The 124228-nt window shown below is 38.6% G+C and overlaps 1 protein-coding gene across 6 annotated transcripts; it reads right to left on the bottom strand.

Annotated features, from left to right (window-relative positions):
- Nucleotides 1–5963: 5963 nt before the first annotated feature.
- RAP1GDS1 (Rap1 GTPase-GDP dissociation stimulator 1) lies at nt 5964–108462 on the bottom strand. 6 transcript variants are annotated; one of them, XM_054203350.1, is made up of 15 exons: nt 108197–108462; nt 71567–71677; nt 53607–53729; nt 48844–48969; nt 32399–32545; nt 24145–24273; nt 21634–21759; nt 18800–18943; nt 18401–18532; nt 17859–17993; nt 16431–16556; nt 15298–15437; nt 12184–12310; nt 10812–10940; nt 5964–6631 (listed from the first exon to the last, which is right to left on the bottom strand). In XM_054203350.1, exons 1-15 carry the CDS (start codon nt 108198–108200, stop codon nt 6504–6506), a joined length of 1827 nt encoding a protein of 608 aa, XP_054059325.1. In that variant the 5' UTR covers nt 108201–108462; the 3' UTR covers nt 5964–6503. The 6 variants fall into 6 exon arrangements, with proteins under 6 accessions (XP_054059325.1, XP_054059326.1, XP_054059327.1 ...); XM_054203351.1 differs by having other exon boundaries at nt 71567–71674; XM_054203352.1 differs by lacking the exon at nt 32399–32545 and having other exon boundaries at nt 108197–108443.
- Nucleotides 108463–124228: the final 15766 nt, after the last annotated feature.

The following is a 124228-nucleotide window of genomic DNA, read 5'->3' as shown; positions in this document are numbered from 1 at the left end:
CGTCTACACACAAATGTGCAACACTTCTGCTGAGTCCCAGAATGACTGACTGTTCTTATAAAAACCACTAAATAACTTATTTTTCTAGAGCTTGTCTATTGCTGCAGATGCTGATTTCCCCCCCCCCCCACCTTCCTCACTCCCGAGAAATGCTCTTATTTTTCTCATTTTTGCAGTTGTTTGATGAATGCATACTGAATGTTCAGGATTAGCTGTCTATATTGCACATTTAAATCCCACCTTTTTTTTGTCTACAGATCGGGTAAGATGTCCTAGAAATGCCACATCAGCAGCTTAGGTGTCCAGTTTGGAAAGTTTGTAGGAGGCCTTGGATATCAATCTATTATTGTCAGAGCCTGCCAAATGCGAGCAAGCTTTCTTCCAGAAAACTTTGTGAAAAGTTCAGGTGAGCTGCAGCTAGAGCACAACTGCTGGCTACATGGGCTCATTTTCTAAAGCAATAAGATATGGTAGGCGGTATGACTTCTTGGCAATTCTTAGCCTGCCTGGTGTGGTGGTGGGGTAGATGTGAGTTCAGAGGTCAGTCTAATTATCTTTTAATGTGCAGTAGTTGTTGAGAAACTTGTTGGCAGGCATATGGCCCTCATGGAGTGTGAAGCAGCTCTGTTTGGGTGATTTGTATGGGATGGTGGCGTTGCTAATGAGAGGTCTGGTAGCTTCAGCAGTAGCCCTGGCTTTCAAGCCATTTCTAAATTCCCCACTGAGCCTGGCCAAAGGGCATCACAGTCCTTGCTCCTCTGCTTTCTAAATACTCTCCGTGTTCACAGGCCTTTCTGTTGTTTGACCTTGCTCTCCTTTTTTTATTTTTTTTTTTTTAATTGATTTGTCTCTGTGTGTCTGTTTCAGTAGCAGTAGGATCTCTTTGCTTCGAAATCCATAATTTTGATTGTGCCCCTTAGAGCTTGAAGCTGTGGAGGTGCTTGTTCAAGTGTACTCTGTCCTGAAAGCCGCCTCCTCTCCCCTTTGAGAGAGATGCTAATTGTAGTTCTGGTGTGTAAATAGTGTTTGAAATGTAAATAGTAGCATGCAGATTAAACGATTCTTGCACATGACTGCTTTTCACCCTAAAAGTGTTTATTATAGATAGGACAGGTGCCCACCGTGAGAGTTTGCTGATGGAAACGGCGCGGTGGCTGAGGCTTTCCCTCGCCCCGGGGCTGAGGCGGGAGCGCTTTCATCGCCTGCCCTCTAGTGCCTGCCCGGCGGACCTGCAGCAGGCGCCTGGGGAGGTAAAACCTGGCCGGGTTGGGGCTCTGCTTCGTAGCAGCACCTCCCCTGCCTTTCCCTGTGCTGCTTGGCATTAGCACAGCATTAGGCTGTAAAACGGAGGGTCGGAGTCGGAACCCCCTACCAGTTGTGGGAGGTCGCCGTCACTTGCGGCAGGAATAAACATGGTGCTATAAGAACTGTCCTGGATGTTAATCTGTGTTTTTACTACTTCAGAGATGCCCTTGGTAAAATTGATTCTGCTTAACAACGTTGGTTACAAGAGAAACTCTCTTGTGAATTTTTGATCCCGTTTCTCTTCTTTCTGTGTGTGCCTTCTGGGCGCATTGAAATGGCAGTTCTGTGAATACCTAGGAAGGAGATTAGATCTTAACAGGTGTCAAAGCACTGTTGAAGGTTCCAGTTCCTCCCTCCCATTTTTGATTTCTGTATGAAGCTTTTTCAAATACCTGTAATTGGTCTAAAACTGTCTAAAGCAAACAAAATAAAACTACCCTGCTGGATCCATTAGCTACCAATTTTTGCCACTTGAAGAAAAGAAAAAAACCCCATCTGTCTCCCTTAAGATATGGTATAAAAATAAGTGTTGTGACTACTAGTGTGCACCAGGCAGCACTGCTAGTTCTCTTTTGTGTTTTGGCAATATAAATGTGTTAATAAAAAGCTCCATCCGTATGTGTGTTCATGTTCACACTGTTCACATGTTCACACATGTACATAGTAGAGGTGGACCTGATACTACCTTGAGCTCTGGGGAGATTGGGATTTGGGTGTTGTGACTCAGACCTGTCTCTGATGGGTATATTCCGGATTAGTTCCAACTGAATCTCTCTCTCTTGTTCATCCTGGGTCGTACGGCAAGGTGTCGATATTTACCCTTTGTGTATCATTCCTTTTTATACGAATGTATTCTCTTGTGTTCCTTTTTTTATCAGTTGTAAAATTGATTGTAAAAGCCAACTACACTTACTGATTGAAAGTATTGCTGTAACAGAACTGCATGCCCAGTAGAGTTTGACTTGAGCTTTAGTTTTCTGATTTTGGACTGGTTACCTTCAGTCTAGGAGAAAAGCATAGATCAGGTGCATAATGTATTACTTGTCATCTTTAGCATTAGACTGTGGTATCGTATCACATGCTGATCTCAATGGATGTAACTGGAGTCTACTTAGGAAGTTAATGCAACTTCCTGGTAATTCATTTAAGCTATTGAAAGTGGTCTTGATCATGCTACTTGTGTTCTTGGGTTTTTGTTTTTTAATAGAGGCATTTTTTAGGAATGTTTTAATACACTTATGATGGACAATACAATAGTTTTAATAGTTGTGCAGTATTCTGTATTTACTTGAAGTAAATCATTTTATATGCAATTTGTTAGATAATTACAATTTTATAAATAAAATTGCGTGAAATATGATGTTGTGAATGTGTACTCTTGATGCAGCACTTAACATTAACAGTACAAAGATACATTAATGCAAAAGTCTTCCAGGGGAAGACCCCCTTCCTGCCCTCCCCCAGACTAACAGGGGAAATAAATCCCCAAGTCTATCATACGCAATGCAGACTACCGTGATCTACTTAAGCCACAAAGCATATTATCACGCTGCTGGTGGCAGCCCTTAAATGCGTAATGAGCTAATAGGTGCAGAGCACATCCCCACATGAGGAGATCCCGTATCTACTGTCAACTGTTGTTGAAGTCTCTGGCTAATGAACACGCTCTGTTTCTTTGTGACAGGTTGTTGGTGTTCCTCAGACTGCCGTGGCTGCTGGTTAGTACAACTGTTGGCGCTCTCCCTGTAATCACTTTAGTGACCTTGAAGTGTTCAGCAGTTGCTGCTTTGCAGGGAGCAGCACAAAGGGGATTTGTCGTGACTTAATTAAACTTTTGTAAAGAGAGGTGGGAATTTCACTTAGTTCTAAGTGCAACGTGTCCTTAAACAGAAGTAGTGAGAGCTGGCTTACTTTATGGTGCGGGTAAAAATGGGTAATGATGTCTTGTGTTTAGACAGTGGAGGAAGACCACCATTTTTTAGTGTATCAAAAACTGTAGAGCAAGCTAATCCGATTCAATGTCTCAAACCTACACTTTTGTCCACAAAACACCACTGTGAGTGATTTAAAAGCACGTCTGTATATCCAAACTGAAGTCCAACGCCTTTTGCATATTTCAGGCATATACATTTATCTGAACGTACGGAAATGACTTGGTTAATAAGAATGCAGATTTTGGAGGCTTTGCTGGGGGAGGGAAGAACAAAAGTCAACCAAAAAAGCAAAATCGAGGGCATTGCCTACATCTATGTAACATGCAATAGATGTCACACAGTTGGATACGCCATTTTCACAGTGGAGGGGGAGACTAGGAGTGGCTGCCTGCATTCTCTCGAACTCTTAACAGACTTGCATACTGTTTCTTGAAGTTGTGGCCAGTTACCGTTTCCAGGACTTTTGAAACAAAGGACCTTTTCTGGGTCTTGTGGTCTCATTTGACCAATGGGTTCTCTGGATCCAAGGCCCATATTGTTGGGGTTTGTGCCTTACCCAAAGTGGAACTTTTCCTTGTATTTCCACACTGTGAAATGTAAAAACACGTGTGTGCTTTTTGGCTTCCTGACTGGTGCAATGCCAGGTCTTGCAAAAGTCATACAGATGCAGACAAACGTAAGACAGCAGGGAGGTACTGCCCGCCCTGCGCAGTGTGGCAGCAGTGGTCGTCTTAGCTTGGTTTGCGGTGGCAATAGACAGAAGGCCCAATGTCTGGCATCACTGTCGTAAAAATAGTTGGAGCAGTGGATGGCAAGCTTTGCTTAGATGGAATCTATCTACTAAACATCCAATCAGAACTATTGTCAGCAATTTCAATTCAGTCGACTTCAGTCAAGGAGTGAAATACATGTGACAATCATGTCCTTAGATCCTGCTTCTCTTATTAAAAGAGGCTCAGAGCAGAAATGATTTACCAGCTCCATAGAAATGACGTGCAGTAGCAGCAGCACGCCTCAGAACAGCACAGCGTTTGTGTGGATAGATACAGTCTCTTCAGTTACTTCCTTTGAATGTGACATGCACCCATCTTTGCCCTTACACAGACTTTCCTTCTGTGTGTAGGCTTAGCACAGATTTTATCTAGAAATGTAAGTCACTTGATATCCCATCCAGGGAAACCATCTGCAAGTAGAAGGATATCAGTGTTGGCCTTTGTTTGTGCTTGCTGTGTCAATAGTATCCTTAATAAAAACTTGATGATAAGGATACGGCTAATGCTTAACCTGAGGTCCAGGTGAATGGGAATTCTGTCAGTGTCACAACTTTGTCAGTTACAATCAGCGTGTGTGAGCGCTTGCTGTTTATACTGATGTCAAAAGGAGTAGTCTCCTTATAGAACCAGGTAAGTCACTGATGACTCGTCTTTCAAATGTATTTTGAGATCTATTTAAATCAATGGAAATTATTTCCATGTCTGAGAACTTGGGCTTGTGTGGGTCCACTGTGAACTGTGATTGTAAACATGCTGGTCACGTTTGGCAGTGCAGAGGTTCTGTGTTCCTTGGAGCCTGATGCCATGTGGTCTTGGTCTGTGTTCACAGCTCTACACTGTCAGTGGCTTTATTGCACTATTACTAGCAAATGTCTCTTGAATGTTTGTTTGTTTTTTTTTTAAATAAGAGGCTGTTGTGCGGTTTAGTACTAGAGGCCTTTTCTGTGTGTTTTTGGCACTGGATTAAATGGATGCAGAATCTCTGCCGTGTGAATCCTCCTGGAGCATCCACTGTGTTTTGGTACAGTCTCGGAACTTAAACTGATGATCTGAGGCAAGTTTCTTTTCATACCCAGCCTGTGTACATAATCCCTTTCCCATCATGACTGGCACCTTCCCATCACAGTGTACATGGGATAGACAGTAGTTTCATAGAGCTGGGAAGTGAATTTGGGAAGGTCAAAAGCAGTATTTTTGCAACCACGGGGCATGGGATTTTGTGGGGGCTTGGCCTCTGGGTTTGCTGCCTCTGCTGAAAAAAGGAGCCTGAAACTTCTGGGGCTGCCACTTCAGCACTGGGAGTGCTGAGTTAACTTTAAAATGTTATAGATCTTGTGATCTTTGTGCATTGTGGGCTCAATCAAGCTAGACAATGGTACTGCAGAGTCAAAAATAACATGTGCTGGCTTTCTGGAAACTGCTATCCCAACTGCTCCCTGTTTTGCCAGGGTCATCTGCTGGTTGCTCGCTGGCATGTTACAGGCCTACAAAAAGAGGAGCTGTGGGATAAGACGCTTAAATTGGCAATTTCCCAACTCCTTTACCTAGGAAAGGAGAAAAAAGAAGATTCTTGCATGCTGCATTTCTCATTCAATGGGGTTCTGTTGAAAAGTTGCTGCAAGATATGCCTTTAAAAATCCATCTACAAAAAAACCCCAACAAACACAATCCCAATCTCAAGCAAGCCCAAGAGCACTCAGACCCACGTGGCTTTATGGGATAAGGCTTGTATAGTGTATTCCTGTTAGAACGCACGATTGTTAAACCACAGAGTGCCTCTGTGTGAGCATACACAGTGAAAGTGGTTGGAATTGTTTCCTTTGTAATAGCTCAACTGAAAGGCAGTGATTGCAGCAGGGCCAGAGCTGGGAACGAAAAGGGCTCCTCACCAGTGCATCGTGGTGCAGTCGCAGCTTCTGTATGTGATCACAGAAAAGGACAAACCACAGGATAAAGTGAGAGCACTGAAATTTTTATTTGTTACCTCTAGGTACCACGAGTTTGACATTAATAGGCAAGACCAGTGAATGAGCAGCAGTACATTGCATTCAAACCTGAATCTCCAAAGCACCAAAAATGGAGCTAGATTTACTTCTTAATCCTATAGTCAGCACACTAGTCTGGACTTGCTGCGTCTTGTATTGTCCCTAATTTAGTAGTACATTGTAATGCAGTTAGGGGGCGTGAGGAAAGAGTCATTGTGTAGTACCACTTCTACGTCATCATAGGACTACAACATGCACATTCTACTATGTGGCCCAAGCAACAAGAATACAAGTAGAACAGTTACGGGTGGAGACAGGTTCATGTTAACACCACCTATGAATTTGTAGAAACCTTTTTTGGACGGGTACCTACAGCAGTTCATCAATTTGTGTGGGAACATTACACGCATGCACGAGTGATACAGTGGAAAACATAGCAGGAGCGGCAGCAGGACGGAGGACAAAGGTGAAATCTGTGATGGGATGCACTGGAAACAAGACCTTCCTCAGCTTTCTACAGCAAGTCTCTGCTCTGTTAGCGAGGCCTGCTGGGCAACAGTTTTGTTCTCATGGCTGCGGAGTTTTGATACGACTTCTAGAAATGCCATGCTCTGCACTTCCTTCTGAAGAGGTTCTGGAAAAAGAAACAGTAAAAGAAACGGTGCTTTGTATGAGACAGGCAAAAGAACAGAAAACCTTGGTGAGTCTGAGAAACTTTTCTACTGAACCCTTTACACATGTAAACACACGAATGTGTGTGTACACGTAATCTTTTTATTCACTTTTTTGAATTGCTTTTGAGGATGTCCAGCGTCTGGGGCATGTGCAGACCCCACAGATTTCAGGTAGAGATGAAGGATGAAGCTACTGCGTAGCAGTTAAGAAATTCCACCTGGATTGCCTTCCAAAACAGATGCTTAGGAAGCAATTTTAGTGAAAATATTTTTCTGATTTATTCCTTAAACCAGCCTGACCAAGTAAGCTTGCCTTGAAAGGTTCACTACATCGTTTGTCTGTATCAATCAGCTCTGGTTGGTTGTGTGGGGGTGTGCAGGGGGTGAGGTGGTTCTTCGATGGATGTGTCACCACTGGGTCACTGTTAGCTGTCCATTTACAGTTCAGCTCTGAAGTTCATACAAAGAACACCTGGTGCATTGCCCAATGCTGTGCATATGTACGCAGTGCTTAAGCTGTACTCAAAACTGTGGGACACTGTTTTACAATTTTGATCCTGGATTGCACTGTACTTTGTATTAATAAGGAAAGATTGGGAACAACCCATAAAATTGAGCAATTTTTTTCTTAAAATGTGATGAGTTTTCTCGAAGCCCTGTACTGTAGACATCTCACAGTTGAGATCCAAAGCAGTTGGTCTTGTTTCAGGCCCTGTTCAGGCCACTCCAGCGAACTCCTCCTCAGCAACAAACACTTACATACATTTTTTTTGCTTCCCAGGGGCTGCTGGGGGCCTATTCCCTGAGCTTCCCAGCAGAAATACCAGCCATCTGTTTTCACACTATCTATGCTGTATGCTATGCTTGTTTACTATTTTTTTTAATAGCAAATTTAACATTTATTTCCCTTCCTATCTACTTTTTTGTTCACGTTTTCAGTTTTCTTGCAGTTTAACCCTACTGTGTAAGAGCTGGGAACTCTCACACTGCTGTGCACCTGGGAACCTCTATATACAGAGCGATGTCAGTGGAGCTGCTGGGGTGGTTATCCTGCGTAAGCTCAGATTTCTGAGATATCATGTTTAAGCGGGTGTTACTGAACTGAATTTCAGGAATTTTCTGTGCCTTACAGTGGCTGAATACTTCTGCTTAACATCCAGCCTCTTGTGAGCCTGGAGACCCTCACACACACAAGTGACTGTGCCAGCTATGAATGCTCTGCTTTTGCTGATTCTTTGTTACATGTTTCCATTTTCCTCATTTTTCCCCTCTTTCCATCCCTTTACCCAGTTGCAAGAGCAACTTCCAGATGGCAAAAATCACATATAAATATATGTCTATTTATTGCTTAACACACAGCTGTTGGCAACATCAAGTTAAATGGGATGCCAGATACCCTGTAACAAAGGATAGTAACAACAGCTGCCGCTGGAGAATTAAACTTACCAATAATTAAACCACTTCTAGTCTTTATGGAACTACACTGGGGTCAATTAATTTATAATGGCTACACAGGTCTGTTTACAGTAGAATATGGAAACACGTAAATATAAATACTCACTGCATGGAGACAGTGGTGAAAAGTTAGAGGCAGAGCTGGGAGGGAGATGGATTTTAGTATTTTCACATGTAAAGAGCAGAGTTGGCTCTTTTATCCCCCCCTCCTTGGTTAAAATAGTTAAAAAAAAAAAAAAAAAGGCATAAGTCAATACCAGGGTTTCTCAGTTGTTACTCTCATGTACTCACTGATTTTTACACAGGTCTGTTCATCAGGAAGCGGGGCTGAAGCACTGGGTCAGCCAAGTGCTGGGCCTTAACTTTACAGCTGCAGGTTGCCATCAGCCTGGGAGCAGGCCGAGATGCCTCATGTCGAGGGGGCAGACTGAACTCTGCCAGGTGGATAACCCTAAAACACCCCCCAGGACAAGACTGCTCCTTACTCTAGTGGAACAGAGAGACAGGTATTCGACTTTAAATAACTGTCGATCTTGCAGGTGACAAGGCTCAGGGAAGGGAAAATGCCAAGCGTCAGGCAAAATTTCTGAGGATGGTTATTTTAGTTGGAAGCAGCGGGAATAAACACAACATCACAGTGAGGCTGAGGGGGAACGTCTGCAAAAGGCTTCTGCTCTAAAATGGATGGGTAATCCCAAGCACAAAATGGCTCAATAACCTTGAGTAACATCTAAATTACGCCCTAGCGTTGAAGTGAATGCTTACTGGGAGCAGAGGCTTGTTAGCAAATTTTAAGCACTATCTTTGTAGATTCATATCTATATACAATTATAGTAGTATATACTACTCTGCTCTGGTGAGACCCCACCTGGAGTACTAGGTCCAGCTCTGGGGCCCCCAACATAAGGACATGGACCTGTTGCAGCAGGTCTAGCGGAGGGCCACGAAGATGATCAGAGGGCTGGAGCACCTCTCCTATGAGGACAGGCTGAGAGAGTTGGGGCTGTTCAGCCTGGAGAAGAGAAGGCTCCAGGGAGACCTTACAGGCCCTTCCAGTACCTACAGGGGGCCTACAGGAAAGATGGGGAGGGATGCTTTAACAGGGAGTGTACTGATAGAACAAGGGGTAATGGTTTTAAACTGAAAGCGTGTAGATTTAGATTAGCTATCAGGAAGAAATTCTTTCTGTGAGGGTGGTGAGACACTGGCACAGGTTGCCCAGGGAAGCTGTGGATGCCCCATCCCTGGAAGTGTTCAAGGCCAGGCTGGATGGGGCTTTGAGCAGCCTGGTCTAGTGGGAGGTGTCCCTGCCCGTGGCAGGGGGTTGGAACTAGACGATCTTTAAGGTCCCTTCCAACATAAGCTATTCTATGATTCTATACTGCTCTAAACCCAAATATTTGTTCCTTTAAGATGTCAGTAATCCAGCATTCACTCATATGGATGTACAGGTCACCAGAGTTACACTTAGAGTAGGCATGGTAAACTCTGTTTAAGAGCAACAATAAAAAGAAAAGCAGCTTTGCTTACAGAGACAGCATGCACTCAGCTATGATAACTTTTAATCAATTCAAATGAATTTCTGTAAACTCATCTGTGGTGAACCTTTAAATGTTTCACACTTGACAAGTTGTGTGCAGTCAGGCTCTGAGTTTCCACCTTTCTGTACTTAATCCAGTTCTTCATCATCTCAGTTGTCTGTAAATTCTGAAACCTTTATGGAATGAAATTTGCTCTCCTTCTACAGAGTAAATACTTCTTAAAGAACTAAATGAAAGAAACGTAGCTACTTCTTGAAACCAAAGCTGGAAATCCAATTTCCCCACGATACCTTGCTCTTTTCTTTCATTTGTTTGGTTTTGGGTTGGTTTTTTTTTTTTTTGTTAGCCTACACACAGGTGGGAAGTTGCAGGATCAAATCATAGCCTGCTGCTACACCATCCTCAAAACAGTCTGACCTTTAGCAGAGGGTTAGGTCAGAAAGATTAGACTTTACAGTGTCCAGCACTGACGTGTTAGAGCGTGTCCTCCTTGTCTTTCAAAGCAACCCTGAAAACTCGTGCCTGCTGGGCTCAGCATGGGAGGGCTGCTGAGGGAAGGACTCTTCCTAGTGAGGTAAGTGTGAGGATCCCTCCTAAAGCAGGATTATAGCCTACCTGCTGTACTAAGTACTCATTTGTGTGCACGTGTGTCTTTGCAAATATTACCTGTATCTTTATTTCTTTCCTACCACTCTTGTAGGAATTTTAAAAGTGCAAGTGAGGAGCCTCCTTGCCTTACTTGACTAAGTTAACCAATTAAAAAAAGCCAGTACACATCAATTATGGGAACTTCCAGCTAAAGGTGAATGAAGTTCTTGCTATTTGCATATTTGCAAAGAGAGTCTGATACTGTACAGTTTTAAATGCCTTTCATTTCTCTCCTGTCAGTCAAAGTTTGAGCTAGCTGCATCCTGCAGAAGCCAGTCCAATTTTGGCATTAATATCTAAAACTGAGTTAACAGCCTCTTTTTTGACACTATAAATAAACACTATAAATAAAGTGTCATAGTAAATTGTGCACATTCATTGCGAACAGAGAACCAGTCTCACAGTGCATTTGCACGTGTTCTATGTTCAGGCTAAAAGAGAGGCCTAAGGTTAAATACCTAAATCTGTTAGGAAGCAGCCCCTCCTGAATACTCACCAGATCCTATAAGGGCACAGACCAGCACCATGGAGTTGTATTTTATTTCTGGAGCACTCCTGTCGTCTGAGAGCAGTCTGTGTAGAATCTGAACAAGCTGAGCATTTTCAAGATCCTTTTCAGCAGTGACTGAAAGACAAGTGAAAATCTGTAAATCTGGAAGTGCTGCTTCCTTTGATGTTTCTGTGTGTTAGCCATTTATTATTCAAACGTGGATCCCTCACCATAGTGAAAATGGTGCTGTGGTACGTAATAACTCGTTGGCATAAAACGGAAGCATGTATTAGACAGTATGATGATAGGAATCACAGCTCTTGCTATAAAAATGTAAACTAGCCTAACTGCTTGAAAGGAAAATCACAGGGTTTAATGATAAAATTCAATCTGAAGTGTGTAGTGAGCTGACAGAAAAGCCACCAGGGTTTCTAGTGATTGAGGCCAACACCTGCAATATTTCAGCTTTCAAGACTTCCATTGCCTGAATTTGCTTTTGCAAATTTTCTCTGAGTAAATACAGATGGTGTAATTCTCGATTCCATGGTAGAGGGAACTCATGATCCATTGTAAAGGCTGGAAAAAACTTTTCAAGATCAGAGTGTGAGTTATTTCCCCGTAGCTTCCTAAGAAATTTATACTGAATTCAGTATTAAAACAATTCCCTGATGTGTTAGCAGCGATTTGGAAGTTGAACGTAGCATTCCTCTAGTACACAATAGCAAGAGATGAAATAAAGAGCAAAAATCTGTAATATTTAGTTTATGTTAGTTAAGAAGCAAGCAAATAGGATAAGCAAAACCTCTGTTGGGCATTTACCTTTTTGTTTGGTAAGCTGAGGTACTACAAAGGCAAGTCAAGACATGTAATCATCTTGGCCTTCATATGGCAACCCTTACACCTATTTCTGTGGAACTTAGCAATAAAAGACATTTTGGGGGCATCATCCACCTCTGTGTATTCTCTAGCTCTCACTAATTAGGTAAGTGAAAGCTTTACTTTGATAAGCCCTCTCAAAAGGGGATTAACTTTATTCCAGTATAGGAATGTAGTCAGGTCATATAGTCTCCACTCCAAATTATGATTTTCTTAACTGTTAGCCTTTTGGATCCGAAAGCTACCTTTGAGGGCCTTTCTAGATCATGTGATGCACCCACCAGAATGATGGAGCAGACACTCTATTACCAGCAAACTCCAGTTTTCTGTGTAACCTCATTGCCTGCCTATGTCTGCATGAACTCTCACGTATTTCCATGCTACTGAAAGGCAGGTGGAAGGCGGAGGCTTTTCTATATTGCACAAGAAACTCGCCCTCTGTGACTTCTCTTGGGCACAGACTGGAAAGTAAACAGGCAGAGCTAACCGATGGGATACTCACCTAACTCTAAAGCCGCTATTAACGCCAGCGCAACAAGAGCTTCGTTTTGCATTATTACGTGTTCACTGGTTGCCATGGTTACTAAATGCTTGATGCCACCACTCTGTACAATGGTCCTAATTACATCCTAAAATAAATAACATAGAAATGAAAAAATTCTGCATTGCGTACAAACTGTATTAAGAAACAAAATTGTCATGGATGCTAGGTGATCTTTGGGTAAGGATACTCATTGGCTTTATGCACATACACACTTTATGCAATTTATATGTAAATGTACACACATGTGGGCTTCTAAATTATCTGCTCTTACTCTGCAGTTTTGAGATACAACCTGTTAAACCAAGCCAGTTAACCACATGATTAAGTTAAGACACATGTAACTAACTCTTTTCCAGGCTACACTGTGTAACTCAAGTTCTCATGGTGTGCCATCAGTCACCTACCAATGAGTCCGCTCTGTTACATTTGAACTCAGCTGGTGGTCAAAGATGATTAGTTTTCCCTTCTTTACGTTGTGATGCTCAGAGCAGCTTACCAAAAGCACCCAACAGACCATATATTTGGGATAAGGAGACATAAGAATATATTTTTAATAAAGTTATCAAATCCTTCATCTATCTTCATGAATTTTCAGGGTTTCTTCAAAATGTTCAGAGGTGAGTCCTTATTCTGTGATAGAAATGCTGTACTTGAAATGAAAATGCTGACTGACTTAAATGGCTTTAAAGCAGTTTAAAATTGCTTTAAAGCAGTTTAAAAATATGCAGCTGGAATTCTGTTTTCAAGCCCAAAATTTGATTCAACTTACGTATGTAAAAGGGATGAATAAAGACTTCTGGTGTCTGCAGGTCTTTGATTACTTGTTAATTATCATTAAAAAAGTGAGTTTGCACCTAACGTTTTCACCATTGTATGTCCCAAAAATACTTCAAAATGTTTGCCTGAAGAAAATCACTAACTTGGCATGCTGAAGGGAAACTGTTCAAGGAAATGTGGTTTGGTTTTTATTCTTTTTTATTTGCGCTGTGGGTGCACAAAGTTTTGAAATAGTAGCTATTTCTTGAAATAAGAATCTGATTTAAATTTTTAATCAATGTGTTGAATTTCCATTTAAAACACACATCCCTTTCTAACTCCAGCCACAAGTCAAAACTCAGGACCCGATACATGTGTTTAGAATGATTTATGTGCCGGTGCTTGCACAGGCCATGCAGTGATGTTCTTTATGCAAGGGAACAGACACAACACAATCATAATCCTTGAAAAGCAAAATGTTTTTAGCTAATCATGCTGATGATGCTGATGCTAGTGGCACAAGTCATAGCCTAATGAGTCAAGAATCTCACGTTTAAAACCTGTTTTTTCTTAATATCATAATGTATGATAGCACGTAAGTATTTTTATGCTTTTCCTTACTTGTGATGATGTGTTTTATTATTTGCGATTTTTCTGCTGGAACTCCAAAGTAGTTTTGAGACTTTATGGAATACTCTGGGAACTGCTAATTACTATTTGAATTGGTGTGGAATTTTGGCTGTATAAGCCTTGGGAATCAATCAGCACCTTTGACATCAAAATTTATACCCTCTAAATTTACACCCTCCAAAAAGTAGTACCAAATAGATAGAAGAGACGGCAGTAACGTTTGGTGCTAGTGTGGCTTAACCCACAAGTACCTACTCCATTTTTTATTTTTTTTTTTTTTTTAGAATGAGACCTAAGTTTTCTAAACTACTGTTGCTTTTGTAAATTAAAAAACAAATTCAAACCTAATGATGTGCTCTAAAGAACCATCCAGTTGTACTCATATTCAAACCTAGAGGGCAGTAAAAGCATTAAAAAACCCACCCGCTCAGCTGTTTTCCAGTCAAGCTTCCTCTCTGAGTACATAAACCACACAAAAGTTCATCTGTGATAATTCTGTTAACTTCTGTATTGACATCTATTTGATGCCATCATAAATGTCTCTGTATTTAGGATTTAATTGTTTCCCTGTAGAGAGTATGGATAAAAACTTGCATCTGTGGTGGTATATGCCATCTACACACGCGTTTTGTGGACTGTGTATTTGGGTGTAGAAAAAATAAGGACTCAGAAAAAAATGAACGCTAATCAGTTTTAGAGGCTGAACATAAAATAGAGAATAGGCATCAGAAAGAGACAGTAATATTAGAAATGAGGAAAGATTTTAAATCTCTGTAAATCCTGTTGATTTGTTTTTGAAGAGGCTCATTGTAAATCAGGTCCACGATGTTTTTCACTTGGCAAATGCCACGCATGAATGAAGAGGTCACTGTTAAAGTCTGAGTTGTCCAAAGCACACTTGCTATTTAAACTCAGTTATGCAGCCTGTGTTCGTGTCAGCGAACACACTAAATGAAGTCTGAGCCTGAAATAGCTTGTTTCCAGATGAGAGGCTTTTGTCCCTTCTAGGGCTCTGTTTTGCCTAATACTTTCCTGAGCAAGGACTGTGGACTTGGGCTGCTTATGTAAAGGTATTTGGTTGGTGCAAAGGTGATGGAAGGGACAGAACTCACCTGTCCCACTGTTTCTCTTAATGTCATACCTTTTGCCATGTACAAATAAGCTTCTGTTAGACTTTGGAATAAATGATCATTTCTAGTGACCTGTTAGAATCTTAAAACCGTGAAATATGCTACATGAAGAGCACAGGGGACAGATTTTCTGGATCTCATTTTTATATAAATATATATAGCAAGATCATAGTAATTGAGTGTGATGATTCTTCATATATAGCATCATTAAAACATAGAAAACATGGCATGCTGAACTCCTACAGGATACAATACAAATAAAAATGAGTCAAGACTTAGCCACGTGAATCCTAACTGTGTTCCTTCAACTGCCCTGCCACTCTGAAATTGTTTTGCTTTTTTCAATTTATTTTTTTTTAACTACATAGTTCCAATGAGCATTTAAACCTGCTGCTTGCGTCTAACTGGCAGGTCCCAGAGGCAGAGGAGATGTAGCACATGAATTAACCAACCTGGATCTCCAGAAGGATTACATACCGGAGGCCTTGGCTACCAACACCAAGTGCAGAGGTAACTCTTAGTTCTTACAAGCTGACCTTTTTCACCGCTAACTTACTTTTGATTTGCTGTGTCGTATAAGTGCAGAAAGTAGTCTGTTGGACTCTCCCATCACACCTGCGTGATCCTTGGCTTCACACCACTCCACCAATCGTTCCACCAGTTTTACATTTTTGCCCAGCTGTTCAGCTGCTTCTGCTACATGATGCCGGAGCCAACAACACAACAAAAAAGTTGTCACTTTTTAAAGCAAGTGCTAGAAAAATAAGCTGAAAGTTACTAACTAGGAGGAGTTTAAGTAGAACTTCACAAGCTTGCACTAACAGTGAGAAAAGTCTAGGTTGCATGGGAGCAAGTAAAGCCAGTCAAAATGGAAGCAAAATACAGGAAAAACATTCATAATCCAGTCTTTGAAAACAACTTATCAGCCCAGTTAATGAGGCTTGTGCATTGATTATCAGTAGGAAAAATACAGGCGATGTCACATTCCCTGGTGCGCTAGCTCAAAAATTTAAAACCAGAAGGGACTGCTACCGGAAGGGAGCATTGTGGTCGATTAGACTACGTTTTATAGATTATAAGTCATGTAAGTTTCTTCAGTGAATTTCTGTTTCACATCTAATAGCTTTACTAGAATTAGGATGGATCTTTTGGAAAAAAAATCTACAAAACTGGACCAAAAATAAATACTTGGCTAATTTATCTCATTAACTACTTGGGTTTTTTGCAGACTTCTGATTTTATAGATTTTCATCCTAGAACAAGCTGTTAAACTGAAAGGTGCTTGTTCATTTTGAAATTGCAGTTTATCAATTAACAAGTGCGTTAGTCTGTTCCAAGGAGCTAGGTATAGCCAGAAAATGTAATAAGTGAACAGCAAAACAGGAGTGGTAGCTTGAAACACTCACGCCTTAATACATACTTGTAAAGTGACAGTGTAGATGAGTTCTGAAGTACAAAAGTAAATAAGCATTTGACACCTATTCTGAGGGTCCCTGGTAGTCAATTTAGGAGTTCTGGAAAAAAAAGCAACCCACGTTCCTTTCCCTTTGCATATGTATTAGATTTATTCCAAGACTTCAGGAATAAAATTTTAAAAAACCCTCTGCTTCCCTCTTGTAAGAACCTTGGCAGCATATCAGAGACTGAACCAAAGAGAATCACTTAACATAGAGAACAGTTTATTTTTACCTTGTGCATCTATTAACATTCTTAATGTTCCCAGCAGCTTGAACTGAACAGGGGGCATCTCCGATCTGAGAAATTTCAATACAGCTTCTGCAACACCAGCTGATAGCATCTTTGCCTTATTTACAACTGCATGAATAAACAACAGGAATGATCTCAAGAACGTTTCTGGAAGATGCAGTTTATTTCCAAGACGGTCTTGAAGCAAATTTTCAGACACACTTTGAAAAACAGCTTGTGAACACAGACTTTAGGAACATGAGTCTGCACTGCCAATAGTGCGTTGTGGGAAAATTTCACATAGGCAAGGGAACTAAAGTGACTAATTAGCTGGGTAACCTCTTACCCACGTCCAATACTTTATACAAACAACACTGTGGCCTGACATGTCCTCCCATAAGCCCCCTTTCATGGAGCTCTTGGAAATACATGTAAGGTGGAAACTTGGTCCAATATTGTACTTAGAAAAAAAAGTACTTATTTCATATTCAAAGTAGTATTTAAGAAGCAGTTCATCACTGAAGCCAGTTATTGCTTGCTCATTTTTTCTATAACAATATACATTAAAACTTATGTAGGTCTCTGGCAGACACCCCTGGGCACAGGCTCCGGGGAAGCTTGCTGACTGATGGAAGTTTAAATAGAATTACTCACCTGAGAAAGGTAAGGCATACCACTAAAGCTGCTTGGGTTGAGTTATGTATGCATGCTGATTTTTAGAAAGTTATTGTTTGTCAGATCCGAAACAGTAAAATAAGGTTAAACGGATGAAAGACTTATTTTTGGCTTGGTACAAGAAAGCATACACAACTGTTACAGACTTGCTTTGTTTTTATGTGCATGTGCTCTGCCTGTTATGCTTGGGTAATCAAAACTCATATAAATTAGTTTATTAAAAATGACAAGATTAACATTCAGTTCATTGTCTACAAAAAGTATGTAACAGGCTGGCTATTCTAACAGTCTATCTCCAGCTCTAATTTGGGAATTGCTAAAGCCTGAGGAAGTCACAGTAAGATGCAGCATCTCAACAAAGTGAGCACTGCTCTCTGGTGGGGACCCTCAGCTGTGAGAGAGATCTCAAATGAAACAAACAAAAAAAGCAGTGCTCTGGAGAGAAAGGATTGAGAAATCATATCTGAGGCCTCCACAGCTCCCTGCCTATTACAAAGCTGCCCTTTCCTTGGTGGGGGAGGATACTGTGGGATCAAAGTGGCAAAGGATGATCAACAGGCCTGTGATGTATATAAAACTGCTGGTCACAACTGCTGTGCAAAAGACATAAAAGCGATGATGGGCCTGAATGAAAAGCGGCAGTCTGACCTGCCTCTAGGACTGTCAGTCAGTTCTCTCACCCTCATCCCCTGGGGGGGTGCAGCAGGAGAAGGGAATTTCACCTTTGGGAAATTAGCGATGCAAAGTGAGGCTTACCAGGAATAGCCAGGTTTCTGAGAGCACTCAGTGCAGCGTGCTGCACCGTTACATTTCCATCCTCCACGTGTCTGTCTAGCAGATCCATCAGCTTTTGGACTATGCCATTATCCACCATATGGATGCAGTTTCCGTCTGTGCGAGATGACACAAGTCACTTGTGAATGGAAGATTATTACTAAGATTTTTACAAGAGCTTTTTAAGAATAGAAGGGTTATTTCCTTGGTCCTTTCTACATTTTATTGTTGAGAATTTGACCACCATGATCAGCGGGAGCTGCAGTGCTCATGACAAATTTAGAAGAGTGATATAAGAAACCCTGAAGAAGGCAGAAATCCCCCATGCCTCTCTAGAAATGTGCAACAGTATTTTTAAACTAGGCTTAATGCTTTTCAGGATTGTAAAGTATAAAACTACTGTTGTTGCTGTGTAGCGCAAAACCAGCTTTACCGTGACACGCAGCTTTTGTTTGTAGCTGTACAGACAGAGCATGATAGAAGGGCACAGAAAATTAACATAAGCTATTATGGCATATTCTTACCATTTCTGGCAAAATTTGCAATAGCCAATGCTCCTGCAAGCTGTAGCTGATGGCTATTGGAAGGAATCCATGAAAGTACTCTTTGGAACACACTGCCTTTTCCTCCTTCAAATAACTTTTGCATGGATTCATCTGGGGTAAAAAGCATAGACAGTCAGCAAGCCAAAGAAGTCTTTGTTAGGGCAATTTCTTCTAGCTGTGAAGCTCTGTTGGCTTCACTACAACTAATCCAGTCCTGCAATGTGATGAGAGACAAAATCTGACCCATTAAATGTTAACTGGCAGGTAGCAGGTCCTCTATGTTATTTAAAAAATCAATAAGTAGTAAAATTCAGCAGCCAAACGGCATTACAGGTATCTGCTGTTGCTTTGCAGAAGGTAGTGACACACTGTACTTACCTCCAAGCAATAATAAAACCATAAGATCAGAAGCTGTTTTAAGCTCTGCAATATCATCCTCTTTGTCACTGTCCACAGTCTTCTGGACGATCTCAAGTAAGCACTCCACCAAGCCTGCTTCAACCAGCTGCAGTTTAATGACATCTGAAGAACAGCATGGACAAATAGGAGTCAGAATCATGACTTGTAGTACATCTGTTGTACATACACGCAGGACACACGATGAAAAGAAGCAGTGATGTCAATGGTTTCATTGACAGCTTGTGTAGATAAAACTGCAACTTTTATTATTTTAAATTCTCAGGGCCAACTTCTGTTGTTACTATTCACCTACCAGGCACTCCCCTAGCCCTGGACTGCCTTTAGAGCACAACTATATGCTGAAGCTGTATGGAGCTCCTCTTCATTCCTCAAAAATGAGGGTATTTCTCTACAGCAAACTTCTGGCATCTCAGTCATCACGCAGCAGACTCATAAGGGCTGTGCCGTGTTTGGGCTTTCCAAAGACTTTCTCAACTATGGTGCAGAACAAACTTAGTGGTTTTTTTTTTTTTCTTCTATTTCATGTACAGAAGAGCTCCTGACTTCACTAAGACATGCAAGTGTAAAATACAGAACTTCTTGATGAAATCTCAGAGCAAGTAATCACCCATTTTTTTTTTAGCTGAGCCAAGATTTCTGCCAGCAGGAGTACAGTAAGGCCAAATCTAAAAGGCTGGGTTGGGAGAGAAATTTGTTATGACGAAAAACTGGCAAGTGAGGAGGAAAAATCATTTCTTAGGTATTGGCAACAAGGCTCAATAGAGAAGGTGATAAACATGTTTTTCAGGTGGTGAAATAGGACTTTGGAGCAACGCTTTTGCTGTTATATCTACCATGCAATCTTTAACAGATTTTTCCCTGTGAACTTGGAGCTGGGAATCTTCTTTGCATGCCAGAACTCCCTTTCTGGAATGGCAGGTCATCTGGGAATGGCAGGTCATCTGATGCTGTGTTATGTCTTTTTGTTGTGTGAAAGTGATTCTGGTAGTTTTTGCATGCTGATTTTAGAAAGCAGTTGCAAACCTTTGCAGAAATATGCAAACAAATGGATTTCTCTTAGCTTTCTGCAGGAAATGTTTTTTTAACAATGAGTTTAACCTGAGTTAAAATATTTTTAAAGGCCAAAGCTTTGGAAACATTTTTTTCATATAGTTTACAAGCGGCACCTGGGTGAGGAGAAGTTTTCTACCTCTGGTGAAGGATGTGACTGACTCTCAGTTTCCTGTTGTCACTAGACTTTTTGCCTGAGTGAAATCCATTGTTCCTCTAAGAGTGGCTGACCTTCTCATGAACTTTGTTAGGGAATGCAAAATATCCTATTGGGATTTTTTAAATAGGTACTTTTGCACTGAGGTACTTTAAAAAATAGAGAGTTCCCTTAGTTACAGAATACCAGGTTGCAGGTGTGCTATGATTTGAAATATAAATTGCTACACCAGTGTCCTTAACAACAAAACAAAACAAAAAAACAACTCAAAAAACCCCAACCACCAAAATCCAGGCTCTGCAAATACTTCATTTAAATGTTTTTCCCTGATGACCTATTGCTAATTATCTACAATCAGAAGCATTTAAAAAATACAAGCACAGTGAACTCACTTAAGTATGCCTTGAATCCACAGTGGAAGAGTTCAGCTGACTACCTCATAACATGCAAGCACCTGAGTTATGGTCAGCAGCAGTAAACTTATCAAATTTTATTGTGACTATAAAACATAGTCTAAGAAAAATGAAGCACTTGAACTGAAACGTGCCAAACTCACAAAAGGTTGGACCCAATTCTGCGTCAGTCTCCACGGATGGAACTATCTTAGAGCAACTTGTTAGTTATTATGTAATAAATGTTTTTTACATACCACTTAAAATAAAAGACAAAATAACTTTTTAAATTGAGGTAAAAATTTATCTTGATTTATATTATGTAAAACAGACACAGACAGAGTGTGTGTATACATCAGATTAGGATAAAACCTAAATCATTAGACTTCACCATCTATCTAAAAATTTATTCCATTCAAACAAGCTTTAATGCTGAGGTGATTAAAACAAGGTTATAGAGCCATCAACTACTGTGATGTCTTCTATACTCAAACTGCTTCCCACTTCAGTCCAGCTCCGCCTGTTAACTCATTTCTTCATTTCCCTGAAGGGCAGACTGTAGATTATACAAACCACCGAGAACTCATTTGGGAGGAACATCCCGGGGGCGTGATCGGGCACACATCACTTCCCGCATTGGCTTGAGCAGTGAATGAAACTCAAAAGTCTCCTGGGCCTTCCCGGTGCTGCCATAATATACGCTACCAAACACTCAAATTAAGCTTATGTGATCTCTCAATGAACAGTAGGGGGAGAGCGTCCTGCTCTTAGCTCTGCAATTAACATGCCCCTTGCAAAAATATGTCCATAGGAAATGGAACTGCCAGTGGTTCTGAGATCCCAGGAAACGACGTAATGACTGATGTTCTGATGCTGTAACAGACTATGAACTCTTGAGCCAGCGTTTTGCAGACAAATGTTGTACAGCCCTATAAAAAGCAGCTTTTGATATTCCCACTGCAGGTACAGGGAAATAAAATGTAACATAATCATATACAGAGTGAATCAGCGGTGGACTTGCCATCAACTATTTGTTGGCTCCTGTCATATGCTCAGACAATTAAGACCTATTCAATTCATATGAAACTGTCATCACAAGGATCAATCATGGTGGCTGCTGAACGAGACGCAGCCAGTTATTCGGCATTTAGTCCCTGAAACAGACACCAATATACCAAAACACGTATTCTCACCGTTTTCTGCCAGGGGAGCCAAAACTTCAAAAATCATCTCTTTTTTATCATGCTCTATTTGCTTCTTGAACAGTTTCACAAGCTCTTCAGCAATGTTTGTGTAGGCAAACTGCTCTTTACTTGACTCTGTGAAGCAAAAGAAAAATTCAGTATCAAGTCAACAAACCACATCAAAAGGTAGGACTATTTTTTTCTCTTTATTACTAGGTTTATTCAGTAAGATGACTAATAGTGCTCTTCACAGACAAGAACAACAGACTCGTGCTTGTCACTAAATGAAAAGAAAAATACTTTAAAATAAATGTACTGACCTGAATTAATTATGATTAAGGCTGTTAAAAATATATAAATATATGATCAAGGCTGCTCGGGCTGTTTCTGCCCAACAAAACTAAAGGTAGCTATAGAAACAGTAACATTACGAAAAATAGATATTAAGTCTTGGATTGCCCTCAGCTTAACAGGAAGACTAACAGATTATATATTGCATTTTCTACGGGAGAGATGAAGAGTTGTACTGAATGCTGTAGTATTTACATGGTTTCACGATGGTGACATTTCCTTTGAAATCTGTGCGTGGCTGTTGCAGGGCCATTTCATACTGCACAGAAAGCATAAAGCAGCTTTACAGATAAGCTAGCTCGCTACCAGGAGGTTAGCCAGCAGATAATAGTTCTTCAAATGTAGATTCAACAAAAGCATCTCTTACCCCATTGCCTGTATCTTATTCCTCCTCACTGGCAGTATTACAGGGCATGCAGGTGGTAGGGCTGGTGTTGTGCATTCTCCAGTTGCCTCCTCCTAAGGGCCATCTGTACTTAGAAAACCTTCCAGCACCTTTGCTACTGCTCTAATGGATGGTTAGGGATTATTTTAATGTAAAATTGATGCCGAGGGGAAAACTGGGGAAATGCATGAACTGCAGCCCTAGACCCTTTTGTGCACATCCCATTATTGTTTTCTCTCACTATGCATGCCTGCACAGCATATTCTAAGTGGATTTTTGACCTTTCCAGTATTTTTAAAAGCAGAACCATCACACTCTGTATTGGGGTTTTGCCCTGCTTTGAAACAGAATAAGAGTTCATATAATGCTTCTCAGGGGATCTGTAGAATGCAGTTGTCTTTAAGTGATGAAAAATGACAACCTGACAACAAAATACCCTAAAGTTACAAGGCAAAAATAAAATATTACCGTTACAATGTGATTGACTAAGCTATTGCTTAAGGGAGATTACAGTATTACAAGCTAAATTAATTTTGTGCCAATCTTAAAGAACGAGCATCTTTTCAGTGTATGGGAACAGGAAGGGAAGCAGCTGCTGTTAAGCTGCTTTCCCATGGCTCTTACTCAACTGGACAAAGCTGGATATTTCCAAGGAGGGAAAGGAAATGTAGTTCTCAGTGGAGATACCATTTATTATATTAATATCCTTGTGGGTTTAGTTGCATTTTAGCACTAGAATTTCCGCTATATGACTCGTATTATACTTTCTGCTGTGCAGACAGAATATGTAGTGCCCATCTTGAAGATCTCCGATTCCTTCATTTCTTTACTGCTGTTTTGATGCCCCTTTCTGTTGTTGTTTTGTTAAGTAGACTTGTCTGCTATAGGCAAAGGTATTATGCGTGTGATCAGACTATACTAGATAACATAATATTCTCTCTGGCCTTGAAATCTACTAACTTAGGACAGTTGTGAATAACTTCAGGCCACCAAATAGTACAAACTCACAGATATATTTTTCATATTTTGAACTGCTGAATCTTCTTAGAAATACAGAATGATATCTGTAACTGCTATAGTGTCGTACTCCAGTGCAAAACCCCTAAAACTTCACCAAATAGGTTAGGAAAAGAACAGCAATGGAAACCATGGGTCCTAACAAACTGTTGGTTTCCACTTTGTGGAATTCAACTGAAAACTAATCCACTTGCAAAGTCAATGGATCAATGTGGGACCACAAACTTCCATTTAAATGAAGCTGTAATGAACGTCTACAGCTTAGTAGTGTGCATGGTTTATACGTGCAAGTATTTAGTCTGGAACATGTTAAAACTCTACACCTAAAAGAATATTCTATAGGCAGATTTATGTACTGTGCCTGTCTCAGTTTCATTCAGTGATTTCTGTGAGCCAAATTATACCAATATAACTTTGTGGAGCTACACCAGGACACATTATTTATATTATTAATAAATAATTCAGAGTAAGTAGCAGCACTCAGGAAATACTGTTTAGATGATTTAAAATGGGCTTAGTTGCATTGAAGAACGTTAACATAAAACATAAGGTTGTACTAAGTACCCAAATAAATTTCAGTTTCTGAAGGGGAAAAAAAAAGAAAGAGACAGCTATAGATTTTAGAGACAATATGCAGAAATTGCTTGCCTTAAATTTTAAATGTACCAAAAGGAATGGAACAAGCATCAGTGCAAGGCTTTTGTCAGTCTCAAGATTTAACTTTATGAAAACTGGATGTAAATTTGAGAATAATATTGTGGACTTACCAAGTTCTGCTAAATTGCCAAATGCAACAAGGCACATCTCTGTCAGAGCTGCATTTTGGCAATGTATACCCAACAATTTCACTAATGTAGGAATAACACCCATATTGATAAGCTGTGACTGCAGGGTATCTACATAAAAAGAAAGTGCAACAGTGAGTTAGCATTTCTGTTTGTAGTACTATTCTTTAAAGCAAAAAAACACTTTTCACACAAAGCAAATTCTAGGCTAAGCAGCATTAAAACGTCTGTCTCCTCTACTCTTCTACACTAGGATCTGGTCCAGACTTGGGATATGGACTCATAATTCCCCCTGCCCCTGGCAATGGGACCTATTCCCAGAAATATTCCCTCCTGATATGGTCACAGGGTATAATGGATTACGCAGCTACTGATAATTTTGTGCTTATCAGGTTCCTAGTACATGTTGGGTTTGATTCTGAGCTCACTGAGACTAGCTGACTGAAGTCTAACAAAACTACGTTTTGTGAAATAATTATTTATCTGAGAGCATGTTCCTATATACTGTTTTCCCTTAAAGGTCAAAACTGGAAAATTAAAATTAGAATGAATATAAACTGGCACTGAAATAAACATGAAAAGTTTTATAAACACAGGAAGTCACAATGTAGATTATGAGGAGCTTGAGAAAAAAGAAAGTTTAATAAAGGCAAAAAAATGGAAGGTTTAAGAAAAGTCCTTAGAAGCCATTCTGATAATTTCTTGCATAGGATGAAAGTTTATAGTATTTACAAGTAAGAAAGTTATTGCTCCTAGATGTCTGCAAATAGAAAGATGCTTTGATGGTTAGGCAGAAACATGATTGTTTTAAAGGATTATTTGTAACGATATTTCTTATACATTTTACCTATAACATAGCAAAGAAGAAAAACATTGTTTCACAGTTGAATAGAATGAAGCAGACATGAACACACCAGATGTTATTTAGTAATTTTCCTAAGCATCTTTTTTTCTGTGTTTCTAAGCACTTTAACTACATTTAAGTGTTACACACTCAAAAGACAAGGATCCAAAGCCCAGTGAATTCAAGAGGATTGTTATTACTTCATTCAGCTTTGGGTCACGACCTACCCGGGAATTAATTTTATCTTTTTTAAAAGGAATTTACTCTGAGCAACTGAAATCAGTTGGAGTTTTTATACTTGTTGGATCAGAGCCATAAAAATCGCAGATTTTTACAGGGAGATAAAAACACATTACAACTTAAGTCTAGCAAATTCAGTATCTTCTCATGCTCGTGGAAAACTCTTTGCCTTCCAGATACTGCTGAGTGTGTGTGAAATCTTCATATAATAAAAATTGTGAAAAGGTTCTGGAATGTTTAGTTAATCTATGTTAATTATTATAAAAGTATTTTACAATGATCAATTTGGTACACTAAGTAAATGGCATAGTTATTACAGGTTATTAGGGATGAGCAGGAATCCTTATGGCTTGACATCTTTAATAAAGCTGTATTACTTACCAGTAACTGAATTTCCTTTGTTTTGGGGGGGAGGGGTGGGGGCGGTTTACCTCTTCCACAGATTCATGGTCTTTAGAGAAATTTATGATAACGCCATGACAGACATCAAAGAGCTGTTGAAGTTGTCAAATTTCAGGTAAGTACAAATTGCACTAGCGCATGCATTGAATGCCATTTTACCTCCGGCAGATGTGTGAGTCACTACCGTACCCTCCTACTTTATTCCAAACTGACTGTAAAAATCTATCTCTGAGTAGGAAAATTGTGGAGGGGGAGCTAGAATGGTTCTGTGGAGAAAATGATCATGTAGGAGAACTCAAGTTACTGGTAAATAATCTGTTTTTGTCCTTGGTTTGTGATTGTCCCCTGCAGACACTTAAAAATTCTGAAGGAAAAATGGTAGTCATGGAGAGTAGGAGAACAACGACACAAACCACAAATGCCATACAAAATTATGTGGAAAGAAATTGCTTTGTTACTAGACTATGCCTTTAGTGACTCTAAAATCACTTTATCCAACTGTAATGGACAAAAAGACAATTAATCTCTATGGGCTTCATTTGGCAAAGCATTCTGACATCAGAAACGTAAACTCTCTATTTTAAACACGGCTTTTTTTCTGCTGTCTCTTTCTTAATACAAAATATATAAAAAGTGCAGAGGAGAAGACGAGTCGAAAAAGGGAAACCATATCCATCTTTGAAAGGTAACAGGAATCTTAAGAGCCAAATAGAAGGATATATTGTTGTTCAAGAGAGCATGGAGCGCACTGATTAAAGGTCTCCAGAATTCCCATGTAGGAAAAAGGGAAAAAGAAAATATACCAAGAAAGAACAATTGTACTGGGTCAAAGGTCAGGCCTTACACCTGACTGCATACCAGTCTCATTTCCCTGGAGTAGAAGGATGGCACCTGAGCACAGGAATGGTCTGCAGTGGTAGGGAGGGGATTAGAGAATTGCCAATAAGGTAAATATTGATGTGTTGACCACAGTATAGGAAAGGATAAATTTTCTCCTCCGCCAAAGACAGGACAACCCTGTCAGTCACAAAGCTGCATAGGAGGCAAAACCTTTGAAAATAAAAGGCTACCAGCAGCTATTTGCTATGTTTATACATAAGCCTGGGCTTGCCATACAAATTCTGAACTAGTCATTTACATCTGTATTACCACCAATAGGAGACTCTCTCTCTAGTGAATGCAAGGGCAAAGAAGAAGTTTAAGAGAAAAGTATTAGGCTTCTCATTTGTATGGAGACCCACAGCACTTTTTAGTTCAGAGAAATTAAAAACATCTAAGTGGCTGACTCTTAGCTGAAGGACTGACAGCAGTTCTCAGGCTCTCCTACGAAAGACTGGGTAACTTAGAGTAACTGCGTGTCTCAGCCTTTCATTGCAGGAGGTGCTAAGGTCCTACTAGAGCAGGAGACAAATTCAGGGGACACATGCATCTATCCTACAAGCAGTTGCCTGACACGGGACTAAAGTGAGCCATGAAGCCAGGCAACACCGTGTCTCAGCATGAAACAGCATTTCTATCAGCTTCCTAAGCAGAACTTTATGCATAGTGAGCAGGAAGCATGAAAAACTGAATGCCTCTTTTGGATTTATGACCAAAAGCCACAAAAGAAATTCTCTCAGATTTTACACTACTATCACATGTTGCACTAGTAAGATGCCTCTGTGTTCTCTTGGGGTGAAAAGCACTGACAGTGATGCTGTACAGATGCATATACAGGTAGATAAAAGGCAATCAATACATGCGCCAGCACAAAGAATTACCTACCGAAAACTTGAATTTCAATGGCTCCATGTCCTTCGATGACACACATGGAAACTCCAAAGAGTAAGATCTGGGGAGAATATCCCAAATTGAGAACTTTATTGGGGGCATTTGAGTTTAAAATGCTGATTTAGGCTAGCTCATGATTTTGGACAGAACTTCAGAAAACAACTAGTCATTTCGTGTTTCATCAGTAACTGTGATTATAATGCTAAAGGAAAACTTGTTTTGTACAAATTGACTGCATAATTTCATACCCTAGAGAAACCTGCTTGCAATCCCCACATCTTTGTTAAATCATCCTATAACATATAAGTGATTGTATTGATTATGTCACTATCATAAGAAACATACTTTTTATCTGCTTTTACATGCTTTAGGTTACTTTGCATTTGTATATTTAGGTCTTGAAAGCATGCTAGACATCTTTAGCTGTCATGTAAATGAAACAAAACCCACGGAAAGCATGAAAATTAACAAAGGTAAGTCTTAGAAGGAAGCATTACTGAAACATTGCTGTTAGACCATAATAATGGTGCCATAATTCTCCCTTTTCATTTCTTGTGTATAGCTTTTGCAGATGGTAAACAGTGCAAATCAGTCCCCAACATTCATTCCAGTCGCTAAGAGTTTTGTGAGAATAGGAAAGGCTTGGCAGCTGTATGCTTTAACATCAGAATGTTACATTTTACAAAAGCGCTGAAGGAAAGACAACCTCGACAGACTGAAGTTTAATATGAAATGAGATGAGGAAGCAATCTATAGACATAATAAGTTTTATCTACATATATATGCCTATATATAAACATACGTATACTTTCACAAAATGTATCCAATTAACTTTTGATCTCCAATTTGACTACGTAATAAGCCAATTGGCCTACTTCTTCCACCATTTCTGCATTTCTTTAAAAATGCTTTCATGGTTTGTTTTATAAATCTCAAGAAATAATTAGCTACCTTACAGACTGATTCCATTAACTTGTAAATAGTCTTCACTCACAGGATTATGAGGTCAGCAAAATAACCACTCATGTGACTAACTCTTTTACGTGAGTGTTTGCATACGTTTATTAGTTTAATTAGATTAGTTATTAGTTTTTCACTCTTTATCCAAGCCTGCTTTGCCTCTTGCTCTTAAGCAGATTCATAGATACACAGAGACTATATGTAATGATACTAGTCTTAAGAATGGGAGATGCACAACCACATACTGAACTCACTGAAAGGTGCCCAAACAGCAACTTTAAGCATGGGTGCTCTGTACCCCAAATTAAATTTGCATAGCTTGACAAAGAAAGATTATAGACTTCTGTCAAGATGTGCTTCTTTTGGGATTAAGCTATGAGCGCAAACATTCGCAAACGTGTGACACGTTTGTTTCATTCCTACCCATAACTGCAACTCTGCATTTTAAGAACTAATAAGGGAAAGCAGGGATGAGCTACTTGTGTTTGATTGAATTTGGGTAGTAAAATACGATTATGACAGAGAGTCAAGATAATCTGGTCTGAAGTCAAAGGGATGTGTCCCATCAGAAAAAACCTCTGATTTCTAGCAACACTATTAAAAATTGATATTCTTTTTTGGTAAGCTTAAAAGAGCTGCAAGATATGCCAAAGCAGTATTTGTTCTGTGACTAATGAAATGATAAGATACCTAGGAGGCAAAGGAAGAACTGAGAGACAGCAAGGCAAAAATAATTCCTGAACACAAGCAGATGGCACGAGAACCTTGTAAACGGAATCTTAGTTTTAAAGCTTAGACAACAGTGTTATGACTGAAGTTACAATTGCAAGCTGAATGTCCAGAATAGGGATTAGATACAAGAATGCTCCATTAATTTGCTCTGTTTAGGGGAAGAAAATATTACTTGTAGCTGTTCTTTAGTTGCCATTTTTTGTAAAACTCATGTGTGATAATGCTAATTCAAAAACCTGAAGTACTCAAGAATTAGTCTCTCATTAAAAAAATAAGGTAGTTGATAGCTATTAAAAATAAAGTAGTAGCTATTGGAAAAAGAGGGCAATTAGTTGACTGGGAATTACGGCTGTTTAGAACCAAATAAAACAATTTATGTACTCTTTGTTCATAAAATGCTAAGGATTAGAAAATATTAGAGTGTTCACAGATAATTAGATGCAGCTAAGAACCCAATGTGCTGTAATCATCCTTATCTGGATAGCTAGTGCAACTTAAAAGAGTGCAAGTCATTAAAAGCTGTAAAGAAATCTTCAAAGTCCCCACCTGTAATTTTTGTAACATAGCATGCTAAGCAGGAAAAGATTACAGAAACAAGAGAAGAGAAGGCAGAAGTGCTATTTCAAAGACTGAAACACTTCCTTCTTACATTTCCAATATTTTGTCTTTTATTTTTGTCCAATTTGTTTCCATAACTACTGACAAAGCAATCTGGGACTCTAGGCTGCAATCCCATACTCCTCATCCTTCAGCAAAACCAATGCAGTGTTTATCTTCTCCATAAGTAACGTGGGACCAAGCCTTTGCAAGTAAATCCTGAAAATGGTATCTGATAATCTGTGAGCACAATTAACTGTCAGGACAAACTGAGTTTTCATGTTTAACAACAGGTCATCAAAGAATTGCATTTACTCAGAATATTATCCACCTAATGCTGCAATATGTGGAAGTAAGTGGTTGTCTTGGGCTCATATGTGACATTGACTGACGTTCTGAAAATTTACGATGGTCTGCAGGTGATATTTTTAGAGTAGCTCACAACTATGGTCCAATTTTACTTGTGTCTCTTAAAACAAAACTGGCAAAACAGGCCACCTACAGGTCTCTCCATGTATATCCTGCAGGTAGATAACTGAGTTTTCTTCTAAAAATTTAATCCTCTACTTATTTTTTTTAATATTGATTCAGCAGATTATTTGGGGTTTAATTAAGGGTTGCCCCAGTCAGTGGGCAAATTCACAATGGAACTGCAGGACACAAGTTTTACACAGCATACCCATGAGTGCTGGGCCTACCAAAAGGCCTTTTCTCATGGAGACCACCAAGTATGTGGGGTAAGGTGAGGGTTTGGGAAGCTCCCAGCAATCCTCCCTGATGTGATGGTAGGACAGAAGGGTGGTGTGCACCCAGATCCAGGAGCTGGGAATAGTCCTGCATTTCTCACTTCTGACACTGCTTTGGTGGCTCCTGTGAATGTTGCCTCAGTTCGTTAGTTCGGGTGCGATGAGAGATGTCATTTAGCAGAGTAGAGAGCAGGTAGTGAATCCTCCTCATTGTCACTGAACTACACAACTGCTTTATTGATTGCATCAGAATAAGCTATCTTACTAGATGGAATGAGTCATTTATTCAATGTTCGTAACAGTTAAACTGTTCAGAAGCTGCTTGTTGGAGAGATTTATCTCATAATTAGTTTTCCTAGGGAAGATCTGCTGGGAGCTTGGTCACTGAAGCAAAACTGATACAGTATCTCTACACAGCGCTTTTGGACTGGTCTGTCTTGAGCTACCAAATATACTGGATGCTCATTAGTCTTAATACAGAGGATTTTGGTAGCTTAGAAGTGAGAATATCTATTTGCTCCAAATATTTTAACAAATAAAGAAAATACAGAAAATACAAAATTCCATATGATATGGAATGTAATAAAATGTGACACTCATGCAGACATCAAGCAAAACAGTTGCTGAAAATATACGAAATAAAGGAAATAGAAAGTTATTATTTGGAGAAGAAGGAAGAAGTAAACAAGTATTCCTAGATAATACTAGGAAAAGAGGAGAAAAAACAAATGCAAGAACAAGAGAAAGAGATGAGATGCATACAACAGTGATATTTGGAGCTGGGTACATAACACTAAGAGCAGGAGTTCCAGAGAGATGCTACAGAAAACACATAAGGGAACTATGCTAGAAGATATGATAAAGCAGATCAAAAATTTATACAGTAAAGGTAAAAAAAAAAAAAAAAAAAAAAAAAAAAAATTAAGCCTATGGACCATCCTGAAAAGTAGAAGAGTTTCAGGGACATAGATTTGGAAAGTGAGTTACAGCAAGTGATAACTCTAAGGATATGGTGAGCAGCTAATAAAGAAGCTATTTCTTCCTAAGCTAAAACACTATAATTCAGGAAATGGGCATGATCAAAGAAACAATGTGATTAGCTAACTACATTTTCAATTTGTGCCATTACAAGTCAGGAGAACAGCCTCTATTTTAGCTTTCCTCATTTATCCCAATTTTCCTAGAGATTGAAATTTTGAAAAACTTGGAAATACGTGAATACCGTCAATGTGTGAGTGCTTTGGCATATTACCACACTTGCGTGCAGAAAAGCACATTTCTACAACTAATGTAGAACACTATTTTCTTACCCTCCATGGTCAAGGATTTCTCGTTTAAGATACTATCTTGTGCTTTTATCCCAGCCCCTAAACATCTCCGTTTAATGGGATAAAGAACATAAACTTATAATTTGTAGACACAGAAGAGTGTTGAACATACGCATAAAGTATTCCCCATCTATCTTAGAAGGAAGTAACATGTAGGTTTATATACATTTCACAAGGAGAAAAATGACTAAGGAAAACAGGCATATATACCCCCAAATCGTCACCTAGGCAACATTGCCTGCCTGCAACAAATTAGTCTTACGGTGTTGTTTGATATTAGATGAAAAAGAGAGGACTTCTAGTTTACTTCTGTAAATCTATTTTTTTTTTCCTAAGGTCTATGATACATCTCCATGTATTAGACAAAGAAATAAATTCCAGAAATTGATTTTAAAACTTTATACAATATGCTATACGGAATTGCATGAGAAAGATATCTAGTATTTTTGGAAACATAACTTTACTGAAAATTCTGTGTTTGAAATGATCTTTTCAGAATAACTTAGTGTTAGTATCCACAATGTAAACCTACAGTTGACTTTAACTTTTATCTTTTTTCTTTTTTTGATGGGGTTGTTCTCTTGGTAGACATAAAGCAAATTTTCGGTGTTGTTTACCATTCTCATTGCTATAGTTCATCAGCATGCCACAAAAGACAGTCAAGAGCTTCTCACTGGCTGGATCTGTTTTACTGCACAGTGACCTTATATGGTCTACTACAATATGTGCACCACCTGCACGGTCAACTGCGTTCCTGCCCTCATCTGTAAAACAAAGAGTTACATTAAAAAAAAAAATGAAACCAAAACCCACCGAAGAGTCCCAAACATAACAGTAATCATACAAAATGAAGCTTTTAAACAGAGTGAAGTCGTTCCTCCAGTGTTGTGAACTTCATCTAGAGAGATGCTTGAGGGCCAGCTTTTAGTGTAACAGAGCTAGGAAAGTGAAAATACCTACAACAAAAGGGATTAACCACCTGGCACTAATACCTTTGTAAAGAAGTTCAGTGTTTGAGGCAGAGCTGCTGCAGCCGATAAATAATATTCTGAAGATACACTGGATTTTGCCAAAGGCAGGTTCTGAGCACTTTACAAAGCCTAGCCCATACACCCTTGTGGACCAGGTAAAATACTCTTGCTGTTATGCAGATCAAGAAATTGAACTAGAGAAAATAAATTGCTTAGGTTACTTAAAAACAAAATGGGGAATAAAATGGAGAAAACAGACAGAGGTACTAGTTCCCAGTCACAAACTCTGTTTGTGCACTCACTCTGCCACATGCTATGTTCTTTGTCCTTCTATACCTGAAATTTAATACCACTCTCAGATTCTTTTTGTATGGTTAAAAGAAAAATTCACTCTGCATCTATAATAGGCTACAACGTTCTGAGGTTTCGTAAATAACACACCATAATCTCTTTTATGTAACTCTTTCTGTATAACAAATCAGATTTGATATATCGGTGTAGGAATAAAGGAAAAATTGGCCTTCGATTACAGTAGTCGACAATATCACTTCCTTTCCCAGCAGGCAATCAGCAACCAACAACAGTCAATAACCTAAATTCCAGGGCTTCCAAAAAGAGAGATTTCCAAGTGAATTACAGTTGGAATCAACTGGAAAATCTGTATGAAAATAATACCTTGAGGCGAAAATCACTAAAGCAAAGGTTTTGCAAAATAAGACAAAAATCCCTTTAATGGCCCCAAAGCAAATCTCGTCTTTCCCTTGTTATTCACCACTGATTCATCGCCCCTCTCTCTCCCCATCATACATAGAGGTCAAGCTACCAAGTTTTCCTCACTCTGCAATGTATTCAGTACGAAAACCAAGTTTGTCCACATTTATAATATGATCTTCCATTATAAAGTATTCCAGAGCTGTGCAAAAAGAAGTTTCTACATCTTCCAATTCTTGTTAATACTATTTATGAGGCATATATACCACTTACATACTATAGTTATAAAAAGAATTATAAGTATTGTATATAAACCTATACTATACATACATTCATAATTATACATATATATATATATATGAGGGGTATATACAGGGACTGCAGATAATTTGCTGAGTGGAGCTGAAGGAGGAAGGGTAATTCTTGGTGGATCTTAATTATTAAATATTACCAAAGTAATAATTGTTTTGCAGAATGAGATAACTTCTAATAGAGGAAAACCATCACTGCCATGACTGCCTCCGTGATCAGGACCTCAGGGGACTGTGTTTCACTGCAGGTATGTATATTCCATTTTGAAAAAGGAGAAACCGAAATCTGTTTACAGTCAAACAAATTCAAGATAAGATTCCGTGTCAAGGAAGGACTATAAAAAAAAAAAGGAAAAATATAAAAGAAATAAATTTCTCACATCTTTGATGCAGTGACAAAAATGTAAGCATAATGCTGAAACAAAAGGAGGTCCTACACCATAATATAGTGACACAATATAGTCAGGTGTTTACCAAACCGTCAGAAAAAAAAACAACCGAACTTGGCTGGAATATTCCAGCATCCTGTTTTATGTCTCCTCCTCTTGTATTTTTTTTATTACAGAAGTTATGCAAATGTATGATTTTGTATTTGACTCACCTGTTTTCTGAGTCAAAACAGGTATGCAAAACGAAACTGAATCACTGATTCTGGATCAGATGGACTGAATGTGGTCCTCAAATTGCTATAATGCAATTGAAATCAACAAACTAAAACCATGATAAAATTAAGCTTGAGATAAGAATCAGGTGTCAAACTTTTTCCCACGTCTCCACATGGAACTGCATATAAAATATATAAGCAAATAAAAATACAAAGGTAGAGTTGGGTGTGAGGGTCTGGAAGCAAGGGTTAAAAAACCAAAAAACAATTACAAGCCAGGTTCCTTACCCATACGGAATCTGGCATAACTCTGAAAGTAATTGCGTGATAGTATCTTACAACAAATGAGAATATAACTCGTACATCCTTTTACTTCCATTCTCTCAGGTTTGTCAAAGAAGTTATGTATCAAAACCTGCTGTATTTTTAAGTACGTAATAGTCTTTCACTTCAAATACATAATAAAACTCTTATGCACGCAATATTTTTGTTAGGTAGATAGATGATCAGCTTCTGCCGTACAGACAGCAAAAGTAAGGCAGAAAGATTCAGAAACAAAACTCACTGCAGGAAATGTCTCTTGACGTCTATAGAATACCCAAAAAGTTAGGATAAAATGAACTTCAGGATCCCTCCCAAGTAGGCGGCAGGTTATAAGTGCCACACTTTGACATGACTACATAGCCTGGCAGATTCGTAAAAAAGATGCCTTAAATGAATTTGTTGCTCCACCTCTTTCCTGTTCTAGAGCTCACCCTGCTTCTCTGCCCTAGGCAGCTAGGTGAAGAACAGACCTGGGCTAGTGCTGTAATTAGGATCTCCTGGTGCTGCCTTCTTATGCCCAAGAGGATTAAGTCAGCTCATTAGTGCAGGGCCGCAAAGAATCCTGTACCAGATGTAGGAGGAGAATTCTGAAGGTCCTGACTACCCACTCCAAGCTCAGGCTATGACACTGTGTTGCATGCCCAAGCAAAAAGCGTGTTTCTGACTCAGAATGCTCCATGTACTTATTACTGACTTGCTTCTCCCTGTTCCGTCGCTAAGAAACAGATTTTGCACACAAGAATACTCACCGAGTTCCAAATCATTTACAGTCAAAACAAGACCGCAGCATGTTGCTGTGTCTTGTTCTCAATCCAACCACTACCTTGCAGTTCAGCAGCTCTATGAACTCCCACACTTAACGTGCTTCCAGCCTCCCAAAAGCTGTGTTGAAATTTTTCCTGTGACCTTTTTAAATAAACATTTGCTATTCCTAAGAGATCCGTGATTGAACAGTTTAATGAGAGCATTCATATTGCTGCTTAAAAATGCTTCATTACAGCTCACAAAGGGTAATGCTGTTGCAGCTTTTTTTTTTTTAAAAGCAATATCGTTTAAAGATGCCAGAATGACAACAACCCAGGGGACCAGAGGGAACTTTTTTTCCTACAAAATGTACAGTAAGATTTATTACAGAAGGAGTTATTACTTCCACAGTCTTCCTTAGCTGAATGCAACGCAACCATCTCTAAGAATTAGTACAGTCTCTCTTTCTAACCTGAGTTACTCACAGGAATTTTATGCAAAACTGGGTTTCAATGTGGATTACCAAATTACTGGGATCGCTCACATTCCCCTATGAACAGAGTCCTGTCAAATTCCCCTGTGGCTCAGCCATGCCTGCTCCAATGGATGCCCAAGTCAAAGACTAAAATTTTTTAGTGCATATGATTGGTAGGTCTTCAAAATGCAGCACTTAGAGTAGTTTCAATTTGCTTTTCCCAAGATGTGTTTGCAAAATTTTCCCTTGAGTTTTCTTCCACAGTTTACTAAACCCTAAGACAAACCACTAAGTCATAAAAGGTTAATAGAAAAAAGAATTAAAGCGACAGCTTGAAGTATGAAAACAACATAAAGCATAAGCTATATAAAGCCAATAAATTATTTCTAAAAAACCCGCACCAGTACTTCGATTTCTGTCACCACTGTAAGGTTATTATTTCTGGAAATATAGTTACATCAGGAAAATGGCTGTGCCATAGTATAGGCAGATATCAAAAAATACTTTTGCAAATAGCTCACCTAGTGCTCTTTAATCTAAACCTTAAATAAGCTTTGTTTTTCTCATACTGCGCCCTTTTTTTAATTTAAAGTTTCAGCTTTGCCAATCCAAGTGACATTAAAGAAGCAGATGCCTCTCATACAGATTGGGACAAATCCATTAATGTTCTATTAGGATATTGAGTTGTGTCTTCACCAGAAAAAACACATTAGTTTAAGCAGTTCTAAAAACTCGTGTTTTACCCAATTTTTAATTAAGTTTTAAAATATATTGGTCTGGTTCCTCCACTATTCCAAACTTTTCTCTTTGTCGTCTCTAATATTTAAACTATAGGTCAGAAGTCATTTGTGCTTCGGAAATGATCCTGGTCCTGCAAAGATGCACACTGTTATTTAAGTGTGTATATTGTGAGTAAACACACAGGCTGGTGAAAATTAGGTAGGTGTCTATGATTCTGATGGTGATGGCATCATAGCTAGTTAAATAACAACCAAGTAGAAGCATAGAAAATTAAGTTCGGTATAGTGATGTACTGAATGGTTGTTTGAAAGCTCGTCCATTTCCTTCTCACAAAAAAAAGTTAAGTCATGGACACTCCATATTATCTTGGCCTACCATATCTTTGTATCATGATGTCCACAGTGCCACTGCTTTCCAAACAGTTCTTTGCTATGTCTTTGTTACTGTATGATTCTGAAAGATGAATTTTGTGTTTCATACTACAATTTCATATGTAATGGTATTTCTCAGTAGGGGCTCTATATTGGCTTGCAGACCATAAAATAGATTTAAGCTTTAAAAAGCACCAGGAAATCACAAGTTACCATGTCATTACAATGTTTACTATATATATAGGTCTCAAAAATATACCAATTTATCAGATAATCAGCTAGAAAACTATTTGACAGCTTTTCTTAAGAATGATCTTTTGGGCTTCAAATTTAAGATTGGTACTTTGAAATGTTCTGGTTTTGTCTTGCAACTGGAAACCTGAATTCTCTATTCTCCGATTCATGTTCTAAAAAAGTTTATTGGTATAAATGGTTGCACTGATATAAATGATGCAAGTCAGTGAGGGAAAGAATGATTTTTGTGATCCAGGTCCCCGATTTGCATAAACCAAGGTGCCAAGACAGCAGCTTTTTGATGACATTGAAAAAAAATAGTATTTCTTTTAAAATTCTTTTACTCTACAATTAGGTGTAATGATCAAATCATTTAAATGACATACTGCCATTTTACTTAAGTGCTTCATCTTTATTGCATTTGGTTCTAATCCTGCATTCTTTTTGGCCAAAATACCGCCTAGGTTAGACCACTGCTTTATGGATAACTTTTTTTTTATTATTATTACTTTTTTAAAGATGAAGATGAACAGATCTACAGTAGCCGAGGTGGGAGGGGGAAAGGGTTCTTTATCCATGTCCTATTTTTATTTTTCTCTACGTTTTAATTAGGTCCTTTTTGCATGATTTTTGTACTGAGACATTCATCTGCTCCTGCTGCTTGTTCTTCCACCTGAAGTCATAATCTTCTGTGATATCAAACAGGCTGCTGCAGAGGAAATTATGACATGACATACAGAAAATTATAACCATGTGTGGGGAAAAAACAGCAGGAGTACCACTCCAAAGGAAGAAAGATCCTGCTTACATGTTTTCTCTCTTCTTATTAAGAAAACAGAAAGAGAAAATATTCAAAAAACACTCTTAGGGGCAAACCCCTAGCTAGTGTAAACCATGTTATCTACGTTGACATTAGGAAAAAAAACATTGCCACATATAAACTGGGAGCTTAACTTTTTTTTTTTCCTGTCAGAACACTGTAAAGATAAAACTTTTAAGGCAATGCTGTCATTCAGTTTTAACATTTGACCCTAGCTTTTTATCTTGAATCTGTTTGTGTATGCTTTTAAATCACTGGATTCTGGACCCTGTCGATTCTTTGACTGCAATTCTACAGAATACAACTCTGTTACAGAACACAGAAGTATTGCATTAATTTTATTTTTTCAAGGAAAGTAAGCTTCATTATTATATTGCACTATTATTGTTTGCTGCTTTTTCCATGTCTTCTGTGCACTTGTATACAAGGGACAGGACACAGCAATACTGTATGAGATCCCTGTTTTAATAATTTGAAAGATATTTTTTGGAATTGCTCTATCTTGTACTGAAATTTCCTTTCCCTTTATTTAATTCCTTCAGGAATTATAAGACTCTGATTACCAGAAGTACAGTTTTGTTTCATTTGCTTATTGATTAAAATCAATCAATATAGCCTTAAAATTTTTGCTTTATGAAGAAAAAATAATCTTGAATTAGTCATGCTTCCTTCAGAGATAAATGAAGTGTCTTGTGATCAGTTAATCTTAAATTGCTAGCAACTATCCTTAGCCCTAACTCCAGCTGCACTGAGGGTATTGTATCATAAATTATTCTTGTAGAAACTATGCTAAAACAGTAAATATGTAAATAATAAACTAGAAATGCTAACAGAACGCTGTCTTCTAGTATAGGGCCTTCAAGGACTAAAAATATATAGCACTGATCTTTTCAGATAAAACTGTTGCCAGCATATTCACTGGCTAATGACAACTGATGCAGCAGCACACTGGTCCTCTTATGCAGCTGGTTTATTCTAACAAATACAATTTTAAAATGTTGTATCCAAATGGATATCCAGGGGTATTTTTGGTAGACTCCTTATAATAAGTTGAATGTGTGGACCATAGGATACCAAAGCCCGCAAGCCCTAATCTCTCTCATGAGCATCATGGCATTTGTATACAGTCAGGAGTTTGACAGAAAATTTGAAAGGACGGGTAAATGCGCCAGTATTGCATCTCCCTAATGTTACGCTGAGGCAGCAGTCAAATGCAAGCCAGATTCAACTCCACAACTTAATTCCAATAGAATTTGCTTCTTTTTCATGTTCCTCTTATGTCATATGTCAGATACATATGAGAAAAATAATCTGTTTCTGATTTTTAGACAAGAGAACAGCGATGAGTTTACTGTTCAAGACTTTTTAATATATCACCGCCAGTCAAATTCTACTAGTGCACCTGAGATTTCAATGTAACAGCAGAAATGTTTTTTATTAGCAACAAGACATAAAATACTACTAGTCTTAGTATTGGCAGGTGATTTGTTCTGGATTTCAAGGAGATTTAAGTTTTAAATGTAGTAATTTCCACTACTGAATTCTATTTGAAAATAAAGAAGCCAAACAGTATAAAAAAGTTCTACTAGATATATAAAAGTCAGGTAAAGGCCCTCCAAGTTGAATGTAGCACTTCCCTCTGCCTTCCTTTTCATGTGCAATATGGTTACAGCAGATTCTTCCGTTGTTTTTTTAACTCTATGCAAATCCTTAGTAATTTCATTGCAGTCAAACAAATGACTCCAGGTTTATGAGAGCATAAGTCAAGTTGAAGCCAGCCTATGCTTATTATTTCATACAGCTTGAAATACATCATGGAATCCAATTATACAGTAAAACATCAGGCAGTTTCTCTACACTGGTAAGTGGGCATTTATAGCATCTCATGCTATTAACAGAATAAACCTGCACGCAGCAATTAATTTAGAATTTTTATTCCCAGGCCTTGAGTGCAATGTTGTCTCTCAGCTTCAAACTCTCCAAGAACAAGGGTGTGAACTGAGCGTGGCACAGTCACAGTCTGGTGCAGTACAGGGGTGTTTTGCTGGGTGCTGCTGAAAGGAGCTTGGCAAGAGACTTAGCCTGGTATTGTGTGAGACTGGTACTGCTAGCTGAAGGAGCTTGAAGGAGCTGTGGTTCTCCACCAAAGCAGCCAGAAGCGCAGTCTCAGAAAGTGTGTAACCCACAGGGATTTGGAATAGGTTGGGAGAAGCCTAAGAAGCAAAAAATGAAACCAAACTAAAAAAACCCCTGCCATAAAGCATATTTGCAGATCCTACTAGGCCCTGGGAAGAAAAAAAGAATTATTCAGAGAAGTGAGAAAGATACAAGTGGCCCTGGGATCTAGGAAAAGCTGGGATGAGTCTTGGGTTTGGGATCAGTGCTGTCCTTGGCCCAAATCATGAAGCCTAGGGGGAATGAGAGGACTTGTCCTTCTAAAGCAACTCGAAGCAGCAGTGTGCAGGCTGTTGCTTGTTAGTGTGCAGCGTGCATGGAGAAGCTGACCTGTAGAAGATTCTTGTACCTGAAAGGTTGTAGGATACAGCCTGAGAAAGACCAGCAAAGTGTTTAGTTTTAAGAAATCTTTTACCTCCTTGGCAGAAGGCAGATCACTTATTTGACCGGAGCACAACTAGCAATGCACTATAACTGCAGAACAGCCCACACTCAAGAGGCCAAGTGGTGCCAAGATGCGGTTGATAAACTGGACACTGTCTCAGGTAAGTGACTCTTTTTTCAGGGAAACGTGAATGCTGTTGTAGATAAGGCATTCAAGGCATCCACCCTGACTCCTCAGGCCGCTTTGCTGGCTGGATAACTAACCAGACACAGAGCAGTCTCAGGATCAAGGAGGCTCAAAGACCAACTTTGTTCATACGCACTGACACCTCTTGTGACAGGAACGCTGCTTTGTTATTGCTAATGTGAACTGTCTTGCTACTATCTGTAGTTTTATCTAACTCTTTCCTCACTGTCTTTTATCAAACCCTTACGCTGCAACTTCCTCTGGTGGGCACTGGCTCTTGATTACATTGGGTACAAACAGTATTATAAAAACCTTCTAACTAGAGTCCTGGTCCCCTGGCTGAGACATTGAAGAGCTTCACTCCATTAAGTGATACATGTGGCACTTCAGGGCATGCTCTAGTGGCAGAGATTGTAGGGGTTTGGGGTTTTTTGTATGTGTATGGTTGGACTCGATGATCTCAAAGGTCCTTTCCAACCATGAAGATTCTATGATTTTACTAATATAGTTCTTTGCCAATAATGTCCAATTTCTGTTTCTGAGAGTTGCACAGTATTCCTTAGATACGAATGCAACAAATGTAAGTGAGTTTAGGTGGTTTGCATGTTGTATGTTGATTGCACTGTACAAGATGCTGTATGAAACCAGATGCCTACGTAGCAATCATGCAAACAACTAAAAGACTTGGCCTGTGCAATATATCCATGGTGCACAGAGTGTTGCAAAAATCTGCAGAAGTGGATCTGAGAGTAAAACAAAATTATATTATACATTACTATTTAAGAAGTTACGATTATATAATTAGACTGTGTATTAAAACACAAAGTTAAACGAGAAGAACAATGGCTGCAAGCTTAACCAAAAAAATTAGTAAACATTTACTTCCCAGTTGTATATAAGCAATGCTTAGCAAGATGCTATTAGATTCTTTCATCTGTTTTCCCTGGTAATTCAGTTGATGTTTTCTACCATTGCTGATTTAGTGACAGTTGATATTTCTAGTCATGTAATGCCTACTTTTTTAAATAAAGCAGAATAAGCCAGACACTTTGGTCATGTCTAGACACTCAATTAACAAGCTTTGTCTTCTGAGGGGCTTGAAAGCAACAACATGTGACTGTGCAGTTATCTATAAATATGAAAAATTTCAAATATCTTAAAAAGCAAAGTAAAAAAAGACATGAAAAGGAAGGTTGAATTGAAAGGAGAAGAGTGAGTTACATATCTTGTCTTGTTCACTTACTGTTACTGAAATTCTAAAAGCTTTTCTTCCTGATAAGGAATTTTTTTTAGTCTTCAGAAATATTAGGGGAATCCCAAGTTTTGCCTTTCCTACTTTGTTTAACTTTGAAGTATGAAGAAATAGCTCAGTCCTTAACCAAAGTCTGAATCCTTAACTTGCTTTTAGGGTGGCAGCAAGATGTAGTGAATAAAGCAGGATTTCTCTCCAAGTCTGATCATGACCTTCTTTAAGACCCTGGAAACACCTTCCATCTCTCTTTTTTTTTTTTTTTTAAATTTTATTAAATTTCCTTGTTGCCTGTACTTTCTATTTTGGCTGTAAATTAAGCAGGTGTCTCTGAGCCTGTTGGAATATGAGCAATACACAAGCTTTACAGACTGTGAATTAAATGCTAGATGGGGAGAAAGTAAGAAATCAAAAAAAAGTCTGCTTTCATTCTTAGATTTAATTCTCTTTGTACCTGTACTGAATTCTGATCTACTTATTCTGCTTATTCAAATAAACTTCCTGGAAAAACATAAAGAGGAAAAATATTTGCACTGCAGAAAATAAGCAGGGACCTATCATACCTATACTCTTTAAAACAAACAGAAAATCAGGCTTCATACCTTCATCTTAAAGAAGTGAAAAGTTGCATATCTTTGGCAATTTGGTTTTGGTTCATTTTTTCCACATGTGGGCTTCTGTTAAGTTTTAGCTTAAGTCATGAGAATTTTGCCACTTGTTTCAGTAGAGTTAAAATTTAGAATGTAGATTTTAAAAAGAGTAATACCCTGAGAATGAGATTTCATGGTTTTCATATCACCTCTTGAATGTTTTTTTTCTGATGCTCTAGGAAGACTTCCTCAGCATTCTGATTCCATTTAGGCCAGCCATAAAATAAGTAAATTAGAATAATATTGTTTAACAGCTTCCTAAGAACATTCATGATTAATTGCTGATAAGTACTAAATATTACTGTGAAAGTATGTGTTGGCATGCATACGGTATGCTTAGTTTCTAGCTGATGCAATACTTCTGCTGCAGAGGCTTGGAAAAAGTACTGCATTATCAAGGACTAGTTCTAACTTTAAAAGGCTATAGTTTTCTAAGACTCTGACATGCCTTGGAGAGGACAGATGTAAAGGTAAAACGCTATTACTGTACAATTAAAATCTATAATTTTAATTCTCTGTAAGCTGTTCTAAACAACCAGTTTTCAAGCAACAAGTTAAAGCCTCTGGTCTCAATTTCATGATATTAGTTGTGAAACAGTTTAGTAGGTGGCATTTGCATTTGGTAGGATCTAGCACAATGAAAAGTGGAAGACTGTGGTAAGATGCTGCCTGGCTGCATGAATCAGGGTGATCTTCATAAAAATGTTTAGCCAGTAGTGTGCCATTATCAACACCAGTTGTGTTCTAGGATTCTGCTGGTTTTCCATATGGTACTGAAAAAGGTTATGTCATTTTTTGAAGAAAACTGCACTTGACTTCTTTCCAGTACGTTTAATTCTTAAGCGTCTGTTTTTCTGCATTAGATCCTGAAATTAGTCTCATCTCCTGAGAGATGTATGAAACTGTGCAATTGAGTAGTTTCTTGGTTTTGTACTTAGCCTTTTTAGCAGGTCCCTGCAAGAGATCTGTACATCCTTATAGGATGGGCAGCTGAGTATACAGAATTTATAGCACATGTACAATCTTTTTAACAAGAAGTGGTATAATGTTCATGGTCTGGTGTTAAGGCTGGGATCAACAGAGACCTGGGTCTATGTGAAAGGCCACATTGCTGAAATTCAGCAAGGAGTCTTGCCATCAATACGACTAGGTAGATAACAAAGAAATGTAAAGCTTGGGAATGAGAAAAGGATCCAGTAAATTTCCTGTAGAGAAAGGTAGATAAGCAGCTGTCAGGGGAGAGCCTTTATAGAATGAGTTGGCGTTTTTACTTTCTTTCCAATTCTATAGCTGTTTATATCATGAAGTATGGTTGGTGAGAACATGTACCCAGGCTGGTGGTTTCATGAAGAAACAAGGTTGTGGATGGGTGCAAAAAGCAATAGCTATGAGATTCCTTAGGAGGTCTCTAAGCTCTACCATTAATATGAATATTATGGAAGGGCAGAATGGGAAATTTTCCATTTTCCTTACAAGACATATGGAGAGCTTCTTTCCCTTGGACAGCTTTCAGAATATGTGGATGCTCTAAACAGCAAGAAGGAATTGTTTTCTAATGGATGAGAGTCTAATCTAATCTCAACTGAAGTCAATCACAATTACTTCCTCTGGTCTATACAGCTACTGAATCAGGCTTTAAATATCCTAGTCCTTCACTTCCTCTTATAATTATCACTTTTATAGTATAATTATGGTAGCTTCTGTGTTGTGCTCAATGTTATATAAAACCACAGGAAAATAGTTGGTCAATCAATTCAAAACTGAAGTGTGCAACAAACTACCTGTGGTAAAATCACCAAGATTAAGATAACATGTGCATCACAAACTTAATGATAAAAAATACTGTGAGGCTATTATCTGCTAAGAAACTACTACTATTTTAATACAGTATCATCTTCCATTAAAATTCTTGACTAAAATATATCTGATTGACCTGATCTTTCTTCTATACAAACTGCATTGGTGCGTGGGGTGTCAGAGCAGGACAGAGACCTGGCTACAGACAGGTTTTGTCTTCTTTCTCCTGCATTCTCATGTGGGTCTTGCAAGAAGGCAGATCTAACTTGAAAACCGTAGTCTTAGTCTCCCTGTCCCCCAGGCACCCAAACCGCCATATGATTCAAGTCACCAGAGTATTCACATTCTATTAGGAGAGCGAGCTGAGGCATGCTCTAGCCATCACGTTGTTCATGAAATGATCACAAGCTGCAATTTGGATAATATTGTTCTTTAACTTAATATCCCAACTGCCAGAGCTGATGGTAGCAAATAATTTTTAGGCTTTATAGACAGCAGAATTAACAATTTTGCTCTGACTTAACACGTTGTTTTTTTTAGCAAGAACCATGTTATGTTAAACATAACCTTTCCTGGACAATGGAGACGAGATCTTCGTGTTGCAGGTGAAACCAAGGTGCAGGGGGAACTTAGAAGCACTTTGGAGGTATGCCCTATTACCCTGTAACATCTGTACATCTGTTAACAGTCCTAAATGAACACACTTACTAAACAAAGAGCACTGGGGAGAATAGCAGGGAGGACTGGAAAAAAAGACAGTAGAAAAGTAGCTATAGTTTGATTCATAGATAAAAGAGAGGTGAAGCAGCTAGAAGGATAGGTCTTAACGCTCTGACTGGACAATGACTAAGAATTTAACTTTGATTACAAGTGAAAAAACATAACTAGTGGTTAAAGGGAATGAGTGGGCTATGAGCTTTGCATCTAGTAATAGAGTTCAGACAAAATTCTGTCCCTGAGTGAGGCTGAGGAATCCGTTGTCTGGGGATACGGAAGTACAAGCAGCTGTGCTTGGTGCAAGCTGTGGATATAGTGGGGAAGAAAGCAGGAGGGAGAGGAGGAGAGATCACGTCTCCATTTCTTTGCTTTGCACTTTCTGCTTTGATGAAAATTTGGGAGCAGAGGTGTACGTGCCATTTACTAGATAAAGCATGTAGAACAATTACAGGCTGCACAGGAACATGCAGTAGTGTATCTGTTCTTAAATTGTAGGACAGCACTGAACAGTCCGCATATTGCGATTAGTTACATTCGTTGCTTCTGGCTTAAAATCTTTTTGGGTGCCTCAATTGTTTCTTTCATCTCTGCATACAAGAAGGTGGCTGGGAGACCAGAAGCCTCATCAGTACTAACAAAGCTTCCTTCTATTCTGCTTTGCAAATACATTTGCCTGTATTCTTGATGTCCAGAGACTCACATAAAGCAGATCTCTTCACAACATAAATATTTTAAAAAGGATGCTCTCAAAACTGCTTCGGATAAATTTGACCTATTTTTTCCTCTTTAACTGTTTATGAAATGCATTTAATTCTCTGCATTTTCTTCCATGCTCAAACAGGTGATTCAGTATTATTTTAGGGGGCTAACACTGATGAGCACCCTATGTGCTGTGCTAACGCTGTGCATGTGCACCTCAAGCTTAACAGAGAAGAAAATCTGTCAGTAAGTTTACAGGTTTTCATTCCATGTTTTCTGTGAGGAGACAAATGTGTTCAGTAAGGTCTCTGGTCAGCAAGTGTATAATTCCCCTTGTACCTTGTGGAAGCTACTAAACCTCTTCCAGCATTGGGACTTAGCAATGAACTACCTTTCCACAGCAGCCATGTTCCAGGAGTAGCCCCTCCTGAACTTACATGGAAATGGTCTTGCATCAACTCTAGGATCTGTAAACTCTGAGAAATGACTGCCATTTTCATTTAATCAAGAAAAAAATTCAGACAATCCTTCTCTGCAAGGCCACTTTTAAGGGGCCTTCCCTGTAGGAAAAGCCATTTGTCCCACAACTTTCATCCTGTGCCATGCAGATTTCTCTCAAAAATAGACACCTGATTAACTCCTTTTTGCACAAACTGTCAATAAACAAAGCGATGCATGCTTGCTGGGATGAAATACAGGATAATTGGGGCTTTCAAATAAATAGAAATGTTGCTATGAGCCATTCAATATGAGCTTTAATTTCAGCCTAACATTGATTTAGGATTTAAAGACCTTCCTCATCACTGCATGTTATAACTACATGGGCAGTAGAAGCAAAGAAACACTCATGTTTATGGTAAAATATAGTTACTGGTGTATTTCAAGTTCCTATACGAGTCCCAGTTATCGGAAGGGTAACAGGTCCTTTGGTCTCAATTGAAAAGAAAAAGACTATCAACACATAACAACATTTTTTATTGTAACTATTGGCCTCCATACCTTGTCTTTGTTATACTTCAAAACTCTTTGTTAGGGAAAAATAATAGTAATAAATTAAAATATATTAAATTTTATAGTAATAAGTATATTGAAAGTATTTGTCCTAAGTACGAATTTAGGATAGGGTACATAACTACATAACCATTACATAATAAGATAACATATAAAATAAAGTCAGATAGGATAGATATGATAAATAAGCATTGTAAATAGCCTCTTCTACTCAAATCCAAGATGCTAATTTTCATTTTTGTGACATTTTATTACACTTTATTCATTACTCTTATTCAACTACACAGGGAAGGTAGTGACTGTCCTCCCACACAAGCAGAGCAACACACGGCCTACAGAACACATCACCGCATACTGTAGGTTTTATCAGTGCCAGCTTTGCTCCACAGAAGGGCAACACAAGGCGTGTAATACAGCTTTTCTGTACTGGATAAATCCTGCACTGTAAAAGCCAGCAGTAGTCCACAATACCTGATATTACAAAACCATTTTTGTGTGCCCTTATTGTATTTCATGAAAAAATGTGGGTTGAACAACAATGACATGAATAGTTATGTAGATTTTACTTATATGAAATAAACCAGTGCCACCTGGGATTAAGCTTTTTATCGCATATGACCCTGAAATAAAATATAGTAAATAAATGATATTATAGAAAACTCAACAGCTTCTACTTGAAGTTTCCATGGGGAAGCAGGTGTTCAGTTGATTGGTCACCTTAAAGAAAATCCTAAATGAAAGAATTATACATTAACATCCTCAAGCAGTAGTTGTCTGTAAATGGAAATGCCAGCATGGAAAATCTGATTAACTTCCCTGAGGTCAAAGGCAAGGTAATTTAAAACAATATAAAATGTAAATTTGCAAACTAGGATGAAAAAAAGTAGCGAGGAGAAAGGCTACTAATAATTCTTTTTTTTCAACAGTCAGTATTCAGAACAGCAAAACTTTCAGTAAATACAACGCATAGTACTAAGAAAATTTCTTGCCATATGAAATAAGGCACTAAATCTCAAAATAACAAAATGCTTTTACAATTTCATCTCGCTTCCCATCTGCAGACATCCATAGGCTTCTAATTCCTTTATGTCCATAGGAAGACGTTTCTAGTGTGTCTGCTTCTGTACCATATTTGTCATGCACTGGCTTTTATCAAAATATTTAAAGTAAGGGATAATGAGGCTGCATTTTCAAAACTCTGCAACCACCTGTTTGGTTTTGCAAATGACATACCCATGCATATAAATCAGCACATGGAGTCACAATTCCATTTCAAAACTCAGTTGCTTGCAGTGCAAAATTTATTGTGTCCAAAAAACTTCACCAACATCCTCCCTCATCCCCACCATAACCCCTGACTACCAAAAATACCAACATGTAATCTTGAAGCAATTGATTGGCTACATATGAATTCTGAGAATCAGCAACATAGCTCAGGCATTATTTCAGCCACATATGTATCTGTGCATAGCTTTGAGACTGGTAGAAAATGAATATTCCCTTCTGACTTTGTCTGTTGCCTTCTGAGACGTTCTGTTTGAGGAAAAACGAACTATTCAGGCCTCTGTGTATGTAGCACCTGCTCTTTGAAAACCTAGCTCATTATGTTTTTTTAAAAAAAAACAAATCCAGGATCACAAATCTTTTCTATTCTTATATCCAGTTGTATCACAATATCGAAATAGGGTTTTTTTCCTTTTTCTGTCACAAAAGCATAACGCGTGTGTGACATTCAATTGCCCTGTACAATCAGAAGAGTTGCATCGTAAAAAAAAAAAATCAAGAAAAGAGGAAAATGACCCTCCATTACACGATGTACGGAACACCAAAACATTCCCCTCCCTCCTACAAGAGCATCTACAAAATATGGCATATTTCAACACTCACGGCTATCGTAGCATATATTGCCCAGGGCACGTCCTGTTTGAAGCAAAACTTCCTGGTCTTTGCAGTTTAACAGCTGCACCAAAGGAGGGATCAACCCAGCATCCACACATGGGTTCCGCATAAATTCTGCAAATAATGCAAAGCCTGTTAAAGCAAGCTGGCTGTTTTCAGTTTCATCCATTCCAGTTACCTTGGCATTGCAACTGGACCTTTTTTGAGAATAAACATATGCATAGACAAACAATGTAAGTTCTCATGCAAGTTTCTAGAGAATAAGCCCAAGACAGGATTTGGGCTTACATTCTTTCCATTATTCATTAATTTAGAGGGAATTAAGAGTATTTAATTGACTTCCATGGAAACTAATTTAACATGGGTCAGGCTCAGCATGTTTTTAGCATCATAAAGAAGTGCTGAAAAAGAACAGTTAATTCACAACCTTTTTCTCCACCCCAACAAATTCAACATAAATTAAAATTACTAAATAACACAAAAGATGACTTAAAACTAGTATTCATACTCCAAAATAAGCAGCATTTTTTACCCTCTATTCCCTTAATTAGAACTCCTGAAAAGCTTTTGCTTTAAAAAAAATTTAAAAAGGAATTAAAGTTAAGTAACAGGCTCATTATTTGGAAGGTAATGAAAGGAAAAGAACAGGAAAGAATGAGAAATACGAGAGAGATTATGTGAGCCCAAAGGCCTGCACCTTTCCACAGTCTAACTGATGCCCACCATGGGAGGAAAGCTAGAGGACCCATCCACTGGCAAGCTCTCTACCTTTCTGTCCTTCCTTCCTGCTATGTCCTCCAGTCACAGGGAACCAAATTATTATTTCACATCTGTGCAAGTCATAGATAGAGAATTATCCTGGTGCCAGAGACATAAAGGACTGGTCTGCAGAAGGAGCTATAGTTAGGCAGGCACTGTGCTGCGCATTTTACAAGGGAAGTTTACAGAAGCAACCACCTGATACACCAATAGTGTTACTTAATAATTTACTACAGAGCACCCTTCAGAGATGTAGCATTGTAATAGGCAAAAGGACAATGTGTTTTTGACTTGTTGTGAATTGCAAATTGTATCTTTTCCTGATCCTAGACTATGTTGGATCTTCCAAAATCAGTTCACCTTTGTGTTAGTCATTTATGAGACAGAATGAACCATGGTGTACAATCGCCATAAAAAGAACGATAAAGTTTTTCTGACTCTGGATCAACAGAACTCCCTTTGTTGCACCTATTACAATGTTCTTTGATGTTTCTGTAGCTACAAAATCTTGTATCTTTTGTAGTTAACCTTGCAGTGTTATCTTAGCTAAAGAAATAATTGTCATAGAGGTAAGCAATCCTCACATAATGATAAACTTTGATATATCAACAAGTAGATGAAGTAGAATCAGCAATAGCTATACACTTGCACAGGTCCAACAGAAGATAGTAGTCACCACAATTGGCCCACCTGCCTAAGATACTGTAACTTTTTAAAACTGTAGACAGATGCTATACTGTGATAAATGGTGACGATATCCATTGTAATGAACAGAATAAATATCAGATACATCTGTTCTTTAAAATTGGTCTTGCCAAATCCTTGTAACATTTTACCTATTTCTTTATCACCCATTTTTATCTTCATCTCAATGTTTATTTACTTAATGTATTATGTTCCTCCCTCTGTCTTATCTGTCCCTTCAGCCTCTTCCTCTCTTAATTGCGTATAAAAACTCTCATCTATTCCTCAGCTTCTCCCTGCATCACTTTTTTAATACCCACTAATTTACCAGTCTCTGCGCCACCAAAGCCAGATTTTTGGTTTTTTTTTCTCCTAGCCTATGACAGGAAACAGAACTTGTTCTCTCCTGAATGACTGAGAGGTCTCAGTCTGCTCTGTTGTATGTTTAGGTTCTTGCTTATGTGGTGAAAAGAAGAAAAAAACCCTTCCTCCACCCTCCCCCCATTTGGCGGGAGCAGAAGCTTTCAGTTTTCCATTCAGCAACAAAATAATTAGGCAATATGCCGAGCAAAGTTGTATTTATCGAGGTCATGTAAGGGTAAGAAGTAAAGAAATGGTGCTATATATAGCAAAACAGATCTGTGAGACATCAACAAAAATGTAGTAACAACAACTATATTTGCAGGTGATACTACATAGAAGTAATAGAAGACAGGTAAGGTAATCAAGAAGAGAGTAATTTAGAAGGTTTCCACTAAACTGGTGGGGAAAAGAAGCAGATCCTTTGAAGGAAACAGTGAAGAAGCACTGAAGAAGTTAGGAGAATCACTGAGGACAGAGAAACATAAACCAAAGGAGGGCAAGATTTCGAAAGAGAAATGTAGCTGTATTGTAGTATTACAGATTGTGAAGATGTTGTTCTCAATCCTATACTTGTCAAGGGAAGAGGAGACTAAAGACCTTGGAAGTGGGTTTAAAAGGTATAAAGTGGGAAGATAAGTCTCCATGTAGCAAGTGCATCTGAGCCTTCAGTATGCCCACAGTCGAAAAGCAAATGTCCATAGCTGGAGAGACAAAAGCAACTAAAGGGATTTTTATGTGTTTGGATATTTAAAATGGGAGAGACTAATACAGACGCATGTTGGGAGGAGGAAGAGTCATGTGACCTGGAGAGATGAAACACAGCAAGAACACAGAGGTGAAAAGGAGCAGATGAAACATGACAAAAACAGTGAGGCAAGTAGAGGGATTTGATGTGACCAGATGTGTGTGTGTATGTGTAGGACTAGATGAGGAGAATGGGAAAGGAAAACAAGAATGGGGGAAGAAAAAAGATGCTCTTTCATCAGTAATGTGCAGTTTCAGTCAGAGGCACTACTCCCAGATCTGCAAATGCTGCATGGCATGACCATAGGGAAATCAGTTCAATTGCCTCGGTTTAATGCCTACTATCTGTAGGATGTTGATAACACAAATTTCTCAAAGTGCCCTGAAGCTTGAAAAAAAAGGTGCAATATAAGCATGAAACACTTGTATTCTCATGTAAGAGGACAACGAGAACTCAAATGAGGTGTTCCCTGCTATCCTGCTTGAGCAGCTATTTCAACAGAGTTAGGATCCAAAGAGAAACACTCAGCTCATCTCAGTCTTGAAAGCACTGGGCACCTTAAATAATTTATGAATACCTTCACTTTAACCTTGGCTGCCAGAGGTCCCAGTTGCACCTGCTAATAACTCTAAGCAAAAGACAAAAGCTATTTTGTATGATGAACCAGGTAAAATGCCATCTCTTCTGAAGAGTATACTCATAACAGCAATTTAAAAGCTGGCAGGGAAAAAGATACATTAGACGCTGTTTAGAGTTTTCATGCATTAATTCAGATTTGAAAGATACTGGCTAAAATGCTCTGTAAGAGAATCTTGCAGGAAACAATGCACAGTAATCAGTTAAGCTATTGTGAACATTGTTTTTATTCTTAACTTTCCCCCTTCTGAGGCAGAAACTAAAAAGACTAACTGTGAGGATAGACAGTTGATTGCAATATTCTAAATATACTTACTATGAATTTACTAAGTACAGAAAAAGCATGTGATATGGTTGCATGATTCTCTATCATTCTGAAACATTTCTAAGTTTAAATTTCTGTGTTTACATTTTTTACTGGCTATTTATCTAAATAATTTTAAAACTTAAAAAATAACTATGTATATCTTCTTTTCTTGTTAATGTTGTTTCTGAATATCCATATATAGCATCGTCTTAAAATCAGTGAATTGGGTGGAGGAAGTCACACAAGGGCTATCAGTAAGAAGCTGTAGTACTGTCATTCCAAAAAAAGGGTGGAAAGGGAATGTGGAAATAGTCAGCAAAAATGAAGATCCTTCTCTGAAGAGGCATCAGCATGAGAGTTTACAGAGGGAGAGAGATGTGGCTGCTAGGCCTGCATGCAGACAGTGGTTAAGAGGTATCCTACTTTTCTCTGCCTGGCCTCTGGGGAAGGAAAGTGCAAAATGTAATAATCTGTGCCTCTTTGGCTGGGACAGCAGTAAGTCAAGGAGTGAGAAGTCAGCCACAAACCTCCTCTGTCCTCGTCATGGGATCTGCCATTAGCACCTACCTGCAGGCATGAGGACAGTTTTTTGAGCTCAAGGTATGCCGGGTATTGGGTGAGCTTTTAGATAATTCTTTCTAACAAAAAAGAATTCAAATAGTTTTAGATTATCTCCTATATTATAGGACCGTATGTATATAATACATACCAAAATGGACCCCTGATTCTCGTTTGGGATCTTGGGCTCTTACTCTAACACATATAACGCTCTTTAGGTAGGAGTAAGTGGTTCTCTCGTGGTATCAAAGGCCTCATAATGGTAATAATGTTATCGCAAATCTCATACCAAAGAAACAATCTACTATCCCTTAACCAGCTGTGTACATACTGCTGTGGTAACTACATGCACTGTGTGTAACTGGATGCACAAATGATGCACATCTTTTTTTTCCTATATGTATTTCATGAAGCCAGTGGCGTGTTACTTCTGCCCAATAAATTATACTGTTGCTTGCCTTAAAAACTAAATAGCATGAAAGTAAGGACTAAAAATATTCCAGCAGCCAAATGCTGTTTCGATTGTATTAAAAAGTAGAGAAACAAAATTTGAGAAAATAAAAACAAAAAGAGTGAAAGGGAGGGATATGAAAGGTGTCTAATCTACAAAATGAAAACATAAATGAAGTAAAACATACTGACAAGTGAGGTGAAAAACTGAAGATGTTCCAGCAGAAAAGTTCTTGTAGAAAACCTCACCATTTCTGGCTACTTCTGCTATGATGTTAGCTACTTTTGCTGTGCAGGAAGATTGTGGCGTCAACAGACTCGCGAACACCTGAAGAACTCCACTTTTCTGGATTTTTTCACTTGTCTCCATATCTGAAAAACAGATCACACAAAAATGACTTGTATATCAGCTTGCTTTGGGAAGAAAAGAAACAAAAGCAGAAAGTCTTCTTAAAGGTAACTATTAAAGTACTTATTTTCCCATATAACAAGCCAACTGCTATTTCAATGATTGCATTTATTTTATATGATATGCTCATAGAACTTAATACTTTGCCATTCCTTATCAAGCAATCTTTATAAGGTGACTCTCTGTTATACAAGTAAATACAGATACATACGCATGCATACATAGGGAAACTACTGGAGAGACTGATAGAAAGACTAAAGGCAATGGAGTGATATGCAGCATCCTAAAATACTATGTAAAAGTAAAGGAATGGTACTCCGAAGTGATGAATTATTGGAAACGTTCAAGGAATGATGGGGGGAAGTCCTTACAGCTGAGGGCACAAGTTAATGCAGTGTAGGAGTCAGAAACTGGAGAAGAGGGAGAGCTAAGCAGATCGTGGTCTAGACTTGTCTTACACTCAGCTTGAGTATCTTTTATGTTACTCTGCTAAGCTACAGTAGCTCCAGTATAGCCTCCATAGAAGGGAATGGGAAAAATAACACTGACTTTCTTGTAGTAGAGGTCAAAGATTCGGGACAAAACTTTTCCTCTTTCTGCCTGTAGTAGAGAGAAATTGTGCGGCTGCTCCATAACAGGGCCCCACCTAGCATTGCTGGCCAACAGCTCTGTTACAAACTGAAAATTAACATTGCTTCAACTGCAATTAAAGATGCTAAAACATATTTTGCTAATGCTTTCAAATAATGGCATATTTGAGACAAATATTAGTGTGACATACCATATGATTAGATGGCACCTATCACTTCAGCATGACTCCTTAAGCCATTCATAACTGAAGTTACTTGCATTCTCCAAAGACAGTTCTGAGGTACTCTGATGACTTTTGCAAAGCAAAACAAATCCACTGAATGCAAGTCTGTTGTTCAACAACTCTGTCTCACAGGGGCATTTTTAAGCACTACAACATGCACAACCCCCTTCACATCACTTAAAGTAAAAGCTTTGTGCAGTAAGCACAAAGCAGTAAGTGCAAGTTAAAATAAAAAAATCGCTCGAGCTTGCCAGTAAACAGATGTAGGCATTTCAGAGTTGAGAAGACAGGCCTCTGAGCACCACCTCCTACAGTTTCTTAGAAGCACTCTGGTGTAAGAGCTATCAAGATAGTCAGGCTGGGCAACAATAGTAGCAATCAATGGATTTTGGTTTTGTATAGTATCTTTCAAATCTGGGAGAAAAGGGAGGGATATTATATCCAATAGTTTTTCCAAGACAACGTTCTCTGTTTTCCCCCTAACCAAGTAAACTCGTACTTTGTGCACCACAACTAGTTAGTCTTCTAGAGACCAGTTTGCAACCACTCTTTAGCTGTGCTTCGCCTTTGAATTGGTAATGACATGCCACCGGGCTCACCACCTTCTGCCTCCTCCTCCCTTTCCCCATTCTCAGGGCTGCAATTGATTTTTGACTACTTGTGGCTCCAGAACATCCCCTGCTGCCTCCGAGCACCTGAGAGATCCACTCGAGCTGACCCTGAACTGAAGCCAGCACAAGGCTGTCAGAGGTGACTCACGCGGGTTTTGTGACTCGCATGCGGTACGTATGTGCTTCACTGGCTGGGTCTAGACACCAGTGGTGTCTAGCTGACAGAAAATGGAGTAAAAGGAGAGAACTTCAAGTCTGGATTGTAGTTATGCCTCTGCATTTTTGTATTCAGTTCCAGCTTAGGATGTCAGCCTTTGGCTAGGACTACTCGTCTACAATATGTCAGTGATGACATCTGATTACAAACAGATTAGGTATAAAATGAAGACTGATTAATTTCTACATATCATGCATAATACAAGTGCTAATTATTATTAACCTGTTTGCAGTCTAGTTTACTGCAATTTTTGAAATGTAGTGAGAAACCTTCACAGAAGATAGAATGTAAAGGAGCTTATGGCTTATTTGGAAGCTTTTATAAGTTTTGACATATAACATATATTTAGTAGATATATTCTCCCAGGGATATACACAGATGAAAGAAAAGTTTGAATTCAGAGAAAATCATGTCAGGACTAAAGACTGGTCCAGCATCTTAGCTGTCTATTAAAGAGGGGGTCCTCCTTTTCCCTTAAGTTCAAAACAGAAAGTACAGAATTCAAAATTGAAAATGTAGGTATCCGTGAACCTGTATTACTAGGCAGCAGACATTAATGCATTTTCTCCTGCCACGCTACTAAGATAAATAGTATCCAGTCTTATTTTTATGATCTATAGTTTGATGGACTCATTACTGTGCAGAGCATAATTGTATAAATAGAATAAAATATATCCTGCAAGAAGTAGGAAAATAAAATTAAATGCTTCTCCAGGCCAGTTGCGTGTAGCAGATATGCATTGATTTATTTCATTGAGATAAGCAAGTGAGCACCAATAAAAGCGCAGGGCTTAACAGACCTGTTGGAAACTGGGAAATCAGCTAGCTGGAACCACATAGATGAAAACAGACCGTTGACTTCTTTCTTACTCTTAAGCAGTACAGGAGGCACACCTGTGCATATACTCTCCCCTTCAAACCAACATCCTACTGGTTCTTGTTACACAGGCTGAGTCCCAATATAAAATTTTTGCTGGTCACAAAAGAGGGAAGATTTATTAATTTGACCAGCAGCGAGTGTACCTCTCCTTCACCCTGCAGGGGCACGCCTACCTCCACTCTACCTTGAGTGAGTACTCAAGCATAATCGTTTGGGGGAAAAGCACGTTACTCTGGCATCAGGCAGAAGGATAGCTACTAACTATGCAGCCCACAGTGCTCTCTGAGGCGTATTTGCCAGTAATTGCCTTGGGTGTAAAAAATGCCATGGGGTGCTTCAGCTTGTCTGCTCCAAGTCTACCTAAGCCCTGCTCTTCCTCTGCAGAACACTTACAATTTACACTCTGTGTAATATCCAAATTAATCCAGTGTCAAAATAGAGATATGACAGTATGACATTAAATCCTTGCAGGTAGTTTATAATACATCCTCCATATAAGGCATTGTAAGGGAATGTGCCAATAAAATTACTATAACATCCCCATGCACGTTACCCTAAATCGTCCTGTTTTGTATCTGCAGAAAAAGTCCGTTTTTTTCAGGGATTTTATGTTCATCATACTAAAGTTCTAATAAAGAAGGTGGGAAAAAAAAAGAATGTGCTGAAATATACAAATTGATTTGTTAAGATACGTAATTGGCAGACAGTTACAGAAAATCAGTCTTTTTGGTGGGCTTTTGAAATGCCTACACAAGGCAGGGTATTTTAATTCCAACAAGATGTCTTACATATAAACCTAAAATTGCCTTGCTAAATCTAGCATTTTTGCTCAGTATTTTTAATATTCCTTTCAAGGAGGAGGGCTTAACAGGCAAACAATGCACAGGGCTGCCCTGTGGAAATTAGGAAGTTCAAACAAAGGTCTTCAGCCACCCTTCACTTGTCTGAGGAGTCAACTGTACACTCAGTTCAGGTAGTAAGTGTTGACATACATGGATGTAGAAGAAAATACCAAGTTGGAGGCTCTGAAGATGATTTCAGCACAGCTGTAGGTATAGAAGCAGTTCGGCTGTTTCTTAGAAATGCCCAGATGGGACAATTACTTCACGGCTACTTGCAAAATACGAGCTAAGAGTCTTGTGTGTGACTGCACATGTATGTCTGCAGTTCTAGACCCTGCACTGAAGGTGTAACTGTGGTTGTAAAGGACTGCAGCTGCAGACAGCACTGAAAATCAAATAACTGCCCTAAATCAAGCCAAGCTTTTCTTCTCCTTTGTTTTTTCCACTTGCAACTAGAGCGGCATGGTGGTCAGGCCAGGGGCTTTAGGAAGCATGGATTTAGACTGCCCGCCCGTTAAGACCCATGCTCCTCTGTGTCTTTTTTGCTCAGCTTCATATGACACGAGTCCTGTATAAAAGACCAAGGAACATAGATAGGGACAGAAATGAGGGGAAAAGTGTGTGTGGCGTTATCCTTTTGGAGAGGACGATGAAAGGTCACGTTTATGTAGCAGTATTTTCACTGTGACTGTAAACCCACGATTTGGTTTTCCTTCTGCAGAACCTAAGGCTGGAAGATCACACACCAGTGTTGCCAAAGGTACCCTTATCACTGCCTGGGCCTAGGAGAAATAGTTTGGGGTTTGCTGAGAATTAGAAATTGCTAATGGCTTTAGCATAGGCAACCCTCAATTCTTGCCTTTATTTGTTCTCTTCAGAGGCTGGAGAAGGCCTGCCTGGCTTCCTGTCTGCATGTGTATGCATGAAAGAGGTATTACTTGTTAAGGATGTGAATCTACTGCATGCTTCTTTCATTCTGGGCTTTCTAGTAAATTATCAGAGGCTAAATTATTTAGAAAACTTATTTCAGTTGTCATCTTTTGAATTGATATTTCAATGTACTGTCAGTTGTAGTTGGAGCAAGTAAAACCAAATGTTTCTCTAGGAGCAAGAGTGATCTAGGCAAAATCTCCACCACGTAATCTCCTCCCATGCTTTCTATAATGGAGAAAAAGGAAATTATAGGCAACATTAATCACATGCTAAAATGTTGGCTTATGCTTACCATTTTAATTCCTTTAGGAGAATTGCATCCCCTTTCAAATCCATTCAGTTTGTCTCCTAAGGAAGCCTAACAATCTAGGTAGCCTGACATTAGGGTGACGTACCTCAAAATCCTTTTGCTATAGGTGATGTCCAGATTTCAAATGCCACCTTTTAAAACCTGATTTTCAGTCTGTATGCACCAACCCACCTGTAGAACACCCACTGTCCCCTATCTTAAACCAAAGAAATTGTAGGACTGTAATGCTGCTTTAGAAAGAGCCCTTTTGCACACAATATAATACAGTGATGTGCCACGGCAGCATAATTGAGGGGAAAAAACCTCTAAGGTTAAACCTGCAGCTTTAGATGTCTCTTTATATCACCAGATATCAAGACAAAGAGTATGTTAGATCACATAGTGCCAAAATCTTATTAATGTCATAGCTGGGTGATTAAAATGTCAATATCCTTGCTTTTCGTGGTTTTTACAGTGCCTGAAGTCAGAATAATAAAGGGTGTGGGCAGGAAATTCTTTAATGCCATAGATCAGAGCTGGAGAGCTGAGCACCGTGGCTATCAGACTGCTTAATTAAGTAGCAGAAATCACTATAGGAAGAAAATTCAATGAGCATCTCAAACTAAATTCTACACTCCCCCCTCTCAGGTCTATTTCCTGTGAAATTTCACTCCTCTTTTTCACTCCTTTCTCCTCTCTGCATCAGTTCGTCCACCTTCAAGTGAAAGACAAGGCGGGGGCTGGGGAAGGAAGGGAAGGGAAAGGCAAGGCATCTCTGTCAGAAGTGCTACTACTTTGCCCTTGCTAGCAGAAGAAAACTATAGGTTCACAGTTCCTGTTCTCTACGAAAAATGAGTTTAAGTTACACCATGAGATGTAACCCAACAGTAGTGAAGGCTAGCACTGCAATTAATTCCCATGTTACGGAGCTTTACATGAGAAATGAGGCACACCACAGAATTGTAAATGAGCAGCTTTGTGAGTGTCCTCTTCATTAAGCCAGCTGTGTTTGCAATGTACTCTTTTGAAAAATATATGTATTTCTAGCTGAAAAGATAAACCTCCTGAAACTACTGCAGAAAATTACCTTGGCTTTATAATGTCCCTCCTACATGTACTCTCATCAGAAAGAGAAAGATGAACACATGAATAAATAATGATGAGCCATGTATATCATGAAAGGAACCTTCCATCTGCTCTTTCAGAAGGCAGAAGGGAGGAGAATGAAGGGAGCAACGGATAGCATTCTAACTGGAACATCCTCCTAACCACTACGTTAAAAAAGCTTCATGTGACCAAGAGCAAGTATTGATGCTCTCCCCATATATGGCCTCCCTCAAGAAGTATTGTCCCTCTCTCCATAGCCTCCTACTGTATTTTCCAAACCACAAAATGGAGATTTTAATCTGACTACAGGAGCACAAAAAGTGGGTTGTAAAGAACCTCAGTGAAACAAATGATGTGTTCTAATGCAACAAAGAATGCACCACTGATAAGGAGGCTTTTGCTTAGCATACCTTAGCCAAAAAGAATGTTCCAATTATCGAGTTGTTTTTACAGAAATAAAAATAATCTAATAATAATTTATATATAGAAATAAATGAATATAATTTGCTGTTGGCATGCTCCTCCTCACATGGGGAAATCCCCACAAATACAGTCCGCTTGCTCACCTATCCTTCAAACTACACCCCTAGGAGGCAGGGAGGGAGGATTCTCCCTTAGCTGTGCTAACGTTTCCATCGTGGTGTTTGCTCTGTTCTGTCTCTACCAGCAGCAACAGGGCAACTTTAATTCCTATTTTTAATGAAGAAATAGAGATAGTGCACAGATGTTCGTAATTAAAATCTCAGCTCTAACAAGGAAGGAAGGACAGATGGAGAGACAGATTCACCAACCAACTAGCTGCATGATTCCCACTGATTAATTTCTCCAAAGGCTATATCCAAAGAATAAAAGTGAATTTCAGGATGAGACCCACCTCTTGAATAGCCTGTTGCAGGTACCAACAAAGTAATTTAATAAAAGTACATGCCAGCTTTGCCTTCAATGAAGAATTATGCACATAAGACCTCCATGCATACATCACAGCATGAGGCAGAACACTAAAGTAAGGCAGCTCAGAATCCCTGAGTTCCTGAACTGGATCTAGTTTAGAGCCCTGACGCATAGTTTGGTGGATTTATCCGAGCTGTTAGTTCCTCCGCTCCCCCTTTCTGACTCACCCTCTGCAGGAGGTAACCCCTTCGGTAGCACAGTTGCTGAAAGAGTTTGATATTAGTGGTTTAGCTGCCAAGTTCATTGTCTGTGATCTTAGTACAAATGTCATCCACTAGCATCTTCTTGTTTTATAGTCAGCCTGTGTGGACATTTTAATCTGCCTCTTCTGTTACTTCTACTAACTGGACTTATTACAGGACCCTGGGTAAAGTCTTAAATATCCTCATGCTTTAGTTTTTCAATCTGTACAACAGAAATACTAGGCCCATAGTGTAAAATCCTTTTTCCAAATTCAGTTCAGTTTAAAAACCAAATCAGATTTGAAAGCTGTGCCTCATATATGCAAGAAATGTTTCACATTCCTTTTAAGCAGTCTTTTAAGAGTGCTCTCAAGCAAGTTCAAATGCCTGCTGTAAAACTCTGCCCAGTGCTTATTGGAAGAGTACGTCTACATACAAAGGAATTTTTTAGCTACTGGTGTTTTTAAAAGTAGCTTAAGGAAAATCTAATCTAAAAAGGATGACATTTGTAAGTCATAAGGGACTGGAACAAAACTAAGAATGAAATTTCAGACCTGAAATTGTGAGTTACATGATGTCTAAATACAATTTTTTGTAAAAAGTAGGCCTTTCCCCTTGCTTCAGTATTGTATTTCAAAAGGCAGGCCTTTTCCTTTGCTTCTGTATTGCATTTCAAAAATGCAATCTAAAAAGAAATTTGTCATTTCTATTATCTGGAACTGCTTTACTGATGCCTTCTGCAAAGAAAAAATATATAATATTTAATCTTTATTTGGCACATTGTATATCCAATGAATAGCAGTTGGAATTTAACACTTGGATAAACATCATTTAACTATCTGGCACTAACTAAATACATCACTATTAAGAGGAATTTATGTAAAATATAATCTCACTAAGCAGCAGTGATTACCATTCAGTATCATTAGGGTATGCCAGTTTGCTGGGAGACAGTCCAATAAAAAGCAGTCACCTCAATTTACTGTGTTCCAATTAAATAGGTATACTGTAATAATATATTATATACAGCACTTCTGATGAAACATTTCTGGATTATGTGTATACAGTGCCATGAAAAGGCAACAGTTTCATGAGCTAAGATGCAACGAACACCCTTCTTCATCAAGAAGAAGGAACGCTTCATAACACAGTATTTGAGCCAAAACTCCCTCTTACAAAATATCCATCAGGATCTCCACCTTTCAGAAAGGCATTTCACTAGAAATCTTCCCAGGTAAACTTATGGACTGCAATGAGCTTAATCGGCTGAGCTGACCCAATTCAATTTGAACCTCTGGCTCCGTTACAGGAGTTTATCTGCATCAGAGGCATACTAGAAGTTCTTGCCTGTATGAGTACACTGGTCTAAGGTGCGGGGTTTTGGTTTGACAGCTTCCCACCTGCAAACCCTTATTGCTGATGCAGCTACACTGCCAAAAGCTACAAAAATAATAAAAGTCTGTTTTGTTGGTAATGTTACTTTGAGGGATGTGGTGTAAGGTATTGTAGCAAATATTTTAGCCAGTAGAAACTGCATCTGTACTAAGATGGTTTCCATCTTCGCTAGTGCAAAAGCAGGCCAAGCCTTCCCTAGCAGCAGAATATAAAAACTTCCTCAGGGTTATATGTACTCTCTTCAGTTTCCCACCAAAACTATCCCTCTATATGAAAATGCTCCTGTTAAAAATTTTTTCCTCTGTAATCCATTATCACCATTTATGCAGAAGACTTGACTTTATGCATACAAGCCAATCAAAAGGATTTTTGGTCATGCAAAACATTCCCAATTATGTTAAACGTTATATTAATTTCTACTAATATAGATGTTGTAAAACATAATTCAATGGCAAAAGCTAAATGCATATATCATGCTTTTTCTTTTAATTTTATAGCTTCATACTCCCCATCAAGAAAAACTGGTTTATATCATGCTCAACAAAGACAGGGTACTAAGAAATAAACTGGAAATACACCTTTGAAGGAAGAACACATTCCTTGACACCTACTGTCGTGTAAGAATCAAGACTGATGGTGACCTAAAACAGAAGAATTGCTAAAATAGGCTGTACATATTTTGGCTCTGAACATGCAAATGCTTTGCCATGTATATAGCTTTATACATACAAATATATCTCTTGAGCTCAGTGGGACTACCAGAACATAAGAATCTATGTCCTTAAAGGTAAGAATATATGTAAATGTTGCCAGAATCAGGACATTGCTTTATAGTCCTTTTACTAATTTTACTCTGTGCTCTAAACATGTGTGCTGCAGTAACATACTAACCTAAATCAGTGGAGATTCTGAGTGTAAGCAGCTGTTGTAGAAGGCAGTGGGACTTAGGAAGATATGGCATCCATCGCTTCTTAGGTATCTGCATTTAGTTTGTTGTTTTCTTTCAAAAATTTTATCTTTGAATCTGTTGCTCCCTTCTCTCTTTTCTCTAAAAAATCTTATGCACTATTTTGTTCCTTGTTACTCATTGACTTCGTTTCATTTCTTCCTTTTTCATTTCTATTCCCTCTCCCTCCCTTGCTTTGAGTAGACATTAAATACATTATCCCTGCACTGAAGTTCAAAGAAGCTGGATCAAGATTTAGCAGTTGCTAAACAGACAGCAGTTCATGTCTCTAACATGCAAAGAAAAGGAGTTGTACAAGGTACTATGGGTAACTCAGTGCTACTCTTAATATTTTTGTAGTTTCCAAGACAAACCAGGAATAATGAAGTAGTAAAATCTTTGTCATGGGCTAAGGCCACCATCTTCCTAAAGAATACTTTAATCTCAGCAGGTAACTATAGATTTCAGTAGACAATTAGCAATAATACTGTTTTTGTTTTGTCTTTTTGGAGGAGGATATTCTAGCTTTCATCTGCATATTTCCTTTCATGGACATACACCATAAATGTCTGCTGCTTGTTTGAGTGTTCAGGCTGGGACACTTACATATCAAGACTAACACGCAGGCATGTGTCTGCTGTGGCTGAGTATACATCCATGGGTGGCCTCCTCCTTCTAAGATCACAGGTGGGTGACATATACAAGCGATCACTGGAAGGTAGACCTTAGGAGGATCACATATCCACCTAGAAGAGAGACTGCTGCTAAGAAGAAAGGGAAATGCTGAAGATCAGAGAGGAGTAAGAGAGCAGGGAAATGCTATTTTTCATTGGACTTAATTCTACTAGTTATCCATTGGCTTAATAGGCCACTGATCCAACTGGTACCATTGTCTACCCATCTGCTTGTGCTATGCTACCTTGATGTGCTTGTGCACTGGCTTGTGTTGTTACAGCTTACTTGTTAGTTATGGGTATTAAATCTGTGGGGATGCTGAGTGCTCTTTTTTTTATTTATAGCAAACAACAGTAGCCAAAAGTTAATCCTACATGTGAGGGTCAGAATAGGGTTTACAGACGGTTATTGTTTTGTTTTAAGCTGTAATGCTGTGCAAGCATTCACAGTTACGAAAGCATTGTTACTAAGTCACAACCCACATGAAATGATTGTCACCTCATTTTACTCTTATTCTGATCAAACAGAGTCTCTTCAAAACAGAGAACGGTTAGTCTGGTGATGTTTAAGGACAGGTTTGCTTGCTTGAGCAAGCTGTGAAATGTAGAGGTTTTTCTCCATGCTTCAGAAAGAGAAAGGAGCAAGCTTAAAAAGTCTAGCCAATGGGAAAAAACGAAACTGATTTCAGGTAATGCTCATAGCTTAGAATAATTCTGCGAAGTTACAACTATTTCTACAACTTAATTTTTTTCTGTTTGGGGTGGGAGGGTAACATATCTTTTACTTTCATACTAATGTGTGAGAGGATCATAGAAACAAAAGATGAAATAACTATTGTTTAATTCTACCTAAAGAGGTACAAGATTTCACTGAAATCAGATGACACTCTCATGTGCTAAAAGATAAGCAGTTAGCTACTCACCTACTGAACTGTCAAAAATGTCCAGAAAGGAAATAGATGAAAATAGGTAAAGCTCTGGGTTTTGGTTTTTTTTTTCTTTTTTTCATAAATCAAAGGCATTAAGAGGGACAATTATATGTTTAAAAATTTCAGAGAAGCAGATTTTTTTTAGTTGAGCCCCGAATTTAACAATTACAAAACATTATCTCTAAATTCTCCATCATTTTTCTGCTCCAGTAGAGGAATTGTTCCATCTTTTATGGCCAGTGAAGATCAGAAAAAGGAACATCGAGTTTAGGAAGAGCATGAGTACTAACTAAATTCAACAACATATGGAAGCAACAGCTATAAAGAACAGAATAAAATGAAGAATTTCCAACTCAAATATAACCTCTGTGTTAACATATGGTTGTGAGAATTGGAAATCCACCAAAACATTAAAGACAGGAAACTAGATGCCTTTGAAAGCAAGTGCCTACAGAAGATTCAGGGCATTGGATGGAAAGTTTCATCGCTGATGAAGGAATGTGAGAAATCTGCAGTCTCTGCAAAATTCAACATTTTCTTAAGAACTCCAGATGCTAACACATCCTCCTCTGTCACGCCATCAAGTAAGAACCAATGCGTTTCCAAAAACCCACTAGTGACTTTCAAGAGAAAACCTGAACAGAAGCTCTAAGTAGGAGGGCTGAGCTCGTGATCTCAACACCATAAAGCTGAAACAGCAGGAAATGATGGCAAAGGCTAGCAAGCAGTTGCCCAGAAAGTTTGTAACATAATGTTATTTTCTCTGATACAACACAGTAAGTATATTCAAAACAAATCAAAATAGTATATAGCCAAAATATGTTTTGGGGCAAACCAAAATAGCATAAAGAAACTGTACTCATTATGGGGAGAAAAATGACATGCCAAAGAAGCCTTAGAATAATGCTGCAATTTCCAATTTCAAACAGGAATTCAAAATTTTCATGTGTCATTTGATGGTTCCTTGAGTTACCAGGTATCAGCATAGCTCAACAAATAGAAAACAGGGCATCTTATAGCCAACCACATCTTTAAGGTAAAGTGTATTATTTAAAACTTTCTTCTTTCAACTGTAAGAGCTTTCCAAAATTTCTAAATCTCTTTCAAAATTGGGGCCTTGCCCTCTCACTTCAGCTTATCTTTACTGGTGTGATTTTGCTTAACCATTTTTACACACAAACTTGTAAACTCATACTCTTAGCCTCCCAAAAAATATACATTAAAAAAAAAATGCTTCAAATGCATGTGCTAGCCTTTCCATTTCAGTTACATGTCAGACATTTTTCAGAGCTGGGTGCTGAAGGCTGGGATTAGTGGGCTTCAGCCTCTTACACTGACTACATCAGAACCAAAAATAACATGCTCAGCAGATTTTCAGATTTCTCATCTGCCAAAACTGGGTTATTTATGTCTGCTATAACCTCTTGTATCTGAAACACAGCAGCATGTCTGGACTAGCAATAACATTTTTTTTGTTGTTGTTACTGCAATAATTATGTCCCAGAAGGCCTGTGGTTTAAAAGAAAACCTCTATTTCTATCTTGTTTTCTTTTTGTCAGGCAGTCCTTTCTTGTGGACCTGTATTTGAGGATCTAAAGATAACTGCACTTTTTGATAGGCACAATATTTATGAGAGAACCCTTAATAGGTATAAATCTGTATATGTTATAAAATGATAACCAATATTGTTTTCTGTTGTATTTCCCTAGACAATACAATTAACCTATTGTTCCCAAAATCCAATAGTACATATCAGTGTTTTTCTTTGGGTTTGAGATAAAAAATAAAGCATTTACTAATTCTTTCCAGAAATGTAAGTGTATGATCTTTCAAAATACTTTTCTCCAGTGCATAAGTGCTTTACTCATCTGATTTTTTTAAAAAATAGATTCCAAGCTGCAAAGCTTATGTTAAGCTAAGATATTTTTCTCTGTTAGTTTAGCCTGCCATTGATTAAGGCTTAAATTGAAAATATCTGAGCCAATAGTAGAATCCATTGTCTCACAAATCTTTTTCTACGTAAAACTAGTTCAGTTCTAACTACCATGTTCTTTGAATTATTACAGTAAAACATGTAACATTGTGCTTTTAGAACCAAACTCTTGAAAGCAATAATTGCTATCTTTTTCACAAGATAGGTTTGGTTCCAGAATAGAAAGTAACTTGAGCTTGTAACAATCAGCTGGGGTTTATTATTCAAAAAGTAATAAAATTCAGTAATATACCATCTAATGATGCCACTGGAGCTGATGTTTAATACCATAATTTTTCTACAGTATTTGCACTGAGAATTTCTGTTGGTCAGGAAAGCAAATATGCCTCCCTTGCATCTTCAGCGTAACTTTCAGTACCACTTGCATGTAGGGGAAGAATGAGATTTCAGAGAATGTTCCTCAGTAAGATGTAATTTAAAAAAAAACACAAACAAACCAAACAAAACACAAAATACCCTTGAATTCCAAAGTCGCTAAACATGATAGAAACTTAGCAAAAATACGAGAGCAAATATTCAGCTTTCGTAACTATGGCTAAGGCCTTGAGGTGGATGGCTGTGGGCTGCAGACAAGCATGTGACGTTTGTGACTTGATCAGAGGGCAGTCTGAAGCCCAGGGGGAGGGAACTCACTCACCCTTCTGCAGTGAGCACAGGGAGGTGACACAACTGCCATTTCTCAGAGAAAAATGCATCCAGATTCATCTACCAGAGCTCTCCTTACCCCATTTCCTCCTGTGGATTTTTCTGCAGACTTCAGTTCTTTTCTTTTTACACACATTATTATAAAGCAACTACAAGATAAGCTGTTTATTACTCTACCCCATTTTGGGGAGGGGGGAGAAAATGACCCCTGTTTGTACAAAGTCTCAAATTATAATGTAAGGAATTCTGATGTATTAAACAGAATTAAATTTCATTTTGCAATGCACAATTAATCTCAGAGGGTTTTTTTTTAAGCTGAATTAAAAAAAAGCTGATGAACCTCAGAATCCTATTCTCTGACAAAGCAATTTCTTGCGTGTTGCCTTTTCTGATTGTTATGATCATTCTGCATTCCATATTACTGTAAACAGCCTGTTTCCAGATCAGCAAAATTCCTTCTTGGCAGTAACACATCAAACCATGTCTATACAGAAAGAATCCAAATTCTACAAAGCAGACAATGGAGTCATTTGTTTAATATATAGTTTTTAAAAGAAAACACATGTGATATATGAATTTCACCTCCTGATTCAGTAGAAGACAGTATTTCATTCAGTGCATGGCTGACTCTATTTCTCTGCTGCTAACATTGCTTAGGGATCATGCACCACAGCCTTCCTTTAAAAGTCTAAGCCATGGAAAGTTTAGCAATCTAGAGACGATGAACACTGGTGGATAGAGAGAGATCAAGCATTTGTATTTTCCTTTCAGCAGTAAGGTAGACAGAATCTCAGCTTATGTGCATGAGGTAGATCCACAGAGGTGAAAGGAGCTGTGCTGACTTACATTAGCTGGGAATCTAGACTAATGTTACTGTATGTCTTCATTATGGCAGGCCTTACGGGTGCAAAGTCCCCAGCTATGCCAGTTGACTTCACTGGGAATGCTGAAGAAAGTCCACATAAAATGAGGTATGTTCTTATTATTCTAAAGCACTTCTAATGCTTATCTCTTAATCCTCTGTCATTGTTGCCTCTCTCATCCTAATGTCCTGCATTTTATCTTGTGCCTCAAGCTAGTCCACATATGACTGGCCTCAGCCAGAAGTGCTGGTGATAGGTAAGAACAAAAATATGAGCATAAATAGGAATACACATCTCTCCAAACAATGTCTCCTAAAGAAACCATCTGTGCAGGATTTTCAGACCTGGGTCTCAGATGTGAAGGGCTATACAACTATCTCCCTAGATAAGTAGCTAAAACCATTTGAATTTGGCTTGCCAAATATTTACCAGCAGTGATCATATTCAGCAAACTATTTGATTCACCCTTGTGTAGTGCACACACCATAATTTGATTGGTGTGACAAATGGCAGAATAGCTCGTAAAGCCAGACAGGAGGTATCGTGTTCCAGGGCTCTACTGCCTGTCTGGGATTATCAAAAGATCATCTGTCAGGAGTTGGGGGCGGGGGGGGGAAGAAAAAGCAGCAGATTACATAAAAAGAAATTAAAAGCTACAGTATTAATTGTAACTTTGCCATCCTTTTCTATATTGTAGACAACATAGGAAGAAAGTAGTTTGTAATATTTTAACATAATGAAAATTTAAAAGATTGTACGCAAAGTAAATGGAACTATAATTGTCACTGTATTGTTAGACACTGAGGAATTTAACTTATGTTTCCGCAGTAACCACAACCCTATGCTGCATGCACGCAGTTATCAATTAAAAGCAGCGTAATGGTCTCTGAAATATTCATATGTACATGCAATATGCCCAAATTGAAGTTGTGGAAACTATTACTTCCTTTATTAAAAATCTCAATGTAGTATTAACACTGGCTTTAACTGTCATTTTTGGCTGGCAGTAGAAGGGAGTGGGTTGCATTAGTGTATTAGTAATATACTAAATTTTATAGAAGATAAAATAATATTTTTATATCCAAGTCTTTATGAAGTGAATAAAACTAAATTCTGTGACCTATGATACCACCATGAACTCCCAATGAAATCATAGTCCTATGAAATTCTCTTAAAATAAACTCTATTCCTCGCATGGCTTATTTTTCTAGTGTTACTCTAACGTGATGATTTACTGAACTATAATCAGAATGCATACTTTATTAATATAATCATACACATGGGAATACACTAAAGGAGAACAGAATAATTATTTGCGAAACCTTATTTAAATTATTTCTGTGTTACAATAATCATGCAGCTTTATATAAACAATCTGATTTCTCATTATTATTATACGATAATTTACACACAGAGGTACAGTGTGTATCCCATATCTCTATGATATTATATATATCTCATATATATGATCATACACACTGTAACTAAAAAAATAAATCAAATCCATATTAAGATGTTAACTGGATGGATGAGAACTATGAGAAAGGACATTCATCAGTTGTTTAGTCAAAGGACGGACGGTCATCTGTCGCCCAATAATAACTCAGAGACTGCAGCGTTTAGAAAGCTGATTCTAATCTATTTGTTGAATCAACCTATTACATGCAATTTACCTCATAATCTCTGAAGTCTTTTGAATGTACTGCTGTTCTCACAAATTTATGTCAAAATGGAAACCTATCTTCTATGAGGTTTTTTTCTCAAAATCATCAGACTGTCTTAAGAAGCTTGTTGTCCAAAGGGACTCAGCAAAACTTAGGTATCGAAGTGTCTAATTCACATGAAAGGGAATTGATATACAGGCTCCTAAATCACCTGCAAGCTGTTGAAAAAACTGCCATCTAAAAATATCTAATTTTCAGTAGAGTTACTTTAGTTGCCCTCAATCTTGGGCAACTGAAAATATGTGGAGATGTACGTCATATGGCAGCTCAGCAGGCTTATATTCATGTTACTGACTTACATGCAAAGAACATGGTAAATGGTGGAGGGATTATAGCTAAATTTTGTAAAACTATCCGAAAGAGAGAGGTCAAAATCCTAATAATCTACTTATCTGATCTGGCAGCTATGAGACTAGAAAAGATTTTGGAAGGAAGAGCCAAGCCCTACACAGAGATGGAAGAGAGTCACATGGTTGCAAGGAAGCATTGGTAAGTTTGCTGTCAAAATTATTAGGCAAAATTATTTTGCATCCGCCAAACTTGTTCTGCGACATAGGTATGTGACCTTCATAGGCAAAATGGTAAACTCTGTCATTTACACTAAGTACTTTGTCATTTTTCATACCTTCTTCTTTTTAGTACTTATCATTTAAGTATTAGACTTAAATGTACTGGAAATACCAAATCCAACTGGAAGTTGGAAGTTCCAAATCCAACTGGAAGTTGGATTAAACGATTGGATATACTTTATAAATAAACTCATAAGAAAAATGATTCAGCATCCTCAAAAAATAGGTTGATCTAAACCCCAAATATTTTGTTTGTTTGTTATTTCCTGGCTGATATCTCTTTGCAAAATAATCAATTAAAAACCCACTACTATTAAATGCAGAGACTGTTATAATCCATATTGGATTTGATATGGGTGGTGCTTATATTCTATTGTGAAAAACCTCATTAAGTATTTTACGCCAACTAAGCCAAAAGGCTGTGATTTATAGAATACCATCATGGGAATGAAACAAGACTTATTAATAGTACGTACTTTTGAGTGTATTGGTATTAACAGAGGACTAATATTTTTTTTAAATAAAGAATTTCTAACCATGGCTTGTATCTATCTTGACAAGTTTTTCAACCTGAAATTGTACACAGATTTTTCTTCTGCCACCATCTGAAGCGCTAGGAAAGTTAAACTCTGAAAAGTCTTGTAAGCTGTCATCTTCTTTTACCATACCTTTCTGCCTACTGCAAGTGGGGACACACATTCTACAGCTTTTGGTGAAAAAGACATCTTGTTCCATTCTTAAGTTATTTTTATTATCGTACCACATGTCAAATTTGGATCATCTTTGGATATCCAGCCTATTTATGCTAATTGAAGCTATTGGAAATAAGAAATATTTGATCAGAAGAATGAGGAAAAATACATTCCAAATAGGAAACTATGCTCTTTTAACCAGAATAAGCAAACAGCTCCCATATCCCTCTCCCCATCCTATCAGGCTCATTTGTCCATCCCTGTCCTTTGTTCCTTGAGTGATCAGTTGTGTAAGTAATTGTGCTACTTTATACTGGAAAAAGGGCTGGACTACAGCTGTTCTAAATATCCAGATATTTACCTGTCACTGTCTTCATTGCTACCTGAATGCTACAGATATATGGGTTAAAAAACCCAAAATCCAGAACAGCCAACCCAGCAGCCCTCTTGCTTGAGTTAGTCTTTCTGCCACATTCTCCTACCTCCATTTTAATTCACTGATCTCATTATACGATTTAAAATTTGAAAGGTCCATACAACTTACTGTTTTGTGCCAGAGCTTGAAGCAGACAGTCCAAGCATCCCTCCAAGCTATCTGCTGTGCTGTCAGTGGTTGTTATCTTCAGCTTTTTCAGAGCGTCACTTAAATTATCTGCTTGGTAAACACAAAGAAAAAAGAAATCAGTGTCCTCATCAATTTGGTAACAGCATTATAGCCTTGAATGGAAATAGTTACTGTAAAGTAAACAAGATCTTGTATCAATGGAGAAGGCATGTATGGTCTGTATTCTGAGGATGCAAAAAGCCAAGAGTCAAAGGTTATAGAGGAAATTAAACTTTTCGAATTTAAATCTACATTTATCATTCTGCCTCTGAGAACAGGATGCCAGCAGGCACTTTATGAAATGCCGCTGAACAGCAATTTAGCCATCAATATTTTCTCAGCCTAGTTGGTGCAGAACCCAGCAGCCGTTTCTTTGCTTCCATCCTTGCGTGTGGGGAAAACATATGATGGAAATAAGCAAATCTTGATTTTTTTCATCAATAAAGGGAAAGTAATTCACAATGCCATTTTCTGCATACTGTGTAGGCTTCCATCTTGGCTATACATTCACAGATCCCTTGTGCTAAGCTTATAGCCTTTTAAGTATTATGCCATTTTCCACCACAATATTACAAGCACCACTGTTTATATGAACTGTGTTAACTCCTTAAATTCAACAGATCCATAAAAACATATGTCATTTTCTAGAAATAAGGAAGTTCTGTTGTGGATTTTGGATAATTAAATAACTCTTCCCTCTTTACAAAAAAAAAAAACAAAAACCAAAACAAACCAAAACAAACCAAAAAAAAACCCCAAAAAAACCACCACCCACACCTCATAATATAATTCTCAGTAGATGCACATTTATTTCCATAAAAGTTGGGGTAATATGACTGCTACCATTTTGAGTATTCTGGCTATTCATGAGCAAGGTATAAGCGTTAGCAGCAGCAGCCTGAGTCTCTTTGGTTTGCCCACTGATGACTAACCTCTCTCTGAATGGACTATCCTTTTAAAAAATGAGTGCTGATTTAGTTTCCATGCCAACTCTGTCAGTAAGCAGAAAGTGTTACTCAAAACAAATAATGTTAAATAATATCTATCTGTCTCCTGCTCTCCAGTGATTAATCAAAAATCCTTGACCCAAGCCCCACAGAACCATAGGTATAGTTTCTTTGCAATGCATCACTGGCATATTCTGGACCTGAAAGGCAGACAGCGCTGCCTTGGAGCTTCACATCAATGTAGGAAGCCCCCTTCATAGGCCAGTTGGCAGCTGCTGTGTTTTGCCTTCTCTTCATTTGCCCACATATGGGATGGTGCAAAGGAAAGATGGCATGGCAAGAACTTCCCTTTATTTGTCTTTGAGGCACTGGCAGCCCAGTGGAGACACAGCAGATGTCCCATGAAGAAGGCGGAATCTCATTCCTCCTGGAGCTGCTCTGCTTCTCAGACAAATCTGTGGCTTCTGTCCCACCTCCATTTTTTATTAGCATATGCTTTTGTAGCCCAAGATCCCATACAGATAAAGGTAAGATGCTTCATTTCTGAAGTGCTCAGTATTTAGGTAAGAAATTTGTCATGAAATTCTTTATCAGGCAGTTAGTTTGTCTGTTCAGTAATCTACAAGTTCGTAGCTACACTATAGTCAGGAATCCCATTACTCCTACATGCAGAGAGCCAGCAGTGTGCAGGCAATTCTGTTAAAGCCTTTGGGGCAGCTGTACTTGGTTGTGCTCCTTGAGATCTCAAACTTGCCCCTCTACCACCTCTCCTTGCTATGCTGAACTGACACCTCCTGGATCAAGCTACCAAGAAAAAAAAAAAAAAGATTTATCATTTTCCCTCGTACTGACTTATGTTACTGTCTAGCAGGCTTACTGCAGCACATTTATTGAATGACACTTAGCCAACAGTAGAGCTGAACATGCACTGCTAAGTCTCATTGCTTAAATAAATTATTCAGGAAATATCACTGGAATTTTTCAAAATACACAGGTGTAGGGTGCCCAATGACCAAGCTCAGTACTATAATTTAACATTGTGCATTCCACCTCCTCTTATACTTTCCTCACCCACCTCCGTCTCATATTCCTCTCTTCAGTTTTCCGCTAATATAGCGCTAATTCTCTTCCATCCTACAGGCATCTCATCTCCCTGTATGTATCACACTTAGCTTTGAAACTGTAGCAACCATTTATAGTAAAAGGATTAAATCTACTATATATATAAAAACCAGGGGTTCCCACAATCTGGGGAAAAAGAAAATGCATAGGTACGAAATTTACCTTCACACTAGTTTTTGCAGAATATGGAGAAGAGGCTATCGTTATCGGAGAGCATACCCAGACTTTATTTTTCTCTTACAGCCTCTTCTACCTTGCATGTGCCCAATAAATCACAAGTTCCCACTTATTCTTTCATTTCACTGTGCAAGGAGATGAGTGCTTTACCTCAAATACTTGTAATTTCTTCCACTCTGTGCCACATCAGAACCTGCAATAGAGCTGGGAAGGTCTCCCCAGTCTTTTTTCTCACCTGCCTTTTCTGCTCAGTGACATGTTAATTTTTTTCTGGGGAAAGCCCACTATTTTAATACTATACAGTTACATATGATATGTAGAATGATCCATTTTGGCCAAAATTTTCAAATGTCACTAGCCAAATATTTCATTCCCTAGGACAAACAACTCAATTTTTCATGGTACTGAGCACGTGCACATTCCACTGACATTTAACTTCAACTTTAGACACATACTTCAAGAATCAATGGGCATCTGTGGCAACCATATGCCATGTTGCTTTTAAAATGTCTTGCAAAACTATGTTGCAATATGTGACAAGTTGCTACTTCACTAGATATGATTGGATACTATAAGTACTTTAAAAATAATAATAGAAATTAAATTAGAAACTATATGCGTAAAGTGTGTTTCTAAAATAAATTACAATAATCCTTGATTTTCTAACAAGCCTTCAACTCTGAACTTATTGCAGCTTGAGACTGAGTCCTTCTGTGCAAAAGAAGAAAACATAAGTAGGAATTCTGTAGAAACAACAGATCTCTTGGCACAATGTCAGAAGGCCACAGGCACATAGGAAAAAACCACACCTCAGGAAAGACTGTGTTTGCCCACTTTGAATCTTTCTGTCAAAGCCGGTCTCTTTTCTAAACAGGGTCAATACCTTGAAAGACACATTTACTTCTCAAACCTGAGAATCACAGACATATGCAAATACATCTTAAAGAGATTCAGAGGCTTTGTTATTTTTTTTTCCTTTTGCTGTTCTGAAAAGAACAAAACCTTGCAGTTTGAGATGACACTGACAGGGACACTCGGAGACGAAGGGCTGTTGTGTTCCAGCAGGCTCTCAGCATATAATCACACAAGGCTTCCTGACTTGTGCAGTTTCCCAGTTGCCCTGAAGCTGTCATTTAGGGAAGAAGCTGCAGGTGCTTGTCTTCCGTGTACAAAAACCCTGTTGTTTTCTTGTGATCATCTCCTGCTTACCTTTCTGTCTCTTCCTCTCTTTCTATAGAAGCTGTTTCCAGTAGGCTGATCAGATTCTCAGAGAGAAAAACCCGTCAGATAAAAACAACATAAGAAATCTTTTTGGCTGAGTGTCAGGGAAACGTGAATAAGTAGATTTTTTTCAACATACAAGGTCATACAAAAGCTCACATTAGTTGGGAAGATCTAAGTGGGCAAGATCAGGACGGTAAAGGTAAAAATAAGGGTAGTAATGTTCCTTATGGCTCAGTTGCTCAGCAATCTGGTATCAGGTTGTGAGTTTGTGAGGCATCAAGTTTAACAGAAGTAACAGCTATTTTGTTGATGACCCCAATCTCATACTTACACCTGGTTTATCGGATTGCTTTCAGAAGAATTAGTTCTCTTATCTGGACAGAAAGCCCTGAATCCCACAGACCTTAATCCCATATATCCTAATGATACAAACTGATAAATCAGGAAGAGGAGTCTGGCAAGAGCTGTCAGACCTGTCTGGCCCTTTCCACCTACTGTTGCGTTTTGTTTTCCCCTGATAAATACTCCTACACAAACACTCCAAAAAATGAGGTGGTTTAAATACTATAGTAGCCCCCATTGCTTTTGGTGGCATGGCATTACTACTGTCTCTCACAAACTTTTGCTATCTCTTGCGCAGGCTTTTTTAAGAGAAAAATAGTCAGAAATTAACATAAGTGAATGCTTTAATATTCCATTTCATTTCATCATACCCTTTTTTTCTGAGAGCTTTTCTGTGACTCATTCCTATATTCAGTCACTAATTTGTTTTACACAGAAGAACTGTTCTTTCATCTCGTAAAAAATTTGGTGGTTGATCAACCTTGTTTAGGGTCAGGGCCACAGGAGTGCTGGCTAGGCTGCAAATAGTTTTATAAGGTACCTAATACTGTATCTAGGGTTGCAGCTTCTGGGGGCAAGAACCAACTTGCTAATTTTGCCTTGATTTCAGATCATCTTCATCCAAACCGATGTACCATAGAGCTTTGGGACAACGAAACCACAGAAAAAGTCAAGGTACACAAAAAAGCCAGCTTCTAAGACTGACATTACAAAAAATATTTAGAATATTTTAGCTAAGTATTTAGATGGATAGCTTTTGTCTGGATAGTTTATTTTTATATATTCTGTGACTTTTTTCAGTATAGATATTTTCTTAAAAAACGAGACTTTGAACGTATCATTCACATCGCCTGTATCTTTTGATTGACACCTGGTATATTGTTGTTATTACAGGAACTATTACATTATACATGCAACTTAACAGATAAGGAATTCAAAATCAATAGATAATGAAATGGGACATACTGAAACAGGCTGATCAGATAAGCAGTTTTGCTATTACAGGAATGGTGGCCATATTAGCCTCAGAGCCTTTTGAGTTTGTTTCACTGCCTCTCAGCAAACGGCAAGACATCAAACTGAGCAAAAGGAATGATGCCATTTTCTGGGTTTCTGTGTTACAATGGCATAAATGTCTTAAAAAATTAAGTGTGTATGTCTGCATGGACTATACTTCAGAAATTACTTAATTTTTTTGTATGGACTTTCACTGCCTAGAATTTCAGTAGAAACTAACCTATATGGGAAATCCACCACTGACTCCCCACAGTTGTTTTGGACTAAAAGTGTATTCTGAGGTTATATTATTTGAGAACCTACTAACTGACACAAAGATCAGACACATAATCCATTTAGGCCAGCATCCAGCTCCCAAGCCATCCTTACCCCACGCTCTTCACTTCCCTTCCAATACCATCTGTTTTTCTACTGTAATTCAGCCCCCATGTCATCGTCAGAGCACTCCACGCACAACCGTATTCAGTGGTCCCTGAGGTGCCCTGCGCTATATAATGCCTACCTTGCAAGTTGTTGTCCCAACCCTGATAACCTCCCACAGGGGGGTAGCAGGGGTGGGGAGAGGTGGGGTATGGTTTGTTGATCCTGAAACTGGCTGCCTGAAGAGGAGGCATATTTGGCCTGAATTCCTTTTTCCAGCAGGAAGCCCAGCAGCTGCTGAGATCTGTAGCATGCCTTTGGTCATTAATGACCCCAGGATGCCCCTTCTCCAAAGAAAGCATAGAAGACTGGCCCAAAATTATCAGAGCCCATTAGCTCCCAGGACATTGAGTAAGCTGGCAGGAATGCACAGGATGGGTCCTTCTTGAATCTACATACAGAAAAGCTAAGATGCTTCCCCTTGGGTACCTTGTCAGAAGATACCCAGTCCCATACAACAATTTACCTACCTAGACATGCAAAATACTCAAAAGATACGCAGTTTATTGAGGACAAAATAACTTTGTCCTCATGTTTAGGTCATTGACAAAAAGTACTCCCTGCCCTCCTTTCTTTGCAGCAGCTGCCCTCAGGTGCTCCCAAGTGTACAGTGTTTTCTGTCAAACCACACAAACCTGTCATTAGAAACAACTCTCTGTTCTTAGCCCAGCCAGGAAATTTTGAAACTTGGCATCTGATCAGGTGGTGATATATGCTGTCAGAGGCCAGTAAAGAATTAATTTTTGATAAGTAATGCCAGGAGAAGCTTAGCTGGCTATTGTCTCCAAAAAATAATAGAAGTAACAGTGCTCCTCTAATAGCTGAGTAAGTCCAATGTGACTCAATGGATTCCCACAGCATTTTACTCTTCTCAGGAATGACATAGAGATGGGCCTGGCTGAGAGCGAGTCCTTAAGAATGCAGTGTTTTACATGCTGCCAGGACACAGCTGGGACAACCCTGATGTGAACCGCATCTGACATACTCACAGACTGGATTAGCAATTGCCTGGCACAGACAGAAGATGGATCTGCACTTGCTACATGAACCTGTGCTCCACCTTGCTTCTCTGCTGTGCAATGAGGTGGAGGTGCTGGCCATCAAACTAAGCAATTGCCCTTTTTCCTTAGCAGGCCCTCTTGTGTCTGGCTGCTGTGGAAATTTAGGCCACCTGAGAATTACAGACTCTGTTCTGGAGGTGTTGTTCAGTCAGCAATGTCAGAGAAGGATCTCCAGGCACAGAGAAACACATCTCCGAAAGCTGACAAACAGGCTCAGGTGATATCCAGCTATCCTAGTTATATCTACAGGTGGCTCTTTTCACTTAGCATCGTTTGAACAAGATGCTTTGGGCTGCATTGGTGCTCTTGTATATAACCTTTCCAAGCAACAACCCAGAATAGGATTCCTCTTTGGTTCTCAGCGATGTTCCCTCTATGAGTTATGCCACTAGTGGAATGGGCAGTCTGAAGCACCCCTGTTCCCTTGATTCTCTGGAGAGACACAGCACCTCTTCCGGAGTACAGGGGTGCAGCATGAGCTGCAGGGTGCCGGTTCTGCTCTGCTGCCATGCAAGATGTGTGCTGGCAGCCTGGGGACGCACAACCAGGAGACCTGGTAAGGACAGACCAGACCAAATGGTCTATGACAATTCAAAGATCAACAGCTTCACTGGGAAATTAACGGGAAATAGAAAACTATTTTGCCACTGCAAAATTATTACTACACATCCGCATTTTTAATACTGCATACAATTCTAGGCACTTCATGCTGCAAATGACATGCTGCAGAACTAGGAAAGGCACAGCTATGGCTGAGCAAAGGTAAGGAAGAACTACTCCTCAAGAAGTTAAATAGGTAAGGACTCTTCATTCAGGAAAAAAAAAATAAATGACCGAGCGTAGAACATGATCTGGATGTATGGAATCATGGATAGGACTAAGGTAACGAAAAGAAAGCTAATATTCACTGTTAGTCCTAGCAAAACAACTACAATACCAAAATGAAATTACCAAGCAACAAACTTAAAGGGAACAAAGTACCTTTTCACACCTCACGTAATCAAACTGTGGAACTGTTAAGAGGCTGGAATTATAAACAGATTAATTTAATTTATTCAATTAGAAAACAATTATGAGGAAACTAAAGTCCATGCATGGCTATTAATACTATGATACGCATAAAATGCCAGATTACTGGAAGTTGGGAGAATACCACCCTGTACTTGCCCACCTCTTGTCCCTGCCCAGTGTTTTCCCAGACATCAGCTACTGGTCATTCCCTGTCAGAAACAGAGCAATTGGGTTCACTGACTTTCAGCTACAGGTGGCTGTATGGCATTTGCCTTGTCACATTGTGCCTCGGTGCTTTGGTTCACCAAGAAAAGATGGACAAACAAATCTCTGCAGATGTGTTTGGACTTTACTGGGCCATCTGTTTGGATTCAGCAAGCTGGAAAATATTTTGGGTTCTGTGGCATCTCCACAGCCAGTAAGGTAATTCCTGTTATCAGCTGCATCTGTGATGCTGAACAGGTCCTGAGGCTGATCCAGGCCCTAAACCAGATTAAAACTTAAATCCATGAATCCAGACGTCTTAATCAGGGAGGAACAATCAGAAATCCTGCTTGTTTGTTTCTGTCCTACCATGTTCATTGAGGTGTGTTAACTATTTTTTTTAGGTGATTTTACTAATTCTGGGTAAATACTGATAGCTCACTAAGTGGAGAGCTCCTGCTGCAACCGGTTTTTAACTTAGGGACATTTGCTCTAATTTTTTAGCATAGTAACTAATTTTAATGAGAGTGCCTATTTTTGTCAACAGTTGAGCTGCTTCATTCTTAAACACTTTCTGAATCTTAGATATATACCATCTGGTCTTAGAAACTTGTTACTCTTTCATTTATCCATTTGCTTCAGCATCTGTTCTGACACCTTGATCTCTCATGGAGCTTTATTTTTATTACCTGGAAATACTGACACACTATGACTCATTGCCACCTGAGCAGTAAGCTACCTAATTATTTTTGGTACTTATCAGGTCAGTGCTAACAACTACTTGGTCAGTTTGTATTTAAAATCAGGATAGAAACCTAAACAAAGCAGCATCAGCCAGCATTGAGTTCACTTGGAATCTCTTGCCAATGCAAAATTTTCACTTTGCTGTAGAATTCTGGTTAATTTTAAGCAAAAGGAGTGGTGTGGTGGTTTCTGGGATTTTTACTGCTTCTAAACTCCCTCAATAACATGTCTGTAAGTGGAATTAAAAGGATCAGTCCTAAAGATAACCAGAAACAGAGATTAGCTAAAATGACTTTTTTTCTTATTTTCTGTTTTGTTTTTTTTTGCCTCAGGGGAAAATGGAGATTTTTGAAAATAATTTTGCATATTATTTTTACTGTAGTCACAAATAAACAATAGATATTAATACAAACATATTTACACTATTGCAAGGTATACTGATCTGTAGCTGCTGTAATTGGTTTTGGCATGCTAATGATCCTTTCTCTATTACTTAAATCCTGAGTTGCAAAAGCTAGACTATAAGAATGACATTTCCGAAGATTTTGCAGAATATTGGAAGATTTTTGTCCCTTCCCTAGGAAAATGTGGTACAGATTTAGGTATTTTTATATTTCATAATTAAACACTGAAGATCTGAAATTATCTTAAGGTTCAAAGAAACCAATCAAAATTCAGTGAAATCAACATAACAACTTTCAATGATTTCCACTGGTTTACATCCTAAAAGAAGGATGGAATAGATTTTTTCATAAATAAAAAGAAATATAGTTTGATAAAGGGAATCTGTACTGGATTAATTTAATTTAAAAATCAACTAATGATAGCAAAAGTAATTATTTCAACTAAAGAAGACATATGGTTCTCAGTTTAAGGGAAGATCGTTTCTGGTACTCTGTTACTAGGAGTAGTGGGTAAATCATATACAAGATGGCTACCCATTTGTAAAGAATCACATTTAATTGACAGACAACTGCACATTTTATTTTCATATAGTTTATTTCCTCCAGGTGCCTGATCTTCACTGAGCCACATTACAAAAACCCAGGAGACATGCAGAAAATAACAGAAAATACTAATTGGGACCTTCTGATAGACAAAGCCTTTTAAATTCTCACTGGGTCCTTCATGAGCAAGAAACACACAACATCGTCTGCAATCAAAACTGAATCCACTTCAGTGGCTTTATTCAATGCTCTGTTACAAAACTGATAATAAAGAAGGTAAGATGACTGTTTTATCCTAAGTGATGCGTTGTATCGAGATTAGTCAAATTTCAGAGAAAAATGGTTTGTGTGCTGAATGAAGAAAAACATCTTATTGTATCTATCCTAATACATAAATTTCCTCTGTGTACTCCAGTTTAATTCTCTCATGTTCACATGACTCTTTATAAATATATCAATTTCATAAATTCATGCATATCACAGTTAATTTCTTCAAAGTCACCCTACTGAATAGATCTTACCCTTTTCCCTTACTTTTTAGAAAGTTTTTTAAAGACAATCTTTAAGCAATTTCTCTCTCCAGATTACTATTCAGTGTACTTGCATTTCTGGAAAGCAGCATCAGAATTCTGAATATAGAGGAAAATCAAAGTTAATTGCAGCAATTTTCCTATATGGGGAAAAAGGCTAAGGCAGGGCAGGGCACCTCCTCCGTATGCTTACAAAATAGAAATGTCCTTTGATGTTTCAGCTACTGCCAGCAATACCCCAAAAAGAAAAGATGCAAGACAGTCAAAAGCCTAACTTTAGCATTTTGGGGTTTTGTGTAGTTCTGATCTGCCCACCTAGGTTATATGGAGTCTCTAAACCTCTTTGAAGGAAATCTGTACAGGTAATGTAGCACAGAAGTAGCAATCTTCCTAACTTTCCTACTGTATTTCCATGAAAAAAGCACCAACTCATCTGGCTGGTGAAGAGATCACACCATCAACACAAATAACAGCTCAGGTATAGATGCATGTCAAAACCCAAAGAAAATTATAAAATGTATATCACAACCTAAGCCTTCAAATAGCAAGTCCTGTAAAGGCTCAACTTTTTTATATCCTGAGAATATAGCTAACGTAGGAGACAAATAACTGTGTATTATGGTGTATATGGATTTTTCTTACTCTGTGTAACTGGCTAACAAAAACACAGTTTAATACATAAAATGTTCTCACATTGACAGATTGTGTCAAAACCTGTGCTACTAGCCATGCTGTGTAGAAGCACTAAGGTCAGGGGCACTGCTGTCTCTAGACAAATGCACTGAACAGGTTGTTTAGAAACACAAAGGGAAATACACAATTAAGGATTTGAAAACACATTCTGTAAGTGCACCATCACGCACCTCGGCTTGCTGACTGTGATGGGTGTTACACTCCTCCTTCCTCCTGCCTCCTATAGGTCTGATCTGCAGCAATATAATATGTGACAGCTCATGTGAAGAATGCTTGGGAGCTGAAGCTCAGGCTGCAGGTATCCTTTCTTTCACCACTGCAGGTCTCCCTATCAATCCCTGCTGAAGGACAAGAGTGGCCACCAAGATGTAAGTAGGTTTCTTCCAGGATTTAAGCTACTACAGGCTGCAATGAACTAGCTTTATGAAAAGCCAACCAACTGGCCACTGTATGTAGCCATAGCACGCGGTTCACAAAAGACAACAGCCTGTTTCTGCTGTCAACCAGCTTCTGACTTTTTAGCCAAAACTATGGAAATGAATCGTTTGGTTTGATGGCCGCCTACACCAGCCCCCAAGAACAGTTAAAATTCTACAATTCCCAGGTCATCAATTGTCACAATATTATCATCTGTTAGCTAGTATTTCTCCAAAGGCATTACTCTCAGTGAGTCACAAATACCTCAGAGTATCAGGTTTCATTTCTCAATATACATCTTTTTTTAGCCCTTACCTTTGGAAGCAAAAACGACTTGAAAATATAAATTAGAAATTACAAGAGTAAACATAAACAAACCCAAGACTTATCCCTTAAAAAATAATGACTTTTTAAGTCAATCTCAATGATTTTTTCTATGTGTTTTGCTCCTTATTTGGTATTCTCAAGTTTCATTGGGTTTTTTTTCCACAGTTATAAACATACTTGTTACGGTTTCCTTAAGCTGTTTAGAATTAAACAAATACTATTACTAATGTAATCCCCCAAATAAGTAAAATATATATCTGTGCAAAAGTTGCATATATTCCATGTTATAAGATCTCCATAATTCCTTTATCTTTGAGGTAGGTGTGTATACACACACAAACACATATAGTATATACATATACTACTGCAAACAAAAGATTGCTAGTGATATTAGGTTGCATAGTCAAGTATGCAAAACACAGAAAGTTCCAGAATTCAATCAACCCACATATATTTGACCCTGTAAAATACTTGCCATCCAACACAGTGCATGCCAAGATGTACACATGATGAATACTGTTTTTCCAAAAAACCTATCTCTTTCAGGACAAATGTTCTGTCAAAGAACAGCTACTTAATGTCTTCTCTTATCCTCCTCCTTGGCACGTGGTTTTAGTCTCATTTACCAGATACTATTAAAAATCCCATTCTGAAGGATTACTTCCTTTCTTATTGGCAATTAAAAAGTTAGTATCATTACACTGTATCATAGCATTTAAAAGATACTAATGTGCTTGTTTTCACAGGGTATTTATAAGGTAAGATGGAATCAATATACTATGTGACTGAACAGGAGAAGCGAAACGTGGGAAGTTTAAGGTCAAAAGCACTTGTATGATAATTTGGGGCTTCTAACATGCGATAGCTCCTGATTTTCAAGCTAACAGAGTTACTGCACATTCTGGATTCCTTTGGAGTCTCCAGATGCAGATAAGAATTATCTTCCATAAAGCAGACCGCAACACATGACAGCTAGGTATCAAGAAAGCATGAGATATGGTAAGAGATAACCAGGGATATATTTGGTTTAAAACATTGCCTACCATATTCTCCTACGGGAACTGTGTGTCACTGGGGGACAGGAGGATTCAGTTCTTTGTGGAAATATTCAGCTATTAACTGTCAGACCAATTCTCTATACATGCCCACACCTCTTCAATTTATGACATGGCTTCTAAGTATTCCAACATAAGAGGTTGGGTCCTTGAGGCAGCAGAAGCTCTCTGTCACCACATCATCCTGGATTACTGCCCATCCTATTCACAGAAGGAAAAAATTCTGTGGGGAAAACAACAGGACCAAAACAGTCTCTTAAATGACTACTGATACTTCAGACAGTCCAAACCTGTTTCTTGCTAATGCTAAAACAAAAACCCACCAAGCAAATGCAAATGGACAGCCTAAAGCAGACACTTGGCATAGAATATAGCTCTTCCTCAAGAGTCAGTAAATGACTGAAACTTGACCTTATAAATAAAGGGGAAACCTTAATAACAACCAATGCTATAATTCCCTACAATGACATATTACATATAAATAGGCACCCCTACAGAACAGGAGTAGAGAAAAGAAAAGCTTATGTGTGCATGCATGCACACATATACAACTTGCAGGGTCCTCATCTCTTTACTGGCTCTTTATGGCTGTTTAATTATGTTCTTTTGTGCTCTTTCTTTTCCCTTCCTCTTCTGCCCCTCCAGATGCTTTCTGCCTGAAGCATTTTTAATCTAGCAAGCAAGAGACACTTTGTCAAGTCAAGATAGCAAGAACAGAGAACAGGTGATGAAAACAAACAGAAGAAAATTAATCTACAGAAATAGTACAGTCTAGAAACAGCACATTTTAAACTTAGCTCTCAGCTTAATCTTTTCTTTGGAATGATCTTTGCCTATGCTACTGTGTATAAACTTTTCTGACCATACCTACTTTAAAAGTCTTGATCCTAATGTGATTCAAGTTAACTGGCTACAGATGGCAAATGCTAAACTAGACACTACACAAACAAGTAAGAGAAAAACATTTTCCTAAAATGTTTTTGAATTTTCCTTTAAATTATTTCCCATAATATATTAAAACAAACACTGATTTAATGTATATAATATTAGAACAAACACCGATTTTTTTTTTTTCTTTGCATAATTTAATGAGGCTCCCAATTCTCTATACTTTTTCCAAGTTCTGTACAAAATATGGCTTATTAAGTAACAAAATAACACATATGTAATGCCAGAAGTTAGTCTCAATGGACATTTGCAGGATGCTATAATGCAGGACAATGATTTAGATTTGAAGTATACATTCCTCATCTATATAATATAATTAATCTACTACTAGCTTTTTCAGTAAACAAGTTTAAATTACTTTTTCCTCTTGTAATGATACTGAGCCTATCACCTTCTTCTACATGAAAGGTATAAACTGGAGCTTTAATAAAAATAAAATAAAATAAATAAATAAATAAATGAAAATCAGGCAATGAAAGACTGAGGATACAAAGTTCCAGGACTGGCAACAGTACTGAAGAAGCAGCTGAGGAAAACTCTCGTTGACTTCAGCAAGCTCTGAAACTGGTCCTTAGCCTATACTATGAAGTAAGTATATATAAATTATACAATATAAGTTCACAGTACAATATCTGTCATAACTAAATTTATGCTACCAGTTTGAGTTGTTGAACAAATATGGGATCTGATTCTGTACAAAGCCCTCAGGCTCATCTTTTACCAGCAACAGTGAGAATTTTGCCTGAATAAGACACCCAGGCTCATAATTAATACCGCTAACTCTAATTGTATGTCATATCAGTGGTCTTCATGAAGCCTCAGGTAAGTCAGATGTTATGAAATAGTAATCTTTAACACAGTATATTTCTATCTATTATGAGTTTCCTGAAAACCTTGATTATGAAAAGGAAGCATTTAAAAGGCACAGGGCAAACGCTAGGTCTGCAGTGTGTTACAGATTTTCCTTCTTTGCTTCTTAAGCTGTCTGGTTTGAAGGTCATCCTGCAATTTACTAGAGACAATGGAGATTTTCAGTTTTGAGATATTTCTTACTGACAATAAACCCATGATGATGCCAGAAAAGGAGGATTTGTATAAATTCACATGGATTTGTGTGTTTACCAGAGTCCCTAAATGGAAATCTGACATCACTACTGCCAGTGGTTATTGATGTCAGAAATCAAGGGTATTTTAATACTTATTTTTTGTTTTCTCTTATAAAAATACATTCTTTAAGTCTGTTTATTAAAAAGCCTGTCTCTAAATCTTGCTTTTAATATGACCACTAATTGCATATATAAAACCACCTTTTTAAAATTCACTAAAAAGCTGTGATGCTTAAATTTACCATGCATCTCTCTTCTATTACCCAACTTAAAGAAATTGCAACCTCTGAAGCAGCCAACATCTTTGCATTAAGGGAAGGTATATGTGTAATTTTGCATAGTAGGAAAAAATATCAAGCTTTCTGACACATTCTCTACAAGTGTTTCAAATATAGTAAGTTAAGAAACAAAATCTCAGCCTTTGTCCTGTTGAGTGTTAATAAAATTCCATCTGGTCACTTAGGAGCTGTGCCAACATTACCACACAAAGAGCCTTTGAGCCGTTTGAATGTTCAAGAGTCATTTGACAGCTTTTTTATTTACCTTTTTTTTTTTTTTGTCAAATACCCACCTAATATTGTACAGATGGTTAGGTTCTAACAAGTTTATTTGCATGTAAACTTGAAATTAACCTTGAAAGTAAACTGCTGAGGTTTTGCTTTGGGTTGTTGCTTGCGTTTATATATTTTTTCTAACATTTAGGATTGTTCAATCTACTGCTGCTCCAAGTTCCTTATAAGGCAAATGCAAAGTGAAAGTGAAAACCTGGTGCAGGGTTGTTCTAAAACTGCAATCATAGTCAGAATCTGCTCAGCCTGCTCAGGGCCAATGGAATGGGAGAGGGTACAGACAGTTAAAGCCACAGGAGACAGCAAGTTAAAGAAAAGTTCAGTGATAAAAATCTTCCCAGGGGAAAAAAGTCTCAAGAACCACTCTGAGCAAGGAGAGAGATTCAGCAACAGATGGGTACTACGCTCAGTATATATTAAGTATCTATCTTTTAGTGCTAAAATTCATTATAGATTTGTTCTCTAGTCACTGTGCTAAAATACGTGCATTTAATAGAGAAAAATAAATTCCACACTGTAATCTATATTTAAGTTTGCCTTGGAAAACTACAATTGGTTTCACAAAAGAACCCACCCGTTTTGAGCGACCTGATCTAGCTTCAAAGTTAGCCCAGCTTGGCACAGGAGGCTGTATTAGGTGACCTCTGATGTCCCCAATGACTTAATTTTTCATGTGATGCTATGAGTCTATCTGATATGGTTGTATACATCATAAACACATTAGCACTGAATTGCCTGGCCTGGTCTATAGCCTTCAATGCAAAACAGCTACTAAAACAATCATAGTAATGGCCAAATTATCTGTGAGGATTCACCACATTGCAAGACTGGCAGAGATAATCTAGGTGATCCACTTCTGCACAATATTGAGTCAAAAGAAACAGGTAAAACAATACTGAATGCTCCATAAAACAATACTGAATGCTCCAGTGGACTCTCAGGTAGAGGACCAATTGTCTGGGATATGAGAAATACACAGTGAGACAAAAATCCTATTTCAGTTATGAGAAGTGGCTTAGTAACACTCCCTCCTCATTCCTATGCCTCAACACCTTTTAACTGAATCAAGTATAAAATCTGTATATTAATGGGATTCATTTATATCTTAAATGCCTATAGGATAAGCACTCAGAAGACAGATAAAGCCCTGATTCTGTCACTACTTATCTGTGAGTAACTTTTTCATTCTTACTGGAGTATTTTTGTAAGTAGTCGTCCATGTGTACATAAACACTTGGAGGTCCTAACATGTAATGAGATACTAAAGGGAATACAACTGTAAAAATATAGACTATTTTTACTGTTGTTTTAATTAATTTGTGGGCAATACAACAAAATGGAGTTTTGGAAAGGATTTGAATAGAAAGATCTTTGCTTTGACATTCTCTTTCAGCTCTTGGCTGTGGACTTAATTAAAACTAGCTACTCCAATCTCCAAAACCATAACATATATGATTAGGACCCAAAGAGCAATCTACTACAGGAAATAAAATAGGTCTGAGCAGTGGAAAAATAGCGACTAATCTAGGAAAAGCTGTGAAGCTTTAAGGAAAGGCTATAAAAGACCTAATAACAGAACATAATGATGTTTCCACATGTTCTATAATTACTGACTTAGTGTTGCATTTTCAAAGGTATCTTGGCGGATTAAATTAGTTGGCATTGAAAATTAACAATTTATATAATCTGCTTTTGTACTTCTGGTCTGAAATTTTAAATTTTTATCAGTTAATAACTTTTCCTTGGTTTGCTACTGTCTTTTGCATGTGATTATGGGATACAAGTTGTTGTACCTCCCTGAAAATGTGTACCATTCTGGAAGGAAGTCTGGACCTTGAACATCTTTCTGAATGGTAAGCCCTTTAAAAACTTTTAAAATATGGAAGCTTGAATTTCCCAGTCCTTTTCCAAGATAGGAAATTGTTTTCTTTGCTAGATCTTCAAGCAGTTAGTTTTAAATTCAAGGTCGATCAGAGCAACCCATTTTCTCCTGGTCCAGCTATTAACTTGAGTTTTTCCATGGCAGTTGCTAGCATGGTGTCCTATGCTGATATAGTTCCCTTAGCATGTTAGCTCTGTGAAAAATCTCTGATGCCCGACACAGAATTTAACACTAGACGTTTTAAAGACTAAGGGCTTGCACAATGCACTTCAACAAAACCTTAGCAAGGAGGGTAAATACTTACCCTGGTATAAAGTTCATTTTGTATTCTATTATTTTATATAGAGATATATAATATCTCTATAAAATAATATAATATAATACAATAATACAAAATAATACATCCATCACTGGTAAAATAAAGCTTAAAAACAAATGAAAAAAAGTCATAAATGAAATTAGCTTAGCTGTTCCTAATTAAAACGACATCAGACATTCTGTTATGCAACAATATTCACGCAAGTTCCATTTTCCTTCTTGACAACAAGATACATATCCTAAACTAGCTGCTCTACTACAATTGTCCCCCCCAGTCATCTTTTTATGGAAGCATGCAGTTTTCCCCCAATTTTCTATCCCAGCAGAAGGTTGAGAGTTGCAGCCTCTGCATCTTGTCAGATTGCAGGATTTCACAGTGATGTCCCAAAGGGCACATATTCCTTAGATTTGAAGTCTTAACGGTGGTTTATGCTGTTCTCCAGAGAACTTTCAAAATTTGCTTTTAATTTGCTTTTATTTCATTTTCCCCAAAATTACAAAAAAAAATCACTATTTCTAATTCAAGCTACATGATAATGACAAGCTCTGCATGAAAGTTGTCAGCCTTGAAAATATACTTTTTGATTTTGATGAGTGTATGCAAACAAATTCATAATGGAAGTGACCTGCCATTTGTGCTATTGTTTGGTTTTTGGTGAAAGTTTGTTAGAAAGAGATCAGTTGCAAATCTAATACATGACTCTAAACTTCTTTATTTACACGTATCTTACAATTAAAAACTCGTATGGTGGTAAATACTTGTTTTCCTGTATTCTCCTACTAAATTTACTCTCGGCAAAACATTTTTCTCCCAAGGAAGAAAGGGAAGGAAAGACTATCACATAAGAATGTGTCTTTCCTCCTGAAAACATAATTGTGTTAAAAAGTATACTTCAAAAATTTCCTTTAACCACAGAAGGGATGATAGAAGTGTGACAGTCTCCTCGTACCTTGGAGAAAAAGGCTTTTTAATATTCTCTAATGTTAATGAAGGATACAAGGGAAATTAAGTCAATGCTGGAAAGCACTGCTTCTTGGCTGGTGAGATTATCTGATGCCACTATTCCTTTAATTTAGCAGTTCAGCAAAAATTACTAAAATGGCCCCAAATCAACAATATGCACTTTGTAGGCAGGTTGTGGTGCCCACATATTGTAAACTGAAGACCGGGTTGTCAGTATAATTCATCTATAAGCTTTTCAGGGCCAAAACGTACTCTAGAGTTTGTTTATAAAGGTATCCTGTACTGCCTTAAACCTGGTGTTACTAAGATTAGTAGACATCTGTGGTTAATTCCTGTAATGATAAATATTTACCTATTAAGGCAGTTATTTGTTGTCACTTAAGAATGCAGTGAGAGGACCAGCTCAGATACTCTCTAGGCGAAAAGGATTCAACTGAGTTTTCATGCAAGACTGACACAAAACTGCATAATCAGATGGCAAAATTAAAATGGTGCAGAAAATGCTTAATATAACCCTATTTTAAAGAAAGATTTCCACAAAAGCCACTAGTATTCTGCGTGACTGCTGCAGTTATAACTGATCATTAACCTCTGCACAGCATTTAAGAGCTTTATTTAGTAAAAATTATACAACAGTGACAGTGCAGTAAACATGGTACTGATGTTCTGAGGCAGCATATTCCAGTGCATATACACAGCTGGGCAAATCATAATCCAAATGTTATAAGCCTCAAGTATTACTTCAAACCACTACCATGAACATTTGAATGAGTGAGAAGATGCAATATGTATCCACTGAAAATATGGTTTGGGAGACAGAAAATCTGACAGTGCAAATCAGGGGAAAAAATCTCCAAAAGTAAAGGCTACTTTAGAGGTCTTAAATCTCATGACTCTTAATTAAACTATTAATCCCCCATTCTGCAATCAGCTGTGTTTGGACCACATGCCAAAAACAAGTGAAATGCTCCCAAGACACATGTATTTGTAGGAAGCTCAATAAAAAAGGCAACCAAGATTATTTTTTTGCAAAATGCCACTTCTTACATTAAACTGCAAGTCATTTGTTTCCCCCACAAGCGTGATCTGAGTGTGTTGCAAAGTGGAGGAGTGCTTTGCTTTCACTGCTTAATAACCATCTCTCAGATTAAGTAAAGAGTCATATTGACAGAAACTGAGAGGAGTCAGGCTCTGCATACAATCTGCAGGTCTCGAGAATGAAGAGCAGAGCTAATAGCAGATGGGGAGGACAAAGAAGTCCTTGGGATGTGTTTCATAAGGGATACGAGGTTCTGTGATAACTGGATACAGTTGCAAATGTTATGGGCCCCAGGTCAAGAATGTCCACTGTACTCTCAAAGACATTTATCCCTCTGATGACCAAGCTGAGCTTTACTGACCCTTAAGTCACAGGGGAGAAAAAAAACAGTTTTATACACTGAGATGACTCTAGGAAGCCTACCTCCTATGGGTCCCATTCACTTGTCACCAAATTCTGGATAAATTTAACCTTTTTTTCTTTGAAGTTCCACACGCATTCATTCAGCTTAAGCCCAAATCCAGAACTTTCCTAGTCCTCTCAGGCAGCTTAATAACCGAATTAATGTATTAGCCTTATCAGTATCTCTAAGGGAGCCTCCAACTCTCCTTGGCCCTTCTTCAAATGTGCCCGGTACACACAGATGACAATAGGAATTCTTGGAGAAAGGCACCATCATCCAACAGAAAGTACATGGCAAAAAGGTGAAAGTGCCTTTCGCACATTAGCCTAAATGTGAAAATAAACCAAATACTGTCCTCTACCTGAAAGGTTTTAAATACAATTTCCCAGAAACGTACTCAAACCAGATTTTTATATTTTTCATGTGAGGGCTGAAACACCTTCTACCTCTTCTCTTGAGATATATTTTATAATAAGCAGTCATTGCATAAAACAAATGAAAGTGCTGGAACTAAACACCTCCACCTTTTAAAAAACATGCTTTGACTAATAGGCTACGAACACATACCACTATTAGGCCTGGTTTTCTGGTCTGTTTGAGGGCACAGCTTCAATTTCAGACAGAGTAAAAGCCTGGACTATTCTCTTTCCTGTGTAAACATGTGCCTGTCCCAAGGAAGGCGACAGTGGTAACCCAGCTGCACCTCTTCCTCCATTCACATCTGGAAAGAAGGAGGAATGAAGGTTCAGACTTCAATAGAAAAGGTACAGGTGTCCACCTCCAAGTAATAATTCAAGGCTCTGGGCTTAATGCAGAAATTGTGCTGATGGGTAAGTGGTATGCATATTAATTATGGGTGGTTTCCTGGTAAGCTCGGTAGTTGATACTACACTGAACTCTACAGGCACTGTTTATTTAGAGAGACATAACTCCTTGCTCAGGTTTCTGAATGCCACACTGGGAACCAGCACCTAAAGTCCAGAGCATATGTGTAATGCAGTCTGTCCCTAACCACGCGTCTACAGAGAAACTTCCACTGAAGTAAGGATATTCATGTTATTTATTTTATGCCTTTTTCAATCATTGTCTCAGAGAATAGTATCACTGTTAACTGCACTTGTGCTGTTACACTGATCTATGTCTGTAAACTACCCAACATAGACAGACTCTTAGAAGGACTGAGCTACTGATCGACTGCCAGTCCTTTTGCCATTAAGGCTGAAAGATACAGCGATACTTCAGAAGGCAGAGACGCAGAGAACAGAAGTCAAAACCCAGCATGACTTTCTGAGAGGTGATTTCCTGACCAGCTCCTGCATGTAACAAGGATGCTGCAGCCTTTAGCATAACTGAGTGCCCTGAGGAGTTATTTATGGACTGCTTGACAGCCAAAAGACTAAGAATCTTTGCAACAGTCTGTCAATAGCCTGAAAAACTCCCAACAGCGTGCCTTAGCCCATCCTTCACTAGGCATCTTGCATAAACATTAAGTAACAGCACAGTCCTCTCAATGTGGTATGTTTAGTGTTTGCACCAAGGAAAATTCCTCTTGGTCAGCATATGTGGGAGTCAACAACTCCCACAGATGCCAGCCACAAAGGGACCACGCTTGAGGAAAGAATCTTTGCTATTGCTGCATATAAGAATAAAAATTTTTTAAAAGCATTATCAGTTTTAATATCCTTCCTCACCGTTTTATTAATACACAAAAGCCTCATATGGAATGTTATTGAGGTAATATTAATTAATACAGTCAGCAATTGATCCTTAAAGCAATATTTATCAGGAAAATTGCTAATGTTTCAGCTATAAGCACAGGATAAAAAGCAGTCTTTCTTCTTCCTCATGTCCCATTGAAATAGGCAGCTAGGCAAAATGAGTAGTAGTTTGGTAACTGTTGGTTATTTCAAATCCCCTATAAATCTAGCAGATGACATGCATAGCTCCTGTATCTCAGCTAGACGTTGGGCCTTCTCAGACTAAGTTCTCCCCTATTCTATGTCAGCACTTTCCATACGTAATCAGAGTGGGACTCCTCCAAGGAAAAGATAACAGGAAGATCCAGACGGAGAGAACTAACAAACTCTACTAGCACTGAAGAATCTAAAATATCCCAGGAAATCCATGTCTGTGCATTGCCACCCATTTATACTGAAATTTGTCTTCCCTGTGAGTAGGATCCACTGTGATAATCCCTTGAAAAACAGTGCAGTTATGTCCCATTAGAGAAGTATTAAATGCCTCTGTCAAAGGGAATTATTCTGATCTAGTTGAGCAAAAATTTTGATTGTCCTATTTCAGGTCTACACCATAGGTGCTCTAGAGGGACAAAAATAGTGGCAGATGCTACCAAGTAACTCTGCTAGATTAATCTATCTTAGAAAAGCTTCCTTTTGCTCCAAATTGATAAAAATTTATTACTAAAGCTGAAAAAAATATTTAAAAAATAATAATAATACACAAGTAAAAGCACAATATGTTGAGATAAACTAACCTAATTTAGGTAGGGGCTTTTACCTCTGTAGTTAAGTCAGATATGGGCCATGACAAACAGACTGCGGCTTTAACTAAAGTGGGGGACTCAGGAGAGGTTCTAAGTATGCACTCTAGCTCATCATATTCCATGTCAGAGAAAGCTCAAGGTATGCCCTGTCCCCTGCTTAGCTGGAAAGGAAATTGGACATTTAGACAAGGTGGGAGCTATGTCATGCTCAGTAGGGCTCTCATTGGAATGACTGGGAGATCTGTATCCAATGGTTTGCCATTAATTGCTCCTACAAGTCAATCTCAATGCATTTCTCATCAGCTAAGTAAGTTATGTAGCACAGAAAAAGCTGAAATCCCATTTAGGCTACACGTGAGAATCCATAGTTCATTGTCAGTGTGATTCTGCAGAATTAAGTCTTTTGGGTGTGTACAAATTAAGGTTTGCCATCCTCTATTCACTTGCATTAAATGATTGCCAGTAACTCATGTTCACTTGCAACTGCAAATGCTAGTACTAACACTCTAACTAGACACTAAACACTCCTAGACATTTTTTCAAGTATACAGATTTTTTTAGTTTTTCTAGAGTAACAGATATGAAGTGTTTATCATTGCTTTACTTAGTATCAAGAAGTCAAATGTGAGTCTACAGGGCCCTATATGGACTGGTTAAACTCTAGATTTTGAGTATGCAGTTTGGGTTTGAAACCAGTATAGCCTGAAGGTAGATATGCATTTGTAATCTTTCCCAGACAACACTAAATTTGGGGGAACGGCTGGCATACCAAATAGTAATGCAGAGGCACCTTTCAGAAACGTGGGGACTGGATCAACAGAAGTCTCATGAAGTTCAACAAGGATAAGCGCCAAGTTCTGCAGCTGAGGCAGAATAACCCCAAGCATCGATGCAGGCTGGGAACAAACTGTTGAAAAGACCCGGGGGTTACAGTGGATGCCAAGTAAAGCATGAGGCAGCAGCATGTTCTCAAGGTAAATAAAGCAAACTGTATATTGGTTATATTAGGAGTGTGGCCAGCAGATCAAGGCTCTGCTTGATGCCTGGCAAGGATTTGTGTGTCCCAAAATTCTTTGTCTGGTTCTGAGTGTCCCAGATTAAGAAGCATACTGAAAAATGGGGGAGAGTCTAGGACACAGCTACCAAGATGGGCATGTGCCCACAACACATGATGTGTAAGGGGAGGTTGTTAGCTTCTATAGTCTGGCAAAGAGGAGGCTAAGGGGGGCCTGCAGCTACCTGAAGGGACATAACAAAGACTAAGGAGGCTTCAAGTAGTAGCTAGTCATAGTTGACCTGATTCTAGTGTTGGCAACAGTCCTGCTTCAAAATCCTTCCAAATGACAATTCTGTATTCTTCTATGATTCCGTGAATCTGTTCAAATTTCAACTCAAAACACCTTGCTGTTTCTACCACAGGGCTTATTACAGTGCCTTCAAGTAGGACATGGTTCTTACAGCTACGTCTAAGTCCTTCTGTGTGACAGAAATGTAACTGCTTGGTCTTACTAAAAATTAGCAGAGAACAGATTGGAAAAATCCTGGTCTGACTATTCCTGCTGTCTAATTCTTGTATTACAACTTTGAAGAACAGAGAAGGTGGACTCCCTGTCACTGTGGTCTTCAGTTGTAAAGGCAAACAAAAAGAGCTTGAATGAGGCTTGCTTTCTGTAGCAATATTTTAATACTGAGGAAAGATTATTAATTATTTCTATCTCTGAAAACAAAAAAAAAGCATTAGACATGTGAATTGTGGTTAAAAAAAATATCAAAAATATCAAAATTTGTGAGATGACAGCGTACATGGCACAAATGGAACATAAGTACCACAGATGCGATTTTGTGAACTGTTTACTAGTAGAACTACTAAAGTATATTAACTCTCCACTTTCCTATTAAAACAAGTGGTTAGGAACTTCCCAGCCTATTAATTGTTAGGAGCTGATATACTACTGAAATAATTACCAAAATACCCAGAAACTTTATATTTTGAGGTAAATATGGAGTTGTGGTCTGAACACAGGCTTTTGAAAATGCTGGGTTTAATTCTATCTGTCATTATGACACCTTTTGCATCTTGATATATCTTTCAATGATGCAGTGACACCAGAAAACTACATTTTAGGAGCAAATGTTTTCACATATAATGAACCAATATCTCTTTTGCAAAGCATGCCTTTCATTTGTTAGACTAGTTGTTTACTTTCACATTTCAGAGCTCAAGGTAAAAATCTAGTTTTCTCTTATTTCCTATTTCCTTATCTGGGTGAATAGCAGCCTTCTCCAATACATTAACTATAAATCCTGCATGAGAATGGGAGTAGAGAGGAAGACAACGTTTTACAATCTACTGTCTTAGTCTTGTTTTCACTGCTTCGCTTTTCATGTAGTTAAACATAATATTATCTTCATTCTCTCACTTAAAAGGCTATTTAGATGAATTAATGTTTATAGATCCCTCTGAAGAGGACTTCTTTAATGACAGAACTCCGAGGTCTTATCTTTTCAGTAACTGTCTGGTTGTCACCCATGGCCAGCACATCTACCTTTTCTCTCTAGTGCATGAGACTCAGATTTCCTCATCTGTGTCTGACATCATGATACACTGAACTAATTAGTCTTTTGAGAATACAACTCCTAATTCCCTTGTGCCACAAATTCTCCAGTGTACCAAACATCTGCAGCTTTTTCTGGCTTCCACAGCTGTGAGTCACTGCAACCTAAAAACTGTATGCAGATTTTAAAACCATTAATTCTACTAAACTATGATGAGTATTTAAAAATGAGACTTCTTCAAGTCATCTCAAATATGAAGGCACCCCCGGCATCATTTTATTACCCATCACTTTATTACCCATTATCCTATGGTCATTTATGTCCAGGCAGAATATAAAAGCTACAGTTTGGGCCCAATTACCATCTTAAATCAAATTTGCAGTCACTTTATGCATAATACAGGGCAATGGAGAACTGAGGACATAGTCTGACTACACAGAGGCTTCAGCAGCAAAGCTGGTTTCAACAGATTACCTTTTCTAAATGCTCTGCAACCAGGTCACTTAAAGCACTGCTATACAGCGTCACTTAAACCTACAACTCACACTTAATCATGTCATTCTAGAGTTTGCTGTATTCAATTTAAAGAAGTCATGTCTCAGTTTTACTTTCATTAAATTAATGCCTCTTTATAAGCTCTGTGTTGAGCATGCAAATCTTTCATGTCAAAGCAACCAGACTTTCTTGTCTGATGGTTTTACATCACTCTTAGATTGCATTAGATGAAGCAGCAGAAACCTCTAGAATGAAAATATTCAAATGATATGCTGAATCCTGGGGACAAATTAGTTCCACAAATAAAGAGCAGAATAGAATGCTCATGTAAGCAAGCAGAATCTGGCTTCTAAACTTGCACTGACCCTCTGAAGGTGTTAGAAAATAACACTGAAGTCCAACACATCTACATGATCAAAGCCTAAGAAGTACAGAAGCTTTAACTATTATATAAATACAATAAACATAGTGGCCATCAAAAACCCATTCTGATTGTTCTTTGAAAGGCCAACAATGAGTGCTACAACAAAAACTGTTAAAACAAAAATATTTTAATTCCAAACTGTGAGCAAAATCAGAAGAGGCCTGTTCCGTTACAATGACTGCTTTTGCAAGAAGTACATGAGACCCGGGAGAATAAAGAAGGAAAACAATAAGGAGCTTGCAAGAATTCCTGAGTTTTCAAGTTTGATATCTAATCCTTGATCTCAGAGTTATATCTCTCTCTGCCCAAACAGAGTTTGATACACAAGAGGTTCCTCAGCATGTTTCTGATTGTAAGAAATAAATTTCTGGTAATGGAAAAAAAAAATTAATAGGCTCTCCTATTTTTTTAGGACATAAAAAAGGTCAAACAGAAAAGCCTGCATTTCAAAAAACCTGCCAAAGATTAAATCATTTTGTAAAATGTGCCTATTAACGAGCTTTCAAAAAATACAGCAAGTTCTTTATGTACAGCCAAAAATGCTGTTTTGTTGATGATAGTTTCTGATTTTAGAAAAGAAAGCCGTTTAGTTTAAATAGTTGCTAAGTATGCTGCCTTCCAAGTGACACCTTGCTGTTGTGATCACTGAAGTACAGAAAACTGTGCTTCAGAAAACTTAACTGGAAGAGCTAAGTAGGCTAAAAACAATACAGTAGTCCACAGCTGTTGCTTTTTATCAGAAAGTCTATTTAATATCCATTTAAAGAAAAAAAAGAAAAAGTAAAACAGGCCACCCCTTGCTAACATGACGTGCTTGATTATCTAGGGCACTTCTCTCCCCAGCCATCAGTTTTGAACTGGGTACAGGCACTGAACTCAAATTTTATGTTCACAAGAGAACTCTTCCAGTTTCTTCCAGAGATTCTTAAGTCTTAAATTCTACCTTGTTCTCAACAGCCAAAAAAGAACTGTGATGCATTCACCCTCCTTATAAAGGGAGAAGTTATGGCCTTAATACAAATAAACAAGTGCTTCAGATCATTTCTCGGATGAAGATGCATTCTGAAAAAGTGTATTGAATTGTTTTTTGTTTCTCTCCACCATTCTTGCTTCTAGAGCATTAAGTGTCCACACTCTCATATACGTCATTAGAAGCATAATGTGTAGCAGTCTTGAAAAGAGGGATTCCTAATATTTTCTGGGAATATCAGAAAGCACCGAAAGCCATTATCTGATGGCTATATAGTGAGTTTCTGAAACAGATTTCTGAAAACATAATTTTTCTTTTTCCCTATGCTGCTACAAGATAGAACAAAGGTCACTGTATGTATATTAATAGCTTATGACACTGTGCTTACTATTCCTTTTACATGAGGATGTTCTAATATGATGATCTCCATGCTAAATTAGTTTCCTCTTTGATGTAACAAATTACATAAACTATGCAATTCCATCAATTTTTAAGAAAAATTAAGTTCTCAAGTTCACCAAATCATTGTCTTTATCAGAGCATGTGGCTCTTTCTTCATTTGGCAAGTTCCTTTGAGTGCTACATGTTGGTATAGCATCACACCTATGAATAAAAGACATTTTAACAGTGCTTCTGATGATCAAAATTGGTCCAATCTCTGACATTTTTCCCCCAACTGTATAAACTGGAGAGCCAACATTACTACGTCTTGAAACAATAGGGCAATGCATACCATTTTACATGGTTTCACCAAAAGAGGACAAGGTTTAAGCTCTACTACAGTTGAGTCAGAAAAGCAAAATTCCAATGACTTCAGTGGAACTCAGTGTGGGCTTTGTGTGGGTACAAGAATGCTGTATAAATAGCATTTACATTAATAGGGCCCAATTCTGTATGATTTCTTTCCTACGAGATGCATTCTTTCATATATTCTCACTTATTGTACAAGTATATGAGGCAAAACTGAAGCATGATTTTAAACTGGTTGTAAATAACTGATACTTAACTAAAGAGAAGAAAAAAAAAAATCACATCAGCTCTTGAAATTAGAAAGTAGAGCGCCAGTTTTTCAATTCTTTCCCTAACAAAGATAGTGGAAAGGGTGGATGATGGAAGAAGCTGTCAACTATTTAATTAATAAAGACAGAACCAGGGGAGGAGAGAGAGTGGGAGATGGGAGGAAAGAGGGAAAAGAACAGATAACTGGAGGAGGTAGAGAGGAGGAAGACTATAGAAAACTGGGCAATGAAATGAAGACTGAAGGACTAGGATGGCTGTGGAAGAGAGTGTGAAGAGTAAGAAAGGATTCTTAGGTAAAATAGAAAAGGCTTGAAGAAAATAAGTACATTATGACATCACATAGAGAAGTGTGTTTTTTGCCTGGAAAGTACACACTGTATTTTGGGCACTGCTGCACATAAATGTATTGACTGGTATCTTTGATTGGACTGAAGCACTATCTTGCTGTAAATGGGTGATGGAATTTTTATTGCCAAGATTTAAGAAAAAAAAACAAAAAAAAAACAACAAAAAACCCCCAAGAACGTGCTTGGTTTCTGTCAGCAATCCCTTATGTACATGTTCCATCTCTTTCCCTCCATTGCCAACATTTCCCTGCTTTTCCCCTAATTCCACATGGCAGGAGCTGGCATGTCTGTATATTCTCCCAGAGCTTTGTGGAGATCTAGGTAAGAAAGAGGCTGTCCAACAGGTTTTGCAGAATGAGAGTAAATGTATTTGTATAAAGTGTATTAACGGATTTCTACATCCATTTAATCATACTAGACATTTTTACAATGAATGTGTTCACAGACCAGCATTCTGTTATGGTTGGCCTTTATTTCTGCCCCAACCCTCGCAGAACAACATCCTGATCCTAAAATCAGTTCAACACATGATCATGGGAGAGGAAGGAGGAAAAATAATGGCTACTAGCCACTTAGAGGAGAGGGGAAAAAAGAAAGACAGAAAGGTAAGTGGGGAAATATGTCATAACTATTCGCTGCTGCCACTCCTCCTGATGGTCACGTTCACTCACTGAATTTCCCCTTAAATTGCTCACTGAAATTCACAGGGGTGTCTTAGATATTTGTACAACAGGGTCTTAACATGACCAGCAATCCAGTCACTGACAGTGTGCACAACGTTAAGATTGCCGAAGGAAGCGGTCCAAGATATGAAGATGCTATTTACCAAGTACACTGGGCTCGGAAGACCGACTTCAGTCGGTTCCTCCAGAGGCCCAGGAGGGGTAAGTTAAACACTCTGTGGACAGGGAAGATTTAGATAAGAAAGATGTGTACAATCCTGCTTTAGTTTTAAAACCCTTTTCTCTTCCCATGCTTTGTTCCTGCCGTCAAGATAAAACAGCATTTTGATTTAAGGAAATTGTTCCAAAGCCTTCATGTAGCACAAGTAGCTATTTGGCAGTACTGAACTCAAGTTATGCCTGCGGGGTACTGGGTGCTGTCAACTGCAAGCATGATGGGATTCCTCCATAGAGAAGGGATACGTGAATGAATTTAGCAAGGCTACAGAAGGGAACAGGTGTGCTACTGGCCCTGTAAATAGTGACACGTACTTGTAAGGTTGCATTTAAGGCTATTTTGTCCCATTAATTTAAGTCACGGGACTGTCATGTCCAACTTCAAGGATAGGAAGTATTTCTAAATACGGTCCCAAGAGGAGTTCCTAGCTGCCAGAGAGCAGGCCACCCTTCAGCAACATGCAGACCTCCTCAGCCAAGCACTCCACTCATCCTAGAGTCCATAAAGGCTTGCATGTGGTCACATTTTATGGGTTTCGATATTTAAGCTAAATCAATAGGCAATCAGAATTTTCAGGTTCCATCCACAAAACATCGTCACAAAATTAATCCATATGGTACAATGCAATTTTAGTTTCCAGTCCAGGTATAATTAAGGGCAAAAGGGGTAGAACAGCGTTTGTAAAGTGCTGGGTATGACAGAGCTCTCTTCCAACTGTAGACCTCTACTGTATGGAAGATAGGATGAGGGAAGGATAAGTATTCTGTTACATCCTGGGGGGAGGGTGGTGGTGTGGGACTGGTCTAGTCTAGAGGTAAAGATATTTACTGAAAGGTGAAGAATGTGATAGGGATAGGGTTTTCAACTGCAGGTTTTGTGCCCTGATGCTCCCATGTTAGTGTATCAGGAAGGCCATAAAAATGCACAGGCAGCTGACAGTGGATATGCAAACTCAAGACTAACAGGAGATGTTGAGCTGTTACCTCTCCAGGTCTCCCAAACACAGCCCTATTCCCTGTGGAGGAATGGCTGAGTTCGAAGGGACATGATCTGATTGCGATGAACAATCCAGCCTTTCACATAAGCCTTGAGGAGAAGCCTGTTTAACTACAAGCAGGAATGTGACCATGAACTATCCTTGAGATTCCTCAAGGAGCAGAAGTAACAAGTCGGTAAACAAGATAAGAGGAACCACATCTGTGAACAGAGAAAGAAAGTTGTGCTTCATAGCCAGGGGTGGACACAGGACGTGTACCAATGGAATAATTGCCTTAATCACCTAAACACAAGTTGTAACCAATCACGTATCTGTTGCTATCGCTTGTTCTTATTGTCTGTCTATATATTCTCTGTGAAACTTAAATAAAGGGAGAACGATCATACTCATATTGAGATTCCATCGTTACTCCGGGTCCGTCTCCCACTCCGACATCCTCCGACAATTCCCTATAGGCTTATTGGCAGCCCTGATAAATTTCTCCAAGGTTTTGTTCAATCCTCGTCATGTCATTCATCCTATACTGCTTAGCTGCTCTCCTCCTCAAATTTCAGTCTTCTCACTCTGCCTCCATCTCTGCCCAGTCTTACTCCCAAGTGTATTTGCAGAGCACAGGTATTAAGCTTGAAAGAAAGGCTGCTATTCACCATGTGAATTTAAGCACCTGCTTAACTAGATTTAATCAGATAGTGAAATGACTTATCAAATCTGATTCAACTGATAGGAAGGGTCAACAAAAAATTAAAATTATACACAAATTTTGCATGTTTCTTCAAAATTGTTGTGTCCATCAGGCTGACAAGTATCAGTGGATGGAACAAACTGATGAACTTAAACAACACTGATTACCTTTCATCAATCTCCCTGAGCTATCACTAACACAATGAACAGCTCAATGTTTTAATAAAAGCTCAGAATTTACTTATGTCTCAGATGCTCCTACAACACATCTAGGAAGCAGTAAGCTTCTAAGAGATGTGAAATATGAGGAAAATGGGACCTAATATTGAAATGGATCACTTAAAATATTTCCTTTGCAAAAGTGTGATTTTTTTTTATTTTCCCTGATTTTTAAATGTGTAAATGGGATTTTTATTAGACATTTGTGTCTAACCTAGAAATGGAAAGCATGAAATGAAAGCACTTCATTTATTTTAAACTGCAAATTTTAACACAACTTTATACAGGCATCTACATTGTCTCAATTTATGCATATTTTGCATTCCAAATACTTCATAAATACACACACATTTATTCCCCGACATTTCTTATCAGAATTTGTGAAGATGTATCTGAAAGTGCTTGAAGTCAGAGATATTTCTAAGACACATGCTTTGCCAGCGCATACTTGTACAGTTAAGGTATGCTGTATTTATTTGCAGGTTCCAAAGCATCCTGCACTAAATTCTGTCCTCTATCTGGAGTTAAATGAACAGCAGTTATCTGGTTTATAGATTTGACAAATTCTTCTGGATACCTGCCAACTTTGTGATCTACTTGAACTACAGCTTAAGAACAGTATGAGATCGCCAGGCTTTCTGCACAACTTCAAAGCTCCCTAAACTAGAACTGCGTAACTCAGGCTGAACAAACGTCTCCAGACTCTCTGCACAGCTTTGAGGCTCCTTGAACCACAGCCATTTGTCTCAGAGAGTTTACAAATTCTATTAGGCATATCTGGAACGTACCTAAATTCTAATACACATCAGCTATTTTTTGCACTAAAAGGAACTTCAACATTCAGAAGTCTGTGACTTTTAACTATCATTTTACCCTACCAAAACAAATTTTGTTTGGTTGCCGTTAAATTAAAATTTGTAAATAGAAACAATTTTCTAGACCATATTTAACAAAAAGAGGCCCTAGGAGATTGTCCTTGCAGTGAAAGCTGCTACTTATAAAATCCCTTACTAGGAAAAGCTCCTTATCTAATTAAAATTCAAACTGTCGTTAAAAATTCTCCATTAGCTGGAGAACACACATCAACACTTTAAGACTCCTAATTTCCAGAAGTTTAAATGTAGTTCGTAATCTATTTTAATCTGGAAACAAGGTAGAATCTTAAATGCCTCCAACAGCATCAAAACAGCACGGATGCTCGTTTTCTTGAACATGCAGCATGTGAACAGACCCAGGTAGACTAGTCAACAGTGTAAAGTGGGTTTTCTCTTACATAAGTAACTGGGTCACTGTCTAATGTCCCTTTGTCATTCTAAGACATAAACTGCATCCTGCAACAGAGTTAAGAAGGGATAACAACCAACCTCCTTGACAGATGCCACAGATGAATCTCCATAACTTTCTCTCCTGTCAAACAGGAATGACATTGTTTTCCCCTTTATTGAGCAAACGCTAGTTTATGGCAATATCTCTCTCTCTCTTCTTTTTTTTTTTTTTTACATATTTATAAATAATTAAATTCTCAGAACTTCCAGAAATAAATCAACTGTACTTTAGGAAGATGGAAAATTATAATGAGTCTTCTCAAGGACTGTCAGCAGCAGCCAAATGGTACTACAAAAAAAGAGGGTAAAAATTATTTGATTTTACTTACATTTATACCCCAACTATTTTCATAACTTTTTTTGCGGGCGGGTGGGAGGGGAGGGGGCACAGAATATAGCTTCTAATTTCTTTTACTATTTCTGTCCTCTGTTGTTCCATTCATCCATTTATTATCCCTGTCTTTCCTCTGCTTCTAGTATTTCTCTCCCTCCACGCATCTCCCTTAAGGGATTTTTGTTCCCTTCTATTCTTGTCTCGGTAGCTTTCTCATTTCCATTATTACTGCTTTGTTTCCTTCAGGTTTCAGCTGTTCTTTTGCCCTTTCTCTTTCTACTTTTATTTTGACGCTATAGAAAGCCAGATGTTCCTCACAGACTTCTGAAACTACATCAGAATATTCTGTTCTAGGGAAACACATTTGTGAATGAAGCCTTTAACCTAAAGCTAAAGACAAAGTCAGTTGGTTTCAGTCTCACACAGTAACAAAAGATCACAAATATTGGCCTGAACACAGGAACAGTTATTCATTAAATAAGGTCAGTCAGAACTAATCTAACCTCTGTGGCTGCTTCAGAACCACACTTCGAGGAACATTACTGAAGCAAAAGAGATGCAGTCTAAAAGCAGTTTCCTCTGTGTTTGTGTTTTAAAGACAAGACTTTTGCTAAAATCAGTCTCATTTTAGGAAATCCTCATACAACATTTCATACTGGCTTAAATTGGTGTATTCTGGCTGGCTAGAACTAATATGCTGGTGGTGTTAGAAGTCTCATTGTTTTAGCCAAAACTTTAAAAGAATTAAAAATTATCTTTTTGTGCAATTGATATATCTCTTTTGCAAGCAGTTTATTAGGCTGACTTGCATCTCTTGTAAGAAAACTAGCAAAAGAGCTCTCAAGATGGAAGACTTTTTTTTTCATTAGCTTTCATTCCTCTCATGTCTGAGGCTCCTGATTAATTTTTTAATAAAGAGCAGGCAGGTTTATCCCTATCTTCCTGAAAGCAATATTGCACACAGCCCTGCCTGAAGCTTCACACCCTCCTGCCTCCTTTATTGTGAGCCAATGTCCTGAAGACAGACCCTGGCTTGTTACACCCTGATCTGTGGTTCAGTTTGGATTTGGTGTTTAAAACCACACAGCTGACCCCAAAACTTGATATATAGTTGCACGTGGTAATTCTTCAGGAAAACTGGGAAAGGAAATCGCGTATATTGAGAGGGCAATATAAATCTTTGCTCTGACAACAGTGTAGCTAAACAGACAGTACTTAAATCCATCTATGTTATAGCCTCTGTATCTAATCTATCTTGTCATCGTGCTATTACTGCTAGGTATTGTAAAAAGAGTCTATGAAACTCCTTGGTCTCATTGGGCAACCAGCAGGTTGCTCTCGCAGTTTGTTGCCCAACTAAGCACCTAAGTATGTATTAAGCTTCATAAGAGCAGAGGCAGCCTTCCATTTCCTGCTAACAAAACCAGTACTCTCAAAATGGAAGAATATTTTTATGAGCTTTCACTATATAGAGACAAACTTCAAACAAACTGATACATGCCATAAAAACCAAATTGTTATCTGTATTTGTATTCTGTGTACAAGCTCTCAAATGTGGTGTTTCTCCATCTTTTTGGGCCAATGGATTACTGTTGAGTGGTCAATATGTAACTAAGTTCCTAATTTTTATTTCATTAATTTACATCTGTGGAATAACTGCAGCCTGCTTACAATAACCTCCACAGGCCACTGCTCTAAAATAGAAAGCTTTCCTTGAATATGGTGTGTTTGCACGAGGATACAAGTTGTGTTTTTCAAGGTTAAAAACAAGAAAATGACTGAGGAAAGGGGCCATTCACTGTGAAACTGAAGCATGGCATTAGTAACTGAAAAGTAAAAACCTGTAATTGTTATTATAAAAACAGAAGTAAAGTACTGGTGGTTCACATGTCATCTCAAATATTCAAAGTGCTCTACTTCCAGGAGTACTTAAGGCAACTTGCCTCTTGAAGCCAACAGTTGAATATTGTTTAAATTGTATTCAGACACAACTTTAAAAACTATAAATGAAAGCAACAAAAAGGATAATTTTGGAAAGAACTGACATTAATGAGAGGAAATTACTGTCTTCTAGGAGGAAACAACTGCCATGAGAATGTAGTCAGAGGAACACACACTTGGAACCAGAGCGGCAGCAGAAATATTTCTATATAGTAATGATAATGCAGATCCAACAACAGAAATCTTTTTATTTGAGTTACAATATACCTGGTTGGGATTCCATATTATATCATTAGTATACAAACCAGCTAATACCATACCAACCTTTGTAAATACAGAATAGACCAAATATTTAACCATAAGACATTACTGCAGTCTGCCACAAGCACTTGTTTGTTGAGCACAGTTTATGGCATGATATACAAGCTATAGAAAGAACAAATTCATCCTTGACTTAATTCTAAGGATTTTCACCTTTTATGCAATGCGTTACCAAAAACAATACTATAAGCTGAATGAGGGAAGCTAGTGCACTGATGGTATGAGCTTAAACATAGATCTTAAATATGAAAAGTCATTACTGGTTCCTAGCCAAGGTGAAACTGATTTCAGTCTTTGCCACTCCTTGGAGCAACAAGATCTGCTGCAGAGGCTACTTAGAGTTTGCCTTTATTTTAAAGACAGTGGAATGAGGCCCTGGTATGTGAAGAAATACGGGGGGAGGGGGAGGCCTCTCTATTTTCACAAGCAATCTCTCTGGGTAATTATGGACAGGTGCTGATAGATTCTACAGGAAAATTATTTAAGTCTTCCTGAAAATAATTATAACTACTCTTACTTTTGCAGCAAGCTGTAGCAGATTCTCAAACTGTTTACAACAAACTTGCCTGCAACTGAAGCATAGTCTCATCTAAAAAGCAATGCTGAGCTAATTCTGCACCAGCTTTTCTGAACAGCTTTTAGCTGATGCCCTGAAGTTTTTATTTTCGGAAGCCAAAACAGAGTTAGCTACAACTAGACTTCGACCAGAATGATAATAGTCCTGCTTTGTGAATGGAGACAAGAAACATGTGCAAACTAAATCCTAGTGTCTTGTCTTTTCCATCCACATTAAAAGAGACACCTTCACTACATCATTATAGTTTTACCTAATTCTGATAAAATCTGGTAGTTATGCCTCATGCCTGACCCTGGCAGCTTCTAATTTGAACCATTCTCCAAAGGTTCACCATTGCTTTAAAGGAGTTAAATAAGTATTTATCCTCATTTCACAACCAGAAAAACTGAGGCATTGCAACTGCTTCTTGCCATGGAAACTTCTAGTTAAAAGTGAAAGATGTGTGTGATCTGCAAAGAAACTACTAATTTACCTAAGGCCACAGGAAGTGCTGATGTCAAACCCCTGAGCTGAATTCAGGAACTGCCACCTCTTTACCCTGGTTGGAGGCCACAGCTCCTTGCCCTCCGGATCTGCAACCTAGATTCCCACCACCACATCTGCCAGGCTGGCTGGGTCTTTGGCAGCTCAAGGCGGGGGTACTCCTTACCCATCTCTGGAATCTATATCACAGACAGATTTCTGGGAAATCTGTTTTACAATGTCTGTTTAATACCAGGAGAGCTGTAGTTTGTACAAGAGGCAAGAGAAATTCACTGAGCACTTTGTAAAGAAAAATCAAATACTGTACTTCCTAGATTCACATGGCATTATTCGGAAGCTCCATGCAAGTGGCAATCAGTGTAAAACTACTTAATTTACAATCTTAAGATAAAAAAAAAGGCATCGGTAATATGGCTGCATTTGTAGGCATGAGTAATGCTCTTTCTAAAAGCTGGAGAAATATCTTTGGATCTCTGTGCCTTTCACAAACAAGGAACGGGGATTATAAAATAATCTCCTGAAGGTATTACCCCAACTGTCTCCATTATGCAAACAGTAACGGGGAAAGCGTCCTGGGGGTGCCTTATATAACTCCTTGCTCCGAACCCCTCTTCGCACTCAGGGAATTTATCTTTCCTCTGACCCGCTGGAATTCAGAGCGAGGACCGCGGGTGCCGTGCCGGGCGCACCACGGGGCTGACCGGCGGGGCGCCGGGCTGAGGCAGAGCCGCCAGGCGGGGCCGGCCGGCAGCAGCGCAGGAGCCGCGGAAACTTTGCGCCGCAGGGGCAAGGGCCGGGCAGCGGCCACGGCAGCGCCGGGGGGACCCGGCGGAGCCCCGCTGTCCGCCTCGACCCTCCTCCTGGGCTAAGGCACGGAGAAGAGGAAGGCGGCCGATAAGGAAGTTGCACCAGTCGCCTCTCCCCGCCCGCCGGAGAAGAGCGGGCAGCGGCCTCCGGGGGCAGAGGGGCGGCGGCAGGGGGCTGCACAGCGCGGAGCTGGGGCGACTTACCCATGGTGCCGCCGCGGCCTCCTCCTCCTTCTCGCCCTCCTACTGCTGCTGCTGCTGCCACCGCCACCTCTCCGCTGGTGCGGAGGGAGGCGCGGGAGGCGTGTGCGCGGAGCGGGGCGGGCGCGGCAGCGGCGCGGAGCCTGCGTGCGGCGCGGCTATGAGTCAGGGTAACACATCCGGGCAAGGCCGCCTGGGAGACACCCCGCCCGGCGGCACCCTGCCACCACCCGCTGCTGCCGGGGAAGGGCAGGCAGCCACGGAACGAGGAGGCGGTGCAGGGCCGGCGGCAGCGCCCCCGGCTGGGGAGGAGGTGGCTGGGGGAGGGCGGGGCCCCACAGGGAACGGCGGCTCCCGCCCCTCGCCGCGGCCCCGGGCCTCCTTTGTTAGAGGGGCTGGGGTGGGGCACGGCGCTGAGGGAGCGGGGGGCGTCGGTACGACCGTTAGTAACGGCTACGAGCGCGCGCGGCGCGGTAATCTCCCTCACGCTGCGGGCGCCTGAGGTCGTTCCTGTGTTTTCCCGCTGCCCCGCATCCTGCGGGGAGAAGGGGCTGCGGTTTTATCGGCGGGGCGGTGGGAGCGGGGGGTTTCTGCCATGCTGGCCGTCCCTCGGCGTTCTGTGGAAGGCGGGCGGCTGCAGCTTGCGGCCGGTGAAGGAGAGCGAGGCTGGAGACCGGGTGGGGCGGCGAGAGGGCCGCGCCCCGGTCCGCCGTCGCTGGGCGGGAGGGCGGCAGCCGCTTCTTCCAAGTTCCTTCAAAAGGCCCGAGCGCCGCCGAGGCTCTCTCCCCGCCGCGGGAGGTGGTGGGGCAGTTTAAAAATGGGGAGCATTTCGCAGGAGTGGTGGATTAAGATGGGTGAAAAAGCAGCTTTTGGGTGGGCCGTGTGAGGAAAAGAGTCAGTGGAGGAAACCGCCAGGTGAAGTCCAATTGCTGTACGTTTTGCTGCACCGACGTTGCAAGTTTTACACCCAAAGCTGGAAGGCTTCTGCACGAGGTAGTTATGTGTGGAAGGCATTTTTAACAAGAAAATGAATCTCTGTATTCAGCATTCCCCCTTCCTTTCTGCCCCGGGATACTCTATCATGCAGGGAACAACGAGAAACTGTTTACTGTTACAGTCCTCTCATTGTAGCGCTTTCACTGGGAACTGTTTTGGGGCAGGGTTGAAATTAAGTGAGTAGCTCTTGTAGCATTTTCACTTTTTCTAAATCTTTCCATATTTATGCATTCACAGGTTTACCTGAGTAAATCCTAAAGTATGATTAAATAGAGTAGGACCAAAGAGTACGATAGAGGGTCTTCCTCGCTCTATAGGAACGGATAGGCCAGAGACAATTCAGATGAGTGATGCAAAAAGGAGTTGCGGATGAGTCAGCCCCCACAGTGGCTTCACAAGTGACATCAGTAGCCTCTTTCAGCCAGCAGTCAGCAGCTGCCAGGGGTTTCCTCTCTGGAAGAGGTCCTGGGAGCTCTCATGGCTGTAAAAGGGCAGTGTGATATGACAAGCAAAGAATAATTCATCAGTCCTTCTGCAGAGTACAGGCTGAACATCTTGGGGTTTGTCCATTTACTTTGGTGTAGCCCTGTGATTCAGCAGCTCTTTCCTTAGGACATCAGCAGGATTTTGCAGTTGACTTCAGCGGGGTTAACCACTGTCCCAGTATGCAGAAACTGACACTGAAGATATATAATTTTATGAGCAGCTGATACTGAAAATTTGTATGTTTTTACAATGGCTAGACAACTAAAACACTTAGGTTACTGTCTTCATTGCACTGTGACTGCAGAAAATTCAAACCAGAGCATGTTGGTTTTTTAACTGCAGGGATTGTCTAGTACAATACCTAATAAAATACAGGGATTCTTAAATGAGTCTGAGTGGTGAAAAGTTGTATTTTTCTCCTTCCATCTATTTTCAAATCCTGCCTGAAATTCATTTTTGTTCTACAGTTTTGCCTCCTTATTTCTTTTGCTCAGAAGTAAGTTTTGCTTAGGCTTTTTATCTGTGTCCCAAGTGTTTCCTTGACATGTCTGGGGAAAAAGGCAGTGAAATACTGTTCCTACTGATCCGTCTCTAAGGGGTCATGGAGGAGATGTTCCATGCATTATTCCATATTATTTCCCAATTGGATACCTGGGATAAATCAGAGAAATCTGTAAAATGCGTGAGTTTCACAAGTTTACTTGCATATCCTGATTGAAATGCACACCTACATCTTTGCAAGACCCAGAAAGTTAGGACTGTTACCTGCTCCAAGAGAGGATTTTGAGGACAGTGACTTCTAAAGAGTTCTGCTTTTAAAAAAAAAAAAAAAAGCCAGAAAGAGGCCTGGCACTGCAGAACGTCTTTGATTATAATTGGTTTTGGTAGATCCAAAAGAACTGTGCAAAAGTAGGGAGACTTTTTGATCTTTTGACTGAATACTTGTTAATTCTAGAGAGAGAAAGAGAAAAGTCTGAAGAAGCCAAGGACTTCATTTTTGTCAATCTCTCCATTAGGTACAAGTTTACAATGGAACAAAGGGCTATTGTAAAAAAAAATAATCCAAATAAAGCCCTGCCATTCTTGCAGCTGAATGCAAGATCAAGTATGTATGGCTACTCATGGTACAGTGCAAAAGGGCGAGGAGCCTTCCTGAGGGGAATTTCCATCTCCAAGAGACTATACAGAAGAGCTTTGGGCCATCAAGCTTTAGATATCATATCTATAGATTATATGCAAAATCAGTGTGCTGATTTTTTTTTAAAGTGATTAGCACCTGTGAAGTGTGATGCTTGTGAGAATATCTCATTAAAAATAATGAAACGATTATGTTCTTGATGTATACATCAAGGAAAAAAATTAATTAAAAAACAAGTTTTTGAGGAAAACTGGGAACTAGAAGCAATGTATTAAGTTACCAGTGAGGTTTGCAGTAGAAGTTGGGAAGAAACCTGTACAAGCACATTCTGTGGATTTCAGGGGATGTTTAATTTCAGCAGTGGGGAAGAGAATGGAAGATTCTTTCATAAAAATATCCTTTAGAATAGCTTATGAGATCCCTGCTCATTTCTGCACTTGTAAATGCAGCTGTGGAAATTGAGTTGTATACTACAGAAATTATGAAGTTTTTAACAAGTGCTGTCTCGGCACTCCCAAACACTGACTGTGTCTTATGTACTGCAAGAAAATGGAAAAATTTGGTCAAAGTGACCTTCCAGTGCTTACCACTTCACGAATTTTCTTTTTCGTATCCTGCATCCATTTCAAATTCTCAGCACATCTCCTCACCCCTGATGTAGCAACTCTTTGAAAAGCTTTCTCACACATATTGCATCATTTAGTTTGGCACAAAGGTGCAGGTAAGGAATATATTTTTAATTGCCTCTGTACTGATCTTAGAAACCTACATGAGCAACAGAAGGATGTCGGGATGCTTGAATACATAAGGAAATATGATATAGTACTGTAATTCAGTGGAATTTAGGTCATCTGGTGGGAATAGCTGTCACAACCTGTTCCATAAGTAAAGAAGGGCAAAGAATGCCGAAGTATGGGTAGCACTTTACCTTTTGTTTCCTGTTAGAGGCACAGACAACTCCCTGAGTCCTGGCACCTTGAGAAATTTAAGTTCTTGTAAAACCAGAGGTGGAAATAGTGCAGGACTATCTGTGAACTTGCACGTGGAAAACAGGACAAGCTACTTCTTGAGATCTTCCTGCGATATGGGGAGGCAACAAAGCGTGCACGGGGACAGAGTGTTGCCAGGGATGACTCAATGTTCTCCCTGAGAGTAAGCTGCCTCACATTTTCCATGGGATAAGAACAGTTATTAATACAGAAGTGAACACCTGACCTTGTCCTGTGATAACTCATTCATGTTCCCATATCCGGTGTGTAAATATTCATGATAAAGCCTTTCTGTTAAGTGCTGGAAGTTGGAATTAGAAAACTCCAGCCTTGACATAAGGTAGAACTTTCTAGCTGTGAGTGCAATTTAAATACCAGAATGGCTGATCTGGGAAAGTGAAATCTGAGAAATTCATGGTGTTTTTGTCTCTCAATCCCAAACTTTCAAAAAGCAAAGCTTTAATCTGTTTGAAGGAAAAATTTGTGTGTGTTACGTGTGAGTATGTATGCATTGTGTGTCATACTAAAAGATTGCAGTAATCCTTTCTGGAGTGAAAATTTGGGACTTTTTGAATGACCAGTATCTCCCGCTTTCTTCCTGGGTATAGGGGAGAGTAAAAATTGCATACGATGCTTGGTACATTCATAACATATGAAGACAGTGGCTACAGACTAGACTTACTTTTTAGAGCTGAAGGAGGTTTCCTGTGTAGTCAGGAAGGAATTTCCTCCTTTTTCCCCTCTAACATAACTGGGCAGTTGTATTATTTTTTGTTTGCTTGCTAGGGTTTTGTATTTATTATAGCTTTCCTACAGTCCCTCAAGAAGAGATAGGAGAGCAACTGGAGGGAAAAATTGCTCCAAGATTATTTTGCGTGTATAAAATCTACTCAGGTGACCTAGTTACAATATCTAGGCTTGAGAACGACTTTGATTCCAGGTGAGGTTGGTAGGGACCTTGCCTATATTTGCCTTCCCCTTCACTACGAGAGGCGGTTTGCCAGCCAGACTCTCTCTGTAGATCTTGCCTAAACAGAATCCAGTCACGCAGCTGTCTTGGGCATGAGAATTTGGTGGTTCCCTTTCCTCACAGTCGAGTTCAAGTTTGGCTAAATCCCATTAGGGTTCAGGTGAGTAAAGTCAGACTAATCTACAGAATATCTAGGTTAAATTTATTGGCTTGTGATACACAGGTGACCTATTGTCCCCTGATGCTTAAGGAAGAGATTCAAGACAGCTGAGAGGGCTGGGAAAAAAAAGTAGAAAAGGATGAACTAGCTTTCTGGTTTATATACTATAAAGGCAAGTAAGAACTCTGCTTTTTTTGACTAATGTAGATACCATAAAATGAAAGAGGTTAAGATATTCACCAAGAAGGGGTTTTGTCTGCAGACATCTCTAGCTGTGCTGTAAGTATATTCTTCCCATTATTGGATGGCTATTTTAGTCTTTTTCCTACTTAAGTTAGAGGAATGTGAAATAAATTGGGGAAAAAAAACTTTTTTATTGATTCAGACTGCTATTTCTGAGTAAGTGCTAATAGATAATTGTGTTCTTGGGTAAAGGTTTATTTTGGAGTTGTTAGATGTACAAAGCAATTATACAGTGCTCTTTAATTGTATGTCTTTAGTATATCTTCATTTGTGTAAGTCGCGTGTTTTTGGACTGAGTGAAGTGCATGCATCTGTGGCAGAGTTTGCTACAGTGTATTCTATTTACGTGTTATGAAGCATTTTATACTTAAATGTTATAATTTATTACTACAAAAATAGTGTTACTCTAGTGAAACTATTATGTCCTATTTATTTTTCTGCTTCCATCAGTTTCTCTATTTTGGTGCAAAGAAAATTAAGCCCCATAGCTTCTGGCTTGATAGTACTGATGGAGAGAATTTGAATTCTACCTAAGCAATAATAATTGCTAGAGCAAAGCTGTAGCTAAGTAAGGCCACTGTGTTCAACTGTTAGTGATGCATAAACTAAAAGATTACTATATGGGAAAGGACATTTTAGGGTAGAGTTACAAAAAAGACTGGTTTGAAATCCCACCTTTTATACTTTCTAGGTGATAAAGGCAAATTACTTTGGTCTGTGATTGTATGCCCATGATGATAGTCTTCCAACAACTGATGGATGAGAATCAATCCGTTGTTCATTGCATGTATTCTGATAGAATCAAATAGCCAAAAAAAAAGTCCAAAAAAACCCCACTAGGCTTTAACACACGGTATATCTCTCAGTGCCAGGTTCAATACTGCAGTGCTTTAATAACATTAGTAATCTCTCAGAATTTAAATAAGATATGTGTATGTCAGCCTTTCTTATTTAAATCTTTCTGCCCTTTTTGAACATTGCAATCTAGTGAGATTGAGCTTCCCTAGTGCCCTTTAACTCTTTATTTTGCCTCCATTTGCTACCTCCCCATCAGGAAATAATTTTGTTACACTTGACAACTGAACTAATTCTGACTAAAGTTAACAATAAGGTAATAGGCAGATGACTCTCTTCAGAGGAATTTGCAACTCTGAGGCACTGTCTTGCCACTTATTGCCCACAACATGCTAGTGTTACATTAATCTGGAGAAGGGAATATCTAGCTGCATGGACTGTGTCCTTTTAAAGCCTGTCTTTAGTTCAAGCAGGTGAAATATGAACTCTGTGGTTTATTTAATTTTTGGTTCTTTAGTACAGGAATTCAGGCTATATCTTAAGATAGCAAAAATTCTTTACTGTGTATACATGCAGGACGCTGTATGTTTTGTGGTTCCTTAACAGTAAAACTGGCTATAGGTTTCAATGAATTTCAGAAACAGAACGTTCACTAAATATGTACATATCTATATCTTCACATATATTTAATATGTATATGTCTATATATATGCATAGATATTTCTGGGATATCTTAAAAATGTAAATCCAGCATGAACTGAGAAAAAAGGTCTTTTTGCATCTGTAGAAGTCTGAAATAATAACTGAATATCATAGACAAAATCTGTAGGCTTTAATTTTTCAATATTATAGAATTTGACATTTTCACAAATATGTTACAGTCTTCACATTCCTGTTGAATGCATCATTTTGCTGCATGTACCTCTGTTGTTTTTTTTTTTTTCCCCCTTTTTTCCTTTCTACCCCATGAGGTACTGCAACCCATATTTCTCTAACTGCATTGCACAAAGTAATTAGCTGCACCCTGTTGTCTTGGGTCATAGAGGTAAAACCCGCTTTGCAACCAGGCAGCTCCAGGCATAACCTGGTGATTTGAAGTAATTAATTTTGTCATTTTTTGTAGGCAAGCTCTTATACTGTATTTGAGATACAGCAAGAAACAACCTGTAATAACAACTGTGATTTCTGTAGCTGAAAGCATGTGCTTGGGCAAATATGAGAAGAAAACTGAATTTTCAGAGATGTTGAACTCCGTTCTGATCTGAGCTCTCTCAAGATTATTTTCCTTGTATTTCCTTTTACTGTGCAGTTCAGGAGGTTGAGGTGGAATAGCAGCTTAGGCTGTAAAAGTGCAGCAAAAGCAAAGGCAGGGTGTGTGTCTGTGTGTGTATAAGGTGCGTGATGGGGCAATTAACTGTAAGTGCTGCTTCAGGCAATGAAGATGCTGGTGTTTATGAAGGGATCAGCAAGCGTCTCTTTCAATTTTTTTTAGTTGTGAATTTTGCTTTCTTTTTATCTCTTTTTTTTTTTTTGCCTAGATTGTTGAAATCTAGGTAGCGATGATGACGTTACCAGTAAAAACCACATCCATTGTGGCATCAAGAATAAGTTGTAGCAATTCTAGTGAAAGATGGTGTCTTCCAAAACTAGCGAGGCTGTTATCTTCTCTGACTATTGTAGCAAGCTCTTGGCAAGCTTGCCTCTTCACTGAGGCTGAGAATTTCAGAAAGTTAATTCTGAGGCATTCAAATGCCCACAAGAGCTACTCTCAGGATGTCAAGGCATTTAACTCTGTAACTACTTGATAAGTTAAATCTAAATATTTCTTTCTTCAGATTTCTTGGGATTTATATCCACAGAAGGTTTGGTATCTCAAAATATTTGTGTCAGTTTCTCCTTGCTTCATGTGCTTTCCTTTTCCCCAAAAAAGGGCATTGATCTACATACAGTAGCAGGAGAGCTCAAAAATTATGAAATGTGCTAATTTTAACTGTCTCCTGAAAAATATTACTGAAACAACTTCATTGAGCTGGGTTCCCAGCTTCTTATTGTTTGCCTCTGTAAGGTTTGGTCCATCTAAAAAACCAAACATAGTGATATTCCAGGCCCAAACAAATTTATTTACTTTCCCCAGTGGGAATGGAGATACAAAAATATTGTTCAAAAAAAAAATAAAAATCTTGCCTTTGGGGACAGGTTCATTTGCCTCCAAGCTCCTCAGGTTATACATAAGACTTCTCTCCCTTGAGAAAGATTGAGATTTCAATACAACAGGCAGATGAATAATATAGGGCATGGGGATTGTTGATGAATGTGAAAGAGAAAAGGTGTTGTGTAGCCTGCAGTCTTTAAAATGATACTTGATTGAGGGTGGTTGGACTTGATGGATGAGGATGCTAGGTACATGACAGCAGCTTGATAGCAGTTGCAGCAGTCAGACCATGAAGGGACTAAGGAGTAAGAAAATATGATAGGACTATGAAGAGTTTACACTTGTATTGTGAAATTACACTTGAGATAAAGAAATAAGATTACTATCTGTTATACTCCAAATAGTGATGGAAAGCTGATACCTGATGCATCAGGAGAAAAGAAGGCAATAGAGACTGAAAAAAACCCAACACCTGATGTTTATATTGCACGATGGAAAAGATTTGTGGTCAGCAGTAGTGTTCTCACATGTAGGAAAAGCTGCTAAGCTAGAAGATGCCCAAGCTATAGCAGTGGCAAGAGAGGATCAGATCATAGGTGGAATTGAATGCCAGTGCAATTACAAATGCAGAGATCCTTTAATATTTCCATGTTTTCTTTATCTACTGAACAAGCTACCAAAAAGAAAATAAAATGTAAAATAAAAATAAATTAAATCCAGACTGTTTAATCATTTAAGGATTATTTTCATCAGTATTTTAGGCTGAAGTCTGGGTTATTCCTCATTGTATGGAAGCCTCAAAATTGGCATAACACAAGGAGGTGCAAGAATGGAAAGTTTCACCGTTCTTGTCCTTACTGTGAAGAATATTGTGGGACAGACTTGAATCTGTGACAGACTCATATTCTGAGTCCTTGTGTGAAACTCAGACCTCATTTTCCAGCAACTGTACAGGTGTGCTCCCAATGTCTGGGACCATTCCCAAGCATGCTGAGCATGACCATTTACACACAGCCTATGTATTATACGAGTAGGACATACACTTGTGTTCAGTCATAGCTCTTTCTAAAAACTGCTAAATCCACACTTTTTCTAATAATGGGTATTAATATACTGGTTTTACTTCTCAGGCTTTCCAATTTTGAAGCTTAGAGCTGATTTTAAGTTGCCCTATTTTAGTGCTGCATAAGTACCTTAGCATATTTTTCCCACCACAGCTGTTAATTTAGCCTGTCAGGCATTGTGACAAACTGTGAGACCTTGCAGGTACTTGTCGTGTCTGGAAACTTTATCTGTAGCAGCGCAAGTGGGGGCGGAAATTACAACAAAGGTAATTACCCAGGTATCTTGAACTTCAGGCAATGGAGGTTGCTCTTAAGAGTGATTTCCCTTGGGGGAGAATGGGGAAGGTAGGAGCTGGAGCCTGCAGTGCTGATGTGGTGCACTCAGAATGGTTTTTGACATGGTGAGGAGGGCTGCAGCAGCAGAGGACTTGCAATCTGTAAGAAGAAATACAGCCCATCAACCACACATAGGGCGCAAATTGAAGCTGAGGGAGAGCATATACAGAAGGAGGATTTAAAATGAAAGTTTTAGAAGAGGTATGTTTTCTTTAGCCTTATAAAGACATTTCTGATTTAAATGGCAGTTTTCCAGTACATTCTACTATGCCTTTCCTACCTCTACGTTGTGTCCCTGACCACCCTGTCACCCCAAATGGTACTGTAGTTTGTCTCTTGATAGTTTCTGTATAAAAAGTGTCTCTCACTTGACATTAGCTTGCGTTCAGGGACACCCACATATGTACCTAAATCTCAGTATTTTTTAGTGATAAGGACCTCTGGAATTGAACCCAAAACTCAGTTGTCTCTTGTGGGCCAACAATGAACTAAGAGGCCTTTGAAAAATTAGCTTTGAAGTCTTAAACTGCTTGCTGCAGGGCTGACCACAGCTGTGCTTCTTGCACTTCCTGATGGCAAGCACTGCAGGGATGCTTAAGAAGAGGTTTCAAGTAATCTCAATGCTGCTTTGTATTACTGAATTTTGATTTCTGATGTTGCATTTGAGGCTAGACACAATATGGTCCTTTTTCTTTGTGTATGAAACTGGTAACTACCCAAGCTTTACATTTAAAAACGTTTTAAATCAGTTAAAGATCTCTGGTATTCTCAAGTAACAGTTCCCAAAACTCTTGTCTTCACAAACCAAATTAATAAACAAACAATTAGCAGGAGAAAATTAAAAAAAATAATAAATAGTCATGAACCAGCATGGTTAAAATGGCCGTTTACTTCCCTGTTTGCTTTGATACATTTGTCCTGCATGAATCTTTACAGTCTGTTTTATTATAGGAAGTTTTCTAAGCTCCTGCGAACGTTATCCTAAACAGAGGCCCCAGTGAGAATGCTGCTTAGTGAGAGCACATTTCCCTCTTTTCTTGGGTTTGCATTAGTGATGACGAGTTTCTTGTGGAGCTTTCAGAACTCTTGCCAGAAAGATAAGGCTATCGTTCCTTTGCTATTGCCATTCATTATAGTCGCTGCTGCTTGGTGATGTGCCAAGAATAGTTCAGGGATTAGCTGGAGCTGGGCGTATGGTTACACCTGTGTATTCATGAAAATGTTATGAAAATAGTAGACTTGGAAGTGTAATTCACATGTACTATGAAGTATGTGCGAATCCGTATGCTTTGTACCTGCAAATTATGCAGATACGTAGGTCTGAAAAATCTGGCAACTCCTCTAATGCAAAAGACTTGCTTAAAATTGTTCATTTAGAGCTATTTCTACATTGGTATGTAGCAAGACAACTTATTTTTTGTGGTTTTTTTTGGGGGGGTTTTTTTGGTGTGTGTGTGGTATGGGTTTTTTCTTCCTCCCCTTATCCCCCCCCGGCACTGTCGCCTATATATTGTACTTTTCCTTGTTCACTTTCTCCAGAGAGATTCTGTAGGGCTATGCATTTTGTGGGGAAGCCTCTTCCCTGTTTCTGTGCACTTTTCTAACTCCAGATGACCTTTGCCTCTCCCCTTGGACTAACAACAAGACCCATGGCTTAATCTAAGCAGCTGTGTGTTCTGACAGCATCAATGCACACCAAAGTCTAAGCTGAGCCTCCTAGGCCCCATACCGGTTAATAATTCACAGATGCCTCTGGGATCCAATGCTGTCAAAATTCAGCATTACAAATGGCTTATCTACATAAAATATCTGGAAGCGAAAGCAAACAGTAACTAGTGAATGGACTGTTTGGAAGGGAAAACTTAATGATCGGTGTTTGATAGCATATTACCCTGATAAACTGAAAGGCTTGAAAATAAAAAGTCCATGGGTGATTTTTACAGGAGGGAACAAACATAAATAACTGGAGTCTTCAACAACTGTAATTTCTGCTTCAGAGTTTTACTGCAATATTTGATCCACTTTCCCCAGATATCTTACTCTACCAAATTAGAAGCATTATTAAGATGGGTGATGTTTACTTGTCAGAGAGAGGGCCTAAAATAAGGGGATGCTGCACTATGGTTCCTTGTAGGCTTCTGGACCCAGTTTTCTATTTCAGGCTGAAAAATTCTACTGTTCCTCAGGCTTGTTACTTTAATGGGAAAATTTGTGTTGTGCAGGGCAGGTAGGATATAATCACTTCAAAATGAACAAAAAAAATTCAGATACAATATTTAGCAGAAATTAAACATTTCCAAAACTTTAAACTTTGGGGAGCTGGGGCTGCCTTGGCAACAGCACAAATATCTTCCTAAGGGTCAGGCTTCTGTTGTCAGCAAAAAATGATGAGTCAAGCCCTGCTAACTGGCTTTATAAAACTCTGAGCTCTAGGAATTCTGCTGTTGTGGACATTTTTGTAGAGCTTTTTATTTCCCAGGCAAAAGCTCATTTGCATTGTGGTATTGTTATGTGTTTTCTTTTGATCTCCTACTTTGGATTTCTAAGACTGAGTGCTATTTTTTTTTTTCCTTATGAATTTGCATTGCCCCAGGATATGAGAGGCTTGTTTGAACTCATTTAATTGGCCAGTGATGTGAAAAATGATCGTTTTCTATATTGGAAATGAGCTCAAGTAACCCTTTCATGGACTCCTTATAACCTACTGTAACTTTTCATGCGTTTCTACTGACTCAGGATTATCTTGTCTGGAAGGAGAATGAACGCTTCTAATCTTTTCCAGGTTTACAGATATTGATTTTTTTGGGGGTTTACAAGACATCACCATAAAAATAGAAAAAATCAAAAGATAATTAGCCACACTCTTCATTGTTCTTACTTCAGTGAAAATGATACAATTCCAATTAAATCAAAGGACATAATCCCAGTAGATATGATGTTCCTAAGAATAAAATTGAATCTGCTCTTTCATGTTTGCTTTAATTTGCTTCATTGTAAACTCAGTGAGCTTACCTTTTATTTACACAGAGGGTATGTTTTATGGGGTGGTTTTGGACAAGAAGAAAATAATATTATATTTTGGTTTATCCTTCAAAAGGCCTGATTGCAAGGATCTAACCATAAGTGTACAAAATCTGATCTTAAAAAAAAGCTTTATTAAAATATTTTTATTAACATTTATAACATGTTACAACTGCTTGTTGATTTTTAGAATGTTAGAGGAGGAAACTGAAAGTGTATACATTATAATTTCAGTATAAAATGCCAAATTGAAATACATTAAACTATAAATTGTTTCTCTTATTGACACTCCCATGTCTCCAGCTATCTCTTTTGTCCTGCCCCATTGCAGACTCCTCCCCTGTAACATTTGACTTTACTCACAGTTGCCAAGCCCTGCAACCAGAAGCTGCATATCTCCTTTTAGTCCTGTTTAAAAGGAACTTGTCTGTACCTTGAAGTAGGGAGTGTTATCTTGAGATTATGAGGAAAAGGCAGTAATTTACTTAGCTTACATGCTGTTCAGAATCATCAGCTCCTGCTTTACTTCCCTTGTCTGTCGTCCCGTCCCCCGCCCCCCCCCCCCCCCCGCCAAGCTCCTAATTTAAATCACTTAAAAAAATTTTTTTTTTTAATAAATCTTTGGTACAGCTGTTGTATGTGATCCTACGTGGTTTAACCAATGTGCTCAGGTTAGAGTGGACACACAGATTTGCTGTTGGATTTCACGTAGAAGTGCTTTAAATTCATTACTGAAAATTCAAACTTGTAATTGCTAAGTGATGGGGCCCTTACAATGAGGCATGTGGGTACATGTATTATAGAACAACTGCTGCCTTGTTCTTTGTGATTACTTTGCCTTTGAACTTGTAAACCTGTTCCTTAGGCTTACTGATGAACCTCCCGTTCTTCAGTGCAGATGTTGAATTATGGTAGTTTCATCTGTATAAACTGTTTCGTAAGAAATGTGACCATTTTCCATCGTGTAGCCTTAAATTTCTGTAGGGCATGTTAGCTATAGGAAAAAGTCATGACCAAAACAGTGACGAGCAAGTCTGAGGCAAAGAAATGATTCTTAACCACTGAAATCTGTAGAGAACTTGTGCTATTCCACTATGTAGTGTGGAGACAGGGATGGCCAAGTCTTTATCATTCTAAATTTTACCTTCTATAACTCATCAAAATTGTTTCTCTTGCATGTATCTGTTCAGTTCTACTGCTCTTCATGGTCTTGAATGTGATCCCCTTGCAAGGGGTGGCTACTGCCCGGTTGCCATGTGAAGGTACACATCAAAGATGTTATTTTAGAGCGGTTAGCATAGTTCTGCAAACTGTTTAGAAGACGTTCTGTATAATAGAATTAACTTGTCATGCTTGGGCTTTCCAAAGTGAAATTCCAGATTGAAACTGAGACTGTCATTTGCATCACATCACAGACAGTGCAAGAAAATAATCGTAAAGAAAAAAGAACAGACAGACTGCGTTCCAGGAATTTTATGCTGTCTGCTTCTATTTCAGGGGGAACACGCACCATAGGTAGAAGTATACAGACTGGGAGGGACGTACACAGTACACTATTTGCATTTAATTTTCTTTTGAGGAGGAAACTCCAGACCTATAGGTTCAGGTTATCAAATTATTATCTTTCATGTTCCTTTTCTCAGAGTTTAACGAATAAGAAATATTCCAGGAAACACACACCAGATTTTTTCTTCTGTAATTGATGTATTTTTGGAACTATCTAAGATAAATGGTTGTAGAAGATGTATGGGAGGCTAGCCTGCAAGCTGTCTCAGGAATGACCTCCTTTCAAATATTCGCAGCGTGTGAGTTCTCCTACCTATCCAGCAACAGATTCAGCAAATCTTTTGTATATAAAAAAAAATAGTAAAAATTCCCAATCTTTGATTTCAATAACTCATTTAGTGATTTTTGTATTTCTGTGGTATTAACTTAAAAAGAAGCTTGCAGGTAGTATGTGTTTTCAATTAAACATGTGCTTCTATGAGTGTTCTAAATCTATCAAATCTTTTAATTAGTTGGAACGTATGATTTTTGTCTTTGCTTTTTATGCAAGTGCTGTATTCTTTCTGGATGTACCACATAAAGTATCATATTGAAATTGAGAGTTGGACATAAACAAGATGTGAAATACGACTACAAGTTCATAAAACCCAGCAAAATACTGATCAGTTTTGTATTTGCCCTTGGCTAAAGGGGAAATATGATAAAACAGCTACCACAGAATACCAGTTCAATGCAAGCTCTCAGTGTGGACAGGTTACATTCACACCCGTGCATGTTCCAGAATAGATTCCTGCTGCAGGCAAGCCCTCAGATCAGTTGACAGGAATGATGTTTCATCAATGTATGTATGCATATCTTAATTAAGGGTACATGTTGTTGGAGCTGACAGGAATGTCAGGCTCTTCAGATTCCCAGAAATACTTTAAGCCTGACAGATATGAAGCCAGTATTGGCTAAGTGCATTCAGATAATTTTTCACAAAAGACGAGTCATTCCTCTTCCTATACGAATTAGTACCATTCCTATAATCAGCATCTGAATTTTCCCTTCCTCTGTGAGATTATTCTGTAATGCTTTACAATTCAGAGACAGAGTTGTATATATTACACTATCTAACAAACACTTAAATGCAAGAGTATGCCATGCTTTTGAGACATAAATAGAATTTTATCTCAATTATGAAAACTCACTAAAGGCTTAAGTGTTATTGATAACATATATTGAGATGTAAATGTATCTCTTAAGAGAAATTTTGTTATTTTTCTGGTCATAGACACAATTACTATCAAAGCGTGATTAAATCTTGGAAAATATAAAGTGTTCTGTAGCTGAGGGAAAGGGGGTTTGTCCTGCTCCTTCTGGGTGCTTCATTTAAGTTATATCTCACTCAAACAGATCCTAACGTTGTGTGGTGCTGTGAGTAGTTACTCTGGTCTAGTAAATAGAGAGATTATTTTTATTTATTTTTTTAATATCTAACTGGCATATTGATAAAATCCCTAGTGTGGAAGCAATTTTATGGGGAAGATATACTTTAAACATGTATAGCTATCAGTAGAAATCACCTTTATGCAGACATCAGTGTATAAGTAAAATAGGTATTGTTTAACTATATCAATTTCATCTTAGTATGTAAACTCGTTTTTCTTTCTGGAATTTGTTTCAAGTAGTCATTTAGGTCAGATCTGCACTACAAAGTTTTGCTGTCAATGCTGTTATTACTTTTATTTAATAGTCAATAGCCACTGATTTCCTTTAATCTTTTATTCATAATAATCCTTTTCTTCGTATACAGTGGCCAATAAAATAGTCTTTCAAGTAAAAGACCCTGGAAGTCTGAGAACTACCTGCTGGAGCAGGAATAGATACTAATGAGCTCAGTGAGGGAAATAGACTTATTCCTCATGGGAGACTGCCAGAGAAATTAAATGGACTGGGCATGAGGTTTTAGGCACAGGCAAAATGTAACTGCAGCCCTCAGACAGCATTGAGGAAATGCTTTGAATACTATAGCTAGGACTGAGAAGGAAAATGATCTAAAAAGTACCAAGCACTCTGGTACTAATGATGATGAAGACAATTTTCAGAATATTTGGGAGGTAATTGCTGAAATTGAGTATTTGTCCTGGTATGAACAGTGGTCACAAGCTAAACAAACGTGTAACAGTTTGGTTGTGTC

Source organism: Rissa tridactyla, chromosome 5 (genome assembly GCF_028500815.1).
Source record: "Rissa tridactyla isolate bRisTri1 chromosome 5, bRisTri1.patW.cur.20221130, whole genome shotgun sequence".
In the NCBI taxonomy this organism is placed as follows: Eukaryota; Metazoa; Chordata; class Aves; order Charadriiformes; family Laridae; genus Rissa; species Rissa tridactyla.
Note: the sequence above shows the minus strand (reverse complement) of the source record. Positions and strands in the feature narration are given on the sequence as shown.

Bases quoted from the DNA above. Each gene is read 5' to 3' on its own strand.
- RAP1GDS1 (XM_054203350.1), bottom strand. The intron at 18,533-18,799 runs GTAAGTACAGTG...TTTTTACCCCAG, and splicing joins GGTTTTATTATTGCTTGGAG to ATGAATCCATGCAAAAGTTA. The intron at 12,311-15,297 runs GTAAGTTAGCGG...TATTTATTTTAG, and splicing joins TACGACACAGCAAATCAAAA to GATGTAATTAGGACCATTGT.